Raw genomic sequence first — 144,179 nt, 5'->3', positions numbered from 1 at the left:
ATTAAACGCGTCCCGAAATTTGTAGTTTCAATAATTTCCAGACAAAATAAGTTTTTTTTTTTACTTTATTTCCATGTGAAATGCTATAAAAACATATAAGTCATGATATTATACCGAAAATTTCAATCACCTTTAATAGCAACCAAAATTATAGGATGCCCCCATATCGAGAACGAAGATCGTGTTCAACATAAGACCGGGAATGCTAGGGCTGACAAAAGTTGTCGTCTTAAGTTTGTGATGTAACTGATGTTATGTACTTTTTTAATTACTTAGTATCATCCCTAAATTTGTTATTACAGTATCCGCAAAATATATTCACATATAAATTGTTCTTGAAATCAAACAAAGGTATACGTACTATAATACTGTGTCATTCATGACCATTGACACTAGAAATACATACATTCAGCTGTTGCATTACCTTTTTATTGTCCTTTACATGTAGTTTTCATATTGTACAACGTGCGAAGGGGGCTGGGGTGGGGGGTCCACATCCATACAGTGACAATTCTCCGGGACTACTTTTCCCTTACGAATAATAATATGGAGTTGTAGCGTAACGTAATACTAAGCTGTCATGTGTTAAAAAATTGTTACGAGTTTCCGGATAATAAATAGTGAAATAAAAAATGTTGGAAGTAAATTTGTTTGAGTATGCCTCAGCTGCAATTAACACAATTTTTTTTCAAAGCTTCTCACTTATTGTGATGTCCATTATTTACCGCGCCAGTCCATGTGCTGATCCAGGAATCTTTTCAAGGGGTGAGGTCCACAGCAACCAAAACAAATGCCGGACTAAGAAATTTGTTGACAAGCATAAAAGAGAGACAAGAAAAGACTTGTCAAAACATGAAAAACCTTTTTTCGTGAAAGAAAGGAGGAGGGGGGTTACTACCGTAACTAAGGATAAATTACTTTCATAATGTACATGTATGCATGGCTCTCCTTACTATATTACCAGGGGTCCGTGTTTCCTAGGGGTGTCGGGTGTCTCCAAGGTTTTCAATCTCTTTCGTTTTACAGAAATTTGAAAACTCTTCATATCCCGAGAATCTGCGGAATCATCACACGACATTATATCAAATAAATGTAAAAACAGGCCATTGCAATTTTTGAGGTTCTTATTCATTGTTTAAAAAAAACAACTTTTGGATCTAAGGTATTTACATGTAGGAAAGTTTTCTTTGGCCGAAGTATAGTACTACAGTATAGATATAGTATATAAATGTCTCCCTTTTCCTCGATACAGCTAATTCATCGGTATAATATGACATATCAAAACAAAATGAACACATATCGGCGTTTTTTTTTTTTCATTATTTGTATTACTTACCACTGGCGGATTTAAGGGGGAGGGGGGGCTGGGGCGCACGCCCCCCTTCTAAAATTTTCAAAGTATGACATGACTAATATTAATAATGCCATACTTGGTTTTATAATTAATGGTCAATTTAAAAAATGGTAATTTTATTTAATGACCAAGTATCGGTTTTCTTAAAAATCAAGTCTGAAAACCTTGCATTCCCTAGGCTATAAATATTATCTCATAATTATTCAAACTGGAAAACGCCCCCCCCCCAATCACAAATCCTGTATTCCCCCATGCTTACAATTATAAGATATATGAATTATCCTAGACCTAGCTATAAGTCTGCGATTTCTTTGCTTCAATATTCTACAGCCTTTTCCACTTGTAGCTACTTTATGACGTAACAATAAAGTAATACGTCACTTTTGATACCAAAGTTCAAGATTTGCATCCTAAATTGCGTCTCTTAACTGACAGTGAAATGAATAGGTGGATCACAGATCTTCAATTTTTTCGTTGCTTTTTTTAGCACTAAAACATAGTAGTATCATTTCCTCCTGTGATATGTTGCCACTATCTTTAAGGAGTATCTCTCTACACTATCAGATTTTATTCTTGCATCAAAATAAATATTCTTGAACTGACATATTTTTCATCTTTATGAAAACAACATTCACCAAGGAAAAAACAAACTCAACAATAAATACGAGTGAACAAAAGATGAAAAGTGAACAATTAGAAGAACAGAAATACCTGTAATATTAGCTGCAATAGAAAGATAAATTTATTGTGCATTAAAACTAAATTATGCGTGATAGAGTTTCAAAAACTTTTCATTACAAGTCTCTATGTGTATGCCTTTATTAACATTGGATAAATTATTGCCTAACACCGTCTTAAGTATGTTACGAATGAAATTGCAATTCCCGTTACACTTGGATCCACCTACATACTCTCACTCAGTGCAGGGAGTGAATATGACGTCACAGCGGAAGTGACGCCGAGTTGTGTCTGCAGTGGCTGTGTTTAGGACGAAGGCAGCTACATTACTTCGTATTTTGCCGTATTTTCAACGCATGTAATCGTATTGTTAACATTTTTTATTTACTACAGCATTTCCTCGGCGATATTGACGCGACAGGTGGGATTTTTCGAATGTAATCTGCAAGGTTAGTGAAAAATTCGAGAACGTTGAAATGACATGCCCAGTGAAATGACTTACGATAGAAATTACGAAAATTACGCATGTTGGTGAGGATTCTTGAATATCTTGAGTGCAAAGACCGCATAATATTCAGAACACGGATGTTGAAATGATTTTGGGACGTTTTTTATTGTTGTAGTGTTGAAGGCTCGAGGGGGTTAGTCATGCCTGGCACAACTAACCCCTATGGTGCGCGTGTGCTAACTAACCCTGCTGAGACTGAACAAACACTGACTAAGCCTTGGTTTTAGGCCAAGTCCACAAAATAAAGTCCAAATAAAAAAGAACACCAGCACAAACAACATTATATAAGAAAAATAAAATTGATAAACACAAAATCATTATAAATTAAAGAGAAAGAATGAATTCAAACATATTATTAGTGGTATTACTATATAATAACCCAACATTTATTAGAATATTTCTTGTTAGTTGGCAAAGTTAGTTAAGACTAACCCAACATTTATTAGAAAAATTATTGTTAGTTAACTAAGTTAGTTAAGACTAACACAAAAAGAAATGGAAATTCTTGTTAGTTGTCTAAGTTAGTCTGACTAAGGGCTTTTTTCTTGAAAACCCCAAATTCCAATAATCAAAATAATTCCAAATTCAAATAATACACTGTTTTAGCTAATTTAGCCTTCATTAAGTTCAACAAATTTCTTTAAATCTGTTCAGAATCAGACAAGTAAAAAATATTTATGCATTCGGACACAGGGTTTAACATTTATAAAGCATGTCTGATCGACACTGACTAGTAAAAGTTTGGTCCTGTCTAAAAATTGAGTGTATATATGACATGTAAAATTAATATAACATGTGTGCAGCATGTGTATCTTATTCATCTGCTCTCATGTACACACAGGATTCGAAATACCCCAAACTGTAGGGGTCTACAAATACAGTCATGACTTTAATGATTTTAGGTTAAAATTAAAAACAAGTAAGGCCATCATTAAAAATATCTTTGTTTCCCCAAACCCGACCCAAAAATCTCAAGTTGGGTCGGTAGGTAGGTAAATTATTTTTTTTTTCTGACAGCAGGTTTGGGAATACATTCTGAAAAATTGAATAATACCTTTATAAATAAGAAAGAACAAAAGAAACCAATTTTAAACCTAATATCATACAAATGAAGCAACATGTATGGTAAATTAATTCACAAATATTATTCATTTGAACTTGTAAAATATCTCAGGCCAGCGTAAATTTATTGAAATCGAATATTTACAAAAAAAACACAAGATTCGCAAATACTGAACCATCGGACATTCGAGTACATTTTTCAAACCTACTATCATCTTCGAGTACTTACACAGACAAAATGTCAAGGGCATCGCGTGGCACAGTAATTCTAGTGTTTCGTTTTGGAGTCACGACGTAATTCGGGAGCTAATTCTAAGTCACAGGTCCCAACGTGGGACTTGCAGACCGGTCAGTCGAATAAGACAAAAAACGTAGGTCCAGTGTCGGAGTATACATGCAGATGGCACGTAAAAGATCCCTTACTGATGCTTAATTATCAAAGGCCATAAGTGCCGAGTAAAAGTCTAAATTAGGAGCCTTCCACCGGCCAAACAAATTCTAAAGGTATTTTAAAGCAAAGAAACAACCTGTTTTCAAGGGCCTAACTAAAGCAAAATAAACTGGCAGTCTCAGGAAGCCGTACCATAAGCAAATTTTAAAGATTTCAACACTATTTGGAAATAGTGTACATGTACATGTATAAACAATATATAATTCAACCAAACCATATCTAAAATGATTAAAGTTTCATATATCTAATTTTATAGTCAGGGAGTCAATACCCCATAAATAAAAGGAATGAAGAAACGACATCTGAATTATATTTATCAAATGAAATAATCATACAAAGACATATTTAAAACTCCTATGGTCCTATGTAGTAAAAATAGGATCTTACATGAACTGTTCATTAGATCGAAACAAATCAAATGCAGTGAAATTTATTGATATGTATTCACAAGAAGCACCCCTCATCTACTCATGAGCCAGGCTTTGCTATGCTTACTACGTACGTTAACTTTTTAAATACCATCTTAACACTCCATAGTCATGGTACATTAATTCACGAGATGTCTCAAGAGTGTAGGATTCTAATAAGTTAAAGATATAATAAGATTGATACGTCACCATTGTTTTATAACATGAACTAACCCTCTGTGGCCAAATGTCGGCACCAAATGAGAGTAAAACAAAAGCCGCCGTTCTGATAAAAAACGGATTTTGATGAAATTGTATTTTATAAATTTGATAAACAATAAAAAAAAAATATTTAAATAATCTTATTAAAAAAACTTTTCAGTCGGCACGATTTAAGTGGGTCGGTCGTGTTAGGGGAAACAAAGGTATTTTATATTTTGGCCTAATTGTAATTGGAAGTATTCTATCAATACTAATATGTCAAGATAATGCTACGACATTGACGAGAAAAAACCATGCGTTTTCTACATGGGCATTTCTTCAATCAATTTGGTTATGTACCAGTATAAATTTATAAGAATCCTCTTGGGTTTTAATGTGATGGAGGCCTGGGTGCATCATCAGGATGTTGTAACGCGGTCTTAAAACTCTTTAATAGCTTTGGGGCACGAACTACTTTTAAATTAGTTAAATAATCTATCTGCGTCTCCAGACGAGCCCTCACCACACCTCTCTTAAACCGGGTCTGAAGCACATTAATCATTTTAATGATTAGAAAATTCTATCTACAACTACTTCCTCTTCCAGATGACTCCAGTCTATTGCAGTGCAAACAAAAAATGAGTTTTATATTTTTTTGGTTTTGGTGTTTGGTATCTCCACTGCTTTACTGTTGTTACAAGGATTACAGCAAGTTAAACTATGAATTAAATTATTTTTTAACCCCACTAGTGATTGTACCAGCTAAATGACTGTGTATCAGTGTATCGTCCAAGTGTAGAATTGTAGATATCTTTTTATTAAAACTTTGAATTTGATAGATTTGAACTTAGGCGACTAACCGTATGTTTCTTACACATTCTTCTAATACTTCCACAACAAAACACTCGCCGCAACCATTCTTATTAGTCATCCTAAGCTTTCTCAGTGACCTCAGTCCTCGGTCGGAGCCTGTACTGCCATTTTGGTTGGCTAAATAACCCGACCCACTATTGTTTCGTAAATTGCCAACCCGTTTTTTTTTAAATACCGAACATTTAATTCTAATAAATCAGATCTTATTTCCTCTGGTAATCCATCACATTTTTTCAGACCAGCTGTACAGCATTTGAAGACAGAATAAAAAGATAAATATTTATTTATAATTGCCATGTCGAACCTCGTATCAGTCGATGCTGAAGAAAGATGGTGATCACCGTGATGAGGACGGAAATGCACAATTCATTTATTTTATTGATTAATCCTATTGCAAGTAATTGATGATAGTATCGTCATGATTTTTTTCATAAATATGCAATACAGAATTAAAAAGTTTTGAAATTATTGGTAAATAAACATGATAAATGGCAATATTGATAATGTATTTTTTATCACCCTGTACACATACTGAGTGTAGGGCACTGTATTACAGTATATCTGGTAGAGTTTGAAATGACATTTAATCATAAAATATGCTCTTAAAGTGAAGAAATTGCATGCGTCTAATTAAATAAACGAGAAAACTACATGCATGGGTCCCAACTTGCATTTCATTCTATGTTAGGGGTCTCTTAGCAATACCCAGAGACCTATATAGTAATATTATACTAACAAAATATCACATAATTTACTCCATATGTACACACCATCTTGTAAAATATTGTATCGTGTCATAGGAGATGTTCTATTGCACACCTTAAACATACACATAGCCCAATCACCCTGTTGTATGTGTTAAATGTCTATGCATATTTATGTGTTATGTGATTTACATTTGTTGTGCAGTACTTATACATTGTTTAAAAGAATTCTTAATTATTTTAAAGATAAAGTCTTGGGTCCCTGTATTTATTTTGGGGCAGACAATAGTCACTAATTTAATTTAGGGTACGTGTACATCAGAAATTAAATTTGTGTCTATGACTTAGTTGCTTTCAAATTGGCTTTTAGATCAGTCTCTACTCCAGTGGAGAGGATGATTCCTCTTGATTCTGGAATCAAAAGTTCAAAGTTATGGTTGCGGGGTATGGATATGGAGTGAAAAAGAGAAGATAATGAACAGTGATCTATTTCATAAAAATTACAAACAATACAAATCTTTGAACACTGCATAAACACAGACCCCCTGAAATTCCAGAGGTGGGATCACGTGCCAAGGAGGATTAAGCATCCCCTGTTGACCGGCCACACCCACTGTGAGCCCTATATATTGATCAAGTAGATGGAATATTCGATAGTCAAATTTAGCATATAAACAAAGGCCTAACAATTGGTATGAAGCAAGTCAGCCAAAATACGACCCAGTGATAGGTTATATTTGCTAACAGGTAAATCTTTGTACACCCTTGATTACACCTGGATAACAAATCTTTATTTCCTATATAACCTAATAATTTCTCTGTAAACCCAATTCCACTAATATTTTAAACTATTGATTTACTATATGCTTCAATACATCGTGACATCATGTTGTATGGTGTTTATTTGATATAGAAACTATTCATTGTGATGTCACATTATTTAACCCCACCCACCCCACCCCAGCTTTAGCTGGGTGCAAGGAAATTTACACCCCGCTTGCTAACCAATCAGATCTCGTGTTTCAAGATACATAGGAAATAATTAAGGACTTTTATTGAAGGTTATATAAAGATTTTTCAATCCAAAGAAACATGAATTATATCAATTGAGGCAATGAAATTATAATTATTTTACCAAACTTTTTCATTATTTCATAAATATCTCTAAATCTTGAATATGGTCCATGTATACTGCCCTAATCATCTGCAAAAATGGGTACAAAACTGGTTGTTGCAAAGAAACTTGGAAGTACTTGAACATGGACTACTTGGGAGCTACTTCATAGTTAGATTACTTTTCTCTGTTTAACACGACAAAATGCTATAATGGTTACAACCAAAAGATTTACTTGAAATGCTTCACTTATATAGTAGCATTTATTATCTTGATACATCAGCTTTGTATATTTATTAGTATGATTGCAAATAGATGAACAGGCAGGCACATATGCTAAAGTGTTCCTTCACTTTGATTTTTTAATTATTTTAATAGATACTACTTATTTTTGAAACATATTTTCTGATCTGTTCCTAGAACGAATCATAAAATTGATAAATGAATGAACTTCTTTTCTACAATATCAGTACTGTCCAGTAAATGAAGCCAGGTTTCTCAAACTTTCCATTTTGTCATTTCTGATCAATTTAAATTTATTTAAATTATGTATATAATATCTTGTAGTTGAATACATAAAAAGAGTTGGTAAAATGTATATAATTATGAACTTTTAACTAATTGTTAATTTATTTTATTTAAATTATATGTAGTAATTGATTAATGAGTGGTTGGTTGTTTAGAACTATAAAAGTTTGCATCAAAATGTGAAAACTTGTTGGTGATTCATATGAAATTCATCAAATGCTAAATAAGAAACATGCACAGTCAAACCTCATTATTTTAAAATAGATGGAACTGAAAAAACTTAGAGATATAGGAGTATTCAAGATATCGAGTGTTAATTTCTTAAAAAATAAGTGGTTCGGACTTCCAGTTAACTTTGACATATCCGTGGTATTCAAGTTATCAGTGCTTGAGATACCAAAGTTCAACTGTATTTAAATTTTCAGTGACTGAACACTTTTGGAATGCATCTGATACACCTGCACAAACAAAAGTTTCTAGAAAATAAACACTTATTTAAAATTGCAGTGCTTTCTCCTGAGAAATATTAGGATTCAAGGAGACTCATTTATAACTATGAATGACTAAAAAGTGTCAATAGTTCAATGCTGTAGTTCCTTATTCTAGCTTGACATTTGATTTTTTGTTGTTGTTGTTGTTGTTTAACGTCCCTCTCGAGAATTTTTCACTCATATGGAAATGCTACCACTTGCCGGTGGAGAGCTGCAAATTTTGACTTGTACTCGGTACTCAGGGCCATTGAGTAGTGAGGGATCTTTTTCGTGCCAGCACCTACTGCGACACTGGACCTAGATATATATGGTCTCATCCGAAGGACCGGTCTCCATGTCCTACAGTGGGATTCGAACCCACGACGTAAGGATCAACTCCTTACTCCGCGATTCTAGAGCAAATGCTCTAACCACTGCGCCACACAGGTGACGCTTGACATTTGAAATTCAAAGTAAAGACATCAATGTTTTATACACAATTTATAATACTCTAATGCTTCATATATGGGCAAAATGTAACATGAAAAAGTATAATATTTTATCATCTATGGGACTATAGTCATATGTTGTTACCTACCATAAAGCCCTTTGGATTCCATGGGATTTGATCACATGACCAACCTGTATCTATAGCCCCATGGTAATTTTAAAGGGGATAGAATAAATGTGTCAGAAATACTTAAGCTTGTCCCTTAATAACCAGTCCTTTAGCTATAATATCTTAGTTTTCTTAGCTTTAAACCAAAAGAAATTTAACTTAAAAATCCAGCTGTTTTACAAAAATTATACAGTCGTGTATCTTTATAACCAAGTTGATTTGTAAAGGCAAAAAAATCAAAAACGTGCAGATAGTGAAAACAATTACAGGGTATGTGATATATGGTATAGGTCTAATTGGCGACTAATTAAGTCGCCATAGCACCTAAAAATTATGATTGGTGCCTAAAATTTTTCTAGAATTCGCCAAATTGGCGACCATTTTAAATTGCCTTGGTGATCATCAAATTACTGAACTATAAACATTTTCATTTTTTTTTTTTTAGAAAGAGCCGAAAAGAAGCAATGGACATGTCTCTAATATTGACTAATATCAGTTTTTAGATTGGTGCCTAAGAAAAATTTACCTGGCGGCTAAAAATTTGCATTGGTGACTAAATTTTTTTTTTTTCATAAGGAGCCAGTTGGTGCCTAAATGGTAGAGTCAACATATTTAGTGCATGTTTATCAATTTACCAGTCGCCACGTGGCATAGAGTATAGAGCTTTTGCTCCAGAGTTGCAAAGTAAGGAGTTGATCCTTACTTCAAGGGTTTTAATCCCATTGTGGGACCTGAAAACCGGTTCTTTGGATGAAACCGTATAAAGCAGGTTCTTTGTTGCAGTAGGTGTTTGCACAAAATATCCCTTACTGCTAATATAAATGGCCATAAGTGCTGAGTTCAGGTCTAATTTTGCAGCCCTCCACAGGGAATTGGTGGTTTCTTAACATGAGTAAAAAATTCTCGAAGGGACGTTAAATAAACAGTAAAAAATCATTTTACCAAGGAGAGAAATCAATTGTTAATAAATAGAACATCATGTTTGACATAAACAGAATAAAATATGAAATCTAATTCAATTTGAATGAATGGGATGTTTAAAATTCTTTGGAATCTTGACTTATTTTAAGTGCACTATATAAGACTTATAAACTATGTCTCAAAGAGCAGCAGTATTTGGTTTATGTGACTACATAGGTAGTGCATATAGTCAGTGACAATTACTCCTATAAGAGGCTATCAAGTCATTTCCTTTGAGGCATGGAGATCAAAGTCACCTGCATGGTGCAATGGTTAGAGCATTTGCTTTAGAGTCGAGGAGTTTGTTTGTTTGTTTTTATGTTGATTAACGTCCCTCTCGAGAATTTTTCACTCATATGGAGACGCCACCACTTGCCGGTGGAGTGCTGCAAATTTCGTCCTATACTCGGCGCTTACGGCCATTGAGCAGTGAGGGATCTTTTTCCTGCCAGCACCTACTGCGACACGGGACCTCGGTTTATACGGTCTCATCCGAAGGACCGGTCTCCACATCCCACAGTTGGATTCGAACCCGCGACGTAAGGGTCAACTCCTTACTCCGCGACTCTAGAGCAGACGCTCTAACCACTGCACTATGCGGGCGACGAGTCGAGGAGTAAGATGATCCTTACATTGTGGATTCAAATCCCATAGCAGAACGTGGAGACCGGTCTTTGGAGGAGACCTTATAAACTGAGGTCCTGTGTCGCAATAAGTGCTTGCATGAAAAAGATCCCTCACTGCTCAAAAGCCATAAGTACTGAGTACAGTTTTAAATTTGCAGCCCTCCACCGGCAAGTGGTGGCTTTTTAATATGAGTGAAAAATTCTTAAAGGAACGTGAAACAAACGTGGAGATCAGTTTTGTGTTTTGAAGATGAAAGGTAAGGAACATTAAATGAATTGAAGTGTGCAAAAGTATTCATACTAATCTCGAGTTTTACAACAACAAATATAAACAAAATCCATTACCTTAATATTCCATTTATAAGTCTCTGAAAGTTTGTTAAGTTATAAATACTGAGTACGGTTGGTCTTGTTTTCTTGATCACCACTGGTTTTCAGACCCATAAAACTTAACCATGTTTTTCCAAAAGAACAGAATATTTTTTTTAAATTTTGCTTTTCCATAAATTAAAGATTTGCATGCATGCTACTTTTTTAACAAGTTAATCTACTGCTCTATTTCTGAAAACTATGTCAAAGGAACTATACATTGTTTTCGATTCCAAATAAAAAAGTCTCTACAATGAAAAAGTGAGGAATCTAAGATTGTCATGTGAAGATAAATGATCGAAATTTTAGTTTCCCTTTTCAGTAATTTTGGCTCTTCCCTCTGTAAATTCTAAATTTACAAACTGCCATTTTTAATAATCCTACCTTAATTCGTGTGAATTAAGTTAACCAGTGCCACGTATCATTGCTTGTACAAGTGTTTTGTCATTTAAAAAAAATCTTTGGGGGGCCGGGGGGGGGGGAGGTTATAATAAGCAAGCGTTTTGTCAACAAGTTAATGTCACCTAAAAACCTGAAAAGCTCATAGAAATGAACATGGAATAAACATATGTTTTCCGTACTTATCATTTCCCCTTCTTCATTGACAGTTTTTCCTCAATTACACGTTTTTAAGTAGTCAAATGAGATCTATCATTTATCTGTTTATGTCTTTTCCTATTAATGTTCGTGTATGTCCTATCTGTTTACATCTACATGTAAGTACAGATACTAGCATTAAAATTCTTTGTTAAATGTCTTTTTTTATCTAAAATTATTTATTTTTCATTAATGAAAACAACGTTTAGTAAATATACTGTGAATACTTCCATATTGAGACGTAAAAGTCAAGACCTTTCATCATTTCCGCCATTCCTATGCGCATGCATCAGTGCGCATCGGAAATATCCTGTTTGGATGCGCGCGCATCAGCGCGCGTCTAAAATATCAAATGTGTGTTATGGCAGACGATAAAAGTGTGTGATGGTGTAACACAATTTCACATCTTACTATTCTTCTGAGGACTTTCACCAAATTTCACCACGTGATGTAGTTCGATATTTTGTGACGATACAAGCAATTTTTTTCCGAGGACGTGGAAAAAGTCCTCGGAAGAAATTTACGTTCTTGGAGTAAAGGTGTTTTTTCACACTATAGTCCTCGGGAGATCGGTGAAACCAACACACACACACACACACACACACACGTGCACGACTTGATGTTGCCCATATTTCCTGATTCCTCCAGTAGAGTGTACGATACAATATGTTATCATTAGTTGCTGCTTTTAGATGTCATCCTATTTGTTATTTTTAATGGGGACTTTCTGTCTATTGAAATTGACTTGTTTTCAACAAAGGAAAATATGAAGTAATTATTCCCTATGCAGAACTCGGAATGCGGAAAAAAAAACTTTTAATTTGAACATCGAAGATGATTTTTGGATTTTTTTTTTCTTCAGATATATGACTATAGGAATATTGAGTCTTTTGGTTGTAGATTACAAAATTTAAATCTGTGCCACGATCCCATTTGCACAGTTATTAGTTTAAAAAGTTTGAAATATATCAAGATTTTTTTTTCATGTACATCAATCCAATTTAGCGTTTAGAAATATCTACCAAATTTGAATGACTTTAGTAAAATTATATATTACAAACTTAAAATTTCCTAACAACCCTCGTACAAATATTAAATGGGGCATTTTTGTTACTCAATCTTACCTTCATTGATTCAAAACACATTATTGCCTTTGGTTTTCTCTTTCCTTTACAAATCCCTCTTGAGTTTTATTGTTCCCGCCAGTAAATACAGTATAGTCCGCTGTTCTCATAGATTTGATATCTTAGTTTTACCTTAAGTTTTACAGAAACACCCACCCTCCCCGCCACCCTGATTTTTAACACGAGTTTTGGGATTAAAAAAATGCCAGGTTTGAGTCCGCTTCAAAATACATAAGCACCTTTATATAACTGCATATGACAGGATATAGTGGTATTACAAAATATCCAATCACGATATGTGTATAACCCACCAACCCACCCACGTTTTAATGATATCAAAGAGTAATTATTCGCCTGTTTAATGGCGAATACCTTATCATCATTTTTGAGAAATGTTAAGGACCACTGTGAAATGACATTTTAATCATTCAGTTGACACTACGCACTATTTGTAACAGATTATCAATTTTATCCAAAGGTATTTGGAATATGTAATTTTTTAGTTTGACTACCATGATAAAGTTCTTTTTTTAAATATCAGATTTAGTATAGATTTAGTGATAAATGAAAAAAAGAGTTATTTACTATTTAGCTGTAAATCGCCACACGGGATTCAGTGTGTTTGCGTTCAATGAGTCATCTTACATACCGCCATCTACAGGGGGATATAAAGTGTTCACGCAGAATTCCTCTCAATGTCCAAAGCAAATGATGAATGTGACTGTCAACAGATTGACTAAAGGAATAGCTATATATAATTCAAAGAATCCTCCACTTGAAACAACTTGTGAAGGTTATGAACCTACATTTGCCACCATTGAAATATGCGAAGTCATGGTTATGGGTATGCATGTACTATTTAAAAGACAAAGATAAAGATATTTTTTTATCATATACACTGCACAATATATTGTCATGTACTCTATCAACCTTGTATATGCATATGTTTCAATAAAACATAAGGCTAATTTTCATTTTATTATCTCAATTTTCAATACAACATATTTGATATAAAATATCAATTAACTATTATTGTTTGATTTTTTAAGGGTGTCACTTTCAACAATATGGAGAAAACTGCATACCATGCTCACAAAAATGTTTTGATCAGAAATGTGATGCGTTTGATGGGTCTTGTATTTATGGGTGTAGCGAGGGGTTTATTGATCCACCAGGCTGTATGAGTAAGCTGATTACTATCTTTCTGAGAAACATATAAATTACTGCACTCTCCAAAAGGCATCAAGGAAAGGTTTGCCATATGTGAGAATACGAGTCGATTCCACGTGTTTAAAGCATGTTACAATTTATAAATGTAACATATTATGTTATATGAAAGGGGTTTTCAAATAGATGTATGGGTTTTTATTTCAATTTACCTGATAATGCTTACCACTTAAGAATGTACGGAATTTCCACGTGTCCCCCAAAAAAGTCAAAAGAAATGTTCTTATCTTTCGCAATTTTTTCGGAAAGAAAACTATTTGGCAATGAAAGGTTGAAGCAAAAAATGTGCATTAGTTTTTATGGCTCCCGCAATTTTAGACCTATTACTTACATTTTATGATTCAATCTAATTGATTCAAAACGAATGAACACCAAATTTTTACGCATTCAATGTTACCGAAAGGTCACACAAAGTATTTTAAATTCTCTAGAAAATTAAGATGTTATGGAAAATTAATATTTGTTGTTGTTGTTGTTGTTGTTATTTTTTTTATTTTGCGAAAGGAAAATTTAAAATTGTATTTCTTATCTAAGCAAATTTAAAATAATATAGGAATCAAATCACGGGTTAATCATTGTTGTAAAGTCAGCTTTTTTTTGGAAGGATTAACAATTTGATATTTAAGTATCTTGAAGATAAAGACCAACATACTTAATATTGGAGTATTGGAGATATTAAACAAACCAAATGTATTTTAAAATGTTTTATCCTGTATAATAACAACTATAAATATAACGCAAATCAATCGACAAGTGTACAACACACGTGGATTACAGTCAATGAAAACAATAACTTTGATATTTTTTTTTTAGTTTGTAAAGATGGGTATTACGGACATAATTGTGAAGGAACGTGTGGTAAATGTAAAAATGGTACAGCTTGTAATAACATCACAGGAATCTGTTCAGATGGATGTGAGGATCACTGGAGCGGATCAAACTGCGATGGTAATAAATAAGTATCATTTTAACGCAGTACCAATGTTTTAAGTAAGGGACATGCTGTACACTGCAGGAATCTCAAGATTAATGTTAGATGGGAAGATTTATTCATTTCTATATATTATACTTAAAATGCTTTTATTGCCGGTCTCATGATGTTGTCGTGGTATGATACGTTTCCAAAGAAATTATCAAAAATATTTTTTCTTAACTTATAGTCAATATTAATATAAACATCGGCTTGTCAGGTGATTATAATGACCATTTCAGCAAATAAGAATTAAAACTGGAATTTATTTTGACTTACATGTTCATACCGATTATTAGTTCTTTACTAAATTTGATAGCAGATCATTCCGTGATTAATTAAGAGAGCTCACGGCGGTTGTGACTTCTTTTTTTCTAGGCATCTGATCCCACCTTTAGAAATTCCAGTGTATTGTATGACGTATTTACAGATTTGTATAGTTTACAGGTTTTTAAATACCGATTACAGTTTGTGATTTCCACTTTTTTCACATTATCTGTTTTTCTGTTTTTCTACGCAGCTAAGTTAAGGCTTCCCGAAGCTTTAAAATGGCTCAAAACATAATATGTCATTGCGAGGTCGGTTTTAGTTTTAATTTATAAGTATTGAGCTTTAGTACTCCCAATTTATATAGAGGGTTTCTTCGGCTATATATTAAAATATTTGTTATGATATCACATGACTTTGTTGATCACGTGACGGTCATTTATAATTTTTTGAAGTGTTCCATATAAATCGCTTCGGCGCAGCTGATTAACACAATAATTATTAACATTTTGTTATATAAATAAACTCATCGTATCCTTGTGTATCCGAAATGTGCTTGGGAAAAGTCATAGTATTACTTAGATACAAAATATTTCCTGAGAAATTCAATTTACCTACAGATTTGAGGGTATTTTCCACACAATATCGTAATCTGTATTAAAACAAAGCCAACACACATTTTTCCCAAGCAAGATTGAGTTAGAGAACAACCTCTTCTTACAGATTTCCACAAAAATTCTCAGATTAATCCTCATTAATCACCTGCGCCAGACTCTTTTATACACACAAAATAAATTCTACCTCCAACTACGGGTATAAAACAGAGTGCATTTCAAAAGTATATTTTTCATAAGCATTTTGAAAATGCTGAATTTCAATCAAGGGTAGATAAGCGGTGTATTTTTTAAAATATTCGGACATATAAGACTTAAAAAACCTAAATGACCCGTGAATTTTGCAATAGCTATCTAGCATTTTACATGCAGTTTGAAATAAAGTTGTAAGTTTATGACACTCTCCCCGTCATAACACCTCAAGTTTGCAGTGACTTGACGTCATTTTCCATTATGACGTCATATTTTGGTAGTTCAGAGATGTGAAGACACAGAGTGCACTCTGATATTCTACGGGAAGCCTTAACCTACCTGCGTAGAGTGTGAAATTGGTTTTTACAGTGAAAACTGCACACAGACTTGTGGTCACTGTAAATCTGAAACAGAATGCCATAAAGTCACAGGAATTTGTGAAAAGGGATGTGATATCCATTGGGGCGGTTTGCAATGCAGGGGTATGGCATCCAATAAATCCAATATACATGTAAAGATATAACCCATATTTTTAAGTCTGTATCTCGAAATTAGTTTTTTGCTAGATTATACTTTGTGGCTTGCATCTAAGATTTATTCACACCTATAACTTTCGTATATTCTGTATATTGTTTTAACTTAAGCATATTTACTTAATCATAGTCTATATCAAAATAATTTCTTACATATTTTGCAATGTGATCTTGATAATAATAATAAGGAAATTATTACATTTTCAAACATTAATGGACAACCCTGGTACATTTACACGGGAAGTCAATAATTCCAAACGAATTTATATAATTTCACAAACTACATGTACTACATCAAACTACATCATTTTTCTCAAGAAAATAACTGATTTTCAGAATTTTTTTTGTGATGATGTCCATTATGGACCTAACTGTCAGTATAACTGTGGACAATGTCTGACAGGGACACTCTGTAATAAATCAACCGGAGTTTGTCCTATGGGGTGTAAAGAGAATTGGATAGGTCTTAGATGTGATGGTAAGAATCAGCAACTTTCACTACATGGTGCATAGCCATTAGACAGGTGTTCGATTTTATCTTGAAACTATCCCTTGCATTGATCTAATGAACCAAAGTTTTATTCGATCAATGCCCTTATAAAGCCTCGTGCATGTATTCCGACGTTCTAAAAGAATTGTGACGTCATATATATTGCAATGTTTACGCCATGGTGTCTTAGTTTCAACAAAAGAGATGTACCTAAATTGGTTGAAAATAGCTCGTTTTGGAGGTCTGATGTAAAAATATGTTGCAGGATAAACAAAATACATAGATACTTTCTTGAAATAAAAGCGATATTTGGTCTCGGGTCAAAAACGTGATAGAGGGCTCGACAGGCCTCGCCCTCTATCACGTTTTCTTACTCTAACCCAAATATCGTTTATATTTCATGACAGTTACCATGTATTTTATATATATTCTTTCAGAGTTTGCCATCATTTATAATGAAAAGTCTTGAAATTCATGAAATCTTCATTGTTCAATTTAAAGTATGAAACAATGAATAATGATTGACTGACTCCAATGATTACAGTTTTTTCATCTACACGTAGGAGAGGTCTGTGTTTGGCAGGTTTATATACCTAAATCAAATTATTTATTGTTTTCAATGTAATTTGTATTTTTATATAGATTTCAATCTACTCAATTCACAAGTTCTATTTTAAGAGCTAATGACAAAATCAAGTGTGTAATGCTTAAGAATCTTATCGTAGCAAGATTGAGGTATTTCTAGTTCTTGAACCTGTAGCTGCAAGATTCTCCCAAATATTAATAACAAAAATTGTACAGTGAAGTGATATGACACCGCAAACCTAAGCATATCGCTAATACTAATTATAATAATCTATAAGAATATATTCAAGAAATTAATTGGTATCAAAAAAGTCATACCCTAACGCCAGATCATGTCAAGTGGCACAAGGCGCATGTGGCTTGTTGACTAAGGATCCGACTCTCTCATATCACCTGATGCCACCTCTGATGTTTTAGAGGTCTGTGTTTGCTCTGTTTGTTTTGATTCAATGTCCTTCAAAGCTTCATTACTGTTCGGTATATTCATATGTCAGTCAACTGTTTTTAGAGAAAGGATAGTTAGGCCAATGTTCGGTTATACACGACATCATCGAGACAAGAGTTTGAATTTTAAGTTTATTCGTTAGTTGCGTGATTACTTTCGTAAATTAGCTGAAATTTTTTTTATAAAAATCACCTATGCTTAAAGATTTGTTCACTTATTTATTTATTTATTTATTTATTTATTTATTTATTTCTTCTTTATTTTTTCTCTTATCATTTTCATTTGTGTGCCTGTTTAGTAATATATTTTTTAATTTTTTCAGAATGTCAAGATTATAAATACGGACCCAATTGCGTTTTCGACTGTGGTCACTGTATAAACGGAACAATGTGCTCGAAGATCAACGGAGCATGCGTGGAGGGATGTGAGGTTGGGTGGAGTGGATTGATATGTTTAAATGGTTTGTCCTTTTTACCAATGTAATTAACCCACTTCTTTATCACTAAGTACACAATTTTCTTTGAACCTGTAGTTCTCTATCAGATATTTATATGCAGTAACTCTTTCCCTTTTCTGTTCATCGTAAGTTATAGCAATGTATCAGATGTAAAGATATGTCACACTTTAATAAATATTATATATTATATTATTACCAGCAAATTTACTCATAGCACAACTTGTGAATTTTTTAACAAAGTGAAAATCATGATTAAAGTAGGGGTCACTACAAACAAAGATTAAGTGACGCCATTTCAACGAAAAACTTTTTTTTTTAAATCAAAAACATATTTTTCAAATGAATGTTTCTCCTTATTTCAGTTTTATCAGGGACAAAACTCCACAAGCAGGTGAGGCAATGTTAAAATAATGGAAATGCACATAAGTCAGTTTAGAATTAAAATTACACAAATGTGTTCTACGTGATAAGTCTGCCTTTCAAACGGAGATTATGTTGTATTTTTAGATGGCGGGATTTCAAAGACTTTTTCTATAATTATATCTATTGCTTCTACCTCATTTGATATCATGCTTTTATGCGTTGGAATTAAAATTGTAAACAACAGAAGGAGCAGAAGCGGAAAAGATAAAAGAAACAATTTAGCATCGATATCAGTAGAAAATCCACATATTTATGATGAATTAACTGATACCCCAGAGATGGACCATACTTATCATGAAATAAGTACTTCAATGAAAAATTCTGATTACCAAGAAATACACATCTATGACAACACAGTCATAGTTGACATGAAATAGAAGTACATTAAAACAAATACTGCATTTTTTTACCTTAAGAAATGTTTACGATATCTATATTTTTTTTCACTTCAGTTTTCCTTTTTTCATTCAGCTAGAGTTAATACCATAGCATGCAATAAAAGTAATTTAACAATCTGGTAAAGAATATCAGGAATTTCTGTAGAAGCAAAAATAATTTTGGGATAAAAAAAAATCCTGGTTTCAAATCTCAAAACAATTTCTTGGTAGCTTTATTTATTGGTTGTCGTTGTCACAAAATATAATCACTTACCATTAAATTTATTTATTGTTTGTACTTCCTGTAGTTCTAAATTTAAAATGCAATTAATGAACAAGTGAAAAAAATCATTATATATTGCATGCATAAAGTGGGGTTGTCAACTCAACAATAGTTGTTGCTGCTACTCGAGAAATTATTGAAACAGAGAACCGTGTCAGAAAAATTGTAATAACCTTCCAATAACCCTCGACTATGGTGTCTCTCTCATGAATTAGTCTTGTCAAAAGAACGGTACTAAAACTACAAGGAAAATTCTTGGAAGTTTTTTTTTCAAAAAATAAATTTCTGCCAAAAAATATCTGAATGTGTGAAGGAGAATAATATTCCACGTCAACTAATAACGATGTTTGATTAGACCGGCCTAAAAATTGTGCCAACCAGTGAATGGACATTCGAGAAAAAGGGATCAAAAGATTGCACTATAGAGGGCCTGGACGACAAAGGAGAAATAATGGATCTTATTTGGAATTTCCTAAACGGGCTCTTTACTTCCATATATAATAATCCATTACATATCCAATACACACATATATGAAAAATGATTTGAAATTAACTATGATTCATTACTGTTTACCATTTGAAATAAAACGTCTTTACATAAACTATGAAAAGAACGAACAGTATTAAAGCTCAAAAGTCTGATCAAACAATAGATATCAGAAGCAGAGCAAACAAGGACTTCCAAAAACATAAGTCATGGAGGAGTAAGCATACCCTGTAAATATGGATTTCAATATTGACGATTTTTTTTTTAATTTTTGGTGAGTTTGAAACTTTGATGGTCTGTATGTTAATATTCCTTGTAAAAATAAGTAAAAAAAAGTAAAAGTTTTTGAAATTTATAAATAATTAAAACATTTCTTAAAAGTTCCCATTTTGAGCTGACCTGAGCCGAAGGATTTCTGATGAAAGAGTGTCAGGCACCGTCTGTTTTCTGTTTTGTGTCGTCTGTAAAATTTTCAAGATTTCGACTTCTCAATAATCACTGGGTCAATTTCAACCAAACTTGCCACTAAAGGAAGGGTTAAAGTTGTTCACAATAAGTACCACACCCTCCTTGAAGGGGAGATAATTAAGAATTCGTAAAAATTGGTGGCATCTTTCAAAAATCTTCTCAAAAGAACCACACCCAAGAAAAGATTGAACTTATCTGAAAGCTTCATAATATACTCTAGATTTACGTTTGTCATATCATAACCCTCGGGACTAGTTTGGACCACAAGAAAGGGTCGAAGCTTTACATAGGAGTCTAAAGGAAATGTCTTTAATAATCCTCTTCACAAGAACAGCAAGACCATGACTAGTTATATTATTATAATAGAAGTATCCTCAGGTAGTGTAGATTCAAGATTGTTCCAATCATGATCCCTGAGAGTAGGACAGAGCCACAAAAGGGGGTCAAACATTACCATAGATATATATTGGATATGTCTCTTTAAAATCTTCTCAAGAACAGCTAAGCTATTATTAGTATATAGAATTATACTCAGGTGGCATCGTAGATTCAATTTGTTCAGATCTTGACCCCTGGGTGTTGGGCGCAAATACAACAGGGGACCAAAATTGTACATAATACACATGTAGGAATATATAGGAATATATTTGTTTCTTCTCAGGAACAGCTTAGCCCTTATTAGTCATATTTAAGAGTATCATCGGTTTGTGTAGATTCAAGTTTCTTCAAATTCTGACCTTCGGGGTAAGATGGGGCTACAACAGGGCTTAAAGATTTACATAAGAATACACGAGGGGCATTTAAAAAGTTCTGAGAACTGCTTGCAACATACAATCAATCAATCATAGCTTATATAACGACTTTCATATAGTTTCATAGTGGTTAGACTCTTCATATCTTTCAGTATATGTCATTACTCATTATAAGGACCAATTTTTTATTGTGTCATATTCAAGTACTCACTTGTGTAAAAACAAAAATAGCTTGCTAAAATATTAATCATTACAGGGAAGTTAAGAAATTTGGTACCATTGAAAAGAGCTGGAAAATTTGCACCTATGTTAACGTCATTTTTTATATTTATGACGTAATAACTCCAAAAATGACGTCAGAATCTCGAATGTTTAGCATACTGAAAAGTCGCGTTTTTTGTCCACATGAGAACATCGAAAAAGTGCTGTCAAGGGCCTTTTTGAAAAGATATTTCAAAGAAAATTTGTATGGAGGTAGAGTAAGACTGTAAGAATGGTACAGTAAATCAGTAATTCCATATTTTATTTTTTTTGCTTGGTTAATAAGCACCATAATTTTATCTTAGGCGTTCATAAAATATTTTTATTTATATGATATAGATGGATTTTTGGTCTATTATATAGCTCTCCCCTTTATTAAATAAAAGATATTCTATATAAAACTGAAGTGTAACAATGCAGTTTTCCATAAATGTATCTTGAGTGTCAGAACTCTTACTGTTTACGAATAAGACGTACAAAAGTCTTCCCCCGGACTTGTTTCTGTGCGTATTTTCTCATACGCAGCTAGGTCGCCCATGAAATATACGCCTTAATATATTCAGATAAAATGAGTACAATTTTGATGTGTTTTTTAACAGACTTAGTTTTGATGAATGTGAATTTTGGTGTTTGCACTTGTATATATCGGGTCTCTGCTGAGGTTCGGCAAAACCGACATCGCTTACATCAGCTGTTTGTCACGTGACAGGTTTAAAATTAGAACATATATGTACTACTACAAAGATCGTAAAAGTTCAACGATATACGGGTATTTTTCCGCTATAAAATTTATTCTGTTTTGTTTGAGATAAATTTCTTAACATGAAAAGTGCTGGCAGCAACTTACTCATGCTCGGGAATTGGGTAAAATTTAGCCGTCTTTCTATAAACTCCAGACATAGATGAATAACGCACTGGAATAATGTTACATTACAGAATAAATAAACAATGCACAACCAGCTCCCAGCACTTTTCAGAATAGTAGAAATAATAGCTACATGTGTTTGAAAATTCAGAATTTATAGTGAAGCGGATATCGTTGAACTTCTGATATTTTCGAGGGGCTGTACCCCCTCATTCTAGCACGTTACTGTACAAATGTTATCCCTACGGCTATATATAAAGTTTACACATTATCAACTTAGTTTGACAATAAAATGTGGATTAATATATTTTAGAATATATCTTTATTTTGGTCAAAGTAGACTTATTTCGTATTTATTTTCATTTTTACAAACTACGAAAATAGCTTGATCCACGCCCCAAGTACAGAGAAACTGCGTGTCAAACTAAGAAATGACGTCATCTCAGTAAGTACAGCGAAATCAAGCTGGCTTTCATTCTACATACTCTAAGTGCTATTTTGGCAAGATAAGTTGCACATCCAATTATCTTTATAATATTTATGAGAAACGAAAGTAATTGAGTATGTTTTAAAAAGAACATGTAGTATTTATTCATCAAAATTCATTTGTATTGTTTTAATGTGACGTCATAATAGCTTTCCCGAACCTCTGCATAGGCTGATGTAAGTATGGGAGTCCTTAACCTAGCTGCGTATCATTTCAACTTCGGCGATCCAAAACTCACTATTGCCTTTGACTTTCGACTCAAAAAAATAAATCTGTAAAAATTACAAAGTGACGTCACAATATGTGTATATTTTTGTGATCTGTCCAATGATATCAAATTCAGTAATTTCCGTTTAAAGGTTAATATTTTATCAAACAGTTCTCAGACATTTTCAAATGCCATTCGTATAGGAATCGTCTTTAAAAACCTTTTTTTCAAGAACAACCAAACCATTGGATTGCGGAAACATGTCTGTTCATATTATGACCCCTACCCTCCCACTGGGGTCAAAGTTTTACATAAGAATACATAGGAATCATATCAAAAAGTCTTCTGCTCAAGAACAGCAAAGCCATGATTAGTTATATATTAGAGAAGCATTCTCAGGTAGTGTAGATTCCAATTTGTTCAAATATAGGGTGGGCAGTTTGGATCCACAATGAGCGCGTTTTACATAGGAATGCAAAGGAAAAAATCTTTAGAATTCTTCTGTTCAAGAACAGCAAAGCTAAGATAAGTTATGTTGAAATAGAAGCATACTGATGCTGTTTAAATTCAGATTTGCGCCCCCCCCCCCTTGGAAACTTTTCAGAACTAAACTGATCTATGCTTTTCCCTAGTCAGTGTGCCCAGGCGAGCGAATGGGCAATCAGACTTCTTGTTACTGTTCTATTTTATGGATGATTAAGGAATTAGATAAGGACGAAATTAATTCAAAAGAATCTAAATATGTATTGTTTTTAAACACTATCAATTTATTACACTATATGTTATCGTATGCTGTCTAAGCTTGAAGGTTATCTTTTTGTGATGCCATATACCTTTTGCTTTCTAAAACTGAAAAAAAAAACACAGATGAATAATACAAAATATTAAATCTTAACAAAAATGAAGCCGGATGTTCATAGATTTTTTTATCATTGAGAAACAGTGTAACCATAACCTTAGAAATAAATCGGTTTGTGAATTTCAGGGGTCGCAAGTCTACATTGTTGTTGGCAAGAAACGTGTTATAACCGAAAGATGTCATATTTCTCTTTACCTGTATATCCTATCAAATATTTTACATGTGATAAAATAATCTTGTTAAATATTCAATAATTTTATAATCATAAAATCATTTTTATTCTAAATGCTCCATTTCGAAAACCATTTATTAAGTTCTTTTTAAAGTAAGTCAGAATTATTATTATTTATCATATATGTATAATATAATTTAAAGCTTCAAAAGGTCTATTGTTTAATTGAACAATTGGTGCGTTCTTAATTCCCTGATGAATACTGTGGTTATCTTTAATAACACTTTGTATACAAAAGGTTCAAGTATTTACTATTGGTTGAATTTTTGCAGGCCGATCAAATTCTCGGTAGAATTAGCAGCGCGGGATGTTCATTCATTTCGAATCGCGACTAACATGGCGGTTCACCCAACTGTCACTGGAATTTTAAGTACAGTTTTATCTCTTTCAATGACTTTGAAAGACAACAACTACAAATCCCTTTCAAGAGAGAAAATATAAAAATTTATCAGATTGTTTGTATCAAATAAAGCTAAAAAATGATGTTTTTAAATTTAATCTCCGTAGCTTTCCATCATGGATATATGAGTCTATATTCACATGCGTGACACTCGAATATGCTTATAGTAGATTGTACGTAGAATACGTCTATAGTCGCTTGCCCTTACGATATGCTTCTTTATTGGATCTAAGTTTGCAACATTTCAGACATACTTAAGCGTTACAAATGAGAATGAGAAAAATTTCTAATCATTTTATCAACCTATTCAGTACACTACATCGTCATGTTACATTTATTTCGTTTTCAGTCCTTTTTATCACGATTAATCAACGGTTAAAATATCTGCAAATTGATTGCTCATTAAAAGACCTTTTCTTAGAAATTGACTTAGATCTTAAAGAAAGGATAACTGCACTTAACGCTTAGTTTTTGGTCTTTTTCCGTCGCTTCTGTTGCTTTTATATCTTAAAACCTTATTTCATTTTTGTATATTTAGTAAAGAATTCTGCTAAATTTAAATGTTAAAATGATTTTAGACTGTGTCACAATAAAATAATTCTACGTCTTTTGTCCTTACTGCTTTCCAAATTTGTAACGCTTAACCTGCCCTTGATTAAACATTTAGTTTGCATGAGAGGTGGAGCTAACATTATAAGAATGGCTCTAAAATTAGACTAGTAAAATAGCAATGACATGTATAAAAATACAAGATTACTCTTTCCTATTTCCCCCTTTATTCTGTAAGGCACAGGTACACTATTTAAAAAAGGTTCCAAAATGAAATTAACAATATGTAAGTAAAGAATATTTTGAATCGATGCCTGACTCGAGCACAGTGCCCTAGTCAGCACAAAACATGCTACCTAACAACTCACGTGACGGAATTTAGTATTCATAAAGTTATCTGAGGTAGGACATCACGTGGTGAATTATAATATTCAACGTGTCACAGCCTAATAGAGAGAGCGAATATAAGAAGAAGCAGTTTTTTTTCTCTTTTAACCATGAGCGCCTGTTTTACAATCAATCTCCTTTTGACACAAAATTACAACTACTGTTAAACGGACATGCGCTGCCTATGTATAAAGTCAGTGAAAAGTGGACGTCCTCATTATCGTATGGAGATTCAAGAAAATGTGATAACCTCTGCTTTTGAAAACAGCTTCGTACTTCGTATATACATACTTTTATTTATTGTAATTATGTAAAGTTGTAGATTAGATTTTGACCATCCCTGCAATTAAAAGAAAAATGCTTGTTTTGAAAGTTTGTCGCAATTTTGGTATGTCCTTTAGTGCAGTCATCCTTTCAGAAGAAATATCTACCCATGTTCCTGATGAGGTCAAAGATGATCCAATACACTCCACTTTTATCTCTGGAAAAGTAAAAATACAAGCTGTTGTCTAAAGACACATTGGGAAATCTTAAAGTACAGAAATAGCATGCAATTAATAATATGGAACGAGTTGACAATGAAACTACACAATATAAAATTTTGACACAGGAATAATTGAAAGTAATAAGAAAGAGAGCTTCGGAAAAGGGGAGATGTTTTGGTGAAAGTTTTCGTGCACAAACCTTCGATACTAGCTTGAAAATACGGATACCTATATTAACTGCTGTGGAAAAATTTAGAAATTTATTTCAAAATTAAGGATTATCTTCCCCATGCATAGCTCGCATCCTTCGACGTATTTGACTAAAGTCTTTGGCACCACTTTTTCAGCTCTTCAAACCCTTTTTTACTTAAATATTTTGGATTTCCAACGTTTCGGCATGCGCATCACTGAAGAGGCATAATTTGTCAAAATGTGCATCTGGTACATCAAAATTGACCGTATATGAATTACATTACACCTCCTAGGCACCAGAGCCCCCATCTGGAATTTCCGGGTGTCCGTGTTTTATGCCATCTTCACATACTGTATTTGTATTGTTTATAGATATTTAGATCGATCACTGTTTGTTATCTTTACCTTTTACATTGTTCCTTACTTTGATGCACGCAATCGGACACAACTACCAAATGGGAGAAAGTTTAGATAGACTACAGTTTTCAAATGCAGTAATGTTCAGGAATTCCTAAACCCCTTAGGTGGTTTAAGTGTGTGTCAAACATTGCATGTAATTCTCGAGTTCTTCGAAAAAGACTGCGTAAAAAAGACATCGCTGTGAGAAAATGTCAAATTTTACAATCACAGAAGAATAGTGGACAGTGTTGCAAAATTTGCTTCAGATTTTCATCCATTTTTACGGGAAGGATCGAAGCTCAAGAGTAGTTAAGCTAAGACTTAACCAAAAAAAATTAAAAAAAAAAATTAAAATGGCGCCGGTGTAGTTGTAAGCGCACCTTAACTCGATATGTTCTCAAATTTAAAATCAAGGAAAACAAATAAGATTGTACATGACAATGAAACTCAGAGTTATATTTTGAACTCAGAAGTCAAAAGATCGTTCTGTTACATGTACTCAAGATACATTTGTCTAAAACTGTGTTGTTACTCTTCCTTCTTATACAGAATATATTTTGTTCAATACACTGGGGCGTTGTATCATAGACCAAAAGTCCATCTATATCATATAAATAAAAATCTTTAATGAATGCCTACAATAACATGACCAGCCATAAACTGTGCCTATTATTTCTACCATACAATGAAATATGGAATACAACCTACAATATTGCTTTGGCAGTCATCACATTAAAATTAGCATGATAATGATGCTATTAATGCATTGGTAGTATTTTCTTTGTTATGCTGAAAAAAAAATCTCTTTGCTTTCATTTGAATCGGAATATTTCCTTTCATCAGTGATTCTTCACTATTCATTCGTATTTATGCTTTTTTTTAATTACGGAAGAAATATATCAATCGGAGTTGGTCAAACAGGAAATAAATATAAATGTCATAGGGTATATATTTTTCTTTTACAAAATCATTTTCTAAAGTGGTTTCATACTCTGTATGTAAATATTGGATATAATGGATGTTTTACTACAGGTTTTTTGTATTGGAGTTATTTTTGCTAATGGAACATATGGACTGGGTAATCTTTATATTATTTTAAATTTGATAACATTCATTTTGAAGAAAAGTAGTAAACTACCAAATTAATTGAGTTCCTAATCTATGGAATTCCACTGAAGACATTCCAAATTTCTACCAGGGTTCTTGTTTATAGAAGAAAAAAATTATCAAGTACAGCACCTTTATTATTTCTTTAAAGAAAGGTTACTCTTTTACCCCAGGCAAAGCTGATAAGGTAGAGGTTTTCAGGAATAGGAAACTTTAAAAATGAATTTGCTTATCTACTTTGTTCAAATTTATTCGATTTCATTGAAAAGGGGGTTTCCAACTGGCAGCGTCTGTTTTCCATTGGCTGAATGTGTATCAACATTTATATTTCTGAGAAAGAGGGAGGTTAGTAGAAAAAATGTACGGGTTTATGGATACAGAACAGACATTAAACCCGTGGCTTCCGACGATGTAATCAGCATATATATATGTAATATATATAAAATATAAAATTTTTAGGGAAAAATCAACCCTTATGGTTTGTAACTAAAAACTTACAATCAGTATGTCTTTTGATACTTCATCTACATACAGGATTATCTCATAATTTAGCATCTTTACAGTGTGTTAGATTTGATGAATTAAACGATTTCAGTGGGAGAACAGACATTAAGGTCTGGTTTGCGAATTCTACAAGCCTGCTAATACCTTCGGTGTATTTGGGGAAAATTGTAAAATCTGTGACTGCTTAAGAATGGATAGCCAGAATTAAGTTGGACATAGAGCAAAGTTTCACAATAATAAATGATTTTGGAGAGTTTCAAAGACTTCGATATTTTTGTATAAAGCTTTTCTTACGCCGTTTGAAGACTTAGCAGGACCGTTAAGAACTGGGGGTACTGTTCACAAAATTAAACCCCACAACATTTTTAAGAGCTACATCCATCCAAGAAAAACCCTCTCATTGTACACTTTTTGCAAGTAAACTTGAATATGCTCAAAAGCTTAGGATCACAGTCCAAACACAGTCTTAGGTCATAAAAGATTTTTACGCAATGACTGATAATTTTTCTCCATTACAAGCTCCAGTGTCAGAGTTACCTTAAATGCTCGCAAAAATTAATTACACAATTTAGAATTTAATGATTTATTCTAAAGTGTTATTTTATTGCTCAAAAGATACATATTCTTTATCATATCAGGAACTGTATATATCTCTTAAAGTGACGTTGGAAATGCAAAATGTCCTTCTGCAAGGACATGTGCCAAATTCAAGCAACCTTTCAAGTATTTTTAAAAATACAGAAGAACATAAGAATGAAGGGAACCTTGTCCAAATTTAAAGGAACTAATATTTTTAAAAGTAATCAGGCTTTGATTTTCATTTTCCGACCTACCTATTGCCATAAAAAGGGGAGACATTTTCTTTTATATCCAAGCAAGTATTTATGAACGTTTGACCAAATATAATTTATTCGTTTTCAATTTTTTTAAAGATTACCTAATTCTCTATATTTCACAAATTTATATCAATTTCCAATGTTAAATTATGACAGTAGAGTATCTTTAGATTTTTTTTTTAAATATTGAAAACAAAAATTGTTCAACTAGAATGGAAACACTTTTTTTCAAATTTATCCACAAATCTGTTATTTCTTATTTGCACAATGTTTGAAAGATCCCATAAAAAACCCTGTTATAATATATAATTATTTAAATGGCTGACCAAAAATTATGAAAAATGATCGGAATTTCCTGCAATTAGTTGTACGACTGAGATTGAGGGATGTTGATCTAGTCTGGACACTGCATAAGTAAACATAAGATAATAAAAAACACTGTGCAGTTCCGAACTTTTTGCCACCATAAAGATTATCCATTGTTAGAGGGGAACTGGAAGGGTGTCCAACCAACCGAGACATAACGATGCCTTGTCAGTTTAGATACAGTGAGTGATCATAATCCACACATTCACACAGTAAAATACACGTTAAATTGATGCAAAGCATCAAATCGGCCGCAGAAAAAATATATTTAGCATTTTAAAGTATTTCCATAAGAAAGAGTCAAAAAATCAAAGTAGAAAAAGTAAATGATACATTTTTATTGCAAACTTTGCACTTGCCTTACCTTTCTGTGCAGTTTTTATACTTTCATTTTCAGTGATCAATTGTTAAATATTAGTCAAAATAAATAAATTCATAGAAAGGAAGACCGGACTGGGATGAAGGAAAGAAATATATTTGATTCACTCACTTGTGTTACAAATATATAAAATTATTAATTTTGAAGTTCTGAATGATGACAAAAAAGGGCGTAAAAAACTTAACGTTCTGATTCTTTGCAACTTCGCTAGCCAAGGGTTTACGAAGATGATACCATTTTCACGTGATTAACTGTGAAGTGCAGAAAAAAAAGTAATTGTGTTATTGACATGGTGTTTTCAAAACAAAATTTACCATCCCTATAACTTTTTACAATATATTAATTCTTTAGGCACTGTAATTCATATCCGGAAACTTAGAATGTTTTGTTTTTATATTTTATTCCCATGTTTGGGAGCAGTTTATATAACAACTTTTTATAAAATCATAAATTAATAAATATCTGAAGGGAAACAAAAAACAAATTGAAACGTTATAACAACCATTTAGACTTAATATCAAGCAATTTTTTAAATACTTTTATTTATAACTTGTATGTATGTTATCAATAAGGAATTATTCCATCAAAGCAATGAAATAATAACGTCTCACTCCCCCATATGCACATTCTAGCACAACCACAAATAGATCAGCAACTTCTGGGGCCTATAATAAGGAATAATATAAAATTATGTCGACTTGTCACATAATGTCGACTTGTCAGAAAAATATATTTACTTCCTGTTATAACAAGATATCGTGTTCCTGGTTGTGATGATTTTTATCTTAAAAGTCGACAAAATTATGAATATTTGACAAGTCAACCTAAACATCTGACAAGTCAACAGAACCGTCTGACAAATGATGACAGAAATATGTCACCATACATCAAGCCCCTGAAGCCTATCTTCCACTGTATGGTACATATAAGTAGGCACCTGAATATCCCAGCTATTGTGGACAATTCAGGCCTGCCTTCTTGGAACTGTAAAATTGTATTCCTATAAAAAATAAAGACTCACAAGAACATTAAATTCTAAATACACGATAGTCAAGAATGATATGATGCACAAGGAAAGCATATTTGATATTGACAATTACTTTGATTTCCTTTGCGGTGGGTTGGGGAGTGGCCTGGTTGTATAAACAGTCATATGACTTCCATGAAGTATTGAACAACAAAACATTTTTTGGTAAGAACTGCGAACGATAGTATTGCTCTGCCGCCTACCTCCGAGTAAAATTTCCAAATTTAACATATTTGATCCATTTTTCATATTGATATAGAAATTTATGTAAATTTTTATAAAATATAACTTATTTGGGAAAACAAAGAGAGATAACTCTTTAATTTATGGTAAAAATAGCGTTTTTCACAATAGAAATCAAAGAAAAACAGATTATATTTTTAAAACATCTTCCCCCTGAAACACAAATTCCTTTTTATGGGTTTTATGAATTGTTATTTCACAAATTCATACCAAGGCTTTTGTTGTTTCACAGGGGGGGGGGGGGGGGAGGGGCATTTACAGAACAAAAAAAACTGCAAAAACTGTCATTATACTACCAATTTCAAATTAAATTCAATTAAAATAAGGTATTTTATCAATCTTTTATGTTGAATTTTATAGAGTTATTTATTGAATTTATATAAATTAAGCATACGCAAAATTTTAACGGTCATTTCCATGCGTTTTTGAAAATCTAGCGATTTTTAAAGCCTGATTTCAATTGATAAAATTGTTTAACCTTCATTTTGAAAAAAAAATCGTAAATAAGAGCAATTAAGTTTTTGACACTGGTTTTAAAATTATTAATCAATGAAAAATGAACTCTTCTTTGCATTCAATCAAGTTTTAATGACCAAACTGCCATTTATATTGAATTAAATGGATGTAAAATGTAGGCGGAATTGGAGAGTTAGCGTGCGTGGTTCTTTGTTGATTAAAGACGTATCTGAATGTAAGATTTAAAAATGGTGGAAAAATTACAAAATCGACTTAAATGTTTTCCTGTGTTTTTTCCTTCACAATCAAAGTTAACTTGATTTTCTCGAACCCAAAACAGCACGACGGCAATTTAATGGAGTTTGAGCCTTTGAATATGAAAGAGCAGTATAATTCTACACATTTTTTGAGATGCAAGGACTTTTTAAAAACTTCATGCTATTTTACTTTAAATTCTAAAGATGATGCTTTTTTGACGTTGCCGTTTTTTGATTGAAAGAAAATACACTTATTATCATTCATGTATTTCAATCAAATCTCAAGAATTATATTTAAAACATGAAACATACTTAAATAATTTTCAAACAGCCTTATGTTTTTTTAATAATGAAATATATGGAGATAAGAAACAGTATTCAAGCTCAAAACTCTATCAAACAATACAAATTATGGAGCAGAGCAAACACGGACCTCTAAAACATCAAAGTTGGGATTAGGTGCCATTGAGGAGAGAGCATCCCCTGCCGACCGATCACACCCACCGTGTGCTTCTTGTCATGATCGGGAAGTAACGAAAAAATCCACCGACAATTCAATGTGTAAACAATGGCCTACAATGTAACAATTAGTATGAAAAACGTCAGTCAGCATTTGACTTTATGATAAATTGTATTTATTGACAAGGTCATTGTATCGACCATAGAACTTTCGAAATGACGATTTTAGACGAGACTGTTGATATTATTGTTTCATCAACTTGTTTGGCAATAAATTACCTCGTTTTAGAAATTGTTCATACGTAGAGCATGCTCTTGCGTACAGAATCATCTGATATATAAATCACGTACGCATATATTGAATGTATATTTCTGCATAAGTAAGGGAAGTTGCCGATTGAAAAGTTAAATTCAACTCACAATATTTTCCCGCAATAGTTATCGTCGAACGAAAACTCCCGAGAGTAGTAGACGTCACAATAACCTGGTTCACGTCACAAAAGTGCTGATGGACTTCTGTAAATTGTTTCAGTATCATAACGTTAAAATTCAAAGTGAATATAAGAGTGGTGCCGAATTTGAAAGTTTATGTTCATTTATAAAATTTTTGCTTGTTTCGGTATAATAAACAATTTATTGCATGATCGATCGGGAAACATGAAGTTTTATTCAGCCAAGAAATATCATATTTCACTGGGGCGAAGCCCTCGGGGAATATGATTTTTCTTGGTTGAATAAATCTTCATATTTCCCTTACGACTATGCAAAAAAATGTATAATATAAGATGACCTCTGGTCTCCCTACTAATTTACAATATAAGGTGACCTCTGGTCTCCCTAATAATGAATAATATAGGGTGACCTCTGGACTCCGTATTCATACACAGTTTTTAAGACCTCTGGTCTCCTTAATGATATACAAAATATTGGAGTATTCAACAGTGGTCAACTGCAAAGAAAATAAAGGAGCGTTCAACAGTGGTCAACTGCAAAGAAAATAGAAGAATATTCAACTAATGGTCAACTGCAAAGAAAATATAGGAGCATTCAACAGTGGTCAACTATATGCAAATGAGTTGAACTCTTCCTCATTTGCATGGCAAAAATTCAACTAATGGTCAATTGGTCGTCAACGAATCGTCAACTGAATACTCCGATTGAATTCTAATAGTATTTTTTCGTATGGGTAGGTCTCCGAAGAGGTTGAATATGATGAAAAGCATGACGAAGACAGGGAAATATGAAGTTTTATGGCCCTGTCATCTTATAATCTAGAACCAATAAGAATAATTATTATGAGGTATAATAATATGTATATATTATAGCCGGAGTAAAACTTTTAGGGGCGCTCACTAGTTTATTTCTAATACGGGATATACATGTAGTGAAAGTGCGGTTCGGCCAGTTATGTTTTAATTTATTATCTGTGAAACTTTGGATTTAATTGTGATGTAAATAAAATGTAATTTATATTATTTTGTGTTTCATTTAACCTAAAGCGTATGCTTTAGAGACAGAAGCATTCTTTTTTTTTTTGGATTATTAAAAATTAATTTTGAACGGAGTCAAAAATTAAGTGGAAGGGAGTTGAAACGGTATCTTAAATTGTTCCTCTTTTTGTTTGTTTGTTTGTTTGTTTTTTTCAATCGTTGCGCAATGTTTGTCTATCTGTTTATCCGCCCGAGCAATGTTGATATATAACTGACCCCATTTAGAGAGATTGCTCGTCGTGAGCAATGAATATTATATATATATATATATATATATATATATATATATATATATATATATATATATATATATATATATATATATATATATATATATATATATATATATATATATATAAAGGCAGAGTAATAGAAACTTAAGGGAGCTCATTAGTTTATTTCTAGTACTGGATAATATAGATGCAGTGAAAGTGCAGTTTGTCCAGTGATGTTTTAATTTATTATTTGTGAATCTTTGGATTTAATTGTACATTTTACTATGCTTTAGAGACATGAACATTTTCGGTCACGAGGATTATATTAATAATGAGTTATTTCACACTTGGATTATATAGTAAGAGTCGTTTACCGCTCGACGGCGCTGCACAAGGATTATTATTCTATCTATTGCTGTTGCATAGATTCAAGTGCAAGTGGTTCTTTTCTCTTCCTTTGTTATAAGTGCAAACCAGCAGCGCTACAGTTTCATCAGAGACCTCTGGTTAAAGATAAAAATTAGTCTTAACAAATGATTTACTGCAAAATATGTATATAGTATACACAATGAGATATATTATTCCTAGTATAATTTTATTTTAGAGAACCTCGCCCAAAATATTGGATACAGAGGAGTAGCATCACAGAGTTCCGTTCACCAAAATGGATGGGCGGCAGCAGACAAAGCCGTAGATGGACATCTACAGGGAGATACATATGATGTCTGTAGTATCACACGGTCTATGTGGTATAAAACAGCTTGGTGGAAGTTTACATTGACTCAGTGGTCCAATGTTGCATATCTGAAAATTTTCTTCAGGAACACAAGTAAGTCATTTCATTAGAATATGTCTCAATCATATGTTCCGTTTAATACATGTACTCTGCTGTTATGACAATACACAATAATTATGATTTCATGAAGATCTAGGTGTACAAGAGTGTTCTTTCTTAATCCTAAAGTTTAACTTTTATCCATGGGTATTGAGTTAAGCTTTCACACATTTTAACTATCGGTTTACTCTCATTTCTCGATTCTTCATCAAATAAAGCTTAAAATGTCGAGAAATGAGGGTAAACTAATAGTTAATGAAACAATCATATCATTATACTATAGTATTACTATGTTTGTTTTATTAATTACAAAATCACCAATTCATTTTTACTTGAAGGCATTACTTTCAATAACACATTGTATTTTATTTTGATGGCGATTACATGAAAGTATATCCATGAATCCTCAAGTTAATTGTGATTTTTTTTAATACTTTAATAAATTAAATTAAGAGATAAATTATCAGAACATGTCAAAAAATAAAGATAATAAATAAATAAATAAATAAATAAAAAGGACCGATAAAAACTTTTTTTCGTACTGGACAAATACCGGGAAAATAACAAAGGTTTAAATGTTAGTTCATAAGCATTATACAGCAAACGGTTTTAGCATAATTCTATTTACAATATTTTAGCCGTAAATCGACACGTAGGATTCAATGTGATTGTGTTTAATGAGTCAACGTATATACCTCCATCAACCGAAGGATATAAAGTGTTCACTCAGGATGTGTCCTCCTGTCCGAAACAAGTGATGAATATGACCGTTGACAGGGTGACCAAAGGGATAGCTATTTTTAATTCAAAGGTTCCTCCGCTAAATACAAACTGTACAGGATAGGAATCTTACTTTGCTACCATTGAGATATGCGAAGTAATGATAATGGGTATGTATTATTTGAAAGAATCTGATAAAAGCACAGTTTATGCACAATGAACAAGCAATTCCACAAAGGTACATGATCTTGCAACAATGTTTAATAATATATAATCAACGAAATATTTCATTCCTCTTAACAAAGTATACTACAAAAATGTAAAAATATTACTTTTATTATCATTTTATTTTAAAGGCTGTCAAAATTATCAATACGGAGAAAACTGCACATCATGTTCACAATCATGCTTAAATCGGGAATGTGATGCGTTTAATGGATCCTGTATATATGGGTGTAGCGAGAGGTTTTTCGAACCTCCTGACTGTATGAGTAAGTTGATATCTTCTTTTACGAAAACGTTTTAAACAATAACTTTATCCAAAAAGAGACATCTATCAAAAACAACGATCAATCTAAGCTATTTAAAGATATTTTAACGGATCAAGAAGTCAATTCTAAAGCAATATTTGATTAAGTTTTATTGACAAGATTTATAATGTACAGTGGTGCATCATTGATCCGGACAACTCTGACTCGAACCAAATCACCCGGATAAATGAATCACTTTAAAAAACAACTCTCTAATCATAGACATATATATTCACACACTGGTATAAAATGTGGTGGTAAAGAAACTATAATACCTTGCTCTTTTAAATTTTTTTTCTTACTTTTGAATCAGGTAATAAATAAAACGAAAAGATATTAAAATGTGTAATTTAAAAGAATTACACAATAAAAAATTAAATTAGCAATGTTAAAAAGAGACCTTCCTTTTTATCACTGGAGATTTCACTCGCCACCTCTTACATGTGTAGGTGTGTGACTGCATGGTCTGACCAAAGGTTGATCTGCTGCTGTTCTGTTTCGCCTTATTTTATAATTACTAAAGCCCATTTGATATGACAAAACTGCTCAGCATCATAATTGAAAATTTTATAAAATATGAAATAACCGTATTTATTCATGATATAGGATTGCCAGAATTGAATACTGCAAGCTCAAAATCGGACATCCAGAATCAATGCAAGTATTGCAAATATTCAACGTTAACACATGCCATCTGACGTATTGTTTGTTTGTTTGTATGTTGTTAAGGTCCCTCTCGAGAATCTTTCACTCATATAGAGACGCCACCACTTGCCGGTGGAGAGCTGCAAATTTTGTCTTATGCTCGGCACTTACGGCCATTGAGCAGTGAGGGATCTTTTTCGTGCTAGCACCTACTGTGACACGGGACCTCGGTTTATACGGTCTCATCCGAGGGACCGGTCTCCACGTCCCACAGTGGGATTCGAAGCCGCGACGTAAGGATCAACTCCTTACGCCGCGACTCTAGAGTAGACGCTCTAACCACTGCACCACGCGGGCGACTCTGACGTATTGTCATTTGCCTATAACTTTGTCCAGTGATGTTTTGAAACAGAAACAGCACAGATAGGATTGATAAAACAAAATATTCCATTGGAAACGTATGTGCTAAATATACTAGGGTGGCAGAAGAGTTATCCCATATGGATAGCAATTATACCGTTTTATGATTGTATTGCCAGTGTCATGTCAAAATTCTACTGCTGTCCAATGTTGTTATATCTATATAGATAGAAGCACTTCTGACGTCTGTACCAGGAGCATTTCTTCAATTACTAATCAATTACTATTACAATTTACATTTTTTGATTCATGGTCCAAAATTGCTTTGTGGAAATAAAAAAAAATAAGAAGGATATTGTTTGCTTATAAAACCAGAAGTCATGATAAGGTGAGATCATTGAGAACAGAATAAGCACTGTGTCCTCTGTTTCTTGTGGACTTTGAACAGGGCCGCTTGAACGATTTTCCAGATGGAAAACTGGTTTGTGATCTGTCTCCAGAAAGTTGCAAGGATGATAAAAAATCCAACCAGTACTCAACAAAACACTAATATTATATCAATTATGCCAGAAAGAAGAATATTTATATAAAATCTTTATCAAAAACATTTCTAAAGGGATATTATCCCATTATGGATTGGAAAGCTTTACCCACGGACAGCATACTTGCACATTTGTCACCCTTTATTTTAGTACTAGGGCCAGCATTTTTTATTTTTAGGTTTACGAACACCAGAATGAAAAAGTCCCGTAGGAGGAAATAAAAAATAAAGTATTTTTTTTGTATAAATTATCAACTTTTGTACATTCATTTTTGCTTCTTTTTTGATACTCTCATAACAGGCTCCTTGCCACTGGTCACACAATGGTTACAGAAAGGAAGGTAGAGCCTTAAATTGTTGATTTCATCATCTGCCAGTTGAGGCCATGCAATGATATAAATTTTAAGATGTTGGTCAAAACAAAAATTTAAAAAGAATCAAATTTTTAAACTCTTTCAATATATGTATATCTTCATTTTTTAAAAAAAAAATATGTGTTACATGAATGTGTAGAAATTCTTTTAAAAATTTACTCAAGACCTTAAGTAAATATTCCTATCATATAACAGACGGGGAGCTAGGGAGTATTTTGGAGAGGGGGGGGGGTGTAAAAATTTCTTAAATGAAGTGTAAAATAATTTTTCTGGCTGCCACATTAAAAAACGATGATATATGCCTGTATGAAATATATGGAGATAACGAACAGTATTCAAGCTCAAAAGTCCATTAAGCAATGCAAAATAGGAGCAGAACAAACACGGACCTCCAAACATCAGAGGTGGGATCAGGTGCCATGGAGGAGTGAGCATCCCCTGCCGACCGGTCACACCCGCCGTGTGCTCCTTGTCATGATCGGGAAATAACGGAAAAATCCGTCGACAATTCAGTGTGTAAATAATAGCCTAACAATTAGTATAAAAACGTCAGTCAGCATTTGACTCAATGATAAATTGTATTTGCTGACAAGGTCATTATATCGACCATAGAACTTAAGAAATGATGACTTTAAATGAGACAGCTATTCTTGTTTGATCAACTTATTTGTCAATAATTTACCTCGTTTTAGAAATTGTACATACGTAGAGCATGCTCTTGTGTATCGAATCAACTGAGAGATATATACCGCGTATGCAGGTGATGAAGGTATATTGCTGCATAAGTAAGGGAAGTTGAGGATTGAAAAGTTAAAGTCAACACGTTTATCATAAAGCTTGATTGTTATATTACCATTAACGTCTTTTTCAAGTAAAATATCCAAATATGAAACAGATGTGTCAGACTCTGTGGTATCTTTTATCTCAAGCTCACCAGGATATATCGTATCAACATAAGAATGGAAATAGCCATTGTTAATTGACAATACGTCGTGGATGTATCTAAATGTCGAGTTGAAGGCCACAGCAAGTGTTTTTTTTCTTTTCACGTACAAGATTTTGGACAAATTCTGCTTCATATGAATACAAAAAAGGTCTGCTAATAACGGGGCGCAATTGGTACCCATGGGAATTCCAATAGATTGTTGGAAGACCTGGTCTCCAAAAACCACATAGATATTGTCAATCAGAAGCTCAAGCATCTTTTTAATGTCAACTTCAGAGTACTTGTGTGTACAATCAGAGTGTTTTTTAACAAAATAATTTTGCAAATGACCAATGACAAGGTAAGTATATTTACGAGTTCCATTTTTATTGAAAAAGCAGCTGTCAATGATATCAAAAAGCCTGAACTTTAATTTATCGTGGGAAATTGTTGTGTATAAAGTTGAAAAGTCGTAAGTTTTTAAGCTGTTGATTTTGGTAAAATCTTGTGATTTCAAATTTTCCAAAAGTTCCTTGGAATTTTTAAGCATCACATCTGATTTACACCACTTCTCGAATATATTGTTGCACAGTACTCTTGAAGTTTCTCCTTCACCACTGTTAATATCTTAGTGAGGAGTAAAGAAAGAGGCTTGGTTGAACATTCACTGGAACCCGCTATGTATCTTTGTTTGTAAGGATTTTTATGAAGTTTCTGAACCCAATATAAATATGGTAATTCAAATTCATTTTTGTTGTTTGGAATATTAAAAAAATATTCAAAACTGACATATGATTTTGAAGAATTTCTTCCTTGGAAAGGGAACTATGAGTATAAGTTGGATTACCACTTGTAGAATTAAATTCAAGTTCCTCTAAAAAACATTTAATATAATGAGCCTTACAAACAAAGACAACGTTGTTACCTCCTTTGTCAGCAGGGACCAGTACGTACTGATCATGTAATCTATCTAATTCTTTTTTCACTTCTGGATTATTGAATACAGAAGGATAGATGGTTTTCATATTGCCCCTCAATCTTTTAATCTTTTAATCCCTCAATCGCGATTTTAACATACATTTGATACATTTAATCCATTCTGACAACGTGTCAAGGTCTTCTTTTCCATGTCTGGCCCATCGCCTGGCATAGTCCTCTACCGAATCCATAATATTTATGAAATTCCGACGCCAGTTGAAGGATCGGGGTTCCCTAAATTTAGGACCTTTTAAAATTAGTAATCTAAGGTCCTCATTATTAACTATATTTACGGCACCAGTAATAACGCGTCCAGCAGGACTATAGTTATAGGGCGAAGAAGAACATGAACACGATGGAGGATTATGTTTCAGATTTCCATATCCAGGCCCTGTAAAGTTTTCTTGTAATTAAAAAGTTTGGAAGCAATATTGGTATATATATTGGTATATACTTGTTTTCTTTAATAATTGAATTATTTCATTTCCTTAGACTATTGTTTATTTCACCTTCAAATGGACTTCACTTCACCCATAATTTTATTCAATACATCTGATGCATAAGCGATCCTTTTCTAAAGAATGTTGCTTAGATTGTAGGCTACAACAGAGACCTAAACAATGTCTCTGGCTATAGCTACCATGAGCAGTTTTTAACCTGTGGGAGGAAATTAATTTACATGCAGTTACTTTTGAATACGGATACATATCTCACTAACATGTCATTGTGCAACAAAGTCATCAGCATTTTATTTGTCCTCTGAACGGGCGAAACGTTTTGAATGGCACTCCTATCGATAAATTTTACACAAAACCAAGCTATGATGCTGCTATGAACTTTGCACGTCTACCTTAATTTACCCGCCATGTTTATCTTAAACCGAAAGTACGAGTTCGTAAATTTGAAATCTCGATCCCGACTCAAATTCGACATCGGGAAAGAAAAAAAAATCCTTTTTTTCTCAATTAGTTTTTATCTGAAAATTAAAAAAAACTCGAGCGGCGGGTTTGTAAACCTAAAAATAAAAACATGCTGGCCTAGACTCCTTCATGTAGGCGATAGCATCAATACAGCAGTCCGCCAAGCAGTTGCAAAAAAAAAAAAAATAAACACTATCTTCGCCGAAGGAAATGACATTTCCACCTTGATTATACATGGAAAAAAACACAACGAAAAGGGAAAATGTTTTGCTAAAAGAGCAGAGGCAGTCTATACAGGTGGATATTGGACAATTGGAGCAGAAGGAATTAAATCACTCCTCATAGACAATTGCATACCAAACATAAGAAAAGCTTTTCATTAAGCCATCCATGTTCAGATCGACAAAAGCTGATTCATTTTCTCTGATATAACTCTCCTTTTATATGCTTAAGACATTCACCGTGAAAAGTATTTTTTTTTAAATCACACGTTAAAAAATGTCTGTATAATCATATTGTACAAATGATTATAGTAGATTTATATAGACTTTGTGAAACAAATTATTTACATGGTATGCTAGCTGTATATATTTTATAAATCATGGGAAAATACCATATCTCATTGCATATACTTATTAGAATAAATGGGTTTTGTTTTATTTTATTTCGTGTGCAAAGTTTAATCAGTTTCATACAAAATGTGCTCTCATAACAGGTTTTTTTTTATCAACAAAGAGTAACCATGTAAATATAATTATGCAAATAAGACTGAGTAAGTACTGATTCTTGATTTTCAATTTTTTTCCCTTCAGTTTGTAAAGGCGGATATTACGAATTAAATTGTGAACGAGCGTGTGGTAAATGTAAAATAGGAACAGTATGTCATAACATCACGGGGATCTGTCCTCTTGGATGTCAAAATCACTGGAATGGATCGAAATGTGATGGTAAAACTTAACCATGCTTTTAAGTAATAAACAATTTTTAACGTTGCCAAGATTATTTTAAAGTTTTATTATTATACATTCTATATAATCTTTAGAAATCGCAATTATCTAAAATCATTGTGAAATTGAAAAATTATATTCGTTTTGTCTTTCCTCATAGTTTGTGAAAATGGTTTTTATGGTACCTATTGCTCTACGAAGTGTGGTCTTTGTAAACCTGGAACGTATTGTCACAATGTAACAGGAGTTTGTCAAGAAGGATGTAATGATAATTGGGATGGTTTTAAATGTAACAGTATGTACTTTTGAGCATTAACAAAACCAAAAAACCACACTTATTCATTTTATTTAAATAATACATAATATAATTTGTCTCAATACTTCCATAGCATGCAAACTTTTAATAATCGTGTATATTTTACATTTTTCTTTATTTATTTATCGTATATTGTTATTGTTAGGCAAACTTAACGAATTTGAAATAATGTTTTTTTCTTCGAAGTATTAATATGTTGATTCTGTTTATTGTTCTTTAATATACATGTATCCTAAAATGTATTTTGGAAGTGTGTAAAAATGGATTTTATGGTGCCAATTGCACAAAGACATGTGGTAATTGTAAACCTCGAACACACTGCCACAATGAAACAGGAGTTTGTCTGAAAGGATGTGATGATCATTGGAATGGTTCTCAATGCAATGGTATGATGTCCAGTACATTTAAATTAATGAATCTAGTGAGAAAAATGAATCGGTATCTGGCCATAGCTCAAATAGAGGAGGGGGAGATTACACATATACAGTGAAGGAGAACAAGAGCATCTTATCTGCAGAGATATTCAATGACGCGCGTAAATCCCAAGTGTAAATGTACTTATATGGTCATATGAGCATGATGATATGAAGTAAATCACAATTTTCAGTGACACAGCGCGTTTATGATTGCTTGCCTATCCCATTTCCTTTCTTAAGACACACCTCAAGAATAAGCTCGGCTACATGAAAAAAAAACTTGTTTGCATATATTCTCCTTCTGATAATATCTATAAATGATATTGGTAGAGAGAGTCACTGTACAAAATTGAATTATTTTTATAATGAATATTATAAAAAATTTTATGCATAATGAAAATAATTTAATTTTATAGAATGACCCTGTTTACCGATAATATTTAAAGATATTTTCAGAGGCAGAATGAATGCAGAAATTCATGCTTCTTTCATTTAGCTGTCCTTTATTTCTAGGCGTGTTGTAAGGGGGAGACGGCAAGCATGAACACATTGTGTCAATAAAAATGATGTTATGAAGTACACGTCATAGAATATGTCTGCGGTTCAAATGATCTTCTTAGCATGACCTTCACATGAAAATGTCTTTCATGAAAATATATTAACAGATAACTATAGTTCACACGAGGACTCTTCTGAAATGATTGAGTCAATAACTCTACTACATAAAAGAAAGATATTTCTTGATCTTCATATATTTTGTGTCAAAAATCTATAAAACTTGCACAAAAAGAAGTTAAGATGAATGAAAAAAGTAACAATTCATAGAGTAGAAATTTTCTCTCTTACCATGTGTGCATTGGAACTTAGTGTCTCCTTTACTACGTATAAGATACTGACTTTTTATTGTATTTCGTAACTGCACCTCTACCATTAACGCATTAATATTCGTTTGCAAAGAAAAAACTAGTATTGTTTAATCATTTCTTGTTTGTATTTATTGTTCTTTTTGGTAAATGGATTTGCCAATTTTCTTTCAAAAGCGTTCATCAGAAAGGGGAATAAATGCAATATCTCCATAATTTCCAATCAGGCCTCGTAACATAAGAGTAAAACAATGCAGTCATTACATATAAGAGGATTGTTAGAAAAGTTCGCGGACACATTGATTTACGGAAAATATATTGTGTACTTTGAAGAATAATGTATATTTAATTGAATTCTTATCTTTTGTTTATTAGTATGTTGAAAAATCAGGTCCATATGCTAAGAGTTTGAAAATATACAACGATGTTTACTGTGTGGTCATAGGATTCTCGGAACAATTACTTTACGTTTTATGGCGTTAGGTGACGTAACGACCTCATTCCAGACCTGTTAAGTTTTTAAACAATTCTAAATAATTATCCTTCATTTCTATAGACTTTTCATGTCTTATTCTTACTTAATAATTGATTAACTATATCAAGACATGTTATATTTTTTTTCTAAAATGTCTTTTGTAGCGTATCGGATATTATCAGCTATAAGAATGAGAAATATTACAAAATCCATGGGTGCAATGTCCATGCGATAAGCAGGATATTGGGGTATCACAGGAGTTGATAATCAAAAATGTCAATCCTTCAATTCTTACAAAGTTGCTGCCACTTAAACACTTTGGTACAAGATACGTGTAGACAATTGCAAGCAGCATCTAAAAACATTTTAGTCTCTTTCGAGCATTTTTCTGTCCGCAGACATATTTTTTTTAATAGTTCCGTGTTCCAAGACGTTCAATGACGTTACCATTCTTGGCTTTTTTAAAGCATTAGTTATCTATTTTTAATGATAAAACAGTCATAATTCCTCCAATTTAATCCAATCTTTCGCCAAATGACTTTTCATTTTAGCGACAGATGAAATATCATAAATCTTTATGCTCTACAACAGTGCAATTTTTAATTTCAAATAAATGTCTCTGTAATGTAAAGGTGGTAAAAAGTAACATGTTCCGTGAAATATATTTTATCTAAATAACTTAACTGTACATATTTTAAAGATCATCAGAAAACACCAAATCTTTGCATATTGATTTGAAAATACGTATAGAGTTTATCTGCAGAGTTTTATTGTTTTTCTGCAAATAGCGCGCTCACAATAGAACTTGTCTGCGAACTTTTCTAATAACCCTCGTACATGCATGTTCACATGGAATGCGAACTATGAACAATTATATTTTGACCATTTCTTCCTGCAGTTTGTAAGAGCGGCTATTACGGACAAAACTGTGATAGAACGTGTGGTAAATGCAAAACTGGAACCATATGTCATTACATCACTGGAATCTGTCCAGAAGGATGTCAAGGTCAATGGGGTGGATCAAACTGTGATTGTAAGAGATATTCATATACGTAAGAAATTAAAAAGAAATTAATCGTGCATTTTAATAGTGTGTACAAGGTATAATAGAGTATTCAAAAATCAGCAACAGCTTTCTGTTTATATTAATATGAAATTAAATATTTATAAAAGTTTTTTTTTTCTAAAGTATGCGAAGATGGTTTTTATGGCGAAAACTGCTCGAGGACGTGTGGTCATTGTTTTTCGGAAACTTTCTGCAATAAAATAACAGGAATTTGTCAAGAAGGATGTGATGTTCATTGGAACAGTTCTACATGTATCGGTAAAAAATAACAACGCATACATGCTGTGAGAGCCTCAATTTCCCTATATCAAGGATAATTTTTAAAACAATTTCTCATGTTTTTCAAAAAGTCTTAAAATAATTGTATTGTAAATAAAACTTGTTTATGTTTTAGGTCATGTTACATTCAAGTGACCTATTGCTATCTTTTTTGTCTTTCATTTTGCGTTCACTGTCGTATACTGCATGTTGTTGGTACATTTTGTCATTTCATCCTTCTTTTTGGCAAAACTGACATAAAGCATCTCATGGTGAGGTAAAAAATTTGATTCCCATATCCGTACTCACTTGGGTTCGATGGGCTTGGTTAAAATAATGATTAAAAAATCTGCAATCTTTAAAAGTTGTCTTCAAAAATGGTGAATACAAGGTTTTTTTAAAATGAACCAGAATGTATTTTACAAAAGTTATGAACTCTTCGCCACTTGGCCAAGGGATCTGGTGCTGGGAAAAGTAATGTTGATCATGAAGGGAATTTTTTACTCCGTTTAGAGATAGGCTTTTACATAATTTAAATTACTTTTAAAATGTGATTGTAAGATCAATTGAGTAAAAAATATATAATTCAAAAAGGGTTTCATATGTTTCGATTTTAATCTAAATGGAATGAAAACATGTTAATTTACTAAAAAAAAAATAATCGAGGCAAATATAGTTTTCTTTAATTTGAATGTTATTGAAAAACAAATTAATACATTTACTTAATGAGTTGTTGCTGAGTTCCAGTTCAACTATTGAGTATATTCTGATAACCGTATGTCTATATCGATATGGGAAAACATATCATTATCTATAAAGTTGTTTGGTATTTTCATAACCTTTTTTTTTAATTCTTTAGACCCCTTTATAGAAAGGTGCTGTACTCGAATGTCCGTTGAAACTCTTACTCCTTCTGATTATAAACCTTTTTTAGTGTGTAAAAATGGTTTTTATGGTGACAACTGTTCTAAGACTTGTGGTCATTGTAAAACTGAAATGCATTGTCACAACATAACTGGCATTTGTTCTGAAGGATGTAGTAATCACTGGGAGGGTTCTCAATGCAACGGTAATTTAAAAAAAATCATAGACCTGGTATAACAAACCTAGTCAAAATTAAAATCCATTCATCGCAGTAGATAAATATGTTAACAAGTATATAAGTTTATGAATAATTTCGAAATTCTTGCATTTGAAAACAATTAAACATTAAGGCAAAGTCATATTTGTTCCAGTAATGTAAAAAATCATTTTGTTTTCACCCGCATCAGTATGTTAATTGCTTCCTAATGAGACTTCGTTTAAAATAAATAAATTATATTCTTTATGGAATAAATCTTCTAAAAAGTGCATTTACATGCTTGTGAACTATTCTAAGAACATTAAATTTATGTCATATAACTGCAGTTTGCAGAGTTGGCTTCTATGGAAAACGTTGTGAAAAGCCTTGTGGGCGTTGTGCAAACGAAACATATTGTGATAAGATCACAGGAAAATGTCCGGAAGGTTGTCAAGATCATTGGAAGGGGATCAAATGTGATGGTAAGTGAAGATTTTTATTCACTTAGTCATACGTCCATTCACAGTCTACAAGTGCTTGACAAGAATATGAAAGTCGACTAATTAAATGATATTAAAATTTTACAATCACTACCTCAAACACTGATAAATAAAGCAATTTACTGATTCAATAACGCGTGTTCTTTGTGACAGTCGCATGTAAACCTATGTATACTGAATTAAACAAGAAAAAATAAAACCCCGATACTTTGAATTAGGGATGTCAGAATATTTATTTTCTTTATTCGATTGAAGTATTCGAAGACTCGGAATATTTTCTGAAAATAAAATTTTATTTAACAGTTCACATGACGTATTCATAACTCAAAAACCCTTTTATTTACAAAGTAACTTGTCTATATGTTACAGACAGATGCCCACAGCTAGGCACCTAACGTGTGGGTAGCGTGTTTATTTTAGACCGCTAATATCTCCAAAATGTATAATTTCCCTGTCAATAACATTCATAAATCTGTATGTAAAGTCAGTTTTTATTTAAGTAATCATAAAATATTGCCAGCACGATATTTTTTTTTAAAACTTATTTAATTAAATAGGGGATGGGATGGGGGTAAACACATACCATCCACATGTCAGGTTCCTCTGATATTCTTAAATAGTTAAATGCTGCTTGTTCAGTTATCGATTGTCCTTGATTTCAACATATTCTTGCAATGTTATCAAATTGTTTTAATAATTATCGACGTGTCAACACATGTTAAGGCTTTGGTGTGTTCCCTACACTTGAACAATCTTAAAATAACAAATATAAAGTCATGGTATGAGATAAGTCCAATTAAGAATTTTTCGACGCCCAGTTGCCTAGTACAGTGATGCATAATTTATTTCAAAAACAACACATACAGTAAATGACAAATAATTCTTGAGGTAAAGAAGCATTTATAATTACTGTTCTTGCTACATGTAAAAAAAAAAGTCATAATTTTGTTGAGAAAAATTATCTTATCGACTGTGTCTGAGGAAAGACGCTTTCTCAATTTTGTGATGAGAATTCCAGCTTGATATCACTTTTTATTACATTTAATTATAATTATTTGATTGTCGTTTTGTTATTCGATTGTCGGTCAATTCGACTGATAGTCGAATATTCAACTATTCGTTGACACCCCTACCTTTAATTCAATCCTTATCATTTGATTATCTTTTTGGTAAATTCCAGCATAAATTAGACTTGAATTAAGAAGGAATCTATTTTTCAAAAATAATTACAAGAAATACGATTCCTTTATTAAAATAGGTAACTTTATTGTATTGTGACATTAAATTTTCTTAGGTTATTACACATTTTCAAAGTCACATACTTACCTATGCTTTTTTTTCTTACAAGACCCATTATGAAATAAACTTAAATTCTATTTTTGTATAAGTCTCGGGTAGAAATGCAAATTATGAAAAGTAGTATGATAATAAATTTGATGTTATAATTTTAGGTATATTGTATTTCTTAATTTTCAGTGCCTTCATCTCCAGGCGATATCAATGCAGGTGAGATCGATTTAAAATGCATCATTATTTCGGATTAGAATACATGAATACGTATTCACCAAATGATATGAGGTAGATATTTTAAGATTCCAATTCAGACGATAGCCGTACTAAATCGACAGATTGTGTTATTTTCAAAATTCGACATTAAAAAAGAAACATGTGTTATACAGAATAAATTTGAAAAATGCATTGTCTCTTATCTACAATGTTTCTGTCGTAATGAACTAAGCTTTGACGGATATTTTTTCATCATTTATGTTTTCTTTGTAGGTGATGGGGATTCAAATCCTTCATCTGTAATAATTTCCATTTTAGCAACACTTCTTGCTGTAATTGTTTTATACCTAGGGGTTAGATTTGTGCACAACAAACGAAAGATATGGAAAAGAGGAAATAATCAAACAATGAATATTCAAGCAATGTCATTGGAAAAGCCCCAATTTTACAACCGGATAGCAGATCACAAGGAGGACCATACATATCATGAAATAGATTCGTCAATTAATGATTATGAAGATATACATACCTACACAAACAAAGTGTGATTTTCACAACAATTAATTTTTCATTTAAACCCTTCTACTGAAATAAAATGGGTATATTTTAAAAGGCTGAGGGTTATTGTCAAAATTAACAATAATTACATACCAGGGCTCTGCAGTCAGTCTGATATTAAGGGTTAAAATGATAAAAAAAGAACTAGCTTAGATATAAGCTAGGATTGTGTTGCACGAGACAGACGAAATTTCAATAAATGCACAAAATTGTGCACATGTACAGTTATAAACATCCTTTTTTTTGTATTAATATAAAGCAGAATTTCTTAAAGGAATTGTACATAAAAATAAATAAGTTTCTTGCTGTTGCCTACAATATTTAATAACATTAACGACATTTGATCAATCAAAAATAATCATTTTTTCCTACATCGATTTGATATATCCCTTTAAAGTCAAAATAAAAGTAATATCTGCTACACATTTGATGATTTTACAAGAAAAAAAATTAATGATAAACTAACAGCAAAACTTAATGATAAACGTGAAAACTTCAACTTTTCTATCGTCAAATTCCTATATTTATGTTTTAATGCACCACTGTGGCCTTCAATTGTAGTAAAAGTCTCCCAATATCTAGTTCAAAAATGAAGATGAGGGTATGAACAATTTCTAAAATGAGGCAAGCTATTGACCGAAAAGTTTATGATACAAGGATATTAGCAGTCTTGTTTGAAGTCAACATTTATCGAATTCCATTGTCTATACAATAGACATGTCAGCTATCAAAATCTATATTTAAATCAAATGCTGACTGAAGCTTTACCGCTGGTGATGCTTATACTCTTCAATGCACCCGATCCTACCTCTAATGTTAACTTGTCCTAATCCTCATTGTTCCAATAGACAAATGAGTTAGATTTTTGATGTTTACATCTCCAAACTAACTCGATACTGAAGAGCATGTTTCGAGTAAGATCATTTTTTAACCGAGACAGTCTATAGCCAGATAAGTTGATCTTACAGGGATTTCAACGATCTCATTTAAAGTCGGCTTTTCCTTAATTCCATTTTCGTTAACATGAATTTGTTTGCTAATATAACCTAACACTAAGTTTTAGTTTGGCTGACTTTTTTCATACAAATTGTTATGCCTTTGTTTTTATACTGAATCTGGGTACGGATTGGTATGTCTACCCGATCAATAGATAGGGTTCAAGGCGGGCGTGACCGGTAACAGGGGATGCTTATTCCTGCTAGGCACCTGATCCCGCCTTTGAAATTTCTAGGGGTCCGTGTTTTATGCTCTCTTCACAGATTTGTGTTGGTTATAGAATTTTTCAGACCGATCACTGTTCGTTAGTTTCAACTTTCTTTATTGACTCTGCATTCGATGGTCAATTAAAAAGTGCACAAATTAAACCCGCAGTAATATAATCAATATTAAAAGAGTAAAGCAAATACATAATGGCAAACATAAAATCAACTCAATCAAAAATTCAATCAATATTCACTAAGCAAATTTGACATCCAATGTCATCAAGTTGTCAACACAGCCAGTGTTTATCATCATGATAGCAATTAGACGGCTACAAATTACCATCACTATTAGCAAAAGATCAAAAGCCCCTGAAAATTTTGAAAGATTAGGTCATCTTCTCTAGTGAAAAGTGCAGACAAACACCCTCAAATAACGTTTTATTTTCTTGTATACTAAAGATGTTTAATATAAACACAAACCAAGGATGTAAGAGTAGAAATGGCCATTCTATCAGGTCTTTACTAATATATTTACCCAGATATTTATTGCGAATCGCCACTTTTTTCTACGTATGGGGCTTAAAGGTATATTTGTTACAAGAAACAGTGATCCCATATCTTCCATTAAAAATCAATTTAATTAGATACAATGCGTACCTTGTAAGGCCAATATTGTTTGCACTGCAATGCACATTTAAGAAATGAGGATGGTCCACTATATTTTTGGGGTGCTTAACTTTTGCAAATGGGTCTTGCATTTTTGATCCCCAATTGCCTTGGCACCAGATCTCAGGCTCTTACATGGCAAAATTTAATCCCTCTATCCGATTCCTGGAATCTGTAGTTGATGACTGATGATTTGACCACCTAAACTTTATCGAAATATGCCAAACTTAAGGTATGTTAGATACTGATATATTGTAAAAGCTTTGTAAGTTTTTTTTGAAAAAGTCACACTTTAACTATTGACCTGGGGCAAAGTAATTGGTGAATTTCGGATATGTTTTGTATTGCCTAAAAGCCTAATACTCTGATGCCTTTATTATATTATCTGACATGTCCTGTTGAGCTAGAGTGGTTGCTGCACGAATTCTAGGGGAATGCCATGTAAAGTGCCTACCAATTCAAAGTTCTTGTTAATGAAGATAGACATCGATAAAGGGAAAAAAGTTAAAAAGAATAATGACAAAAGAGAGGTCCAGTTTTGCAAGCCTAATTTTTAGGTAATCCTGGAAAGGTATTACCAGACTTGACAACCCCATCGATGTCTGTGACAGGAATCTAGTACCTCTACCTAACATATCTGTTTTAGAATGTTTTGCAAAAAGGACAATTGCATTATTTTCTATCTAAATGTATCCAGCTTGGATGAATTTACTTGCAGTGTTCCCTTGTTTCAGAGAAAATGCATTTACTCTTAGCAATCCGTGAAATGCCAATGTAAAATCTGCCTTAGATAAAGAATTCTAATAAGTGTTGAGGAATACTTCGAGGGGCATTTGAAAAGTTCTGAGAACTGCTTGCTAAAATATTAACCATTTCACAGAAGTTAATAAGTTTAATACCATTGAAAAGAGCTTGAAAATTTGCACTTATATGAACGTCATTTTCTTATATTTATGACGTAATAGCTTCAAAAATGCCGTCAGAATCTCGAATGTTTAGCATACTGAAAAGTTACCTTTTTTGTCTACATGAGAACATCGTAAAATGCTGTCAAAGGCTTCATAGAAGATATTTCAAAGAAAATTTGCATGGAAGTGGAGTAATACTATCATAATGGTGCGGTAAATCAAAAATTCCATATTTGATTGTTTTGCTTGGTTAATGAGCACGGTAATATTATCTTAGGCGTTCATAAAAGATTTTTATTTATATGATAGAGCTGGATTTTCGGTCTTTTATATAGCTCTCCATTATATTAAACAAAACATATTCTGTATAAAACTGAAGTGTAATTATGCAGTTTTCCACTAATGTATCTTGAGTATCAGGTCTCTTTCCGTTTACGAATAGAACGTACAAAAATCTTCACCCGGACAAGTTTCTGTGCGTATTTTTTCATATCATTTCAACTTCGGCAATCCAAAACTCACTACTGCTATTGACTTTCGACTCAAAAAAAAATCTGAGTTTCATTGCAATATACAATCTTATTTATTTTCCATGATTTAAAATTTTCGAACATATCGAGTTACGGTGGGGTTAAAACTACACCGGCGCCAGTTTGGTTTTTACGAGAAAATATGGGACATCCTTAGCTTAACCTCTCTTGAGCTTTAATCGTTCCCACAGAATTGGTTAAAACACGTGACGAATTAATGCCAGCAAATTTTGCAACACCGTCTACTGTGATTGTAAACTTTGTGTTTTTCTCACACCATCGTCTTTTTTACTTAATATTTAGCGCAAGACTCGTTAATAACATTCTAGTTTTGACACACTCTTAAACCACCTGAAAACTAAAAGAGCTCCTGAGTATGACCTCCATATGATAGACTGTAGTCTATGTAAACATTCTTCCAACTGGTAGTTGTGTCCGTGAGCGTGCATCCGATTAATGAACAAAAGTTGACTTTAAAATATACTTCACTGAAATTGTGTTTCTTGTTACGTCATTTTTATGGTCAGTATGCAAGACATTCGAGATTCTGACGTCATTTTTGGAGTTATTGCGTAATACAAATTACAAAGTGACGTCACAATATTTGTATATTTTTGAGATCTGTCCAATTATACCAAACTCAGTAATTACCGTTAAACGGTTAATATTTTATCAAACAGTTCTCAGAACTTTTCGTATGCCCCTCGTACTTATGGCAGTTTGCAAGTGGCCAAAATTAATCAAAGTCCCGTTTACTCTTAAACCGATTATATGAATGATTGCCTTCTTTATACATGTATGATGGTTAGGAGTTTATCAATATCGAGACAATGAGAATACATTCTATTTGTTCTAAAACAGAAGCGTTAAGGCTGTTGAAATTACCTGAGGGTATGAATCCGTCCTAGTTCCTAGAGGAGTTCCCACAGTGTGCGAGAGATAGCATCAGTCATTAAGTTTTTCTTCTCAGGAATTTGCTCGATCTTAATAAACTGAATGTTGTTTCTTAATGTGGCAAGCATGAGGGCCCTGATGAAAGACATGACTTTATCTAACATAGATGATTGTTTAAGATATGTACAAAGGACATGCTATCAGTGATGAGTATTTTTTTTTGTTTTGAAATGCATTTCTTAGAATCATAAGGAGCAAGACTATTTGCATCAATTCATAAACTGTGATACCTTGTAAAACGGGAGATATCAATTCATTTGGTAGACTTAAGCTAAAAAAAACAAATGACCCTGAGAGTAGCACCCTGCACTGTTTGTAAAAAGCTACAAATCTGTAAAGTACAAATGCAATCATCAAATTTTTGAGATGGTATTCTAACCTGTATTTTTACAGTGTCGATCTCTTTACCCATGAAAAGAGTTCGTAGGTTTCTTTGTTTTGTCTTTATTTAACGGCACTACAATTTCTAAGCGCAGCTCTTAAAAAACTTTAAAAGACTGCATACTTCTTGGTAATTACAATTTGAGACATCTTCGCTAAAAAAAAAAAAGCGTGGAACACCCAATACGTAAGCATCTGTCTATATAATATTCACCTTTAAACATATACCAAAAGATTTTCGTGATGAATTATTTAAACAAATAAAACACTCGCAGTACAATTGCACAACCAAAGAAAAAAATGTATTGTTTTCAATAAAAATCTTGCCAGGGTTTGTTAAAAAACATTTTGAGAAAAAAGGCAAAGATCGTAAAATTACTTAGTGCCATGTACAAAACTATGGACCTTCAACATGTTTTATTTTTTCTTTTAAATCCAAAGTAAATTAAAATTTTTGAATAACATTTCGAATTTGTATCCAAAAGATTAAAATTTAAATGTAAAATCAATTTTTCATTGTTTCTAAAATCAAATAACAGAGACTTTTATGAATAAAATGTCGCATCATTTAATATTAAACCACTTTAATGTTTCATTACTTTGTTCGCCAGTATAAACCAAAAAAAAGGGGGAAAAATCTCTGCCAAAAGATTCACGTTTTTTTTTTAATACATAATTTTCCTACCTTTTAGCCTTTCACTTGTTTGTTTGTTCTGTTTTAATGTTCAAGAAAAGACACCTTGCTTGATGACAGCAGAAAGTTTAAAATTGATAAGGCTAGAGTTTGTTTGTAAAACTTTAAAGTTACCTATTTTATGTTCAAATATATAATACCGTAATTCAGTTTCAATCTGCCTTTGATTGGCAATATTTTTTTTTTATTTTGAAGTCATGTCTACATTTTTTTTCCCAAATGCAATATACATGTAGAGATAACGAACAGTATTCAAACTCAAAGTCCACGTCAACAATACAAATCACGAGCAGAGCAAATACAGACCTCACAAAAAATCAGAGGCGAGCTCAGATGCAATGCATGACTAATCATCCCCCGTTGACCAGTCACACAAGCCGTGTATTCCTTGTTATCATTCGCAGAAAAATCCGTAGAAATTTTAGTATGTAAGTAATGGCCTAAAAATAAGCATAAACAAATTAGTAAGCATTTGATCTAATGATGTGGTGTATTTGTTAATAGAGTCATTGTATTGACCAAATCGTTGCAAAATGATGACTTCAAACATCAAGACTGTTGATAAACCTGTTTTATAAACTTTTCTTCTTAATTAAAAGCTTACTTCAAAGAGAAGTCGACCGCGTGGCGCAGTGGTTAGAGCGTCTGCTCTAGAGTCGCGGCGCAAGCAGTTGATCCTTACGTCGCGGGTTCGAATCCCACTGTGGGACGTGAAGCCCGGTACTTCGGATGAGACCGTATAAACCGAGGTCCCGTGTCGCAGTAGGTATTGGCACGAAAAAGATTCCTCACTGCTCAATGGCCGTAAGTGCCGAGTATAGGACAAAATTTGCAACTCTCCACCGGCAAGTGGTGGCGTCTCCATATGAGTGAAAAATTCTCGAGAGGGACGTTAAACAACATTCAAACAAAAACTTCAAAGAGAATGCATGCTCTTGTGTATCGAACTTGGAGACATGAACCCCATATGCAGGTGATTAAGGCATAATACTAAAAAAGTGAGTGAAGTAGACAATCACAGTAAATTGTAAGGAAATTGCTAGCAATATGATATGCATGGACAAGTATGAACATGATTGCAACTCACAAATGAGGGAAAAAAAACTTTGTGGACAGGCCACTAAGGTCACAAGGTGCTCAGAGCACGAGTTATGTGAATGTGTAAATCAATTTCTTAAATGATTGGTTGATTTTGTTTTGTTTATCGTCCCATTCGAGAATTTTTCACTCTTATAGAGACATCACCCTATAACAGTGAAAGGGCTTCAAATTTAGAGCTATACGCGGCACTTTGAGCAGTGAGTGTTCTTTAACGTGCCATCGCCTGCAGTGACAATGGGGCCTCAGTTTTTAAGGTCTCATCCTAATGACCCCGCAACTTTCACTTCAAAGTGCAGAACGCCTGGCGAAGGTGTATATGTCTAAAAGAAGCCTAAGTCTTGATATGAAATTTTTTCCACCTTTATTTCTCTTTTCAAATAATAACAAGTCTTCACTCTTAATAACCAATCATGTGCATAGTAGCATTTTCTTTTCCTCACAACGTCGAGTGTCCAAAATTTCTGCACCCATGTATATGGTTATGTACGTGTTTTTCCGTTATTATATTCCCTCCACCTCCTTTGCGAGGGGATAATAATCATCTTGAGGACAAAGTTCGTGATATTTTGAAAGGCGTATTAAAAATTATATGCTAAAATCAGCCTCATTTAAATTATCATTGCTAATACATGTACCATCTTTAAAGAAATATGTTTGTATCGTGATCAAGATGCCCGGGTTCGATTCCTGTTCGCCCCACCTCGTCAAACCTAAAACTCAAACATAGGCAATGACAACTCCTTCGATAAGCGTCCGGTACTAGAAGTGAAAGTCATGGGTATTTGCGATGAAATGTGAAAAATGGATGTCCCCTTCAGGATAGGCGTTAGCAAAGTAAAGAATTCTAAATGCTTTATGGTCCTAAATTCCGAGTATAGGTCTAAATTTGAAGCCTTTCGCCAGCATACTGTGACGTCTCAATGAAAACGAATATTCTCGAATGGAACGAAATACAACAATAATTATTATAAATGTTTAATTTAAAAAAAAATAGCTATATAGGATCTTTAGAAATAATAATTTCGATGTAACGAACTGTGAATTTTTAAACAAACTTAATACTTTATTACAATTAAAAATGCGGAAAACATTGAAATAAATGAAAGTTTTCATTAAAATGCAGGATGATGTATACGTATATTGTCAATTGCTAGCTTATTTTTCATATAATTTCAAACTTCATATTTCCACAGCTATTATCATCTAATGTGTTCAAAAGATAAAGACCCATATGTAGCTATTAAAAAAAAGTTGAAAATGAGAAATATGTAAAATTATTTTAATAATGTTTTTCCAAACATTGAATCTTCCTTGTATCTTTACTGTTATTTCTTAATTTATTTATTAATCATCAGGTAAGAAGAAAGTACGGTTTTAGCTTTATTGTGCCCTTAAAAAAAAATATGTTTTCAAAAAAGTTTTGAAACTGGCTTAAATATTAGTTCAGTATATGACTGTGATAAATCAGGAAGGAACATGGCATAAAGGAGTACCATTCTGGAAATATGACGTCATTAATTAGATGCATTTCTCTATTTTAAACAGAAAAAGCCTCAACTTGGCGCATTTCTAGGGTTATTTTCCTTAAGAAAATAGTTTCCACAGCTGTTGCCCACTTTAATTTTCGGATATGTTGTGTAAAATTCTTTGAAAAATCATATATCTTAAAATCTTTGTGAGAGATGCCTGTGGACAATATTTTCTGAAAGAAAATTCCATTGAAATATATGTATACCCTTATAACCTGAATATTGGGTTGATGTCCACTAAATAATTCGATACACGTTAACATGCTCTATCTACAAACACGAGGGAAGCAAAAAACAAGAATATCAACAGTATCGTTTAGTCTTCATTTTTCAAGTTCTATGGCCGAAACAATGACCTTTGCAGCAAATAAACCTATCATTATCGAAAGCTGACTAACTTTTGAATACCCATTTTCAGGTTATTATTTACACATTTTTTTCCGGATTTTTTCTGTTTGTCCGAACATGGCACAAGGAATACGGTGGATATGTCCGGCTGACATAGCATGCCTAATCTTCCATGGCACCTGATCCATCCTCTAATGTTTCTGGATGTCCGATTTTGCTGTGCTACCGATTTGCATTATTTAAATGGACTTTTGAGCTCAATTATTGTTTGTTTTGTTATATCCATCTTTTATTTTGATAAAATATGTCCGAGGACGATTAGATTTCTTATTTAGACTTGTCACGTGATGTGGCAGTCACGTGATTTTAGCAAATATACCTGAAGTATTGAGGTCATCTATAAATTCTAATATTGCAAGGACATAACCAAGTTAAAAATCTAAGTTTAACATATAATTATGATCAACACTCTTTGTGGTTTGTGAAAAGTGCTGCAAACCTATATAGATTCTACTATCTATTTGCTAAAATTACATTTGTTAGACCGTATGTTGAATATTTAGCTGGTCAAGTTCATTAAATATATATATAATTAATTCATTTGCAAGATTTCAACAGGTTCGCAGCACTTTTCAAATATCTTCATACTTCTTGAGTTTATGTGTAAAAGTTTGTCATAATTCATTGAGGGTGTGCCCTTGCAATACATCGATTTATTACGACACTTCTATTACCCTTCAATGAATCTGCATACAAATATAGACAGTATCGCTTGTCTAGGGAATGTACGGAAAGTATATGAAATAAATATAACTTGATCCGCCTCTCACTGCATACAAACTGCGTCAAATTTTAGGATATGACGTCACATTGACAAGTGCATTGCGATCAGTGAATTGTTTATATCTTGCTGTGTGTGATTTAACCAACGACAATAATGCATGCACTAGTTAGTGTTGATGTAGTTTTAAGCTACTCAACAGTTTAAAATAGCAAACCGTTTCATTTTGTGGTAATTGGAAGACCTTATATTTTTGTGTGATATCATAGTAAGCATTTCCCTTAAAAATTAGGCCACGCCTCCTTACTGCAATGTTTTATTCTTTTAGAAAAAACAAAGATAATTATATGGTTTATTTTTTCTTTATAAATTAACCATGGTTAATTCTTGAAGACATGGTTTATTCCGTAATGAAACACACATTAATACATGATGACATGGTTTATTCCCTTATAAATAAACAGACAAAAAATTAATGAAAATGATGTGCTTTTAAGACCGTAGGGAAAAAATCATGGTTGAAATATGAAAAGTGAAGATCTGGACTGTTGATTGTGAAAATGGCAGAGAGCTAAACGGACTTAGCTCAAATATTTTAAAAGATTAAGGTTTTAACAAATTTTAAATGATAAATGTTGTTGTTGTAAAGACCTTTACTGTGAATGCTTTAAAATGCCCTTGACTATAAATTTGAGGCATGTTCTACCCACTGACCCCCTTAAAATATGTGGGATGTCATTTTTATTACTGTGTGTTGTATGCTCAAAAACACAAATATGGGGATAAGAATATGACAATTTTTTTAAACTTTATCTTTTTTATAATACCCTTACTGCAGTAAAAGAAAACGTTTGACCAAGGGGACAAATGAAAAAAAAATGATAAATTTAAAACTATATGGGTCATAGAGGAAATATTAAGTAAAAAGGGGGAAAAGTCTTCATGTACTTATTACCAAAAATGTCTGCGACGTACCAGCACTGCTCAAATTATAATGATATTTTTTTTCTTAAATACTTGATTATTACTTTTATAATGATGTTAAAGAGCAAGAGCCACGAACCATCAAAAATGGCCCTGTCTCAAAAAGTAACGGGGTTTTGTCAATTGATAGTGTAGACTTTTATCTTTTCTTTGCCGTTTTTCTTTTTTCGATATCGATTATATTTTTTGAAAAAAGAGAGTTTGAAGTATGACGGTGTTTTAAAAGAAAAATGCTAGTAGAACGTCATTTTTTGAAACGTAACGTCGTAGGGCGGAAAAATTACCTTGAGCGATTTTACATATGTGACTTTGAATTAAAACTAGTATTAATTGGGATAGATATTTATTATCTTACTAATAAACTTCATAATTAATTTAAGACAATTATGGACAGTTGGAAATTGATTTCACATCGCAGTCTTGATGGCAACTGCGTGTTTAACTGATTGAAATTTATAGATACATGTACAGTAAAAATAATCTGTGTTACTGTCTCGGAAAGTTTTCACTCTACCTGGTCCCTATGCTAATATAATTTTTAAGAAGGAACATTGTATTTCTATCCCTTGAACACATTTTTGTGCGATGCATCGCTCCTAATTACATGTAAGTATTGAGTATTGAACATCATTAAAAAAAAAAAACATACGACTTGCTTCAAATGACGATAGCCTGTCCAACTTAGTTTTCCGGACTTTTTCCTACACGCCTGCAAATATTAGCTGATCTTTGGAATGCGCGTCCAGGCACGAAGTTTGTTTTTCAAAGTGGGGAAGAGGGCAGTCAGAAAAAAAAATAACGAGATACCTGAAATGATCTTAAAACGAATGTTTCTAAACTGAAGAACTACAATGTAATTCAATAAATGGATGGAAGTAATTGCAAAAAAAAATTGTTTAAATGGAAATAGACTTTTAATGCGAAATTCTTAGATCCTTAACTTGCGAGTATTTTAACATATAAAAGTTCTAAATGATTTGGAAAAAAGGGAGGAAGTAAAAAGTTGGAAAGACTTGTTTCATTTGTAACAATATTTTGAACGTCGTTTTCGAAACAGAGACATAGATTAATTGAAAAGGGGTGTCGCAACTTATCAGAATGGTTTATTAAGCAAACAAAACTCATCAAAACATTGTCGCCCTAAATGTGAGTTTCTTTGGAATAATATGGAATACATTTCCAAAAAAATATTCTTAAGAAAGATAAACCTGTTAAAAATCACTAATTTAAGGCTAAAGCAGAAAATAAATCAACCCTGTTCATTATTTTATATTTATCGATATTTGCTAGAACCCCCCCCCCCTTCTCTTGCAAAATATTCGAATATTTCTCTCCCAAATATCTTAATTGCAAGGAATTTGTAAAGATAGAAATCTGCGAAAATTATATGATTATTTTTCATGTAAATGTACAAAATAATTAAACTTGAGCAAATATTCGTTTTTAGCATACGTAACTATAGTGTAAAATTCCTACTTTCGATTTCATTGCACATAATGGTTTTTTTATGGTTTATAAAAAGAGTAGAGCTGCATTTATATTGCTGATATGTGCAGGCCCGTATGAAGCAAATTCATTTGGGGGGGGGGGGGGGGGGGGGGGGGGCTCAGCCATACATTTTCAGTTGACAGTTGAGGAGGCACTACCAAAAATTTCCTGTTTTTATTGAGGGGCACAAGCATATAGTATCTATGTTTATGATAGTATTCTATATATCGGCAAAATTATCACCCCCCCCCTTCCGGTTCCTACGGCCATGATGTGGGTCACAGTCATAAGTGAAAGACATGTACGGGTGTTCATTTATCCTTGTCTTATTGTCCTGCAATCAGCGCAAGATTGATTTTATTCAACAAAATCTTGCTTAAAAAGGTAACACCCTCAGAAACAATAAGAGCTGCCCCTATATTTTCTTTTCAGTTTTCTTTATGAAATAGTTTCTGTACACAGTGGTGGCGCCGCACCAGGCACCCCTCCCCTTCTCACTGAGAAAAAAAATGAGAGGAGTAGGAAAGTATGAAGCAATTTTCAATTTCTAGATTGATTTCAATTAATAAACAATAAAGAAATATAAATTCAAGACAACTTATGGGATTAAACATTAAATAATTACATTAATTGCAAGTTTTGCTGTCATTAGTTTGTGACCCCCCCCCCTTTTTTAAACCTCAACTGGAAGTCTTGGATCTACCCCCCCCCCCCCGATAAGTCCTTTTACATATCATGATACTAATAATTAATTAATACTGAGGAAGGAGGTACAAGTGTACTATACCAGAATAAGCTGACAATAGATTTAAAAAATATTATTATTTCATGTTTTATTAAAAAAAAATCTACTTCATTGGGTATAAAATAACCAGCTATAAACAACTTACGCCCATACGTTTCAAAGAATATATTCTTGGTTTATTGTTTTGAGTTTTAAAAACATTTTATGGAATCTCTCTCTCTCTCTCTTTCTCTCTCTATGAGATTTCATGGTGCTGAATTCTTAGATAAAACAAAACTGCATACTTACAGTCGCAATGAAGAAATGGTGGCAGATAAAAAAAAAAACTTACGAGTAATTTATATGTAGTGTACTTTATTTTATTTATTTCTATTCTTTATTTTGTCTAAATAGATTTAAAACCACTACCCCCAACTATCTGACGATCAGAAGCATAAATTATTTATATTGTGATAGTAACAATAAAATATTTGGAGCACAGTAAAAGATGCATAAACATTTTATACTGGATTTCTAAGACATACTCTGATATTTTTATGCATTTTTGCTCACTGGGGTGTAACTGAATTATGTTTCACAAATGATGACAAAATCACTTATGTGTTATATGTACACATGCATCATCAATATCCTCTCTTCGAATTTATTAAATGCAGACATATTGAAAAATATATATGCTTTTGAAGCAGGATGGAAATTCACCCTTTTGTGTTACATGCATAAGAATCATCTCAGAGGATTTTTTAAAATATACAGTTATTATATCAATAGCTTATATATGCTGGTACAAAAGAATATGTTATAGTATATATGCATGTGTGTATCGATATCGGGTTTCGTCAAAACACTTGCACTTGATGAACCCGCGCCCGTGACCTAGATTCTGTTTAGCCGAAATGTAGATGATTATCCAAATGCGTTTTTTAATTCCTATTTTTTTTTTATTTTCACTTTGCACAGCAAGCTATGTTTTTATTATTTCGTTTGTTTTACAGAGGTCTAGCGTGATATCTTTGCTACATTCTCTTTTAATTTGTTTACAATTTGAGTCATGTCTGTTAACACGCACAACATTATTAAACTTGTCGCAAGAATATCAAAAATAAATAAATAAAAATAAATATATATTTTAAAAAATGCTTAAATATAAAATTGTAGGTCTAATAACAGCTTTAAAATAGCAGGTATTGTGGGGGTGGGGGTGGGGTGGGTGTGTTAAGGGCAGTAAAGAAAACAATTTGGCGTGAATTTCTGATAATTAATAATCTGATGGTATCATCAAGTTGGGCTTAAATCATACAAATAATGACAGCATTCCAGAGCATAAAAACTTTTCAGCAACATTCCAAATAGTTTAGAGCCTTTATGACGTCATAACTGACGTATTATTAGTAACGTCATATATAATGGACCTACATGTATTCACAATAAAAAAAAATGTTTTGCCAGATATTTATTTTAGAAAATGTTTATTCTTGAGGTTTTTTTCCACAATAAGCGTTTTAAACGAACAATAAATTGCTTTTTTCGCATATTTTGTGAAATTTATAATTTTTTATTGTTGTATGAATTAAATGTTAACGATTGATTCACAAATTAGTGATTATTTGATGCATCAAAATTTAAATATAAAAATCAAATTTCATATTGGCCACACCCACGAACAACAACGATAATAAGCATAAAGATTTGTATCGGCAATATCTATATCTATGGTAAGTATAAAAGTTGTTCTTGACTGTGGCCACAACTAACTTTGGAAAAATCTGTCGAAAAATCGGCATTTTTTAACGCTTTTATCACACCATCGCATGTTCCAACCGCTGCACGTGCCTAATGGCGCATTATTTAACAAAATAAGTTACGTATGGAAAATAAGTATGTTGTCCTCTAACATTTAATGTATAGGACTCTTGTTGAATCAAAACTTTATTTTTGTGAAAAACACAGGGCCAAATTTGATGGTTCGTGGCTTTAGCTCTTTGAGTATTCTAGTTTATCAAGAATTGTACAATATTATCATTTCTCTTTAAATATATTTTCTTGGGTTAAAAAAAAGTGAAACAGAGACATTTTTAAAAACTCTTTTTAAGGAAGGTCCCATGGGATAATTCTGATACAGACACCAGGGAAGAAACTGCAAAATGTAAGTGAGCCGTCCCATGCGAAAAGGGTCCTTATGTATTTTGACGTCATAATGAGAAAAACGCCGGGAAAGATAACGTCATAAAATGCAAGTTGCGTATGTTATATATTTTTCCAACATTTTTACCTGAGCGCTATCAACTTATTTTCATTGTGGTTTATATCATTTAGAGCCAATAAAATATCAGGAAAAAAAAAAGAAAATGTGAATTATTAGAGCTAGGTTCCATATTAATGGACATTTCCAATATTGAATATTAAATTTTGCTGATATAATTAGGTGCTAGTTTTTTTATCCAGTTTTTAATACATTGAAAGCGATTGTAAATGCACATAATCGATATATACCTCTACATGTACACATCCTTTTTAACACAAATACATAGTAAACGAAGTGAAAAGATGAACAATAAATGAAAAAAAATTCTTAAACCGTTCCCAGCATATAGGTTTTTATATGCGATTAAAATTTTGTTCAGCTCTACATGTAGCAAATGACGAAGTTTGAAAAAGGTTGATTCTTTGTAAAGCATTAAATTTAATGAAGAAAACATCTGATTTTTTTTTTCAAAACAACATTTATTCTATGTGTATAAACGCGATAAATGACGACCTTTGTCACGGTCATTGAGGGTCAATGTGTTTGTTGTCTCATTCAAGTAAAAAACCGGATTTTACTGTTTACGGAGACAGCCTAGCTTCTGTGTTTGCTATGGTATATATTTCTCGAAATTTGAGAATAATATCTAGTAATATTTGTTAAAAGTGTTGGACCAGGAGGAAAAAATGAGAAAAAAGTATATGCTGCAAAGGAAAAAAAAATTGACCAATTTTTTTATGCGTTATATGGGAAGATTTGAGTTTGCTACAAAAAATGGGGGGTATTAGATGTGGGTGCAATTAGTCATTCAGTGAACATCTTCATTCTATATCATTCAATTACCAGTAAAACATTATGTATGGAACCCCCCTCCCCAATACAACATGCCTGCATTTCATTCCTAATAAATAATGCGTCATTATTTATAAAACCCCAAAAACATAATACGGGGAAATTAAATCTGCAAGATTGAATACAGATTTATTTCCCTGTAATATTGCATCTGATTATTATTTTAATTTCTTCCAAAAATGCAGTGTTTGTCTGAATTAAAGGATACGAAAATAAAAACATTTTTGTGTAGGAAGGTTTGCAATAAGTTCAGTTTAATCTTTGAATTGATAATTGGGAAGAATGACTATTTTTCTTAATGAATCATATTTGATCATTTCTTTAGGCATGTACGTAACAACGTTTTTCTGAGAAGGGGGAGGGGGTTTAAAATAACAAATTTAAAAATAAACCAAAAAAACAAAAACAAGAACAAAAACAAAACAAAAACAAAAAACAAGAAAAATGTATTTCGGTAGGGGGTTAATCCCTTTTCGACAAAAGAAAATTGAGCTAAAATGGCAGTGCTCAGCAATGTCGGCGATACCACCAGAGATTACTCAGTAGATAGATACAAGAATATCCAATGCGTACAAATTTATCAGACCTCGGGTCGAGGTGCCTTTCATAGATACTAGTGTAACATGTCAAAATTTAACGAACTTAAAACGACAGGTTGTTAATGTCTGCGAAGAAAATTTGATTTTTTTTAATCTGGGATAAATACTTCTATCACCGTGCAAAATCGACTCTTGAGATAAATCTTAGTTTGAATATTATTTAAAACATATATTCTTTTTATCAATTTTAATTACAAATCTGTATTTAATGTAAATTGCCCTCAACACTTTAAACTTCTTTCATGTCCATCTTATCAAAGCTTTTCACAGACTTTGTAATTTACTCAACACATGTCATTTTATCTCTCAATTCGCTAATTGTTGTCAAAGAACTGTTATATACCAGTATATAAGTTGTATGTGTACGGAGGTCCGACGAAATACTGGCCACTTCCGTCTGTGTCCCCGCATGAAAGTTAAAATTGTTGTCCATCGTTAAAAGCTTTAATAAACTCGGAAACTGATTTACTCATTACTTTGGATTAATAATATGTGATTTCGGGAAGAGTCCTAGGAATACGGCACTACTACTTCCGGTCCGCAGCGCCACTGCCAACATTCCCTCTCTCCATATCAACGACATATCTTATTAGACCCAAACTAAGCGGTCATACTTCCACAAAATTTGAGAACCACAGAATGAAAGGAAGAATATGTAGGCCTAAGATTTTGATTTTTTTTTTCCTTCAAACGAAATTTAGCGAAAGGGGGGGGGGGGGATTACATGATGAATCAATGTGACATAAAAAAAAAAATTCGAACTTCAAAATATAATCTGAACTTATAATGACCGTATAAGGGTATGATGATAATATGAAAACTATATCCTCATCCTCAGTTTTTGTGATATTACATGTCCACTGCAAGACACGAATATTGACCCGCTTATAAGTCGGTACAGAGCAAATAGGCGGTGCAAATGTTTTGACGGTTTACGTCAGTAATGCAGGGAATACGACCAACTTTAAAATAATGTTTGTATGCCCTCTCCCGACTCAGGACGAAAAAATTGGGTCGGAAGCGAATTTTTTCCCCCAGAAAATTTTAATATCAATGCTGAATTTTCAAAATCTATTTTCCGAAATGCAATAAATTAAAATGCTTCCTGGCAGTTAAAAAGAGTTTTGAGTCGGGCCATTTTTAGCCGGTCGGAGAGGGCAATCAACCAATTTTGACAGATGGTCTAATATGTACAATATCGTAAGAAACATACATTACCCATGTTAAAAGGGGAAGGGATTGTCTTGGCACTTATTATTGCCTGTGTCAATATTTACCAATGTTGGACAATGAATACATATATGTTCAGTACTGTAGGTACATATTGCCTCCCCTCCCCCTTCCCTAAACTTCATTTAATTTGTCAGAAATTCTCCTCAAATTTCGTTCTTTAACTTGTCAGAAAATTTTTACTGCAGATCTCCCCCCCCCCCCCCCTTGCCGATCAATTTTTGTATCTGCCTTTCAAGCTTTCTTTCATAAATTCATCTAGGTCATGAATAAAATAACAAAAGATATATCCTTATGATGAAAAATTATCAAACAATGAACTCTATAATTACAAGGAAGACGTAATGTTATCAGTCTTATCTTACAGATTCTTTTTAAAATTTAAAAAAAAAATATTTTTCATAAACTACAAATAAATAAAATTCAAGTATGTAAAATATATAAACACATGTCTTTTATTTGTTTGTTTTTTTAATTTAATATTTACTTTTCTCTGAACCGTATATCAAATCAATATTCATGTCTAACATGACGTCGCAAGTGTTTAAAAGAAAAAAACATACCGGGTATTTACCGATATAAAACCATTATCTGTGTTTTATTTATGAGAAAACTTACATAAAGAATTTTTTTATCGGATTTTTTAAATCATGTGTGTTACAATTGACCAAAATGGACATTAATGCAAACATGTCGACAATCTAAAAATGTACATGTAACTTACGTCTGATACAGAGTCCAAAACACCTCTTCTTTATAAAATTAAACTGATAAACTGTAACAACTAGTATATAATTTAGATATAATTTAACGAAAACAACTATATCAAATATTGCATGTAAAATAAAGGCAGGGGATTTATGCATAAACATTTCGTGTATGTTTTCTCGTGATAAAGTAATGTTTTTCAATCAGATACATATTTCAAATATTTCTGAGAGGGATATAAAAGCGTCAGTTTGAACGTCATTTTTCAAGGCAATTTTAACATTTTCTTACAGCCTGTGATTCCCTATATCTCAGTAATTATTCTGAATATTTGAATCAAACTTTATATTTGGTTATTTTACACTATAATCTATCACAATCCATTGAAAAGTCAATTTGAAATTTTTTACCGTAAGGGCCCTTTTCGCATGGGACGGCTCAAATATATATACAATATATAAATGTCATATATTTCATAAATGAGACTTCTTGTGTCTTCTAATTGGTATGAATATAAATATATGGGTTTTAAAATTGTTTGCAAGCAAGCATATGCAAGCAATCACTGTCAACGTAAATAAGGAAGAATTATTTCATTTCTTAATTAATTTCCTTGTAGTTTAATTTTACAGTTTTCGCGTTTTGAAATTAATCACACGTGTATGCGATATAAAAAATATGCCAAAAATAACTCTAAAACAGTAATAAACCCAGAGATATCTAAAAGGAAGTAATCGGAATATAAAGCTTCACATTAAAATTACATTTGGACATTAAAATATTCCACAAAGTAATTCAGACGACATGAATTTTTTGCAACAAATTTTATGTGTTGGAATGACAGTTCTTAAAATAGCAGTTGGTTTAGGTAAATTGTTTCTTTTTTCACACTATATACTATAGTTACACTATATAAAATTTATTTGAACATATTAATAATGATTAAATGTGCTCTGTATTACCAGAAGGGTTTATGCTGTTTCAAAGTTCATTGTATATAGGGTAATTTTCTTACACTCTAAAATGATTTTATTTCGTTTTCAATTTGCAAAGCCACAGTTGTGTTAAGAGACAAAACTGTTTAATTTGAAATCGACCAACTTGCGACGAAGGCTAAAAGAGCAAAAACTAAAGCAAAAATGTCCTCGTATGGAATATTTAGGAATACTGATAGTGAATTTCAGTACTTTGAAAGAACGAATGATTACGCTATTTAATTTCCAATCAGAAATATTTTGAGTTCGGCATGATAGTACTGGTCATAATTCCAGTTGCATGAAAAAAAAAAATACCTAAAAAATAAAGTTCAGCCAGTAACTTCCGAAATTCAAGAAATAATGACACTACGTCGTTAATAATGTACTTGGGCACATTTAATATATAGAACGAAAATGCATCAATGCCGAATAAAGGTTTAAATTTTAGTCTTTTAGGATACACTTACAAAAATTTGTTATAGTTAACTAAAGTCTACTATAACTAACTATAAGTCACTATAGTTAACTATAGTAAATACATTAAAACTTTGATTTATTTTACCTTGATTTACTTTAAAACTTTACTTTAGAACATTTAAAGAGTTCGAGCCCGTATTTTTTTTTTTTACAACTAATATCATTTATTAATGTTTTAAATAATATGTAAATATCAAAGAAATGTTTCCTTTTAATAAAAGAGAATTGCTTGTAATGTAGGAAATTTTACTATTAGTAAAAACTTTGATGTTATAGTTCATCTTAGTTAACTATGGTAATCTATACTACTTTTATGTTAGGTTAGAGCGACCTCTGTAAATGACAAAAAAAATCCCCAAAAAAACGCAATACGACATTCAATCAAACAAGATACAAGTATCCTAATTACTATCTCAGTAATAAATGTATTCGTTCGCAAAACACGATTTCAGCTTTTCAGTAAACTTGGAGACAGTTATACCGTATTTGGTGATGTAGGTAAATTCATATATCAACAAGCATTCTGAGAGTATTGCACTAGCAATACTAGTCCCCTACCGGCAAGTGTAATCTGGATCCCGTTAAGAATTCAAAATGCCATAATCTGGTTCCCGTTAAGAATTGAAAATGCCATAATTCCATAAAAAATCAATGAAGCGGAACGAAATGCAAATTTGATCTATAACTCATCAAGGTAAATACACGTACCAAAAATCAGCTCGATATCTGTAAGCATTTAGGAAAAAATTGCGGAAAACCCTGAAAAATTGAAAAGGTCGTAATTCCATCAAAAGTCATTGAAGCGGAACGAAATGCAAACTTGATCTGTAAATCGTCAAGATACACTCATATACTAAAAATCAGCTCAATATCTGTAAGCGTATAGAAGAAAAACGCGGAAAACCAAGTGAGACAGACCGACAGACAGACAGAGGGACAGACGGACAGACAGACAGACAGAAGGATAGACTCAGAGGATACCTATAGTCCCCTCCGGTTTCACCGGTAGGGGACTAATAAGCGACGTTACAACGGAAAGTTTCAATTCATCATTTAAATTGGTCAAATTTTAACTAATTTGTTACAAATCACTTGTTCGGCCTCTGCTTTTTTTATACTTATTTGACTAGAAATTAATCCGTCTACATGATCAATGGATTGCATGGGGTTGACGGCATTTGTGACGCGTCGACAAGTATTGCGTACACTACCTTGTCACCCGATTTATCACTGAAATTTCCGGTGGTATGTTCCTTTATTTTTAGATCGATCACTGTTGGTTATCTTCTCCAATTTTAATTACATATTAATTTTTCTATGTTTCTCTTTTCCTAGCTAAACATCAAAATAAGAAAAAAGAATCGACAGACTATTACAACTTTTATTTTGAATTATAATGAAGCAATTATTTTGTGATCTCGCATGATTTTATGATACGTGACAGACACTTATTTATTTTCCTAAATGTGGCACAAAATTATTGTGAACTGTTTGTTACATAAGTCAATCATCCGTACAGTTTTGTATATATAAAGTGCTGGGGGAGGGAGTGATATGAATTCTACTTCTTAAGAAAATATTTCAGGAGAATTTCAACTTACCCCTATACTAGGGGATATTTTCCACTCTTCATCAAATTTTTACAAAATAAGATATATAACAAACAATCCCCCAGCAAAATTCAGCTGGAGGACATACTTCTCTAAAAGATCAACGCTGAATGTCTGCTCAAGTTTGAGTCATATGGTATCATGGCGGTATATCTAGAAAGATCTGAGTAACTACGGCTGGAGCACAGCTTTATTCTAGCTGCTATCTTCAGTAGCATTCCTAGAATACCCTACCATGGAATAAAGCATGCACATCCCAGTAAAAAAAAAATTACCTAGTTCATGTCGCCCGAGGGCGCTGTCCATGATGTAGACTTTTCTGTGAAAATTGATCTTACTTACTCTTTAAGTATTTTGGGTATAATGTATTTTTAGATAGACATAAATAAAAAGAAAAAGAAGAATAAATTATCAAATGGATAATTAGTAATCAGCTAATTATATTTTAGAAAACCTTGCTCAAAACACAATGTATAAGGGAGGAGCTTCACAAAGTTCAGTCCACAAAGGCAATTGGGCGGCAGCAGACAAAGCCGTAGATGAACATACTCTAGAGGAAGTTGGAAATGATTATTGTAGCATCACACGTTCTAACGTATCAAAGACTGCATGGTGGAAGTTAACTTTGCTTCACCAGGCCAATGTCGCATACCTATTACTCTTCTTCAGGCAAACAAGTAAGCGATTACATCGTTTTAGACTATACCCTTACCAAGGATAATATATAAGAATCGTGTTTGTGGGTACGACACAAAAAGAAATACGGATTATATTCAATTTATTTAATGTCCTGTTACATGAAACAACTGAAATATGATTGGCTTAAATTCTTTTAACATGTCTTATCATAATATAATTGAATATTTCCCTCTGATCCAACATTGAAGGAAAACTTGTTATGTTGGTGTGTTTAGTTGCACAGGAATTTCCAGGTAAACTTCTTGTTTTGGAAAAGAAAAGATTGAAAACTTCATCTCGAAACAAATTGTTCTGATAAGTTATTTACTTGCATACGACTTCCACTCGGGTAAACATGCATGTATCATGCAGGAACAGAAGGGGTGTGAGGGTATGGTGAAGGGGGCTGTCCCTCTTTCATTTTTTTCTGAACGTAAATTTTGACCATTTATTTTGAAAGAAAATTATCATTGGAAGGTGGTTCTCCCACCCCCCGTAATGGACCCAAACAACCACCCTCCCCACTAAAATTTGGAAATTTCTTCTATTTCTAGGGGTAGTCAAAAATATTTCCAGTTGATTGCGTTTTGTGTCTATTTCAAGGCAAAATTTAATCATAAAATGCATAGCGGGATCCTTATCGGTGTTTCCTGAAAATATATCTGAAGTCTGATAGTTCAATTTTAGCTATTGATTAATGTTTAAGAAATATCATGGGTAATTACATGTAAATTCTTACACATTTTGTGAGCATGTACAATTTCTTAACTCTCAGGATGAAACCCTGCCATTTAACTTCAAGGTCACAGAATGTGTATTGATGTTCAAGATCTAGTACATGTGAATGGCTTTGAACCTTCTTTTTGTTGCTAGAACTATTATGACGTCAATCAATTTTAACTTTCTTTATCCTGTATTTTACAGCTGTAATAAAATTACATAAAAGTTATAGAAGTTCCATAGCATTCAATTTGAATTCATGTAAAAAATAATCCAAATATATTCAATTTAATAATATTTTAAATAAATGGCCAATATTATTCAAATAAACTTTTTTGAGAGACTGTAGGCAATCTAGTTACATTTTATTTGTCTTTTATTTTTGTCTGGTTTTCATAAATATTCTTTAGAAATGGTAGTTTAAGGAGGGATTCTTCTCATATTCTTCGCCTATTTCTTGTATTTAAAAATTATTAAAATTTTCATAGATTCAAGAAGACATTGTCACTTAGTGATAGTATCAATTAGATTTAATTTGACCGTTTTATTTTAGAAGCAAGGTCAGGTCAAGGTCATTATCTTTTCTCTTGACATTTAGAGTAAAAAAATTACTGTTGCTAATCATGTGATGCCTACTTCTATTTTAAAAGATAAAATGTTTTTCTTTTTGCACAAAAAGATGTTACCATATTGGGTCTATCAGATGATTTTACCAAATTAATTGACATTGTTTAACTTAAATAGATCTTGGCTAATCCGAATTTCCTTTGTTTTTCTGAATTTTTTTAGGATATATTAGTGATTTTTATATACTTCTTATATTTAAATATTTCTTATTTTTACATATGGCAAAGTAGTCCTATAAAGATACAACATGATAAAAAAACAAAAAGCTTTGACAGTTTAGTAAGGGAAAAAAAAAACACTTTTTACCGATTTTTTGCTTAAATCTGTTTTTAAGTTGGAAGCTTTCAAAAGCTAACAAGATTGTAGTTTGTTTAGAAAATCATTATTATTTGTTATATTTTAAAACTTTAGGGCATTATTATTTATTTTATTTAATTTTCAAAATTTCTTTAAGTCTCTGATTGTTTAAAAAAATTAGCTAAATGTATTGCTCTCTAAGTGATTTTGATAGGCAGAAAGGGAGATATTTTCATACGCCACAGTTCCACTAACAATATAGTCCCTACTGTATTTCAAAATCAGTTTACCATTTCTATTTAAAATTGTACAATTATGATGAGTAAAGAAAAATGTGATCCTTTTAATACATTACAGCTAAGTATATAAGACATACAAGCAAATATACTTGGAATATTTCGTTTAGTCAGAAACCAGACAAGAACCCCTCCTTAAAATAACATTTTTCGTCTGACGTTAACCTAGACTTGAAATGTTATTTTGTGTTGTAACAATGCTTTTTAAAATGAAACAAAAGAACCTAGAGAATTTAAAGGAAAATGAATCATTGATATTTAAGTACCTAGACACCCCAATTCAACGATATTCACCCACTAATGGTTTATATGTAACTATTGCTGCTCTATATTCCACTTCATAGTATAAATAAACATATAAGTATGTTTATTTACAATTTACGCTATGCACCAATTTTAGGTTGTTTTATAGATATTTTTTTTTTCAATTCAAACTATTGAATAAATTAAATAAATGTAAAAAAAAAATGTGGCATATGCGGAAAACAGTAAAAGTAAGAGAAACACAAAAAATAAATATTTCGAACAACCATTGTTTATAAGCATAATATACCTTATGTTGGGAGAAAATTCTGTTTAAGATAATCTCTTTATTACTTAGCTATAAATCGCCATATTGGCTTCAGTGTGTTTGTTTTCAATGAGCCATCGTACATACCGCCATCTACTGGTGGATATAAAGTGTTCACTCAGAATCCAGCTTCCTGTCCAAAACAAGTGATGAATGTCACCATCAACAGAGCGATTAAAGGAATAGCTATATTTAATTGCAAGAATCCTCCGCTCATCACAGGCTGTGCAGGATATGAACCTTCATATGCCACTATTGAAATATGTGAAGTAATGGTTATGGGTACGTATTGTTTAAAAGATAATAATTTAGATACAAATACTTGCTTTTAAATATGCCGAACAGTCTTTATGGTAAATTCTCAAATATACAATGAGTGTTCAAAATTTCGTGGAGTTGCTTAACAAAACAGTACTAGGAGAGATATAAAAAAAATTGTATATCTTATTCTTCTTGGTGTTTTGTACATATTTACCAAAAATCAACCCGGGGGTCTCTACAAAAGAGTAAACCTTTACAATCAATATTCCTCTATCACTTGCCTGATGTTTGTTCAAATAAGCATAATAAAGCTCTTGCATATGTTAAACATTGGTATTTTTGTAGCATTTTTTGATGATCTGTTACGTTACATGAAGTCAAATATAAATCTGAGACTGGCCAGAGCACATCTGTCTATTTTTCAAGGCATGAACACCCCTCGATTTGTTGTCGTAAGATATGAAATTAATTTTCATTTGAATATATTGATATTTTACACAATATGCATTAAAATATTTATTGTTTTTTCTGAAGGATGTAACTTTCAACACTATGGAGAAAGCTGCAAACCATGCTCAGAAAAATGTTTGAACCATAGATGTGATGCATTTAATGGGTCCTGCATAGACGGGTGTAGTAACAGATTAATGGCACCACCATACTGTACGAGTAAGTCGATACAAACACAGGTTATTCTAAAGAGGAACTTTGCAAAGATCGAAATTTGTGTGTAGTAAAGCAAAGTGAAACAATGCATACATTAGTTAAAGACAGACTTTCATTGCATTTTAGATTGTCTAGATTATAGATATGGCCCAAGTTGTGCATTTGATTGTGGTCACTGTAAAGATGGCAAACCCTGCTCCAAGACAAACGGGACATGTTTTGATGGGTGTGAGACAGGATGGAGTGGATCGTTATGTTTGAAAAGTTGTATTTTTTTTTTAATGCTAAATACAATGATAAATTAGTGTATGTTATTCAAATTAAAATAGAAGTTTATGATTTTTATAGTAAAAACGTAGTAAAAATATGCGAACATGAATTTTATGTAATCAAGGAAATCAGGACACTTAAATATAATTGGCATTATAAGTTGTAGTCCACATTTTATTTTTCAATATTTAATTTTTTTTTCTTTAGTTTCATTTTCGGCTGGAGAAACAGGTAAGACCCGATAAAAGATATTTTGTGCCTTAAATCAACTCTCAGAGCAGTATAAATCACTATCAATCAGGATACCTGATTTGTTACAGAAAATATATTCTTAACAACAAAGTGCGTGTGTTAAGGGGGGGGGGGGATTTGTTGGTTTCAAAACTGGTTTAAAATATTCTATTGCAATTTCTTATAATAAAAGGTTTGGAAACAAATTCAACAAAATTTATTACGCCCTCTCTCTAAAAGTAAATTACAAAGAATAAATTAGGTCACAGTTAAATTTGTACATTCAAAATATCAATATTTTCAACATTTACAAATCAATGCATTTTAAATATACATGTTTATATATATGTAAATATTTTTATTAAAAGAAATACTCACATGTGAATCTGTCAGAATGATTGATAAATGTTTCAATAATATAGAAAGGGCGTTCATTCTCCGCAGCACGCAAAGAATTCATCCCCATAATAAAACATGTGTATCTAAAATGTGAATTTTATCAAACATTAGATTTTTATTAAAACTCTTGTTTGGCTTCTATACATTTTGGACATATCAAAAAATAATGACACGTATATTCTTTGTTATCACATGAGTATAAATGGCTTGAGATTAAATTGCATCTGTAAATATCATTCTTTAATTTGTTTTGGTCAGGTTGTGAGCATATCTTTAATAACTAATTCAATGTTTTCTGAATGATTTATATACATGTACAATGTTCATCCAATGTGTTGAAGACAACTTTTAATCTTAATGATTATTGAATACTGTTAAAAAATATTTTATTACATATTATATCTATACTTATTTGTTTGATGAACAGTAATATAAAGACCTTATATACAAACATATGTGGCATAGTACTTGGTAAACGTAGCCAAACAAACAGCTGATTTAAATCAGATTGCTTTATATTTAGTGCTGATTTGATAAGAAACTTCAATTTAACTTTTTACCTAAAATTATCATAATTTTAGGTGTGAATTGTATATCAAATAAAGGACCAACATCTGCCGTATCCAAACTCTGTCCCTTTACTAGTGTAATTTTTGCAATATATTCTATATACAAGAAAACTTTGTGTAAATGACCATTAATTTTGCCATATCCAAGCACTCAAAAAATCGGTTGATTTCGAATTTTTAATATTTTCAACTCCCTGCTTTTCACAGTTGACAAGAAAAACAATTGTTTCTTCACCATCTAAGTTGTTCCTTTTCCTCCCCAACATTTCGCCTTAAAATATGTGACTTAAGACCTACAAAAAAAGAGTTCTTTTTTACCAATGGAAGTCTCCAAATTTAGACCTATACTAGGAACTTAGAGCCATTATGCAATAAGGGATCTTTTTCGTGTCAGGACCAACTGCAACACAGGATGTCGGTTTATACGGCCTCATCCGATGGATCGGCCATCACGTCCCCGCAGTGAGATTCGAAACCCTACGCAAAGAGTCTACGGTACTCCCTACTCCTCGTCTCTAAAGCAGATACTCTAAGCAGTGCGCCACATGGGCGACTGCAGTTAAAGATTAAAAATCGTATGTAAATGGAAGCATGTGAACTAGGTGATAATATTAGGTTTCTTTCTAAGCTGAAATGCTTAGTGATAATTGTCTTTTAGAATATCTAAATTGATAGCTGAGACCTTTTTCTTGCATTCTATTGTTTTATAAGATTCCAGTCGACTTTGCATCGTAGAATGACAAAATGATATAATATTTCTCCGTGTTTTTTTTTTTTTTTTTTTTTTTTTTTTTTTTTTTTTTTTTGAAATAAAAACTCAAAATACAATGAATTATTATCATCATCGCAGGTAGGTTAAGGCTTCCCGTAGAATATCACAGTGCACCCTGTGCCTTCACATCTCTGAACTACCAAAATATGACGTCATAATGGAAAATGACGTCAAGTCACTGCAAACTTGAGGTGTTCTTATGGGGAGACTGTCATGAACTTTACATTTTATTTCAAACTGCATGTAAAATGCTAGTTAGCTATTGCAAAATTCACGGGTCGTTAAAGTTTTTTTTTTAAAAATACACCGCTTACCTAACCTTGATTGAAATTTAGCCTGTTCAAAATGCTTATGAAAAATATACTTTTGAAATGTACTCTGTTTTATACCCGTGGCTGGAGGTAGAATTTATTTTGTGTGTATAAAAGAGTCTGGCGCAGGTGATTAATGTGGATTAATCTGAGAATTTTTGTGGAAATCTGTAAGAAGAGGTTGTTCTCTAACTGAATCTTGCTTGGGAAAAATGTGTGTTGGCTTTGTTTTAATATAGATTACGATATTGTGTGCAAAATACCCTCAAATTTGTAGGTAATTTGAATTTCTCAGGAAATATTTTGTATCTAAGTAATACTATGACTTTCCCAAGCACATTTCGGGTACACAAGGATACGATGAGTTTATTTATATAATATAATGTTAATTAATATTGTGTTAATCAGCTGCGCCAAAGCGATTTATATGAAACAATTCAAAAAATTATAAGTGACCGTCACGTGATCACCAAAATCATGTGATATCGAAACAAATATGTTAATATATAGCCGAGGAAACCCTCTATATAAATTGGAAGTACTAAAGTTCAATGCTTATAAATTAAAACCAAAACCGACCTTGCAATGACATATAAAGTTTTGAGCGCATTTTAAAGCTTCGGGAAGCCTTAATAAAGCTGCGATGTTAAGAGAAAAAATAATCTATAGAGATATCTGCTGATACATAAACCCTTTATCATTAAGTTTCAGATGAATAATTTTCATTTGACTCTGTTTTTTGTAGATGAAGGCATTTCCAAGACTTCATCTGTCATTATAGCAATTGTTTCAACGCTTGTTGCTGTAACAATTATAACCGCAGTTGTTATAATTTTATACAAAAGACGGATACAGAGAACCTTGCACAGAGTAACGGATCCAATAGACAAAGTTCCAGCGAAGTCGGAAGAAAACCTCCAGTTCTATGATCAAGTTGCAATTAAAAAAAAACAGGCCTATGATGACATCAATATTTAATTTGTAATCGAAAACTATACTTATCATACAGTTCTCCTCTATAATTGTTTTTGAGATCAAGTAGAGTAAATGTTTGTATCTCAGTCCATTATTGTAAGGAAATAATATCCTTTTTGCCAAAAATGTTCTTTCTCTTTAACAATTCAATGAATGTTGAAAAATATTTTAAATGTTCTCTTTTAAACAAGAAAAATCTTCTCTATTTCCTGACGCTTACCAAAACATCTTAATTAAATCCGATATTAGAACTGGAACGTCCAAGATAATTCTGAAAAACAGCAATTTTGTGAATTGCTAGGAAGAATTTTAATTACCTTGTAACTTATTTTATCTGATATGTCCTACTGAAATTTCTTCTATATTCATAATATTATCCTTGTAGAAATACGCATCAAATGTATACAAAAAAGTGCAATTGATTTTTTATGTGAATACATTTGAAAATCTTTATGAAAGGTTACAATGCCTTATTCCGATATGGAGCAGTTTCCTTAAGGATTATCTTGGAAAGAAACCTGTAGCTAATTACATGAATATTGAAAAGAGACATCCTGAATTTGTAAGAATTATTCCAGGTACCTTAGTATAGATAGGAGTATTTTGTGATAAACATAATATGCAAATCAAAAACAGAATAAGAATCTTAAAAAATATTGCAAAAACGTCTTAAAGATTTGATTTAACTGTACCCAGTTTAGCATTTTTTTACCTTTGCAAAGTATACATTTCTTATTTCTTCATATTTAATACAATGTAGAAAATGACGGGTAAGTTTGGTACATATAGTACTTGTCTGAATGTAAAAATCATTTTACACTTTAGATCAAGTTATAGTTATATGCCATCCACCAGTTCTATTCCAATCCATAAACTTCGACAATCTGCGTTTTTAATACCTCACTACATTACTAAAGTAACCTTTCCCGGTAAACATATTAACAGCGATTCTCCGTAATGACTTGAACTTTTATATAGGAGCTGTGGCACGCATAGTCTCAGAATTTCTCCAAATTCTCTATGATAAAAGTCTTTGATACCGTAAATTCAAATCAGGCGAAAATTGGTTGTTACATGTCATGGATACCATAGCAACATGTCCTAAAATTTGAAAAATGTCATTTTTCAACATGTTCCATAGTCCCATAGTTAACGCTTGCAGCAAAGAAAACAAGTGGCAATGACAGCTTCTGAAAGTTGAAGGCCTGATGTCGTAAATGCATGATAAACATATTTGGTAAATCAACTATTACATACGTTTCTATGGAAACAAAGTATTCAAAAGTAAGAATTTTTGTTCATTTAATTTTATAAAGTCATACACATAAAAATAAAAACAATTGCCAGCAAATAATACACAAAAGATCCTTGTAGCATATATCAAGGACGAAATATGATATTTCATACAGGTTGGCAATGGTTGTCATGGTTTTAATACTACAAAAGGATATTAAATTTACTCTCCTGGTGTTTTTAATCTTATCTTATCTTTTTCAAAAGCATATTACTATATAACTAATGATCAATTTTTAAAGGCGTTGGTGTGACCCTAATTTTCACATTTCAAAAAATTCTAATTTTATTCTTTACATAGAGCGTCGCTATGGAAATTAGCAGAAAAAATATGCATAAAAACCTGAAAAATATTCTGTTTCCTTGGATACATACCCTTGTATGTAGATTCCCTAATTTTTTTATGATTGATATTTATGAACAACTAACGTAACTATCAATTTTGACTACTACTAATTGAATGCAAAAAGTTGGCACGGAGGGTTTAATATTGATATAAAGTTAACAAAATCGAACATTTTCCCTTCTTGGTAACCATAACACCAGTGTTGTATTTTCAACAAACTCTAGTTTGTTTAGTTCTACCAGATAAGTACTACTGTATTCAAGGTGAGTCAAATAATATGTTTCTTGAATAAAAGATAAATTTAAAGAGTGAGGAAAGCTACGGCATTCAAAATACCATAACATGGACAGGGGGTCAAAAGGTTAAAGTATGCGTTTTATTTTGACGTCACAAATGTTGAACGCCGTGGAATTACAATGTCATAAACGAAAATCAAAATTCACGCTCACATTGAACAGAAGCTGTTGCAGCGGCTCTTCCATTAGATATAACTTATCCGAAGGATAATACAGGGATTTTGAAACATAAATCACATTTGAAGTCAAGGCAATGAGTTAAAAAATGTAAATATAAGCATTAAATCATTATTTTTTGAAAGATATGGTCTCAAAACTGCAACGGTGTGTGGAAACAAACTGAGTAACGCGCGTTACTTAAATAAATTCATAAAGAAGCAAAAAAATATCACTTTAAACAACTGGTATGTTGTTTCCATGGTTACACTGCAAAGTAACAATAAATCCATTTTTTTCTTATGTTGTCGGTGTTGCAAGGTCTTAAGAATGTATATGTGCCAGTCATGAATTTAATTATTTTTCCTCAAGATAGTAGCATTAACCCAATCTTAGCAACAGGTTTGCATGGTCACACTGTGTTGCCATATCAACCATGAAATTTATTTTTAGAATAATATTGCCTATACCTAATTACTTAAGGTAAATTTTTTTTTTTAATTTCTCTTAGGTTGTTGATTGAGTTTGATCATGAATCACCTATCATCTATCTTTATTGAATATTGAGTGTTTTTCAGCATTTTTCAGCATCTAAAATGTATTCCAAATGTATCCATGGTTACCACTTACTTAGAGATAAATTCTAAATAGTTTCATTAGCATGAGTGGCAACAAGGTGTAATTTTTTGTGAGAATGGTTTGTTTGTTTTTCCTAGTCTTAATTAAGGCTTATTAAAGATTCAAAGTAGCTGAAAATCTCAATTTTTCCAACTTTTCTGGCTGTTACCATGGCAAACAAGACACATAGCAACGAAATTTTATTTGATATATCTTTCTGGTTTCACGTTGTAATAATGGGCAAAGTTTCATCAAAATCGGTAACCATGCGTGGCAAAGAAGTTTAAGTGGTTTCAGAGAATTATTCAGAAAACAGTGTTTCAGTGAACAGATGTGTCTTTATGAACACAATTAAAACAATATTTGTTCATTTTTTGAGCAAACTAATACTGCGTATCTTGTATATGCCACAACGAAAAGAAGAAAGTGTGACCTAGCTTTTCTGTACTTCTTTCACCTATGAACACAGAAAAATAATAAAATAAATTCTTTCTCTCCCAGGTAGGAAATCGTACAGTAATTTTATTGTATTATTATTTATATATTATCATACGTGGAAATGACACCGGTAAATTCTGGTCAATGTGGGTTAAATCAGTGTCTAGTGCTTTTATATTTCAAATCTTTCTGTTAATTAATTCTACATAAAATATTCAGATTGTACTGTTATTTATTTCCACTGTGCCAAAGAGCCAGATCATTATGAGGTTATAAGATAACGAATATCAATCTAGCCCAAGGCGTATTAAAACAATACAAATTTTTGGCAGAGCCAACATGGACCTTTGATAGGTCGCACAATATCATGTGCTCGTTTTCATGATCGGAAAAACGGACAAAGTGGAAAAGCAGTGTTTAGTAATTTTAATATGAAAACATTGGCCTGACAATTTGTTACAAGTCTTCAGTCAACATTTGACGAAAGAAAAATTGTATTTGCAACTACTTTACAGTGGCGGACATTTGAATTTGAAAAATATTGATTTTTAACGATACCATTATGTAGATACCATTGCATCACCAACCTTATTTTCAGTATTATAGGCTCTTTTTAAAACTAATGAACGAATTGCTGTGTTATAACGCGAAATGTAATAACAACGCAAAATGTAATAAACCGGGATTATTGCATTTTGCGTTCTTACATTTTGCGTCGAAAGCAATGTAGAATGTAATAACGCAAAAAAAGTAAAGAAAGATTTTTTAGGATTATTACATTTTGCGTTATTACTTTAGCGTCGAGATCAACGCAAAATGTAATAACACAACTTTTGGATTATTACATTTCGCGTTGCTACATTTTGCGTCGAGATTAAGCAAAATAGAACAACGCAAAATGTAATAACACATTTTTTGGTCAGTCAGGTTGAGAGTAATTTTCAACTAAGCAGTGGATGAAGAAAAGAAACGGAAAGAAAATAAAACAAAAAAAAAAATAAATGTATGCTAATTCTTACATTAGATCTGATTTTATCATTTATTGATTTCATTAGCCATTTACATGTAAATTCAGTTGATATTCAAATCATAGGTGTTTCAATTAGGAAACGTGCGTGCGCGCGTGTGCTTGGGGGGGGGGGATGTTAGTAGTAATTTTGTTGATCTTTGTATCAGTTTGCTTTTCCTTTTTGATAGGTACATGCATGAAATTTGGAAATAATCTTTTAATTAGTATTGGCAGGTGTAAATATAGCGAGGAGGGGGCTTATTGACAATTAAAATTTCATACTGATTTACGACCGTTCACGGTTGTTCAGTCAGTAGAGCGCTCGCTCCGTGGTCGGGAGGTCGTGAGTTCGAATCTCGGCCGCGACTGACCTAAGTCGATAAAAAATGGGTAGCAACTGTATAATTTCTGCATGTGCATAAAAATACAATGATCAACACATAACCCCTCCCCTTTCGCCTCTCCTCGCCACACACGCACACATACACTTCTAATTTTCTAACCAATGCATACATTCACGTTCGTGCATGCATATCAAGAGCTTTTAATGGATCCATGGTCAATCTTTGGTAATTAAGAAATGCAGTGATTAGATATGTAATGCAGACTGATATCTAAATAGACATGTCAATCAAAGTTAAGTTAATGTTTTATAGGTATCAAATAAAAATGTTAGAAAAAGAGTTAGAAAAAAGGAACTTTAGATTTAATAATGTTCGTTTAAGCTGAAATGTTTGCCTCATTGTCATTGGTCTGTCTGTCTAGTTATCAAAGCGAGTTCCCCCATTGTTATATGTTTAAATCCATTTTGTGATGTTCTGCGTTGAACACAATGCAAAAAAATACATGTATATTATGTTTTATTACATTTTGTTTTATTACATTTTGCGTTGTCCTCAACGCAAAAAATAAATAACGCAAAATGTAACTAGCAAAAAGAGCATTATTACAACGCAAATTGTAATAACGCAAAATGTAATAATCCAAAAATCATGTTAATACATATTGCGTTATTACATTCTGCGTTGATCGCGACGCAAAATGTAATAACGCAAAATGTAATAATCTCAGTTTATTACATTTTGCGTTGTTATCACATTTTACGTTGTAACATTGCTGTCTATTTTTTTTTATGATGAGATCAATCTGTTTGCTTGCGTTATAATTTGCATAAAATCCGCAGGCGTTTATGCGTTTAGTTACGATAACACACATAAACGCCTTCGGCGAGCAAATTGATTGATTATCTTCATGGAAAAAAAAGTTTTTCCTTATAGCTTCATTTTAGCTGACTCTTATTCAAAAAAAATATTTTCAATTATAAGAAATCTCAGCATCCCAGCCAAGTGTATTATTCAGCAGCATACAGCGAGAAAGCATTCAATTCTGTAACGTGCTGAGCAAATCGATTTATGACAAAAACAAACTATTATCTTATTTAAAGTTTTATCTTTAAAAAAATTCAAAATGTATATCACAGGTGATAAAGGTATATTGCTATATGAATAAGGAAATATTAATGACAGAAAAGTTGAATCAATCCAAAGTAAAATCCAAAAATAGGAAGCAGTTTTGACATACTCTTAGATGTTTTTTCTTCCATTTCAATGCTTATATCGAAGGACATTGCAAGAGACTTCTTTTCATGTAGAAATGTTTCATTGAATTCTTCTTCATAGAAATTCAATAACTGGTCAGCCTATATTGGGCCAGAATTGATATCTCCAAAGACTACATTGATAGTGTCAATATGATTGATGATTGATTGTATGTTGTTTTACGTCCCATTCGAGAATTTTTCACTCATATAGAAACGTCACCATATACCGGTGAAGGGCTTCAAATTTTGATCTTTACTTTGCACTCAGGGCCATTTAGCAGTGAGGGATCTTTATCGTGCCAACGCCTGTCGTGACACGGGGCCTCGGTTTTAAAGGACTCATCCGAAGGACCCGCAACTTTCACTTCAAAGTGCCGAGCGCATGGCGAAGGAACAATTGCCACCCATTTTTTATCGACTTAGGTCAGTCGCGGCCGAGATTCGAACTCACTACCTCCCGATCACGAAGCGAGCGCTCTACCGACTGATCTACCGTAAACAGTAGTGTCAATATGAAACTAAATCATCGTTTAAGGTTTCAGAGTACATGTGTGTGTAAATCAAAATTGGTTGTAACAAAAAATTCGGCAGATGAGCAATGCTGGTAGCATATGTAGTTCGAGTCTGATTAAAAAGGCAGATTTTTACTGTGTCATGAAGGCTGATTTCAAATTTATTAAGTGGAATGGTTCAATAAAGTATTGAAAAATTATATCTTGTAAGGCTATTGATTTTGCTAAAATGTTGTGATTTCAATTTTTCATTTATTTGAGTTTCTAAGCATCAGCACCACTTCTTTAACTTGCTGTTTCACATTACTGCTATAAGTTCCCCTTCACAAGTCTTAAAATGTTTGTTAGGTGTTAATAAAGAGACTTGATCGAACTTTTGCTTCATTCCGATATGTATAATTACATGCAAGAATTTTTATGAAGTCTTGCCAACCAATAAAAGTGTGGTGATTTAGAGTTAACTTTGATAAAAAAATATTATGATTCTGTACAAAAGTACTCTGAGAGTAAAAAGATATGATGTTTTCTCTTTGAGGTCTATATCTAAAACATCAAGCAATGTGTTAAAGTAAAATTTGGATATTTTCTTAAATAGTGCTTCAAATGTCATAAAAATTGTTACCCTGCTTTTCCTGAAAAGAAAAATGACAACATAGCACATACAATATATATCATACAGGCATTTTCTACTTTCTACTTAGAGTACCATATGTGATATAATTGCAATATATCAAAGATTATTCTGTAATATTTACATTTCCAATGCATTTCCTCTATGATTCTCTACAAAATAGAATACAGTTCATTTTCTCATGAACTACCATGGATGGGCATGAATATCTCCATTGTTACTTCATAATACCTTACTTGACGTCAAAACTATAGTGCAAACTGTTTTGCTTTAAAAACGACAGTTGAATGGCGTTATTTGAGGCAAGCCATCAGAAAAATAATGTAAATATAAGAAATGAATTGACTTTGAAATTATATGACATGACTTTGTTACATAAAATGATAGCAGGAAAAGATTTCTATCTCATGCTTCATTCCAAGATAATAATTTGATTATCAGTTTTCATCTCTCTCTCTCTCTCTCTCTCTCTCTCTCTCTCTCTCTCTCTCTCTCTCAATTTCAATCACCACACTATGGTATGTATTGTCGACGGATTTTTCTGTTATTTCCTGATCATGACAAGGAGCACACGGCGGGTGTGACCGGTCGGCAGGGGATGCTCACTCCTCCATGGCACCTGATCCCACTTCTGATGTTTTGGAGGTCATTGTTTGCTCTGCACCTATTTTGTAATGTTTAATGGACTTTTGAGCTTGAATACTGTTCGTTATCTCCATATATTTCATTCCATGGCTTACCATGCAAGCTGAAAGGGAGTGAGAACAAGACAAAAATTAATGCAGCCAACTTCTTATGAATTTAATTTAAGAAATAAAGATCCCTTTTTCCTGAATGTTGCAGGATAACCTTCAAGGTCGTGAAATGTAGTTTGAAATATAAAAGCCGAGGCGTCAAACATCATTTCACGACTTCGGAGGTTATCCTGCATCATTCACCACAACAAGACCTGTATTTCTATTTTACTAACAGTTCTAAAATACGTTGATCTCTATACTTGAATCGTCTGCATACTTTATTTTATGCAGTTTCATTTATTTTATTTTACATTTATTAACTCAAACATTAGATTAAGCAATGCAAACACGCTTAATCCTTGTAACTTACTGGACAATGATTTTTTAAAAAAAATGATTGACTATATAATATACTTTTATTGCCTATAAGGGGCACATCCTTTGATAGAATGGTTGGTACTCCTCTGATTCTCATTTAGAACATTAATAAATTATCTTACACACAGTAAGCATATAACCAGTTCCAGGTATGAAACCAAGTAAACCTTTTGTAAAATTAAATTTTTGCAAGGTTTCAATGCGAGATACTTTTGGAGTTCTTTTTCAGAACCACATATGCTCCATTTCCAAATGTTCTACTTATATTGCAAAAACAGCGATATATTAAAGACAAATAAGAACAAGGTACAGTTTCAGTACAAATCTGGCCCTGTATTTTTTCTAAAATATGGAAGTGATGTAAGAAATTAAAATTCATCCTTTCTAAATTATAGAAATCCTATGCAGTAAGAATATATAAATAGTTTTTTCACATGACCTCCTTAATGCCAATTGTGTCGTCATGAACTTGTGCATTTTCCCGTATTTTCTTAAAAAATTACAGAAGACATCAATTTTCAGTGGAATTTTCATTCAGATAATATAGAGCACATGCATCGCCCACAAAGATTTAGAGATATGTTATTTTTCAAAGGATTTTACGCAACATATCTGAAAATTATTGTGGGCGACGGCTGTGGAATCTGCTTTCATAAGAGAAATAACCCCTGAAATGAGTAATTTTGAGGCTTTTCTGTTGAAAATTTAGAAATGTACCAAATTAATGAGTCATATTCCAGAATGGTCCTCCTCCATGCCATATTCTTTTATGATTTATCACATTCATATATTAAACTCATATTTAAGCCAATTTCTTAACTTTTTGAAAACATTGAATTTAAGGGCATAATAAAACCCAAACTGTACCTTACTGGATAAACATTTTATATTAAAATCTGACGTGTAAAATTTCAAACGTTGTATATGGAGTTGAATGTACTCTATGCAGACTGATTTCTTTTTAGGAAACAAATTGTTCACTTAATAACAAAATATCGGGACATACGTTTGAAATAAACAACAGGGACAATCCACACCTTTCTAAACGTTTTAATTCGACTGACCACTCTATTCTTTAAATGAGGGTTAGAACTTAGAAAAAAAATATATCATCCTACTGACAGTTCAACATTTATTACTTAATGGCGTAGACAAGGAATAAACTGGATCAGAAAACTAGGCACAATCTTCTCGTACGGTAGCAAGGACCACATAAAGAAAGTATTGAATCTTTCAAGCCAACAATGTGCCAAGGCGAATGTCACGGGACTTTTTAACAAGACAACTGGGCGTACGCAAGCGTAGTCGTGGACATCCATCATACAATAAACCAGATATACACGATGTTTCTTTTGATTCGATTTTGCTTTACATCAATATACAATTAGGTCTTCATCACATTCGCAGTAAACTTTATCGGTTTCCTTGGAAATTATGAATGGACTATTTGAAGAAACTAAAACAAGTCCATACTTAGATCCTTAAACTCCAGAATCCAGGTAGTGTTCTTGATTTTGGACGTTTCTCAGCTCATGATCTTTAAGCTTCCATGTGTTCCAAAATATAATTCTGAATCCACCCATCGTTTCGTTATTAATTTGCCAATAAAGGAATTCTGTGAACATTAGAGACATTTTTAATACTATAAAAATTCAGTCATGCATTCCAACATGTTTAAAGTTAAAGTCTACATTTTTATTCCTACATATTTTACCAAACTGTTGCTTCCAAACTTTTCAGACATAAAGAAACCATACAGCGCCTTGTAGCAACCTCTAATGATAAAACGCCGCTTAATGATACAAATATCATTAAGCGTTGCAAATTCAACGCTTAATGCCATAAATAATTGCATTAATAGTTGACATTCTCAACTGCTAATGATAAATCGCCGCTTAATGATAGAATTATATCATTAAGCGTCACTAATGCAGAGCAACATCGACGCTTAATGAAACAAGCAAATATCTACATAATCGACGGTTAATGATACACACTAGTATATTATTAAGCGTTGCAATCGCACCCTTATTGATTAAACCCCCCCCCCCAACCGGGATTTTGAGTCATAAGCATTGTTAGTATACTCTGTGAATGTGTGATATTTTTTTCTCATTCTTTTTTTTTTATCTAGCATATTTCATCTCTAAAAGATCTTTACTGGTGAGATATTTTACCGGTGTTGTAGAGTAGGATTCCCCCCATAGCCAGCTTTCCCTCAGGAAATTGTACCCTACAGGGGAAATCTCACACCAGAGCCAAATTTCCCCCCTCTTTCTTTATTAGAGGAGGATTTCCGCCCTCTTTATGGAGTCAATATAAACTACAACTGAAATATTTTTTTGTGAAAAAAAAAAGATAAACGACACACTGACTTTTAAATGAAAAATGAATGTTTTTGACTTGTATACTGTTCCATTGTAGTAAGAATTTTCTTAACATATTTTTCCAATCATGGAGTCTCAACCCGAATATTAAGCTTTCAAAAGATATGTAAAACTCCTCAGATTTGAAGCCTTAACACCTCTCATGGCGCAGCGGTACTTGTATTTGTCACATATTTTTAATGCAGTATATCAAGGCTATCTTAAGTTTAAAGATCCAGTTAGTTTTCAAAGAAAGTAATTTATGTATACCTTTTACTTCTTGCATGTTGTTTGAATCCAATGAACGAAAGAATGGTTTGAGTTAGTATCTCGTTAGAACGAATAAATCTCGTTATATTAATCATGAAAAGAAAAATATTTTAATGATATAAAAATGGTTGGACAGTTGCTGATAAAAATGAGATGTACAATTTTCAAAGTAGTTCAGTCGGTGGAGCGCTAACTCCGTTATCGGAGGGCCCTGAGTTCGAATCCCAGCCACAACTGACCTAAGTCGATAAAAATAGGTAGCGGCTGTTCATTTGCCAGGCACTCGGGACTTTGAAGTGAAAGTTGCTGGTCCTTCGGATGAGACCTTAAAAACCGAGGCCCCGGGTTAAGACAGGTGTTGGCACGATAAAGATCCCTCACTGCTCAATGCCCCTGAGTGCCGAAGGGGGGTGGGCAGACCTTTCTGGAATTTTCAGAGTTATTAAATGTATATCCCAAAGCAACTTAAAGTGACCTTGGACCCAACCCCAACAGAAAACAGAAAAAGTTGGTATGAAAAGTCATACGAATGAAGCTTAAGAAGAAAAGGCTACACCCCCGACCCCCCCCCCCCCCCACCACCACCACGAAATAGTTTTTCACACTTAGGAAAAGTGTTACATGTAACAGGTTTTTTAAAAAATCTTTTTGTTTGTTATTTATAACATTTTTTTTCTTGTCAAGAAATTTCTGGGTTGGATTTTTTTTTTGGACTGGGGTGGACCCCCCCCCCCCCCCACTGGAAAAAATTCCTGGATCTGCGCATGTTTAAGAATATTCAGAATGTAATTTACATCTTAAATACCCGAGTTTGTTTAGAATGTATATATAGTATTAGAAAGTATAATTTATGTGATTTACCGCTAAATAAGCAGTTTAAATTTACGTTCAGCAATGTACTCTCAAGACAACATCGTAAAAAAAAAAATAAACCAGTGAATCAACAAATATACTCTACATCATGAATATGTATGTTTAATGCGCTACAGAATGAACATCGGGATCGATCCTACAGTGGTGACAGGTCAGAATGCAGTGGGCAGGCGAACAAAAAGAATATATGCAAAAGATTTTTTGCATTTAAAAGGACATAGACAATGCACAAAAACTTTACAATATACCTTTTCCACTGATAATTTTCCAAAAATATTTATTATTTATTAATTGAAATTCATACAATTAGTACCATCAGATGTTCTTTTAGTTTTTGAAAGAGAATTGAACAAAAAAATATAGTTTTAGTTGGTATTTTTATAAATTTGATTCAGAGGAGGTGTACAGCATTATCAGCATTATAATTGCCCAAAGGTTCTCCAATTATTGAAACTCTTAAATTATACAGGGAATAAGAAATTAAAAGTTCATAACAAGTTATTTCTTTAAGGTGAAATTGTTCTCTCCTTTCCTCCTTCTATGTCACCTTTTGAGTTTTCCCTTTTATTAGCTCACCTGAGCCGAAGGCTCAAGTGAGCTTTTCTAATCGAAATTTGTCCATTGTCTGTCGTCGTCGTTGTCGTAAACTTTTCACATTTTCATCTTCTTCTCAAGAACTACTGGGCCAATTTCAGCAAAACTTGCCACAAAGTATCCTTGTGTAAAGGGATTCAAGTTTGTTCAAATGAAGGGCCATGCCTTCTTCCAAGGGGAGATAATCATGAATTCATGAAAAATTAATGGCATCATTTAAAAATCTTCTTCTCAAGAACCACTGTGCTTGAAAATATGAAACTTATATGGAAGGTAGTGTTGATTCAAGTTTGTACAAATCATGACCCTCGAGGTAGGGTGGGGCCACAATGGGCGATCAAAGTTTTACATAGGAATAAAGAGGAAAAAGCCTTTAAAAATCTTCTCAAGAACAGGAAAGCCATGATTGGTCATATTTATATGGAAGCATCCTCAAGTAGTGTAGGTTCAAGTTTGTTCCAATCATGACCCCCGGGGTAGGGTAGGGCCAGAATGGGCAATTCAAAATTTGTAAAAATCTTCTGATGAAGAACAACAAAGCCATGATTGGTCAATTTTATGTGGGTGCATCCTCAGGTAGTGAAGATTCAAGTTTGTTCCAATCATGACACCCCCACCCCCACCCCAAGGGCAGGGTGGGGCCACAATGGGCGATCAAAGTTTTACATAGGAATGCATAAGACAAAGCCTTTTAAAATCTTCTCAAGAACAGCAAAGCCATAATTAGTCATATTTAACTGGAAGCTTCCTCGGGTAAAGTAGATTCAAATTTTGTTCAAATCATGACCCCCAGGAGAAGAGAGGGGGCATAACAGGGGATGATAGTTATACAAAGGAATACAAATGATATATCAATAAAAATAGAATAAAAGTCGAAAAATTCGTATAGACAGATTAAAAACAGAGCTTTGTAATTTTAACAACTGACAATACAACTTCCTCTTACGATTCATTTCAAACATTTTAGGAACATCCTCCCTTGGAGCCTAGCGCACTGGTTCAGAATCTCTTATCTTTGGCCATTACGCATTTTTTCGCTACGATTGCGTGATGGATATATGCTTTCAATGGTATTTTACATATGCTTAATTCTTTTGATAGAAAATAGAAAGATTTCTTTTTTTTATTTTTGCAATAAGAAATTTGAGAGCTTCAAATTAAAGCCTAAAATAAGTATCAAATTAGATAGTCAAGAAGAGTCAGTTGAACTTTTTTTTACTTAGGATAATGAATGAGCATATGAAATAACAGTGACGTAGCATCGTTTTTGAAAGGGGGTAGAAGTGGGCGGGGGGCAGCCAGAGAAAAAAATTTCAACTAAGCTGACAAGCCAAAAGAAGGGTAACTTGTCCAAAGTCGAAAATCGAAAATCCTACTTCGTGGGGAGGGGGGGAGGGCAAAATTCTTTCAGTACCATTTTTTTTTCATACATTACTACTCTTATTTGAATATGCTACAACAAAAAGTGGGGAACCAGCCTTTCAATGAACATTTTCAATAGTAGAAAGTTGTCTGTGGAAAAAGGAGGGGCTAGCTGATGCTACGTATTGAATAATAATTTGATAATACATGTACTTTTTGATCTGTGGAAAAAAAGTGTTACGGAAACACAAAAGAAGTAATTTACAATTATAACTTATACAGGTGTCATGTTCTTAATTTTGAATTTGCTAAGTTGAAGTAAATACAACATAACAACAGCTATCGTGTTCTAAATTCTATATTTACTCTTACCAGGTAACTTCATTAATTAGAACTTGTCAGAAAAAGGATTTGAAAAGAAATCGCAATAATCGAGCCCAACCAGATCTAAATTAAATGATCCGGACTGGAAATATATTTAAAAACTTCACTTTCACAATAAAAATGGACTGTTTGTCTGCAATATGTTTACAAATAAGTTTAACTTATTAAGCAAGTTGATTTCTCCTTGTTACATCATGTAACTACATCAGAATGACACAATTTGCTGATGTTTTTATTTTGAGTTAATTTTATCGGGTTAACTTATTCGGAATGAAAGTCAGAATTTCTATCAAACATCTCAATTAAATCAATTTAAAAAGAAGGATTTCCCAACATTTGTTTTGTATATGTAAAAATAAAAACACCCTTATTTAATGTCTTCTTTCACTTTACAAAATTGGAATAGAAATAATTTGACGTCCTTCAGAAAACTATCGAACAATCATACTCTCTTCGAATGGGTCAATGACTAATTCTTCCTAAATAATTTAAAAAAGTACAACCGACTTATAAGCAGACCGACTTATAGACAAGAATTCATTACAAAACAATTCTCTGATATGCTTGGACTTTCGTTATAGAAGGCGTGCAATTCTCGGCAAGTGCTACACTTTACATTATTAGCGTGTCCTAGATTCTCCTTGGTAGCTAGCTCATCTGATTCAATATTTATAAAGTACCACAAATACAAGTAAAGAAAAGAAACACAGAAGTGTTTGAACCTTTCTTTCCGTCAGTGTGTGCTGTCTAGTTTGCAATAATAATATGACTAAGAGTTCTTATTGCAATGACATTTATTTAATTTATATATTTTTTTGATATCAATAAACAATTCTTTGAGTGGAAACACTTAATTTAGGACCTTGCGTAGCAGATGTAAATTTGGATATCCGGAGCTTTAAGAAGTTCCCTTCACTAGAAAACATGGAAAAACTCCAATAATTACTATATTCTATAGCACAAGGGCATACATAAATGTTTTGCAAGTGATGGAAGGAAAGGTGGATGCATGTTTCTCTTAGTTATTGGCAGCCATTTCTAAATTTTATATCATTAAAGGTTGCGACTGCAACGCTTAATGATATACTAGTGTGTATCATTAACCGTCGATTATGTAGATATTTGCTTGTTTCATTAAGTGTCGATGTTGCTCTGCATTTGTGACGCTTAATGATATAATTCTATCATTAAGCGGCGATTTATCATTAGCAGTTGAGAATGTCAACTATTAATGCAATAATTTATGGCATTAAGCGTTGCAATTACAACGCTTAATGATATTTGTATCATTAAGCGGCGTTTTATCATTAGAGGTTGCTACAGTGCCTTGCTATTGTACATCAAAACAAAACCTTCTAAGGCGTTCTTGCTCTTCTTATTTCAACTACAGTCCCGCAAGGATACGTCATTATTAGTGCTGTTAATATTGTTGGAAATGAGGACCCAAAAGCAATCATCGAAAAAGGGTCTTAAACACAGGGATCCCCGATCTACCAACTGGCGACAAAACTTCCTCATTATTATGAAATCGTTTAAAGATTATGCCAAACGTTGGACTATAAATGATAAGGAAGACCTAAACACTTTGCCAGATTGCATTAAGTGTTTAGGAAATATATTGAGGAACTGTATTAGAATATTAAATTGTAAAATAAAAGCAAACTATTTTTCCGATTTTTCTAATTTGGTTGTGATAGAAGTTAAGAACCTACATAAACAATACATTATGGTTTCAGAAGACAAGACTTGCAACAATATTGTCCTAGTTTGTAATTTTAAGGCTCTTTATCAGAATGTTGTTTTGGAAGAACTTAATTTGAATTTTAATCTGGAAGTTCTACATATACTCACAGTTACCTTTCCAAATATAAAACTCTAAAAATTTACATTTTAGCATAAAACACTTTAAAAATTTCAGTAAACTAAGTTGCGTTCGATCTACCCTACCTATTTTGGATTTCAAATGTTCATAAAAACGCATATAAATTTAAAATAAATATTGCCGGGCCCAACAAATGCTCTATTAAGCCCATACCTTTAATCCTTCCAAAATATTAACTGTTGTAAGGAGAAACTTCAAACGTACTGTGCTAAAACATATTCGAGACATGGTATAAATAAGATTTTGATCCTCAAAATCTCTCAAAATGTTTAGAAAATTTAAAATCATCATCTTTTTTGTCAGTAACATCAAAACATACAACATTTCTACACTATATATAACCATTCCTATCGTTAAATTAAAAACTATTCTTTTTAATATCGTAGATAATGCTTCAATAACAAGAAGTCTCTGATGAGACTGTAGCTCTACTGGTCTGTACTTTGCAACATGCAACAATAAATAGAATTATGTATCTTAATGTAGTCTACTTCTGTGCCAAGTTGTATTGAAATCAAACGAAAACTGTAGGAGGAGCGTTTTGAAAGTATTTCACAGAAATTTATATTTTTAGTAACCATGACAACATCATTCACTGAAATCAAAAACCGAAATACATATTATGTATCGTAGTGTATTCTAATTGTGTGCCAAATAGATTGAAATCAGACCAAAACTGTAGGAAGAGTAACGTTTTAAGGGAATTTCACAGAAATTTCTAATTTTAGTAATCATGGCAACACCGTTTATCAAAATCAACGCAGCACAGTGAAGGCTGCAGTATGGAGGCAGTTCCTAATTTATACGGGAAATGCTTACTATGACATCACACAAAAATATAATTTCTTCAAATTACCACAAAATGATGTAATTTGCTATTTTAAACTGTTGAATATCTTTAAACTACGTCAATACTAACTAGTGCATGCATTTTTGTTGTTGGTGAAATCCCACACAGCAATATATAAACAATTCACTGATCGCAATGCACTTGTCAATGTGACGTCATATCGTAAAATTTGACGCAGATTGTATGCAGTGAGAGGCGGATCACGTTATAGTTATACAATGAAAAATGTATTTTGTAATAAAATAAAATATAAATGTTAGATATATAGGAGGCCATTAACTTGGACGCAATGTCTATTCTATGATTTTATTTATATATTTCCCATACATTCCTTAGACAAGCAATATTGTCGTATATTTGTATGCAAATTCATTGAAGGGTAATAGAAGGGTCGTAATAAATCGATATTTTGCAAGGGCATACCCTAAATGAATTATGACAAGTTCTTACACATAAACTCAAGAAGTATGAAGATATTTGAAAAGTGCTGCGAACCTGTTGAAATCTTGCAAATTAATTAATTATATCTATATTTAATGTACTTGACCAGCAAAATATTCAACATTCGGTCTAACAAATGTAATTTTAGCAATTAGATAGTAGAATCTATATAGGTTCGCAGCTTTTTTCACAAACTACAAAGAGTGTTGAAAATATTCATATGTTAAACTTAGATTTTTAACTTGGTTATGCCCTTGCAATATTAGAATTTATAGATGACCTCAATACTTCAGGTATATTTGCTAAAATCACGTGACTGCCATATCACGTGACAAGTCTAAATAAGAAATCTAATCGTCCTCAACATTTGGTTTTCAACCACATTGCATTTGTCCAATGATAGTAAAGTCCTAAAAAGAATCACCCATCCTGTAAAGAATGTATTTTCTATTTAAAAAATTCACCGATATTTCCATTTGGCATCTTAACTGTACTGCGAAAAACTGATGCAAGGAATTATGTATCTTAGTGTAGTTTACTTGTTTGCCATGTTTTATTGAAATCAGACCAAAACTGGAGGAAGAGTAGCGTTTTAAGGGAAATTCATAGAAATTTCTACTTTTGGTAACCATGGCAGCACCGTTCATCGAAATCAAAATCCGATGCACTAAATTATGTATCTTAGTGTAGTCTACTTGTGTGCCAAGTTATATTGAAATTAGACCAAAACTGTAGGAGGGGTAGCGTTTTAAAGGAATTTCACAGAAATTTCTATTTTTAGTAACCATAGCAACAACGTTCATCGAAATCAAAAACCGACGCAGCTAGGTTAAGGACTCTCATATATACGTCAGCCTATGCAGAGGTTCGGGAAAGCTATTATGACGTCACATTAAAACAATATAAATGAATCTCGATGAATAAATACTACATGTTCTTTTTTTAAAACACACTAACACTACTGGCCATAAAAATTACTGATAGTGCCACTTTTTACTGATAATTTCTGATATTTACTGATATTATACTGTTGGTACTGAGAATTTCTGATATTTGCTGATATTTTTACTGTTGTTACTGATAATTGCTGTTGGTTCTGATAATTACTGATATTTACTGTCGTTTTTACTGTGGGTTCTGATAATTACTGATATTTACTGATAGTTACTGTTGGTACTGAGAATTGCTGATAATTACTGAGAATATTTTTCTGAACCCAGAAGATGTAAAAACAAGCCTAACACTGACTGGAAAGGGGGGATTTGTTTAAAGGAAGAATGAGGAAAGAAAATCCGTCAAAAATCGTTAGGAATCGTTCTTATTTTAAAACATGATTTTAGAAAAAAAAACAAACTGGTACATGAAACTTTATAAAGACTTTTTTAAACTCTAGCTGTTTCAATAATGGTTATACATGTAATTAAAAACTAATCCTTTAGAGCTTTTACTCATTTTTTTTCAATACTGACAGTAGTTGTTGTACATAAAAAAAGTTCTGTTGAAAGCGGTTTCAGAATTTCTTGAGACCCCCCCCCCCCCACACACACACACACACACACAAAATGAAATAAATAAAGGATTACTTAATTTTAAAAAAAATGCAAAACAATAAATACAAAATGAAAAAAAAAAACAAAAAAAAGAACAAAAAAAAAAACAGGACATTTTTGAGACACACACATTACTGTATAAATGAACCTGACGGAAGTATTGCAGTAAAATTATTTGGACGTCACTCCCTCTTTCTCGCTTCCCACGGGCGTGTTAAACAATTTTTTAATTTAAATTCAAAAAACAAAGAACAGATGATGTTATTTATATATAAAGCTTACTATTGCAGGAACTATGATAACAGAATTAATTTAGAGAAAAAGACAATATCCCGATCTATTTTTTTTTTTCATTTTGAAAATTTTCAAGACTACTTGCAAGACTTAGAAAATTAATATATACAAATGATCAGTATTTATTTTCACTAATCACAACGGTGCCTGATGTAAACTGTTTTCAAAACAGAATTCTAAAATTTCCTTGCAATTACATGCAGTCCATTAACATGCAACAGATGTGTGCTGGTCCCGGCATTATCTTCATTGAGTCTATACCTTGATTTTAAGTAAATATATCTAAATAATAGAACATTTCTCAGATGTAATGTTAAATTATATCATTTGATAAGTATTTTAAAACCGAAAAAATGTCACCCTATAATAATATTCATGTTAAGAATATGCTTATTTTATCCCCCCTTTTTTCTGCCTTAAATGTAGAATGCACAATAACATGTACCCAACCTCGAGGAAATTAAAAGGATTAGAACCGCTGAAATATGATGTTTGGCACTGCATTTTTTTTAAATATACATACCGAACCCTTGTTTGGTTAAAATTAAATTATTTCCCCTATACCACGAAGTAGACTGTTACACGGATAAACATTTTTTTTTCATTCATTTATCTGTTTATATGTAATGAATTTATTTCTTTTGGAAAGAGGCATTCTTAATTATGAGTTTTACTCATCACTCATCAATCTTAGCCGGAAATATAAAAATAGAAGTAATCCCCCCACCCACCCCACCCCACAATTTTAGTTTAAACGTTCTGGTTTACAAGTATTCGTGTTGAAACATGTAGCATCATATTTTGATACATTTTAATTCTTTATTTTTCATGTACAGTAAGTGTTGTCTTTCTGTTCTTTTTACGCAAATGAACGAAATGTGAGATATATATGTATAACAGAGAGAGATACATTTTTTTAATCCACCTGTCACTTCATTGTTGCGTAACTGACTGTTTGTGATATATCCGGCGAGTCCCGGCCGCCGAGTGCCTTTCTCTCTCACTCGCCGTACGTGTCATGTATATACAGCAGGGACACCTATTGTTATTTTCTCGCTACCGTACAGTGTACATCACAGCGCTTCCGTTTGTGTACAATACCCATAGAAGTCCTAGGACCCCGTCACTGTGTTCAACAGTAATCAGATAAAATATACTTGTAACATGTGGCATTAATAATAATATTTTTGTGGTAAATTGAACAGCATTTTGAACTTTTTTCATGTAAACCAAATCTTATTCTAATATTCTGATGAATTTAATGAGCCAAGTGCAACAGGAAAATAAGTCACAGTAACTGTTAATGAGGGATAGATTGTGAATTAAGTTAGAAATAATTCATACTGATATAAAACATGCTGATTCTCTGTTACCTGACATTGTGAAAATACGATTTCATTTTCACGTTTAATGAATAAACTTTATTTGACGCCAAATCCTTGCATAATCTTTGGCTTGTTTCAATTAACTCCAACAGGACGCTGAACTATGTATAAAAATATTTCAGATCTGTTGTTTTCCTTTACAAATCAACTATACACAGTGTAACTTCCGTGTGCATTCTACTTGTACAGTATGTCCTCATTTACACATGTAAATGTCTACCTTTCTGCAAAAATCTTCGAAATATTTTTCCACTGAAGAGACTCAGTCCTAAATAAGACACATTATTGATTAAGGAAGCGCTATTTGCAGAAAAAATTCTGTTGGAAAAAGTTCTAATATGTCATTTTCAGGATGATAATACATGTAGATAGCGTGTGCCCCCCCCCCCTTCAAAACTTATTTGTATAAGGTTAAGTTTCTTCGTGTAATTAGCCCGTTTTAAGATATCCAACAATTAAAACATACAAAATATTAGCATTAAGATTAATTTTATTTATTTTAAGGACAACACATGTCTCTGGACATGTTCAGTAAAAATTATATATGAATTGCGTTAATTTATCTAAGGATATGAAATAATTACGCTGAGGTTTTATGTGTATCAAACATTTATTTTTTCCCCATTGATTGTTTTTACTGACAGTACATGAAAAATCTCTGTTTTTAAAAAAATATTTTTGACGACACAAATGGAATCATGATCAATGTATTCGAGAAACATTATTATACGGTATGTGTTTTAGCAAGTAAAGGTTTTGAACTACTTGTTACATGTTTCCGATGAAAATCTGAAATGCTGTAGAAAATGTTCAAAACATTACAATGTGTGAACGGGTTGGTGGTGTATTGATCTTGACTTACTTTGATCCAATTTCTTATAATACCTAGGAGCGGCGGATCAAGAATTTTCTGAAACAAATAACTACTGTAACAGTACTTTATATGGCATTAAAAATGAACGGTTTAATTTTTTTTTTTTCATGTGTTCTTTAGATAACATTTCACTCATACTGGGACGCTATTATTTACCTATTAAAAGCTGCGAATTTCGACCTGTACGCTGCACTTACATGTGCATGTGTATGTCCATATATCAGTGGCAGGACCTTCCGTGTTCAACTTTTGACATGTATACTCGACGGCATTTATTTTTACTTATGAGAAATCTTTCGATCTGTACTCTGCACTTATAAACAAAGAGCAGAGAGGGATCTTTTTCGTGACTCTGCACTATTTGATCACCGAGGAATCTTTTTTTGTGCTAGCACCTACTTTGACAGAAGACCGCGGTTTATACAGTCCCATCCGAAGGACCGATTTCCATGTCCAACATCACTGCACTATATGTATGGATTAAATACGAACACAATTATTTTTTTAAAAATTGGTTTTATAATAAGAAACTGATTTTTTAAGTCCATTTTTAGACCTACTAGTCATCAATTGAAATAATACACGTACTAAGTCCTTAGGAACTAAGGAACAGGATGAATGGGGGGGGGGGGGGTTGGCAGGTTGAATCTTCTTACAGAAAGAGAAATTTTTTCATATATATAATTACTTTAAAAATAAATTTATGACAAAATGTATACTATGCTTGCCTTGCTGTCACTCAAGTTAAAAATTCTAAATAACTATGGGTAAAAAAAGATATAAAGAATAAATTATAAGATTAAATTAATTTCTTTAATTTATTTAATCCATCCACTCCCAGTCTCTTTTAAATTTTACATCTCATGAACTTAGGAAATAATCTCAGTAATTATCAGCAATTCTCAGTACCAACAGTAACTCTCAGTAAATATCAGTAATTATCAGAACCCACAGTAAAAACGACAGTAAATATCAGTAATTATCAGAACCAACAGCAATTATCAGTAACAACAGTAAAAATATCAGCAAATATCAGAAATTCTCAGTACCAACAGTATAATATCAGTAAATATCAGAAATTATCAGTAAAAAGTGGCACTATCAGTAATTTTTAAGGCCAGTAGTGTAAATACTTTCGTTTCTGAAGAATGAAAGCCAGCTTGATCTCGCTGTACTAACTGAGACGACGTCATTTCTTAGTTTGACACGCAGTTTCTCTGTACTTTAAGCGTGGATCAAGCTTTTATCGTAGCTTGTAAAAATAAAAATAAATACGAAACATGGTAGTCGGACCAAAAGAGAGATATATTCTGAAATATACTAATCAACATTTTATTGTCAAATTAAATTGATAATGTGTAGACTTTAAATAAAGCCGTAGGGAGCACATTTGTACAGTAACATGCTAAAATGACAGGTCCAGCCCCTCGAAAATGTGAAAAGTTCAACGATATCCGCTTCACTATAAATTCTGAATTTTTAAACACGTGTAGCTATTATTCCTACTATTCTGAAAAGTGCTGGGAGCTGGTTGTGCATTGTTTATTTATTTCTATTTCGTAATCTAACATTATTCCAATGCGTAGTAGATTTTTGTCTGGAGTTTATAGAATGACAGCTAAATTTTTAACAATTCTCGAACATAAGGAAGTTGCTCCCAGCACTTTTCGGGTTAAGGAATTTGTCTAAAAGAAAACAAAATAAATTTTATAGCGGAAAGATGCCTGTATATCGTTGAACTTTTACGATCTTTGTAGCAGTACATATATGGTCCAATTTTAAACCTGTCACGTGACAAACAGCTGATGTAAGCGATGTCACTTTGGCCGAACTCTGCATAGACCCGATATATACAAATGCAAACACCATAATACACATTTATCAAAACCACTGCTGTTAAAAAAAAATATTAAAATTATATTTATTTCCCCTGAATATATAAAGGCGTATATTTCATTGGCGTCCTTAACCTAGCTGCGGATGCACTAAATTATGCATCTTAGTGTAGTCTGCTTGTGTGCCAAATTATATTGAAATCAGACCAAAACTGTAGGACAAGTGGCGTTTTGAAAAATTGTTTACAGACAGACGGACAAACAGCTAGACAGACAGACAGACGACGGACACCTTACTATCGCATAAGCTCTTCTGATCAGAGAACAGTAGAGCTAAAAACGGAATTCGGAAATATTCAAATCTTACGATTGGTCATCAACGTAATTACTTCATCAAAATTCACTCGAATTATACACACAAATATCAATACCACGTCTTCCAAAAAACTCTTGGAAATTCGATGGGCACAAAGTTTGCTCCTTTATTAGCTGGCCTATTTTTTTTATTCCTAGGAAGCAGAATTTATTCAAAAACTTCGACATGGAAAGAAGAAAACACTTGTTCAAGCCTTCAACTAAGCATTCAGATATATTATGCGGCGTTTTATTAATTACGCAGCTAGGTTAAGGACACCCTTAGGAAGTACGCCTTGAAATATTCCTAGAAAATGAATATAGCGTTGATATTTTTTAAACAGCATGAGCTTTGATGAATAAGAATTCTACTATTTGCATATGTATATATGGAGTCTCTGCTTAGTTCGGCAAAAGCGACTTCACTCACATCATCTGTTTGTCACGTGACATCTTAAAGATAGAAAAAAAATATGTGCGGCTACAAAGATCGTAAAAGTTCAACGATATACGGATATCTTTTCGCTATGAAATTGATTTTGTTTTCTTTGAGACAAAGTACTTAACATGAAAAGTGCTGGTAGCAACTTCCTCATGCCCGTGAATAATGTAAAATTTAGCCAACCTTCGATAAGCTTCCTACATTGACATAATACGCATTGAAATAATGTTAAATCAAGGAATAAAGCAACAGCGCACAACCAGCTCCCAGCACTTTTCAAAATAGTAGGGGTAATAGCTACACGTGTTTAAACACTCATAATTTATAGTGGAGCGGGTATCGTTGAACTTTTGATATTTTAGCGGGGCTCTGCCTGTCATTTCAGTACTTTACTGTATAAGTGTGCTATACTGCGGCTTTATTTGAGGTCTATACATTTTCACTATACAATATTGCTTAATACATTCAAGAATATGTCTCCATTCTGGTCAGATCACTCTGATTTCATTTTAATTTTCATATTTACAAGCTACAATAATAGTTTGATCCACTCCTCATGTACAGAGAAACTGCGTGTCAAACTAGTTAGTGACGTCATACATGTATCACTCAGTACAGCGAGATCAAGATGGCTCTAATTCCATATTCAAATAATTCTATTATTGCAAGAAAAGTTACAAATCGATTTATGTTTACATCATTTATGAGAAAAGACTGTATTTGAGTGTGTATGGAAAAGAACATTAGTATTTATTCGCCGAATTTTTTTGTATAGCTTTAACGTGACGTCATAATCGTTTTTCCCACCCTCTGCATTGGCTGATGTAAGTATGGGAGTCCTTAACCTAATAGCGTTACAATAGTTATTTTCATTCATATATCAACTTGTTACTTCTCAGTGAATTTGAAAAAAACACCAAAGAAACTGATACATCTTTTTCAAATTTGGATGTTTTACAGAATATAGATGACAAGGGCCAACTAACAACTAAATTGTATGACAAACGAGATAACTTCAATTTTTTCACCTTCGACTTTCCTTATTTATGTTATTACATTCCACTAACACCTGTATATTGTGTTTTTGTATCCCAAATGCTCTGAGTACGATTAAATTTTGGAGCCGAGGCAAGCTACTCATAGATAAGATTATGTTACAGGGATTTCAACAATCTCGTTTATAGTCAGCATTTCGTAAATTCTATGGTCGTTATAACAATTTTGTTAGCAAATATAACCTATCATTTGGTCGTATTTTCGCTGATTTGTTTCATATTATTTGATAAACCTTCCTTTAAAATTAAATTTTACTACAAAATGTTCCTTATGTGTGAACAATACAAAAGGCTCATGATGGGCTGGACTAGTCAACACGGGATACTCATCCCTTCTAGGCACCTGATCCCACATCTGGAATTCCAGGGGCTCTGTGTTTTATGTCCTGTTAAAACATTTGTATTACTTAAAGATTTTTTTTCTTAGATCGATCACTGCTTGTTATCTTTTTTTTTAAATTCATTCAAACTTCCTGGTTCCTTCTTTCTAAGTGACATATAGCAAATATTTATGACTATATGTCAACAATTATTTAACGTCAGAGATTTCTGATGCTTAGATAAGTTTGAACGATTCATCATTTTTTAACTAAACTTCCTTTATCTAAAGCTTCCACTGTAATAATAAAAACAAGAGGCACATGGGCCACATCGCTCATCTGAGCAAATTGGCTAGGAAGAAAAAGCAAAAATCAGTTAGTATTGAAAAGTTTACAAAGGGGGGGGGGCTTTTAAACTACCTGATGATGCTTCCATATCAATATAACAAATGGCTTTGCTGTTCTTGAGCAGCAGATTTTTCCCTGTATATTCATTTGTAAAAATTTGTTCCCCCATTGTGGCCCCACCTTACCCCCGGGGCCCTCTTTTGAGCAAATTTGATTCTACACTACCTGAGGTTTCCTCCATTTCAATATGACTACTCAATTGTCTTTTTGTAAATATGCTTTTAGAAAGGATGAAATCCACAGTAATGATTCATACAAATCGAAAAAAAAAGATAAAGGTTGATTAAGTCTGCTGTAATTATACTTTAGAAAACCTCGCCCTCAACATTGCAAACAAAGAACACATGTCACAAAGTTCCGTACGGATTTCACACCGAAATAGGAAAAAAATAATATTCAAATTAGTTATATTTTTCGATGTAAAGAAAAATGTTTTAGAATTTTATTTCCCATCTCAATACACATCTTGAAAAATGTGTGTATGTTGGGGGGTGAGGGTAGGTCTTTCTTTAACATTTCAGTACACTATTGCTGGAATTTGCCTATGTATGACTGTACAACAACAGAAAGCGGAGAGAGGCAAGCAGCATCCAAATCAAAACTCACATATTAAAACTACAGCAAAAGACTATTCTCAGAAAAAATATAGGGAATCCCTCCACCCCTCCTCCTCATACTATATATATATTTGCTCTCTGATTCATTAAACATGTAAGAACGGATCGTCAATTAGGACTGCAGGTTTGATAAATTCACAGCATACGGCATCCTCACGACGTCAGGGGTCCTGAGTCAACACGTTGCCGTTGATCAACAGCTTCAGTCTTAATTCCAACTTTGTTCCAAAATCTTATCTTTAAAAGCGTAAAATTAAAATTTATCAAAAGAATAAAAGAATATTTTAAATCTCATGGGAAATACTTCCGGCACCAACTATGTTCTTAATTTTGACAGGTGTAGCGCTGTTCATAGATTTTGTGAATTTATACATGTACAATTTGTTACTGAAATTAAGAAACGAAGAGATCTAAAGAAAATAGTTATTAATTGACATTGTAAAAAAGAGACTGTCTATTCTGACTTTTGAAATTTTAGAATAATTTATCATTGAAATAAAGTTTAAAGTGTATTATATCAATTATTTTCATTTCATCATTAGATGTCTAATAAGTTTGTGATATTCAAGTATATGTATATATGTTCTCCTTGTACAATTGTTTTGGAACCGCGCATGGAGGGGGGAATTGACTTTTTCATAATTAAAAAAACATGCTACTTAATTTTATGTAATTTACGTAGACAATTCTGGACATTCGAAATAATTAAGTTTAGAGGCTCCTAAGCTGTTAACGATATTTTATCGTACTAAAAAATATGGATAACATAAAACGTATTTTAAAAAATACAGCACAATAAAGCCCTCAGTTATTTATGCATACAAATCAAATTGCATGTAATTGCTTTCAAATTTTGAAATTTATTTCTTGTTGAAACTTTAGATCTCTTTCGGATCCGTAAACGGGTTTATTATAACGAGATCATTACGGAGAAAATGGAACGAAGAGTAGCCACTTTTTTTCGGAATTTTACAGTTATCTTAGACGTCATATTGCATGTACAAAACAGGAGTGGAATTAAAAAGAAATCCATGAAGTCAAGGTTTAATTATCTTCTCTCAATTATTTCTTGTTATAATTACCAATTGCAACCAATATAACAGCGATTTGATGTATAAAAAGCGATTTTTATGCGGTACATGGAAGCGTTTGACGCGTGAACTGGTAATTGTTTTCAAAACTATCAGATAGCACAGGTAGCTGGTCTGTCAATCAAATCAGAACCTATTTTTAGGTCACCTGAGTCACTCAGGTGACCTATTGCTATCTCTTTTCGTCCGTCGTCGTCCGTCGTTCGTCGGTCGTAAACTTTTGAACATTTTCAGCTTCTTCTCTGGAACCAGTGAACCAATTTCAACCAAATTTGGCATATAGCATCTATGGGTGAAGAAGAACAAAAATTGTGAAATTCGTGGCCCCTGGCCCCCTGGGGCCTGAGGGGTGGGGCCAAAACCATCAAAATTAATGCAATCTTTAAAAATCTTCTTCTTTACTCCTGGACATCAAGCAGTCAAACTGTTGGCATGATTGTAATAAGCATTGAGCCCTCTACCAAAATTATGAAATTCATGGCCCCAGGGTAAGGGGTTCTGGTGCTAGGGCGGGGCTATATAGATCATATAGTGAAAGTGCATTATTTCTTTGAAAATCTTCTTCTCTACTCCTGGGTATTATTGAAACAAATTGAATACATAGTTATGATGAGCAAGAGTGACTCTACCAAAATTGTGAAATTCATGGCCCCAGGGTCAGGTGTTCTGGTGTTAGGGCGGGGCTATATAGAACATATAGTGAAAGTGCATTATTTCTTTGAAAATCTTCTTCTCTACTCCTGGGTATTATTGAAACAAATTGAGTACATAGTTATGATAAGCAAGAGTGACTCTACCAAAATTGTGAAATTCATGGCCCCAGGGTCAGGGGTTCTGGTGTTAGGGCGGGGCTATATAGATCATATAATGAAAATGCATTATTTCTTTGAAAATCTTCTTCTCTACTCCTGGGTATTATTGAAACAAATTGAATACATAGTTATGATGAGCAAGAGTGACTCTACCAAAATTGTGAAATTCATGGCCCCTGGGTCAGGGGTTCTGGTGCTAGGGCGGGGCTCTTTTGATTATATAATGAAAATGCATTATTTCTTTGAAAATCTTCTTCTCTACTCCTGGGTATTACTGAAACAAATTGAATACATAGTTATGATGAGCAAGAGTGACTCTACCAAAATTGTGAAAACAATTTTTTTACCGTATATTTTTTTAAAATTGATTTTTATTACTTAAAAAAAGAGGGAGATAACTCTTCAACAAAGGTCAAGTCATAAATTAGGACACTTCCATTCTTTACTGCTAATAGTAATAAATGTAGATTATGTCTAAATATTCTGAGTATTCCACCCGTACACATCTGTTATGTATTCAAATTCATTGAATCTGAGGCTATTAGGGATGGAATACCAGTACCTTAAATGTTCATCAAAGACCAAGAGTCTTACTCAGGCCAATGTAAGAGATTTCCACAAGGAATTAAAAGAGTACAGAAGCACTGATAGTTTCTTAATATACTGTCTGGTGAGAGTGATAAATGGGGAACAGATTAGAACCCAATTTATGAACTTTTAATGAATACTAGACTAATTATTTTGTTAATCCTGATCACCCTATTTTTCTTGCTTTTGGGCAACAAAGCTTCACCTTTCAGTTCATTTTATACTCTATGGATCCTCTAAATTGTAGTATTATACTCAGGTGACCGTTAAGGCCCTTGGGCCTCTTGTTTGTTTATTTGTTGTTTTTTTTTTAACGATTGACGGACGGTATATTACTGATCTTGAACTAAATAGATTATAGGGGCGTTTAACGTAATATTGGGTGTTTAATAAGGTCCCACCTTGCCACGTGCTAGAGTTACATAATTATGGTCCGTCGACCGAGAATGTTCAGAGTTGTTGGAATCATGAAAATTTAGAAATAATTCTACATGTTTTCAAAATGGTTCTGTTTTGATTTTTTTTTCTACAACGTATCGAGTACGGAAAGTTTGTGTGTTAACTGGTTAGAATTATCCGCAGAATTAACCACACGCGACGAATCTCCGAAATTGAACACATAATAATACATGATTGAGAAACAAATTATATAATAAATATGTGCAGTTAAAATTTTAAGATTTATAAATCAGGGACCTTTAAACGTCACTGATAAAATGTTTTGGATTTCAAGTAATCAAAGATAATATTAAATCACTTGAATAATCGGATATGATTTAAAAAAAAAATAATCTTTCCGTAAATCATTGTGTTAGCAAAATAGATATAAAAAGACAATATTTGTTTTATGTATGAGCACTGATCATGCTGGTAGCTGTGACATCGATCGGGTATATATGATCTAAGGAAGGGTTGCATAATTGTAAACACAAAACACGGGTTGTATTTAAATGCGTGCTGTTAAAGACTGAATTATTTTATGCTATATTTTAAAATTTTATAAAGTTTTTGTTTCAACATTAAACGAAGAAAAGATAAACACCGATGGTTGTTTTGTTTACCACCATATGTCAATGGTTCACACGCGGTGGATTTCTTGTGATCTACTCGGTCACGCGTGATCGATGGATAAGTTACATAACTGTAAGGGTTAGTTGAATGCAGTTAATGACTGTGAATTATTCTACGATTGAAAGTTTTCTTTTAAATAAATATTGTTTGCTTTAATATTGAAGAAAAGATATTTACTCTCTCCGATTCCTTGAAAGTCTTGGTAATATTAAAATTAAATACAATGAGATATTTACTCTCTCCGATTCCTTGAAAGTCTTGGTAATATTAAAACTATATACAATGAGAAAGTTGTGACTGAATAATCTGTTCGGGAACCACAGAACACGTTTAAAATCTTATTTCAAACAAATGCTAGCATTCAGTGTAGTAAGGTATATTTTTCTCGGCAAGTTTATTTCAGTTATACGCATGAAGAATTCTCAATTTCTTACTGAATGAAAACGGTTACTTGGTTACGGATCTAGCTTTTTATTCACGCAAATAACACAAAATTCGAACAAAATAACATTTTCATGAGACCAATAAGATGTTAAAGAACAACTTTTTTATTGAAAGTTTCATCGAAATATTTACCGTTTTTGAGTTATAAAAGGAAAATTACCGTTTTTGTGTTATAAAAGGAAAATTTTCGAAGGCCTTAGATCCCTTATGGTGGTGTTAAATGAAAGCTCTTGAAATTATGCACAACTTTTATTCTACATGTCTTAACAAAATATTTTTAGTTTAAAAGATACAAAGGAAAATATGTCTGAATTTTAGCTCTTTTAGACGTCCTAATTTTTGACCCCCATTAGCGCCATTTTGGACGCAAAAATCAAAAAAACAAAAACCGATGTGCACAACTACAATATTTTTTCTTTTCAATTTCAATGATATTTGTCCTCCAGCTATTGCAGTCTCGAAGCCTTTGTCTGGAAACCAAACCCAATAAAATTTCAATCAAAGGGGAATAACTCGTGAGTGGAAAGGAATTTCTGAAATGTATTGCAGTATTTTAGAAATGTTTTACAAAGTCTAAAAGCTCTGAAAATTTGACTCAAATCTGTTGAGAAATGAGGAAGATATGAAGCTTCAAAGTTGGCGTCTAGGAAAAAAAGAATAATAGGAACTAGAGCAGAGCTCGTTGCAAAGCAAGGAGTAGGTCTTCGTTGCAAAGCAACGAGTAGGTCTTCCGCTGGAGCTACGAACAGGAAGAAGTGACATTGAGTCAAGGACATGCCACATTTTAAGGTTATAAGCAATCTTGCAAGGGGTATCAACTTGCAATGTCTCACCAGAAGAAAGACAGTTAAGGAATGTTGTTTCTCTGTGTATGACCAGTAGAAAGACAGTTAAGGAATGTTGTTTTTCTGTTGAAGCCATGACACACTCTGGTTCTAAGCAAACCCCATCTATGTGTTACCGACTTGACAAGTTAACACATGTTCTTTCAGACCACTCATCCAGTCAAAACATTCTTTCCTTAGTGACCCTAAATTTAATCAACATGGCCGTAGGAACCCGGGGGGGGGGGGGGGGGGGGGCTTGTTTAGGAATTTTTTGTAGTTGATGACCTTTTTTTTTGCTTGTCAGGAAATTTATGGTGATGCCCCCTCAACTGTCAACCGAAAAAGTATGGCTGTGCCTAACTGAATTTGCTTCCTACGGGCATGATCAAGGCAATGATACACTCTGCATGATATTTGCGATACCCTTTTGTGTGTTTCGGACTTGACAAGTTCATACTTCACATTTATTGTATGATAGTGAGGAAGACATGAAGATTTCTTCGCCCATAAAAAATCATATTCCCCGAGGGCAACATGAAGATTTCTTTGCCCATGAAAAATCATACTCCCCGAGGGCAACGCCCGAGGGAAATATGATTTTTCATGGGCGAAGAAATCTTCATGTATCCCCCACGATTATGCAATAAATTGTTTATAATGCCGAATTAAGCACGATGCAGGAATTATAAAGGAGATCAAATGAATAAAGCAAACATGCATTTGTTGAGAATGATATGAAACAGATGTAAGTTACACGTACACCAATAGCCTTGCTTCATTAAAAAAAACATTCCTACGTGAAAAGTTTGTGTAATTTTCACACCAGTAACATTCAAACACCACCCATTACATTTTTGCACATTTAAATCGACACAATCAATCAACGATAATATGTTGACGGTGCGACCGTAGGGGCGAGCGCATTGTTCACTTAATTTCAAGATCCGCCTCTTCAAACCGCACGAGACATTTGGAACGTCTAGACTCTTGCATCATATGACGTCATATGTTAGTTGTATTTCCATGAACGAATTTTTGAAAAGTGCAAAAATTTAACAAAGAAAGTATAATCTACTATCTCTATGCAATTCCATTACAGTACCCGCATCGTTATTCTTTACAGGATACACGATACGATAGGATACACGCACGATACGATAGGATAAAGGCACGATACGATAGGATACACGCACGATAGGACAGGATACACGCACGATAGGATAAACGCAAAACACGATAAACGCAAAATAGATAAACGCAAAACACGATAGACCTGATAAACGATCTTCATGATAGGATAAACGCAAAACCTGATAGGATTGTTTCAAAATGCGAATAAAATTGATCGTCATCAAATTAAAACTGTAATTATTTTAAGATTAATTCCACTCTGTGATGGAAATTAGGCGATTTTTTTGTGTAATTATACAAATGTCGAAATTCCTTCGAATCGTTAAATTTGAATTTTGAGTCCGTAGACAAGCGAAGATTTACATCCAAGTGCAATAAATTCACGAAACGCTATAAATATATTCATTATTTTAACAAATAAAACCTTCATAACAAACATAGATTATTTTTACAGAAAAAAATGTAAAAAAAAATTATATATATATATATATATATATATATATATATATATATATATATATATATATATATATTTGGATTCAATATCTTTTGCTAGAGGTCTGCGAAGTATCCAAAATCGCTTTTAATAGTTTATATTTAATAATTAAAATCTTACAAAAAAAATACAAGTCATAATTTAGACGGGGGGGGGGATTGAAAAATTATTGTTATAATTATTTTAAGGTTAATGCTTTCTTCTCCAAGTTTCTACGAATTTGTTTGATATTTTATATAAATTAATTAATTTTTTTGCGTTTTAAAATTGCTGAAATTGCTAGTTGCATTGAGACAGACCATGCACTGGACTGTGATTAATTAATCTCTCCTATATATAAATATATATGTCGCACATATCCCATGCACATAGAAATCATTTACATATTCCAAGCACATACATTGTATATGTATATATGAGGAAGGAGACCGGCGAAAGAAATCTAATTTAATAAAATTAATAAACGTCACTAGATCTGTCATCATCTATTATCCGAAAAAATATCGCATTTCCATTCTTTTGTATTTATTTTGGTATATTTAATGTTATAGGCCTGTAAGATTAAGCTAGAAGGGAGCACGCAGTCGTATAAATAAAAAAAAATGTTACAGTGTACCAACACGTGTAGTATACAGTAGTAATATAATGCTTATATAATATTGCCCATCGACAATAATAATGTCTTTAGCCATTTTTGTTTGCTTTTCAAAACATTTCTTTTTAGCCCCCCCCCCCCCCGGGCGCCCCCAAAGAAACGATATTGCTTTCTTAGCGTGCTTGTGTTATAAGCATTAACAATAACAGAATTTGTATCTACTATAGATACGTGTAAACTAAGCTTACAATGTATGTGATTATATTTATTGGGTACTTAAACTTTGTATTAAATAAATAACATTGAATGGTTACGTACACTTGTTTACAACATATTAGATCACACACAAAATAATAAGTAATAAATCAATTTCCACAATTTGACAAGTGGATTTTCGGATTGAATAATTGTCAATTATTGCTATTAGACTTTGTAATAACTGTTACAAAACTTATCTTATATAGGACGACATCGGCAAAATTGGACAAAACTTTGTAAATTATGAAAGTCTTAACTCCATTTGAGGCACAGTCAGCGAGGAAGGGGGGTCCATACCCTCCCCCCCAAAAAAAAAAATCCGGTTCAAAAATAAATAAATAAATAAATAAAAATATATATTGACTTCTTCAATATAGTCACGTATTATATGCAATCGATAAACATAAAACTAAATACAAGGTATTTACCAGTCTTGTATATCACTGCAGAACCGGGCGATTTCTATCTTTTTTTTTCATGTATCTTTGGGACGCCTTTACATGTAACAACGACAATCAAAACAGAAAACCCTAGGATCCAGAAGTACCGCAAGCGCAGTTTTTTTTATTTGATCACACCAATCATGTTTATGACTGTAAACCTATAAAAATTACATAAGAATATACAAATGAACTAAATCAACGGAGTTTGGAGGACGAACCTCGCCTATATTTTATTTGATTCAAATATTCAATTTTTAATCCGTAACGGAAGTGTACATTTACCAATTTTTTTAGTATAAAATCTTTAATTGTTAATTAAGTGTTGTTCATACAAATTATGAACAATATCCAGAAAATAAGTACATACATTTCACTGAAACCCAGTAGGGTTCAAGGTAAATACTTGACACCAGATGAGAGCTAGATTCCAGGTATGTCTACGTTGAATTCACACGGGCCGGTCATATAGGGCAAAGGAGAGGGGGGGGGGGGGGGGGTCTTGACTTGACAAGAAGACAGTGCACTGATTAGGCAGGTAGGTGTCAGTTCTCTTGTCACGGGAGCGCTTCCACCTGTCACTAAGTTACGGTATATATTACTTCATTTCCGCGCCGAAGTAGATAAGATGTATAATAAAAATTTGTGTGGTTTTGTTTATTTATTTATTTATTTATTTTTTACATCTTCTAAATGCAGTAGTTAAATATGAATGGCAAACATCTATATTGTAATATATACTTATCAGATGATGAATTGAATGGAGCATGTTCATGTATAATAAATTGTCATTAAACTTGTAGATATATCAGAGAAACGAATGAATAAAAATAATGATACAAAGGAACAACAAAACTTGCGCTCATAGACAAAATTTATGTTTCCGTTATTGATAAAAAGGATAGACTTAATAAAGATGCTGATATTTTTTTATTCATAATTTATTTTTTACACACATACCTAATGTTTTATGTTTCTATAATTATCAAAACAAAGTAAATAAAGTTCTCGCTTTTTTTACTCTGACTATGTAAAGGGATTATAATATTTCTATCTTTGACAAAAATATTTCTTACATATCGACAAATTAAAAAAAGATAACGAATGACTCAAATAGTAGATCGATTATTTCATGTACAAAAATAGAATGACTTTCGATTTATGCTCTCTGATTGGTCACAGTACTTGACGTTTATTTATTTATTTATTTATTTATTTTATTTTATTTTATTTTATTTTATTTTATTTATTTATTTATTTATTTATTTATTTATTTATTTATTTATTTATTTATTTATTTTCTTTAAAAAAATTATTTATTTATTTATTTATTTTCTTAAAATAATATACCAGAGTTAGAATATTAATTTCTCTTTCTGTTCAACAGTTAGATTAATCCTAAATAAATTAACAAAACGAAAGATGAACTCGAGATATCTCGGGTGTTTCTTTTCAAAAAGGTAAAGATAAAAAGCGAGGGTTTCCGAATGCACATGATAAACGCAAAACACGATACGCGATAGAACCTGATAAACGATCTTCACGATAAACGCAAAACCTGATAAACGGAAAACACGATAGAAAACGCAAAAACTGATAAACGGAAAACACGATACGATAGGATACACGCACGATACGACAGGATGCACGCACGATACGATAGGATAAACGCACGATAGGACACGATATAATTGTAAAGAATAACGATGCGGGTACTGTAATTAATGTGATTTTTTTGGTGAATTTTTAGCTGTTGTTACCGCGCGAACGAAGTTAGCAGCGTCGCTATAAACAATCTAACTCCTCAGTCGTTTAATTGTGACGTCACAATCGTGAAACACGACGTTTTGTTGCAGGGCAAACATGATGGACACGTGCCTTCTCGGCCAATCAAATTCTATTTTATTAGTGATTTTTCACTCGTAAGCTAGTTTTCACGGAGGTATGATAAACGTTTTTTTAGACCATACATCGAAATAAATTATCGTAATTTCTATAGTCGTAATTTATTAGGTTCAACTCACTGCTTTATAGGTTAATTGTAAATGTTTTATGCCCTATTTGGATACTGAACAACGTGTACTTTTGAAACACTGATGCCCCCATGTGGCATCTTATGGCGAAAGTTAAAGTTTCTCAAGTGCAAGTCAAACTCTATGGTCAAGGTCAAAAGATAAAAAAAAAGTTAGAGGTCAAATATGTTGGTACCTGAAGTAAGTCCTTGTTACAAGGAATACACATTAGAAATATGAAAGCAATAGTTCCAACCAATCAAATTTTACGGACAAAGTTAAAGTTTTTGCGGACAAACAAGCTAACAGACAAATAGACAGGCGGACATGACAAAAATTGTATGCCCCCGGATCTTCGATTACAGTAGCATAAAAAAAATGTCAGCGTCTTTGGGTTTTCGCACTGGCCTTAAATCTGAAAATCCAAAGGATTACAAAGTGCATTACGATACGCTTTCACATCATGTTCTATAACGCAGAGCATACTGTCTGCAAAGATAAATATTTAATTAGCTATGCATACGTTGTTTTCATAATGAAATATAAAAAAAAAATATTTGTTTTGTATTTTTCGATGTAGAGATATACAGAAAATGTTTTCCAATTGTAAGTCCTATCTCAATACACATTTTCAAAAAAAAAATGTGTGTGTCGGGGGGGGGGGGGGGGGCATTACACTTTTGCTGGGATTTGACTATGTACGACCGTAGAGAAACAAAGAGTGGGGAGGGGGCAAGCAGCAACTAAATAAAAATTTACATTTTAAAACTACAGCAAAAGACTATTTTCAGAAGGTCTGCCTCCCCCCCCCCCCCCCCCCGGCGTACAATCCGTACAACGGACCTGCGAAAAAAATGCTGATCCTACATTCAGAATCCTAGGGTACCAGTAAAGAGTGGCAAAAAGAGAATATCGGTTTATTTCAGTCTGCAGGTCGAATCAAAATATCTTCTCCTCACGAGTCTTCTTTCTTTGAGTTTCCCAGTGATCGTGTGATTTATTTCATTTATTTTACGTTCTGTACTGGACTTGGAAAATGAGGACATTTTTAGGTTTGTGACGGTACATATTGTCGTTTTGTACATATTGTCGTCGGCGACAATATGTACCTACCCTCAATGCACATATTGTCGTCCATCGGTACATATTGTCGCCGGCGACAATATGTACCGAGACGAGCCTTATTTTCCCCCTGCGTAATGGACGACAAAATGTACAGTCAAGCACCAGCACATATTGTCGTCGGCGACAATATGTGCAGTCAAGGTCGGCATATATTGTCGTCGATATATTGTTTTGACGAATATTTACTTGAGAAAGGAAAGATAGATTGACAAACAAACACGCACGCACTAAGGGAGACAGACAGCATTACTCGCAATACTGTAGGGAGAAAACTTGTGGTTAGAAAATTGTGTCCGGGATTGATGTACATTACTATGAATTCTCAATTCTTGAGATATCTGATAAATCAGCTTATTATTTTTTTTCTTGTAATATATACGTGGAGATTGAATACATGTACTAGTTTTTTGTTCAGTAGTAATGATTATTTGGAAATAATTGCGTTATTCTTATATGCAATCATGTGCCGATATAATTCGTGTTGGGGTTGGCATTTTTAGATCACCTGAACTGGAAGTTTAAGTGAGTTTTTCTGATCACATTTTGTATGACCGTCCCTCTGTCTGTAAACTAAGCATCCGTGGATAAAGGGGATTGAAGTTTGTTCAAATGAAGGACCATGCTCTCTTTCAAGGGAAGTAGTTAAGAATTAGTGAAAATTTAGTGACATCTTTTAAAATCTTCTCAAGAACCACTGTGTCTGAAAAGTTGAAACTTACGTGAAAGCTTCATAATGAAGTGTAAATTCAGTTTTATTCAGATCATGTCCCTCAAAGGTGATCAAAGTTTTTCATAGAATATTTAGAAAAAAATTCTTTCAATTTTCTTTTTCAAGAAGTACTTGGTCATAAGAGATGATACTTATGTAAAAGCTTCGTTACATAGCGTACGTTCAATTTTGAGGTGCTGGGACGAGAAAGATCCCTCACTGCTCAATGACCCTGAGTGCCAAGTATAGGTCTAAATTTGCAGCCCTCCAACGGCAAGTGGTGACGTCTACATATGAATGAAAAATTCTCGAGATGGACATTATAACAACAACAAAACAAACAAAACCAATTTTGTTCAAATCATGGCCCCAGGGGCAAGGTGGGGCCAAAATGGGTGATCAAAGTTTTACATAGAAATCTTTAAAAATCTTCTCAAAAAACCAGAAAGATATAGCAACCTCTCCCTTCCAGGTTGTTTATTTTTTTGTTCTGCTTTGGTAAATTAAGTTTGTTTAACTTGAATATACCCTCAATTTAGACCACAGGTAAAATTTTTTAATTAAATAATTTACTTAATATATATAGTAACACACCTTTACATACAAATGACTTTAAATTTTTTTGCTTCTCAAAAAAAAAATCTGAACAGCCCGCACCCCCCCCCCTTTCTGAAATGTCTGGATCCACCACTGAGAACAACAGTAGGCCCGTGATTAGTGATTTTTATATGGAAGTATCCTCAGGTAGCGCTGATTCAAGTTTCTTCAAAGCAAACCGGGCTTAGGGTGGGGCCACAAAGGGCGATCAAAGTTTTACATATGAATATATGGAAAATTCTTTAAAAGTAATCTTCTAAAACACATCAAAGCAACGATTAGTCATATTTAGATGGATTGATTGATTGATTATGATTGTTTAACGCCTAGTCGGCAATATTTCAGCCATATTTCGGCGATCAAATTAAGTCTATATGACCATTTTTGAAGTTTTTGGTTTCTCTGGCTATATTTATATGGAGCATTGCCGTGCATTGTCACGCGACTGTTCTGATGGACGACAATATGCGCAGTAAGGGTAGGTACACATTGTCGCCGGCGACAATATGAACAGGACGACAAAATGTACCGTCACAATCACGCTGTTTGAAATAGCATACGAGACACATCAGTGTAATTAGCACACAAATTACATTCACAAAACTACCAAAAAACAACAAAATAAATCTTGAAGCAACAATATTTGTGGGGCGACAATATGTACAGTGAGGGTGAGGCACATAATGTAGCCAGCGACAATATGTACATGTGTAACTTTTCAGCCGGCGACAATATGTACCAATGGACGAGAATATGTGCAGTGAGGGTGGGTACATATTGTCGCCGACGACAATATGTACTAAACGACAATATGTACCGTCACAAGGTTCCTGAGCTGGCTTTGAAGCCCACAGAACATATTTTCTGCTTTACGATAAAGGATGATGTGACATAACTGCTATCTGGGGCCCCTTTTTCTACGACGAATTATATTTAATCTACAACCATTTTGATAGTTTTCAAACATGAGTGAATAAATACAACGCCTTTTGAATAGTTTAGATAGTTCCGACACATTTTTAATTATAAGGATTACTGCATTATCTATGACCTTTTAGACCCTATGACAGCAAAATTCGGCCTGCTTTGTGACAATATGTTCTTTTATGAAAAGAGAATAGGCGGGTCTTACATGTAGTACAATAGAGGGATATGCATGTCCGAGGAATCTACCTTATATGGCTATTGTTATTATTTCGCACATAGTCGCTTACAGAGAACAATTGTCCAATCCGATGACAGAATGACAAAACATGCTGGTTTACTACATGTTTATTTTTCATCACAGGCACGTGGTTTAGGTCAACTTACACAATATCTCTACTACATTTCAGACTTTTAATGGTCAGCCAAGACTAGTTATACAAAAACAAAATAATACGCATGGAACCTCAGTGTTTACCGTTTTTGGTCAAGAAATGCACATGAAACTTCTATTCACTGATTCTCGGGAATACGTGTAGACCTAGCGATTTGCCCATCAAACGCTTTACAAACTTTGAACTATGTATATTTATAAATCAATTGTTTGTTAATATGAGCTGGGAAATTGTAGATCCGTGTCTAGTTTGTGACTCAAATGCATAAAAATGCATAAAAAATTGTTTATCGGAAAAAATACAACCTTTTTTCCAAGCATAAAATGTCCTTAGTATTTTTGTGGTACTCACTAGTAATGCAACCCATTTAGCTGATTGGTCAGTTAGAAAGTATCGCCAGTGCCTCGATTAGCATTTGAATTTATTCTTACGTCAGAAAAAATGGTTTCGACGATCTGGTCATAATGGGAAAGGCCAGCTAGATTTTACAATTTTTTAAAAACAACATGTGAGCGCAGTTAGGTACATTTTTCTTCTTTCACATATAGGTAGATTTCAATAAAATACAGTGACCAGCCAAAGGAGAAAAATGTACCTACTTGCGCTCGTATATTTTAAGGGCTTCAAAGAGTGGGGCGGGGCCAAAATTCAATGGGAATTGGATGTAAACATGGTACCCCTACTCAAAATAAAGACATATATCTTCCAAATTATGTTTCTATTTTCGGTAAAAGTAGCATTTTATGAGGGTAAACATGTCAGTGATTAAGTGCATGCAAAAATTAGAGTAAAATTTATATATTTAATTTTTTGTCAATTTACCGGGGGCCGTATGTCACATCATCCTTCAAATGATAAATTTGAGTTATATGTAATTCGTTATTAATTTTTTGTTGAATTTTTTATGTTGATTTCATCAAGAAATATGAAAAATTATTTTTTTTTTTACTATACATAGTGAGGCATTTTTTGTGTGGAACGATTATTTTGGGGTTTTCACGATTTTTGATGATGAATGAGTGCAATAAACATAATTTGTTAAAAAATGTCCAACAAGCCCCGGGGTTGAATATCGGAGGGATGGGGGGTCCTGTCCACAAGTACCTGTTGTCAAGCCCATAGAAAGCAATTGCAGTTTTTTTCGAGGGGGGGGGACAGAAATTTCCACAGGTACTTGTACTCGATTTTTTGCTATAGTACACATGATGAATAAGTGTAATAAATATAATTTGTGGAAAAAATGTCCAACAAACATCGGGATTGAATTGGGGTGGGGTGGGGGGTTCTGTCCACAAGTACCTGTGGAAATTTCTTGATACATAAACAAAATTTAAAAGCATGTATAAGACATCAATTGAAGGGGAGAGGGCACGGCCGTAATTAAAAGCTATATAGAGACTAAGAAGGAATGAACTGTCATTTGTTAAGAATTATTACCTAAACTCTTCACTTACACATTTTCAATTACAGATTCTTGTTTTAAAAAAGCTATACATGTACATTTATATGTATCAATTAGATGCATAAATTATGTTATTTATCATTTTATCTTAAAGGAAAAGTAAAACTCTCAATCAAACTGGTTCCGCATATTATGCTCTCTGATTCATTACTTAAATATGCTTAATATACATGTAAGAAGGGAAGACTGCAGACTGCAGGTGTGATAAATTCACAGCATGCAGATCCAGCCTTGATTCCAACTTTGTTCCAAAATATTATTATTCAACGCGAAAAATTAGAATTAGCCGAAAGAATATTTTGAATCACTTCGGAAATGCTGCCAAAGCACCAGACTGATTTCACAATATCGACTGATTTTGATTGACAGGTGTAGCGCCGTTCTGCATGGATTTCGTGTAACTATACATGTACAGATTGTGATGGAAAATAATAAACAAACAGATCTAAAGAAAAGATACTGTATGATGTACATATATTTGTTAAGAACCAGTTCATTCATGAAACGAATTTAGTCGTATTATGTGGGCCCATGTTGGATTTGACAGTTTGATTTATTGGTAGAAATTCAATGGACCACAGTCATTTAGGGTATTCCGAATCACCCCGCATATCGCGACTCTCGGTAATTTACCTTACCGCTGTACCTCGCACGACACATGCACACGTGTGGCAACCAAACAGTCATTATTAGTAAGGTCTATACTTATTGCATGCAAAAAATAAAGAGGTAAACATAATGCGTTAACTAAATGAATTAATTTTTTAATTCATTAACTTTGTATCCCTTTCGAAGAATATGCCCGAGTAGAAACGTTGCATGATATTTCTCATCGATGCCGTGGCGTTGTTGGTGGATGAAACATGGCATGTTAGGTATCGATAGGATCGATAGAACGGCAATTTTATAAGCTTTTGTGAGTATTATTTGTTTTTGATAACACCTCAAAAATATACTAGTTATGGCCGCATTTGTAGACCCTACAGTTCGGGGTATTTCGAACCACGTGTGTACATGCCCGCAGCCAAATAAATTGCACACGCTACATACTTCTTATATGTCAGATTATTTTTTATAACATTGTTTTTCTTAAATGCAAGGGGTATGAAAGTAATGATTTGACAAAGCAAGAGCTAAGAAGACTATCCCGGGTCCCGGTATACACTTGGTCAGTGTTGATCACCGTTGATATGTACGAGTACATATGCAGTGATATACGTCATTCTTGATAATCATGATATCTAAACATGAGCTGGTTTAATTTCTTTTCACATTTTTTTTCATCATAATCATTTTTTGGTAGCCTACTCGTAGAATTATGACAGTTCAATGTTAATTGTTTGCATTAAAAAAAATCACATGGGTAAAAAAAAATACATAATTATCATGATTATATATACAGGACAACGATTTACAATCAGGTAATTTCTGAAAGTATTATGTTGTTTGTATTTGCTTTTCTGCATGATCCGCTTCTGAGAACGCTGTTTTACAGTGTCTACAGAGGGGTGGGGGAGCTTTAATAACTTAATTAATAAGCAAGAACAATCAACAAGGAAATAATTCTTTTTATTTTTTTTTTTTGACACTTTTGGTAAAGAATACCAACTAATTCATTAATTATAATGTTGTTATCTGACTGTTTTTAAAACTTTTTTTACCTGGTGATTCGAAATACCCGAAAGTGACCTGCAATACACTAAAAAGGTGATGTAACTATAACCCCTGTCAAGGCTGCTTGATCTGATTTTTCATAGAATTGGCTTTCCTTTAGCACCGACCAACCATTTATAAACTTGTTAAAAAATCGTTTACAGTCAAAATATAAAAAAGGGATTCGGAACACCTTAAATGTACCCGTAATAAAAACAACTCATTATGAACTCAGTGGACCGATAATTTACTTCAAAATAAGCTATAAATCAATAAAATCGATTTCAGATTAACCGATATTTTGTTGCAAAGATAATGTAAAACAGAGACCGTGGATTTTGTATTTCTCTGTATTTTAAACACTCGATATGCGTATATTTGGGGCGCTCTTGCATATGCATGTACACTTGTACATTCGAATTCATGACCGTGCTTATAAAAGAGCATGTTCTGTACTTACATGCATGTATGTATGTATTAAAACTTTTCGATTTTTCTGAGAATTCATCCTCACAATGTCAATTAAGGTTCCGAAATCACAATACCTTGACATTGTGAGGATGCCGAGAATTGAATAAATCATATCCACTTACAATAATCATGCATGTGTACATACAGTTTAAAACATGAGACAGAAAAATAAATTGTTGCAAACTTAATGGTTAAGTCGGCAATTAAACTGCATAAGACTTGAAATGAATAAATGCACGGGCGGTTAAGATTGATAAAATTATGTGCGAGATAGAGTGAAATAAAATGATTTCAAACCCTATTTTCCATTACTCGCTATGAGTACACATTGTATTTTAACACCGATATGACCGCGGCTCGCTGATCTCTGCGGCCACGTGTGAACGAGGAGTGGGTTACAAAGCGACAGAGCGGAATGTAAACTGTGTGCTGTAAGAAGGCGTGAATTATTGTATGTTTAAAAATATTATTTGATGTATATAGTTTTTTTAATATCAAATGAAAAATTAAATGAAGAAACAAGAGACTGATAGTAAAAATTATACTTTACACAAGTATTAATACTTAAGGAGGTTGGATCCTGCATTCAAAAGTAATGAGAATTTTTTATCAAGTATATTTTTAGAATTTATACACATAGCTTTATTAAAAATCAAAACAAAAAATGGGGGTCAATGCGCTTCTTTTGGCGCTACAGAGCATTTAGTTTGACCTTTTTGCACTGTAAATACGTCTTACACATAAATCAATTTTTAAAGTTTTTCCTTCAATATTTTTTGTTCAAATAAATTAAGGTGAACAAACACAGTCTTATTTCATCTTAAATAGACACATTAAAATTTGTAACAACGAAGAAATTTTTGAATTACTCCGCATGTTCAATTATTTGACCTTTTTGCACTCAAACATTTTCATTTTTCTGGTTTTAAAATTTAACAAGCAAAAAAATCATTTGAAAGTAATGACATTTTACTGAATTTAAGAAGAATGGTTAAAAGTATCGTATATATTCAGAAAAGAAAATTAAAAGTGGGGGTCTGTGATGTTAATTTTTAGATATTACTAAAATAGTGCTAATTTTAAGCTTAAATTAGGGCTATTTTTTTCTTCATATCCACAATATATTTGCTATATTTATCAAATATGATGATAGAATTCATGACAGTTTTTTTAATAGATAATTTAGGACCAGTATAAAATAGTCCACTGCACAAAATAACTATGTGTGCAGACTACATGTAAAAATAGGAATTCAAACTTAACATACTTTAAATACTTCGAAAGAGAAAAAAATGATCATTTTCTTCTAAAAAACCTTCCGCCACAAAATATAGTTCCTCACTTAATGCTTTTGGTATGGAATTTAATCATGGAGTTTTAACTGAATATAGTTAAATTGGCATTGTAGAATCCAAATTTATTGTAAGAATTAAAACATTATGCAGAATTTTTGAAATATAGGTTAAGATAAGAATCTGCTCAAAAGCTCAGGAGCGAACCTCGTTAACATGCATTCTCTGTAAGCACCAACAAATTTACTATAGGGCTTGGAAACGACATGTCTCGGATTTTGATGAAATTTGCACCACAGGTGTGCCTTGGTACAAAACTAGCAAATATGGTGTCGGAAATTTCACACGTGCACTTGGTTGCCATGGAGACGGATCCATAGAATATGGCCATTTTTGACCCTTTTTGACCAAATGAAAACATGAAAATTGAGGAAATGTAAACGAATATTTATCGGTATCTAATACACTCAAACAAAAATCATTGGATCATATGATAACATGAACTTTTAAAGTACACAGGGCATATAATTATTTATTCTAGAAATATTCCCACTCTAAGAAAAAGGTCATACAAACTGACATGGTTCCTGAAAATGTGAAAAACGGAAAATTTAGTATTTTTTGAGATCTTTAAGGCTAAATAAGAAAAATTGTCCGTGGAAAATTTTCAAATCTTATGTGTTCTTTTATACTTGAGAATTAGTAGTGTCATCTCATGAAAAAATATCAGTGGGCTTTTAATGCTATTTTTAGTAACATGTATCTATGAATAGATATGTTTTGGTAAACTGTAAAAAATCAAATTATGGCAAAGTTTTAGATGTCATTGCTGGAAAATAAAGAAGTATATTGTTAAATTTAAGATGTTAATGACAGTAGCTGGGCACCACTAGCTGGAGTGGACTATGGTTGAGAGAGAATCCCATTTCTATTTATAGTATCAAGCACCTAAATATAGAAATGTCTCTGAAAATTAGGAAAAATGACAGTTTTATGCTAATTGGAAGCTTAATAGAAAAAGTATTAACAAATATAAAGCTTTCTACAATATGCCTTCAAAAAAACAAGTGTTTGTACAATAATTGATACAATATTGAGGATGGACTCTTATTTCTCTTTATAGCAACAATGGTCTAAAATAGATTCCTCGAATTATCGAGAAACTGTAGATTCTTGCAATATTTCAGGCAATGTTGGATGGAAAAAATGCAGACTAACTGTTATAAACTTAGTGTGACTGACAAGTACTAGAAACTATTTACTGAAATACATACTATCTGAAGGGGTTTCCCTTTTCTATTTATAGCACCAAACACCCAAAAATAGAAACATCTCAGCATATGAAGAAAAATGACAATTTTCCACCAGTTGTAAGCTTCATTGAAAAAGTATTTACAAAATATACTGCTGTCTACAATATGTCATGAACAAGAACAATTGGGCAATTAATAATTGACACAATATTGGAGATGGACTCTCTTTTCTTTTTATAGCAACAGTTGTCTAAAAATAGATGCAGTGAGTTATTTAGAAAATATAAATTCTTGCACTATTTCATACAATTATGGATTGAAAATTTGAATACTTTCTACTATAAACAAAATGTGACTGATAAGTACTAGAAACGAATGACTGAAATGCAAAATGTTTCAAGGGGATTCCTATTTCTATTTTTAGCACAAATAATAAAAACTTAGAAACTTCTTAGTATATGAGGTAAAATGAAAATTTTCCACATACTGGAAGCTTCATAAAGAGTATTTACAAACAATTTGCTATCTACAATATTTCAACAACAGGAACTGACAAGTACTAGTTACCATTTGCTGTAATGCCCTGTATTTGAAGGGGGTTCCAATCTCTATTTATAGAACAAACACCTTAAAATTTCCATGTCTTAATATATTAGTATAAATAACAATTTTCCAGTAAGACGCTTCACGGAAAAATATATTAAAAAAATAAACTGCTCTCTACAATATATCATTAACTAGACTAGAACTAAAAATTGACACTATTTTGGGGGTGAACTCTTATTTTTTATAATAGTAAAAATTGTCAACAAAATCAAAATGCTGTGAGATATCCAGAATATGTAAATTCTTGCATTATTTCACACATAACGGATGAAAACTTTGCATCCTAACAGTTACTGTTATAACCATTATGTGACTGACAAGCACTAGTGACCATTTAGTAAAATACACACTATTTGAATGAGGTTTCTTTTTCTATTTATAGCATGAAACACCAAAAAAAATTTCCGTCTTAGCATATGATAAAATAATGACAAAGATCCACCAATAATAACCTTCATCTAAAAAGATATTTACAAAATAATACTACTGTCCACAATATGTCAAGAACAAGAACATTACTTTCATTTGTTTTATAGCAACAATTTTCTAGAAATAGAAGCCCTGAATTATCAAGAAAATGTAGATTCTTGCACTGTTTTAGACATTGAAGATAATTTTCCACCAATTAGAAACTTCATAGAAAACGTATTTACAAATAAAGTGCCCTCTACAATATGTCAACATCAAGAACATGTGGTTAGATAACACTTCGTATATTATTGAAGGTAGGTTCTCAATTCTTTTCATAGCTATAATTGTCTGGGGAAAGATGCTGTGATTTATAGAGAAAATGTAGATTCTTGCACTATTTCAGATATTGTTAAGGGCAAAGAAGAATGTACAGTTTAAACACAAATTTGGCCCTGTAGTTTCTTTTTTAAATATGAAATTGTGGTCAGAAACTAATGCTTTTAAATTCACATGCAGAAAGATTATACAGTTTTTATCTCAATTGGTCAGAGACCAGAAGAGCCTATGCGATAGTAAGGTGTCCGTCGTCTGTCCATCTATCTGTCCGTCTATATGTGAAAAATTTTCAAAACGCTTCTCCTCTTACAGTTTTGGTCTGATTTCAATGTAACTTTGATCACAAGTAGACTACTTTAAGTTATATAATTCTATTTATCAGTTTTTGATTTCGATGAACGATGTTGCCATGGTAACTAAAAATAAAAATTTCTTTCAAATACTTTCAAAACGCTACTCCTCTTACTGTTTTGGTCTGATTTCAATTTAACATGGCACACAAGTAGATTACACTAAGATATATAATTCTATAAATTAGTTTTTGACTTCGATGAACAGTGCTGCCATGGTTACTAAAAATAGAAATTTCTGTAATTTTTTTTCCTAAAGGCTACTCCTCCTACAGATTTATAGTCTGATTGCAATAATTCCTGCCACAAAAAGAGACTAAACCAAGGATCATTATTCTACTTAATGCTGTTCCAGTGTCTCAAGTCAAAATGCTTCTTTCCTCCTCCTTTGTTATAAGTACAAACCGGTAGAGCTACAGTCTCATCAGAGACTTCTAGTTCATATATGAACTCCTTATTAAAAATTGTGATGTCATGAACCTGTGCATTTTTCTGTATTTTCATTAAAACTTGCAGAAGACATCAAATATCATTGGAATTTTCTTTTAGATAATATGGACCACATGAATCTACTTTCTGTGTTGTTGCTCATTACTAGACTAATTATTTTGCTGATTCCTGATTGTCCTAACTTTTGTCTTTGAGAAATGTATCTTCATCTACAATTTTATTTTGTCTATATAGTTTTTAGCTCACCTGAGCTGAAAGCCCGTCTGTCTGTAAACTTTTCACATTTTCGACTTCTTCTCCAGAACCACTTTGCCAATTTCAACCAAACTTTGCACAGAGTAATTTTGGGTAAAGGGAAGTTTGTTCAAATGAAGGGCCAGGCCCTCTTTTAAGGGGAGATAATTAAGAATTAAAGAAAATTTGGTGGCATCTTTTAAAAATCTTCTTCTCAAGAACCATTGGGCCAAAAAAGTTGAAACTAATGTGAAACCTTCATTACATAGTGTACATTCAAGTTTGTTCAAATCATGACCCCCGGGGTCACATTTGGGGATCAAATTTTTACATAGGAATATATAGGAAAAAATCTTGAAAAAATCTTCTGAAGAACAGCAAAGCCATGATTAGTCATTTCGATATGCAAGCATCCTTAGGTAGTGTAGATTCAAGTTTGTTCAAATCATGACCCCGGGGGTGGGTGGGGCTACAACAGGGGACCAAAGTTTTACATAGGAATATGTAGGAAAAAATCTTAATTGAAAAATCTTCTTCTCAAAAACAGAAAAGCCATGATTAGTCATATTGATTTGGAAGCATCCTCAGGCAGTGTAGATTGAACTTTGTTCAAATCATGCCCCCCCCACGGGGGGGGGGGGGGGGGTAGGGGGGGTCACAATAGGGGATCAAAGTTTTACATAGGAATATATAGGGAAAAATCTGCCGATGAAGAAAAACAGGGTCATATTGACTCAGGTGAGCGTTTTGGCCCATGGGCCTCTTGTTAATTCTTTTTTGCCAAAGACTCAAAGAGCTTATTCAATGGCAGTTTGTGTGGTGTGCATCAACATTTTGGAATATGGACCGTATCTCCAGAACCTTTTGGTCAATATTTGTCAATTTTTTCACAGAGTATCCTTGGCCTAAGGGCTCTTATTAATACCAAACATGGGGATGTGCCCTTAAACAAGGGGAGATAATTAGGGAAACAAGAGGTCCATGGGCAACAAAGCTGAGTAACTTTGTCCCTCCTGTTCCTCACCAGATTCCCCTTGTCATACTTTTTGTTGCCCCACCCCATCCCTGGGGGTCATTATTTGAAAAATTTAGAATTTACACTACCTCAGGAAGCTTCCACATAAGTTTAAGATTTTCTGGCCAAGTGGTTCTTGAGAAGAAGATTTTTTAAAAAGTTTCCCATATATTTCAATGAAAAACTTTGATTCCCTATTGTGCCCCACCCTACGCCTGGGGTCATGATTTGAACAATTTAGAATCTACACTAGACCAGGATGCTTCAATATAAGTTTCAGCTTTTCTGGCCCACAAGTTCTTAAGAATATGTTTTAATGACCCCAATCTATTTGTGTTTTTTCTTGATATTCTCCCCTTGTAATGGGTCTTGGTCTTTCATTTTAACAATTTAAACTTTCCTTTACCCAAGAATGCCTTGTACCAAGTTTGGTTAAAATTGGCCCAGTGGTTCTTGAGAAGAAGTTGAAAATGTGAAAAGTTTACAGACGGATGGACAGAGTCAGACAGACAGACAGATGAACAGACAGACGGACGACGGACAATAGGTGATTAGCTTAGCTGAGCTAATAAAAATAAAAGCAGTGGTTGCTAAAAAAAAATCCTCCTCTTAAGAACCACTAGGCAGATTAACACCAAACTTTAATTATATGCTAATATGGATTAGAATATGATGTAGATTAAAAAATGTTCAAGGCATCACCCTGGGGCATTGTTATATTGCCCAATATAATGACTGGAATTAAGATTATTTCAATTGATGCATCTTGACTCAAAGGTAGGTCATGATGACCTTTTTTTGAATTTTGCAGGTATTCATCTTTCATTTGATTTTGATGCATATCTCGGATAATTTGAAGCCTCTTATCATCAAAACTTATCAGTCGATGCATCATGGGATTTTAAAATGTGTCAATGAAAAAGTAGAAAAGTAAGTCACTGTGACCTACTTTCTGAATTTTATGGCTAATCATTTTCACTAAAAAATTACTGTCATGATTTTAGACACTGAGAGGTTTAGACTCATCAAGCCTTGTAAGTTAATGCATTTGAATTTGGCAGGTATTTATTTTCAAATCATTTTAGAGGCATATTTTGGACACTGTGAAACCTAGAATCATCAAACCTTGTCAGCTGATGCATCTTGAGTCCTCAGAATGTATCAACTAAAAGGTAGATCACTGTGACCTACTTGTAGAATTTCATGAGGATGTTAAAATATTTCAGATACTAATTGGCTTATATTCATCAAACTTTAAGGGAATACCTTAATATTTGAAATGATAAGATGCTAATAATCATCAAACTTTCTCATTTTGGGATCACAGATTATGTTAACCTTATAGTAGGTCACAGTGACTTAATTTTGGAATTTCAGAGCTATATCTAAATATTTCTGATAATAAGACGCTCAGAGTCATTAAACTTTGTCAGTTAAAGCATCTTGGGTTTTCGAAAAGTGTGAACAAAAAATAGGTCACGGTAATCCAGCTTTGGAGTTTTAAGGCAATATCTAAATATTTCAAATTATAAGAGGCTTACAATCATTAAATTCACAGAGTTGCTCTCCAAAAAGTAGGTCACAGAGCTACCTTTGGGATTTCAAGGCTTTATCTAAATGTATAAGATACTAAGAAGCTTAGAATAGAAGTGATACGGTTGTACAATTTATCAGAAGAGCGATTCTAGGCCCTTGAGTCTCTTGTTAAATTGCCATTTCATTGATCAGTTACAGGTTTATTTTCAGATGACTGTTAAATCTCTCTGGCCTCTTGTATAATTTTGTTGCTATTAATAGAAATGGAAATCCTCATTGATTTTAGGTATTTCAGTTATAAATAGAACTGGAAATCCTCATTGTTTTTGTGCTTGTCAGTAAATGGTAACTAGTACATGTACTTGTCAGTAACACTATGTTTTCACCATTCAGTTAGTCTGCAAATTTTACATCCATGATATCTCAAATAGTGCGAATTTACATAATACAGCATCTATTTTTAGACAATTGTTGCTAAAAAAAAAAAAAGAATTGTAAGCCTACCTTAAATAATATGTAAAATGTTGTCTAAACAATTGTTCCGTTGTAGATAGCAAATTGTTTGCAAATACTCTTTATGAAGCTTCCAGTATGTGGAAAATTTTTATTTTACCTCATATACTAAGTCTTATCTAAGTTTTTATTTTTTATACTAAAAATAGAAATAGGAATCCCCTTGGAACATTTTGTATTTCAGTCATTGGTTTCTATATAGCTAGTACTTGTCAGTAACATTATGTTTATAATAGAGAGTATTTAAATTTTCAATCCATAATTGTATGAAATAGTGCAAGAATTTATATTTTCTAAATAACTCACTGCATCTATTTTTAGACAACTGTTGCTATAAAAAGAAACGAGAGTCCATCTCCAATATTGTGTCAATTATTAATTGCCCAATTGTTCTTGTTCATGACATATTGTAGACAGCAGTATATTTTGTAAATACTTTTTCAATGAAGCTTACAACTGGTGGAAAATTGTCATTTTTCTTCATATGCTGAGATGTTTCTATTTTTGGGTGTTTGGTGCTATAAATAGAAAAGGGAACCCCCTTCAGATAGTATGTATTTCAGTAAATAGATTCTAGTACTTGTCAGTCACACTAAGTTTATAACAGTTAGTCTGCATTTTTTCCATCCAACATTGCCTGAAAAATTGCAAGAATCTACAGTTTCTCGATAATTCGAGGAATCTATTTTTAGACCATTGTTGCTATAAAGAGAAATAAGAGTCCATCCTCAATATTGTATCAATTTTTGTACAAACACTTGTTTTTTTGAAGGCATATTGTAGAAAGCTTTATATTTGTTAATATTTTTTCTATTAAGCTTCCAATTAGCACAAAACTGTCATTTTTCCTAATTTTCAGAGACATTTCTATATTTAGGTGCTTGATACTGTTACGAATTTGACATTCTCCACTATTGTTATGCATAAGTAAACAAGATGTTTCTTGTTATATGAGTCATTAAAATGATGATTCGATGGATGATTGAATGAATGAGATGTATTGACATTTATTCTTGCTTACCTGTTATTATTTATTAAAGTTATTTGAAATTAATGATGTGCTAGGTGCAAATTGTTCACCAGGTACCGAATTTCCTCCACGTTTTGAGGAATACGGAACGTAAATAAACCATTCACTGGTCTACAAATGCTTTTATATAGTACTAAATATTCTTACCTTTGATAATTGGGGTAATTAATAAATCCATTCACTGATAATTAGAGTAAAAACCTGACAATTACACTCTGCTTTTTCATACTAAGCGGCAAAAGATGTAAAGTACATTCGGAACACCTCGGATGCGTATAATAGTTAAATGTATCCGAAGCTTTCCGGCTATTTGAAGTTATGGCGCCAAATCTCATGCAATATACGTCATAATGGGTGTGAAGGCTTTATATATGAGCTCCCCGGGCTCTGACAGTCAGACGTCTGCTGTCTCACTCACTGTGCGGTCGCCAAATCTGTCAGATAACGATGACCTTACAAGAACAAGGCTCAGAAGAGTTTAGATGGGTAATTATCCCTCAATTTGTATTGACTTGTTAGCAACACTTGATGGCTTTATTAGTTTAATGAGTTTTATTCAGACACAAGTAGTGATCTGGACTCGTTATTGTTTATTGTTGAATAATATTTACTAAGGCACAAGAAGTGAACTGAACGTGATATTTATAACTCCTGACATTATTATTAACAACAAACTAACAAATGCATGGTGCATTGTATTGAGTTTTGTTGAGATGTTAGCATAACTTTTTGTCCCTATACAATTAGTTTTTTGCTATAACCTGACATTTTATATTTATACTCACTAAGTGAAGAAATCACTAGTTGGAACTTTATTCAAGACCTAAAGGCATTAGGTCTATTTACACTCATTAAAGGGTTTGTTTAAGGGTGGTTTATAAATTAACATTTGTTGGAAAGGGTGGTTGGTTTGCTTTTATTTCAGGTGAGGACAGCAGAGCCAAAGAAGAATATTTTTGTATGTTTATTGAATAAAATCTAATAAAATATTAAAAACAAATTATATCCTGTTGTCTTTCGTTCAACATTCAGATTAAGGAGCCCCACAATGTTACGCCGCTAAACATAAAGCTGTAAGTCGTAACAATTGGTGTCAGAAGTGGGATAAAGTCTTCCTTTTATTCTGGTTGATCGAAAGTCTACATCAGGATCTAAAAATATTGACTTATAAGTCTTGTTAAGTCTATTGACAACGACAAGCACATTGACATATAAACACATAAATTTGTGTTGCAATAGCCAATAACAAAAGTCAAAATGTCAAATGAAAACAGCCAATTTGAAGCCTCTGAGGAGAATGGGTGCAGGTCCTGCGATCTGAATGATTACATCACTTGTGATGTGTATCAACGGTCCGGTACCTCTTCTCCAACACAGAAATCAGGCTCTGACAAGGCTGAAAATGTAAATGAACTTTTGTTAAGAGCTGTAGAAATGATGAACAAAGAAGTCTTAAACATGAGACAAGACATTGATGAACAATTATCAAACATGAGACGAGATTCTCGTCAATTGCAAAAAAAAGTAGATGAATTAAAACAAAAGGGGACCCCCAAAGATAATGCATTCAGATATCAAGTGCATGGGTGTAGAGAATCCCTGGGTCCTCATGATCAGTCTCCTATCATTGAGGCTGGAGAAAGTATTGGTCACATAGATACCCCTGCAAGGGAGATAAATTACAATGAAAATAGAGTTCCTTCCCCTTTCAATTCCAAACCTATTGTATCAATTAAACCACCTACATTTGATGGGTCAGAAGATTTTGGGGAATATCTAGCCCAGTTTGAAATCTTGGTTGATCTACATGGTTGGAATTATAGGGCAAAGTCACTATACCTAGCTAGCAGTTTAGCGGGAGGGGCTCGTGCACTTTTAAGTGAGCTTAACGAAGTTCAGCGCAGAGATTATGATTCCCTAGTCAAGATTCTTGATAGGCGTTATGGTTCAGTTGAACGATCTGAAATGTTCAGAGCTAAGTTAAAGACAAAAACCAAAGGTGACAAAGAGTCTTTATCTGAACTTGCACAATCTATCAAGAAACTTACTAGGCAAGCATATCCTACTGCCGATTCAAACTTGACAAATGTTCTATCATTAGATCACTTCATAGATGCACTTCCCGATCCGGATATGCGCCTTCGCTTGAGAGAAAGTAGACCCAGAGACATTAATGAGGCTGAGATTTTGGCTATAAGACTTGAAACTCACAAACTGGCTGATGCTCAGAGAGTAAAAATTGTCAATGCCATGAATCCAGAAATGGATACCAATCTCCTCGCCTCGATCAAACAAGAAAATAGGGTCTTAAGGGATGATCTCCAATCACTTATAAAAGAGGTTAGATCACTCCTAAAAAATGGTCTTAATTCAAGACCCAACTCTTCTCGTTCAAGCGAGGTGCATCCTCGGTTCAGGAATGCACAAAATGATCGACAGAACAATCAGTTTCAAGTTCATAGGCAGCCATACAATACAAACAATTTAGACAGACATAATACCTACCCAAATAGACAATCTCAGAATGGTCGCTTTCAATCCTCAAATCAGGGAAACTTTCCCGTGTCGAATTCAGGGGGCAGAAGTCGACAAAGCACAGTGGTAGGCCCCAATCACTGTTAAGCAAGGATGATATAAGAGGACCTCTTCCTGCTGGAAGAAATGAGTGTATTAAAAAGAGTCCTCAAAATACAGTTAATGTAACTAAAAATGACAATTTAATGAACAATAAATCAGAAAATGATGTTGAGAACAATATATCTGAAAATGATGTTGAGAAAATTATCAAGTTTGAAAATCCACCTAAAAATGAAAGAGTAGGTGATGTAAGGGGGCGTGGTGAAGGAATTTTTGTTGTAGGCAAAATTGAGAACATTCGAACTACAATGATGGTCGACACAGGAGCTAGTGTAACAATTATTAGCTCAGATTTTGCAGACAGTTCAGAGTTAAAGGGGAAATTAGATTTGAACCCTTCATTTGTACATTTAACATCTGCTAGTGGGGAGAAAATATCTGTACTAGGGGAATGCCTAGTGAAAATATGTGTGGGAGATGTTACGGTGAATCAAAATGTGTTAGTGGCTAATATCCAAAACGAATGTATTTTGGGTTTAGATTTCATGAAAGAACACAACTGTGACGTTCTGTTGAACAAAATGAAGCTTAGAATAAAGGGGGTAGATGTTTCTTGCTTTACAAATGAAGCTTTGAATGAGCATTGTTGTAAAGTATTTCTGACGGAAACTATAGAAATTCCCCCTCTCAGTGAATTTATTGCCCCGGCTAAAGTAGAAAACCCATTATTTAATGACAAGGTTACTTTGTTAGAGCCTGTGGCAAAATTTTTGGATAAACATGATGTATTAGTTCCCAAGATTTTGGCAAAAGTTGAAACTGATAAAGTACCTGTTCGATACATGAACTTAGGTGATCAGAGTGTCAAAATTTTCAAAGGGACAGTGGTGGCAAATTTAGAAGTTACTTCAGGGATTGTTGAAAATACTCCCCAATCAATAAATGTTTTGACAAAACATGAAAAGAAAACAAATGAAAAATTTCCTGAACATTTGAAGTCTGTGTTTGAAAATTCTTGCAAAAACATTGATCAAGAACAACAGCAAAAATTAAGAAAATTACTAATAGAGTTTCAAAGTAGTTTCTCAGTAAACTCTACTGACATGGGGTTGACAAACTTAGTTAAACACAAGATTAACACTGGCAATGCACCCCCAATAAAACAACTACCTAGACGCATTCCTTTAGCCAAAATGCAAGAAGCTCAAAATGAAATTAAAGATATGTTGAATAAAGGGGTCATTGAAACATCCAACAGCCCATGGAGCTCTCCTATAGTTTTAGTCAAAAAGAAAGATGGTTCAATCAGATTTTGCATCGATTATAGAAAATTAAATGACATCACGATCAAAGACAGTTACCCAATCCCTAGAATTGATTCTACACTAGATGCATTATCAGGGTCTAGATGGTTTTCAACAATAGATTTAAAGAGCGGATACTGGCAAGTCGAAATGACTCCAGAAGATATCCCCAAAACAGCATTTTCAATACCCGGTGGTGGACACTGGCAATTTCGTAAAATGCCTTTTGGCTTGTGCAATGCTGGTGCGACTTTTGAGAGGCTCATGGAAAAAGTTCTATCAAATTTGTCATGGAAAATCTGTTTAGTTTACCTTGACGATATTATAGTTCTCTCAAAAAGTTTCGATGAACATTTAGATAATTTACGACAAGTCTTTACACGTTTGCATGAAGCTAACTTGAAAATAAATCCCAAAAAGTGTACTCTTTTACAAAAACAGGTCTCATTCTTAGGACATATAGTTGGGGAAAATGGTATTGCTACCGACCCTTCAAAAATTGAAGCAGTAAGAAATTGGCCTATCCCATCAAATGTGAAAGAAGTCAGAAGTTTTCTGGGATTGTGCTCCTACTATAGGAAATTTGTATATAAATTTTCCGATATAGCTAGGCCCTTGCACAAATTGACAGAACTAAATCATAAATTTATTTGGGATGAAGATTGCCACAATTCTTTTGACAAGCTAAAGCGTGCCCTGACAAGTTCACCTATTTTATCTTACCCAGATGTTAATGGGACATTCATCTTAGACACTGATGCTTCCAATACTGAGACAGGGACTATGGGCAAGAAATTAAACGAAATTGTTAGTTTAAATCCTAAAGACAACACTAAGAGCTTAAAAATACCTGCAAACTGTTCTGTTACAACCAGATCTTGTGGTAAATCTGCTCTGCCCCTCGTTATCCCTACAAAACAAACTGAAAATGTAGCTAACAATGAAACAATTGTAAGCGAAAATAGTATTGGTTCTTTACAATTAAAAGACTCAGATTTGAATGAAATTATCAAATGGGTAAAGTTAGGTCAGAAACCCACTTGGGAAAATATTTCACATACAAGTGAGACTTGTAAATATTACTGGACTAGGTTCGATTCACTCTCAATCATGGGAGGGACCCTGTATCACAAATGGGAAGATGTTAACCCCAAATTTCAAATTGTTTTACCAAAATCCCTAATTAAAGAAGTAATTAAGGGAATTCACGATGACGTGACTGGGGGTCATTTAGGTTTTAAGAAATCTTTATCAAAAGCTAAGGATAAATACTTTTGGCACAAAATGCGTCAAGATATACAGTCCCATTGTAAAATGTGTGATGTTTGTGCATCAAGAAAATCCCCTAACAAACATCCGAAAGCTTCATTACAAACTTACAATGTAGGTGCTCCCATGGAGCGATGGGCTGTAGACATTTTAGGTCCCCTCCCCATGACACACAAAAAGAATTTATATTTATTAGTGGTGGGTGACTATTTCACTAAATGGCTTGATGCCATACCAATCAAAAATAAAAAGTCTACAACAGTAGCACAGAAAATTGTTGATCATGTTGTCACCATATTTGGGACACCAATGCAAATACATTCTGACCAAGGTCAAACTTTTGAATTAGAAGTGTTTCAAGAAATGTGCAAAATATTAAACATAGAAAAGACAAGGACCACTCCTTATCGTCCACAATCGGACGGCATGATTGAGAGGGCAAATCGAACTATTGAAAACATGTTAACAGTTTTTGTAGAGGAAAACCAGAAAAACTGGGATGAATTAATACCCCTGTTAATGCTCGCTTATAGGTCCTCTGTCCATGAGTCTACAGGTGTGAGTCCTTGTGAGATGGTGTTTGGTCGCCCTGTAACATTGCCTGTCGATCTAGTGTTAGGGAGACCAGACCCTGAAACAAATCAGAACATAACTGAGTTTGCATTAAATTTATCTAGAAAAATTGACAACATTCACAATTTTGCAAGAAATAACATCAAGTTGAGTTCTAGTAAAATGTTACGTGAATACAATTCAAAAGTACAACAGAATATTTATTCTGAGGGGGATCCAGTTTGGGTGTTCTACCCCAACCCCAAACCTGGCCTATCGAGAAAACTTTTTAAGAATTGGGCAGGCCCTTATGTGGTCACGAAAAGAATAAATGATGTTCTTTACAAGGTCAAAAAGTCTCCCAAACACAAAGGAGATATATTGCACCACAACAGGTTAAAGCTGTATGTGGGTGAGAATAAACCTAAGTGGTTTCCGAAGTAAATGCTGAATAACTAACATTGCTTGTTTTTGCATGAAATTTTGTTTTCTTTAACAGACATTGTTAAAATTGAGGAGATTATTTGTGTTATGTTTTTAAAAAAAAAAAAAAAAAAAAAAAAAAAAAAAAAAAAAAAAAAAAAAAAAATTGATGATCTGAAAACACTTTATCTATATCTTATTATACACTAGTAGTCTAGTACAGGCATATTGTGTATTTTTGCTTTGTGCATTCTATAAAACAAACATTCATGAAAATTTTTATACATTACAGGTGCAAAAATTTAAATGCACATTGTGTAACGGACGAGAGTTCGCACAGCAACACCAAGCAGAACAACATCTAACCGCCACCCATTCGGGATTCGGTTTCCAGTGTTCGGTGTGCAAGTACATTTTATCCAGAAGAAATCAGAAACACAACTGCGAAGGCTACGTGGCATTATCTGTCAAGAAATCCACAATGACATTTAATGAAGCTGATAAAAGAGAGTTTGCAGAGTTTCAAAGAAACCGCTATAGGTTCGTTGAACCTTTCATGAAAAAAATATTCCCAAATATGTATAAAGGGTACACAGGAAAGAGGACAATCAGAGTTAACCACGAAGGGCCCCTGCCGAAGCGACAAAAGCCGTCGTCAAATCAACAAAATGTGTCTGAACCAACTGGTGTGACAAGAACTGTTGTAACAAAAGCAACGGAAACTACACTTCCATCAGCCGAAGTTCCAGCCGTAACATCTATTCCACAGACCAGAGCTCTATCGACACCACCTGAAAAACAGGCTCCACAAAAGGATAGGACAGTCAACAGAAGGCTTTTTGATGATACATCGTCCTCGTCGTCCTCCAGCCGCTCTTCCTCCAAAAGGTCATCGACAAATTCCTTGGAGAGCCCTGATATCTCAGTGCGTGGAGCAGAACCGAGAGTTTCGAAGAACCCTGCAGCTCTGGAGTACGAAGTGGCTGATCTTCCGGCACCAGCATATAACCCGACAGACAAAAGGGAAATAATGATAAAGAGCCTGGAAATACAACAGAAGGAAAGAATAGTGTTGAACGTCGGAGGAAGACGATTCGAGACAAGTAAACAAACCATGCAAGCAGACCCGAGCTCTATATTATCGGTCATGGTAGCAAAAGACCTTTGTGCAACAAACAATGACATAAAAACCTTTTTCCTAGATAGGAACCCCCGTTATTTCGACTTTATACTAGATTACCTCAGATCGGCGACGTACAACTCCAAAGTCCTCCCATATGACAAGTCCATCCTCCGGCAAATCCATGTGGAGGCGACATACTATGGATTAACAGGGCTTGTTCATGCCGTTGAGGAGAGAGCTAAGGGAAAGGATGTTCCTCAGCCTGGCCTGTGGGATGACTAACGAGTCATTCATTATATTCTACAATGAACACATTTTTTTTTTTAAGATTACATGTGCATCCATTGTTGGACTGTAGTGATGCCCACAACTGTTCATGTGTTCATTTACATGTACATAGTATTGGTTATATTTTTTTTTAAAAGGAACCTAATAGTTTCTGTGAATTTTTTTTTTTATAAATTCACAAAAAAAATGAAATTTTGTTTTATGAATTAGAGATGTTTACTAACTGAATTCATACATACGATTCTTGTATCTTGTTGAATGGACATTGTTGACATTGTAAACTGCATATATTGATTTATTTACAATGATTGACATTAGTTACGCACAAATGAAATTGTTGAACTTACATTACGACTTCTTTTTCTTTTTGTGCTTGTCATGATATTGAGAGTTCTTCTGAGGAACAAGTATCCTATTAAAAATAATAATAAAATAAAGTAAATATGGATCAGCAATGAAAAGATTAACTTACTACGTGTTGGTAATTCACAAAACGTTTGATCAACGTAAATTTGAATTTGAACTGCGCAGTTATTGTTTTCACGAAAATGCTGCAAAGCGACTAAAAAATAACTCCGCCTACAGTCAGATCAAATGGAAAATATAATGAATATTCACCTTTTACTTACTGAAAGTTGCATTTCGTCCATTTTTGCAAGTATTTTTGGGCGAACTTTATGAAAACTCAGTGGCGCTTCTTTTCTCTGTAGGAGGATTTGACGTCACACCTTTTGATAAGACGTACGAAGATTTACTTTCGTTTTAGAAATACGACAAGTGCGTCGTGTTTATTGAAATTTGAGTATTGTAGATTGAATGTTAAGTGATTTTACATATTTATTTGTGTTTAATATAATTTAAAGTTTGCTTATTATAAAGTGGACTTACAGTTTAACTTGGATATCCCGAAGACGGCATTTCGAGATAATTAGTTGGTCGGGATATCAAGGTTTTGATTCATTGAACATTAATTTAGATTGTTACAAAGTATATTTTTATAGACATTCGAGGACGAATGTTAAATAGAGAAGGGGGCCGTGTTACGAATTTGACATTCTCCACTATTGTTATGCATAAGTAAACAAGATGTTTCTTGTTATATGAGTCATTAAAATGATGATTCGATGGATGATTGAATGAATGAGATGTATTGACATTTATTCTTGCTTACCTGTTATTATTTATTAAAGTTATTTGAAATTAATGATGTGCTAGGTGCAAATTGTTCACCAGGTACCGAATTTCCTCCACGTTTTGAGGAATACGGAACGTAAATAAACCATTCACTGGTCTACAAATGCTTTTATATAGTACTAAATATTCTTACCTTTGATAATTGGGGTAATTAATAAATCCATTCACTGATAATTAGAGTAAAAACCTGACAATTACACTCTGCTTTTTCATACTAAGCGGCAAAAGATGTAAAGTACATTCGGAACACCTCGGATGCGTATAATAGTTAAATGTATCCGAAGCTTTCCGGCTATTTGAAGTTATGGCGCCAAATCTCATGCAATATACGTCATAATGGGTGTGAAGGCTTTATATACGAGCTCCCCGGGCTCTGACAGTCAGACGTCTGCTGTCTCACTCACTGTGCGGTCGCCAAATCTGTCAGATAACGATGACCTTACAAGAACAAGGCTCAGAAGAGTTTAGATGGGTAATTATCCCTCAATTTGTATTGACTTGTTAGCAACACTTGATGGCTTTATTAGTTTAATGAGTTTTATTCAGACACAAGTAGTGATCTGGACTCGTTATTGTTTATTGTTGAATAATATTTACTAAGGCACAAGAAGTGACCTGAACGTGATATTTATAACTCCTGACATTATTATTAACAACAAACTAACAAATGCATGGTGCATTGTATTGAGTTTTGTTGAGATGTTAGCATAACTTGTTGTCCCTATACAATTAGTTTTTTTGCTATAACCTGACATTTTATATTTATACTCACTAAGTGAAGAAATCACTAGTTGGAACTTTATTCAAGACCTAAAGGCATTAGGTCTATTTACACTCATTAAAGGGTTTGTTTAAGGGTGGTTTATAAATTAACATTTGTTGGAAAGGGTGGTTGGTTTGCTTTTATTTCAGGTGAGGACAGCAGAGCCAAAGAAGAATATTTTTGTATGTTTATTGAATAAAATCTAATAAAATATTAAAAACAAATTATATCCTGTTGTCTTTCGTTCAACATTCAGATTAAGGAGCCCCACAATGTTACGCCGCTAAACATAAAGCTGTAAGTCGTAACAATACTATAAATAGAAATGGGATTCTCTCTCAACCATAGTCCACTCCAGCTAGTGGTGCCCAGCTACTGTCATTAACATCTTAAATTTAACAATATACTTCTTAATTTTCCAGAAATGACATCTAAAAGTTTGCCGAAATTTGATTTTTTACAGTTTACCAAAACATATCTATTTATAGATACATGTTACTAAAAATAGCATTAAAAGTCCACTGATATTTTTTCATGAGATGACACTACTAATTCTCAAGTATAAAAAAAAAAGATTTGAAAATTTTCCAAGGAAAATTTTTCTTATTTAGCCTTAAAGATCTCAAAAAATACTAAATTTTCCGTTTTTCACATTTTCAGGAACCATGTCAGTTTGTATGACCTTTTTCTTAGAGTGGGAATATTTCTAGAATAAATGATTACATGCCCTGTATACTTTAAAAGTTCACGTTATCATATGATCCAATGATTTTTGTTTGAGTGTATTAGATACCGATAAATATTCGTTTACATTTCCTCAATTTTCATGTTTTCATTTGGTCAAAAAGGGTCAAAAATGGCCATATTCTATGGATCCGTCTCCATGGCAACCAAGTGCACGTGTGAAATTTCCGACACCATATTTGCTAGTTTTGTACCAAGACACACCTGTGGTGCAAATTTCATCAAAATCCGAGACATGTCGTTTCCAGATTTTTTGGTGCTTACAGAGAATGCGTGTTAATACTTTCATCACTAATTGCAATTATTTGCCAAAGCACCTTTTCAATTACAATTGAAATAGAATACAATAACACGGGATAGAGAAAAAAATTGTTTGTTTGTTGTTGTTTTTTTTTTTAACTCTTATTGTTGGGTTGACAGTGAACAGGCCGGTGAAAGCGATTAAAATTCGAAATGATTTTATGCACTAGTGTTTGGAATTAAGATTAAATCAAAGATGAGATTAAGTTATCTTAAAGATTCAATTTAAATAAAAAAACATAATGTTTCATTAATTGTTGTTTCTACACAATGGATTTAAAACGTGATCACAGTCTTCACAGATATTTGTTTTATTTACATGGTTTATGACCGCAGGTGGCTGGTACACTGGTGACCTCGGCAACGTGGGATCGCGGGTTGTTACATAACTGTAAACATCGAGGTGAACATGGAGAACGTAAAATGCGTACAGTTAATGATCATTAATTATTCGATGCTTAAAGTTTAATATTACTTATATAGTTATATAGATACATTTAATTCTTTCCTTTATTTGAAGACGTTGTTCCCTTTAAAACTAAATTAAAAAAGAAAAGAAAGTTGTAAAAAATAATTTATTAGTGAACCACAAAACACGTTTAAAACCTTATTTAGAAGAAAATTAGCATTAAATACAGTAGGATATATTATTTATAGCAAGTTTTTAAGTTATACACATGAAGAGTTCTGATTTACTTGCCGAATGAAAACGCTTACCTGTTTACGAGACCTGCTTTTTACTTACATATTACGCCATATTACGCAATACTCAAACAAAACAACATTTTCATGAGATCAACAAGGTGTTAAAGAACAACTTTAATTCCAATGCCATATCGAAATATTTACTGTTTTTGAGTTATAAAGCGAAAACTTTCAAGGGCTCTAGATCCCTAATTGTAGGGGCCAGCCCCTTTTAAATGATATCAAATGAAAGCTCTTGCAATTATGCACAACTTTTATTCTATATTTTTTAAAGATATAAAGGAAAATATGTCAAAATTCTTTGCTCTTTTCCGCGTTCTAACTTTTGACCCCTATCTAGCGACATTTTTAATGCAAAAATCAAGAAACAAAACCGATGTGCACAACTTCAATGCTTCTTTTCAAATTCAAAGGGTTTTGTGTTCCAATTATTACAGTCTCAGAGCCTTTGTCTGGAAATCAAAGGCCTTAAAATTTCAATCAAAGGGGAATAACTCGTGAACAGAAGGTAATTTCCGAATTATATAACATTATCCTGAGATTGTGTTGTAAAGTCTAAAAGCTCTGAAAATTTGAACAAAATCCGTTTAGGAATGAGGAAGATATGAAGCTTCAAAGTTGGCGTCTAGGAAAAAAAAAGAATAATCTTAACGTGGAACGGAAGACCTAAATAATCTTAATCATAGAATCAGTAGAAGATCTTCCCGTTGGAAACGGAAGACTTAACAAGGATATCAACAGTCTCGTATAAAGTCATCATTTCTATGGTCGATAAAATGACCTTGTCAGCAAAATACAGTCTATCGTCAGGTCAAATTCTGACTGACGTTTTTCATACTACCAGAGGTAATTGTTAGGTTACTTTTCACATACAGAAATTCTACAGATATTTTTTTTTTTCTATTTATCCGATCATGACAAGGAGCAAACGGCGGGTTTGACCAGTCGACTGGGAATGCTTACGTTTCAATGACACCTGATCCCATTTTGGAGGTCCATGTTCCCTCTGCTCCTTACGGTATTGTTTTAATGGACTTTGAGCTTGAATACTGTTCGTTATCTTCTTATTTCCCTTTGGAGATTGGCCTACTTTTGAAAAACTCTAATCTTGGTATTAGGCTGCTTTGCGGGGCTTCAGTATTTCAGAAACATATTATACTGCACAATGTAATGCTTCATGTAATCTATTGTGTTTTAATTGTAGGGCTTGCCATTTAAAGTTTGGCGGAACTAAGACCGTGGCCACGTTCGTCAGCAAAATAAAATTTATTCAGCTTTACAGTAATTTGCTTCTATTTTCTATTGTGTATAATAATGTTAACATTTGTGGAGGGAAAAAAAAACAACTCAGTGGCCCTTTTCACAAAGAAATCTTATAACTAAGACAAAAATATTCCCATTCCTCAACAAGTATCAAAGTGTGACATCAAAAAATCTTATATCTTTATTACAATAAGTTACCTCGTAAAATAATTTAAGAAAAAAAAAACATTAAATTTTTTTATAGAACAAAAAATGACAGAAAAGTCAAGTTTTCATCTTAGTCGTAAGATTCAATGTGAAAAGGGCCACAGATATTTTTTTCTTGTTTTAGAATTTATTCTCTGAAACAGGGTCAAAATAGTCCACGTAGAGAAACTAATAGAAATTTTGCTTTGTTCACATGCAGATAAAATATAAAAATACTATTTCTTAAAATAAATATTTTAATTAGTTTTCATATATGTAACATTCATTGATTATTTATTTTATGCATAAGTACTGCATATCGATTGAAGCTTTTTTTGTAAAGCGTGCCTTTCATTTACATTGATATATGATTACCATGGAAACGATCTGGCAATTCATTAAAAAAATTACATGAATTCTCAAAATTTAGTTTATTTTTATGAAAATCCCGAAACTTTTTAATTTTATTGTCTCCATCAATTACATGTACACAACTTGATGATTTGAGACATGACCTTTATCTAAACGTTATGAACTACCAGGGTAAATCTTTCTATGGATAACTTCCTTACATCTGTAGTAATGTACCATTTTCAGCTACAGGTTTTTATTTCACATTTGATTCGATTTATTTGTAAGAGCATTATTTACATTAAACATTTTAAACAAGGCTACTGATACTATCGACAAAAAGTTAATGAGTCAGGTTAGCTATGATTTCGATTGAAGTCGATGTTTTACAAATTCTGTTGTCGAAACTACTCAGTATTATTTTAGTTGCAAAAGCAAACCGTCGTTTTTTTCCGCATGGCACAGTGTTTAGATCGTCTACTCTAGAGTCGTGAGTGTTACCGTCGTTATTGCCAAAACATTTTAAGACTCAACATATTGTTTTGGATGATATTGAAAAGACAACATCAAATCTACTTTGACAGATAAATTGGGCTCAAAACAAAGCTCAAGTATGTTTAAATTTGATATTTTGAGAAACACCCAAACCTTGATCTAACGTACAAACATTTATCACCTTATTTGATCCATTTTTGTATTAAATTCATTAAAAAAAAAAAAACAGAGACAATATTAATAAAACAAGGGGGAAGATTTCTTTTTGTTTTCATTTGGTAATCAAACTTGAAGCTTTTTGTTAATGTGTTTCTTTAACTGACGTAAATCTTCAAATTGGTATATCATATGACGGACACACGGAAGAAAGACGTGAAGTCAAACAGGAAACAAACGTGAATCAGTCATATATAATATTTATTTAGTAAGCAGAATAAACCACACAAAACCACTGAAAGGTATGGAAGTCTTACTTCTGGTTATCTGTGTTGGAGTCATGCTTTTGAATACAACAGTGGGTTTGGGTAATGATTTTACATTACATTCACATAAATTTAAGATAAATATTTATTGAATGAATTAAATATTTTAAGTTTTTGAAGCATGTTATTAATGTTTTTTTTTTTTTTTTTTTTGTTTTTTTTGTTTTTTTTTTTTTTTTTTTTGTTTTTTTTTTTTTTTTTTTTTTTGCAATTTCGCTTCAGTATGATCACGACAGTTAACTACCTTATTTAATTTAAGATAGAATTCATTTTATTGATAATGCTTGATTTTTTTTACATGATAGATAAACTCAATTCAAAACTCAAATTGTGACAAATTTAAATTAGACAAATTGTAATTTCATTTCTGTTGTCATTAAAAATCATTTTAAAAATAGTCCTTATAGTGTAACTGTCCTTCAAGTAGGGAAAAAATTTTAAACGAGTCTCACCACATGTATAGATGCTAAAAAATACAAGTACAGAAAAAAATTGCACAGGAGATCAGATATAAGTAAGTCTTGGTTAAAGGGAATTTTA

This window comes from Saccostrea echinata, unplaced genomic scaffold (genome assembly GCF_033153115.1).
Source record: "Saccostrea echinata isolate AGI-Se365-2 ecotype Australia unplaced genomic scaffold, CSIRO_AGI_Sech_v1 ptg000017l, whole genome shotgun sequence".
In the NCBI taxonomy this organism is placed as follows: Eukaryota; Metazoa; Mollusca; class Bivalvia; order Ostreida; family Ostreidae; genus Saccostrea; species Saccostrea echinata.
The sequence above is the reverse complement of the archived record's forward strand: the minus strand, read 5'-3'. Positions refer to the sequence as shown.